Source organism: Schistocerca cancellata, chromosome 7 (assembly GCF_023864275.1).
Source record: "Schistocerca cancellata isolate TAMUIC-IGC-003103 chromosome 7, iqSchCanc2.1, whole genome shotgun sequence".
Lineage (NCBI taxonomy): Eukaryota > Metazoa > Arthropoda > Insecta > Orthoptera > Acrididae > Schistocerca > Schistocerca cancellata.
In genome coordinates, this window is record NC_064632.1 from 308,143,900 (window position 1) to 308,288,078 (window position 144,179).

At 43.5% G+C, this 144,179-nt stretch overlaps 1 protein-coding gene across 1 annotated transcript; it reads right to left on the reverse strand.

The window, feature by feature from the left end:
• Window positions 1-9,150: 9,150 nt before the first annotated feature.
• Window positions 9,151-65,606, reverse strand: LOC126092318 (uncharacterized). The gene is made up of 4 exons (XM_049907851.1): window positions 65,458-65,606; window positions 15,054-15,291; window positions 12,297-12,660; window positions 9,151-11,333 (listed from the first exon to the last, which is right to left on the reverse strand). Exons 2-4 carry the CDS (start codon window positions 15,288-15,290, stop codon window positions 11,134-11,136), a joined length of 801 nt encoding a protein of 266 aa, XP_049763808.1. The 5' UTR covers window position 15,291; window positions 65,458-65,606; the 3' UTR covers window positions 9,151-11,133.
• Window positions 65,607-144,179: the final 78,573 nt, after the last annotated feature.

Sequence of the window (144,179 nt, forward strand, 5' to 3'; positions counted from 1 at the left end):
GTGGAAGTCAACCATTGTGTCAATATCAGGTAGTTGGCTCATCAGTACAGGGTAAGCCAGATGACTCTGTGGAACATTCTCTATGACGATTGTTATTACCCTTATCACTTGCAGCATGTGTAGGACTTACTAGCAACAGACTTTCCATGTCAGGAACAGTTTTCTCACTGGTTTCTTCACAAGGCAACTATGATTCCAGAATTTGTGTCATTCATCCTATTAACAGTTGAGGGCAGTTTTACGTGGAGTGGTATATTCAACTTTAATAACAATCATCTGTGGGATAGCATGCAGAACCTCCGTGGTATGGTGACAGCAAATAATCAGCATCAGTGCATCCAGAATGTGTGTCCTGGTATAACTGGTGACTGTATTTTGGGACCAGTCTTCCTTCCACATTGCCTAACAGGCTGGAACTATCAGTGTTTCTTGTGAGTGGCTTTGCCTCCCCTGCTGGAAGAAGGTCCATTGATGATTCAAAGGGTTTTTCAGCTGCTACATGATGGTGATCCATCCCCCTTCGTCACTGATGTCCAGATGCATCTCAGTTGTGTCTTCCCCGGTCGATGGATTGGATGAGAGGGTCCATTTGCATGACCTGCTCATCACTGGATCTCAACCCGTGCGATTTCTAGTTATGGGGCACCTCAAAAGTATCATGTACGTAGAGCCCGTTTTAGATGTGGAGACACTGAAGCAGCATACTCATTGTGCCTTTAACACTGTCTGGATGCAGCCTGGACAATGTGAATGTGTGATAACAGAACATGCTACGGCACATACACCCATGTGTTGTGGCACATGGAAACGATTTTCAACACATACTGTAACTGTGGTTGCATGGTACAGTGTGTATTAGACCACAGTCTTTGTAACTATTTGTCATTGAATAAATAGTCTTTAGCATGGCAACCATGGATTTTCAGACATAAGATCATAAGACCTTTTTTGTTCTGTATCCTCTTAGAGTTTGTACATGGTGAAAAAAATCAACTTGTATATTGGTAGGCAATGTGCCATCTTCAGTCTAAAGAGAATGGTAGGGATAAGAGTAAGAAGTTTTAAAGCAAAATAGAAATAAAGTACACTAAGTAGAAGGGGAAGGGAGTAATATGGATTGAGTTTGGGAAGGCAGTGGTATGAAAGCATACAATGGATTTACAGTTGCAATCCTGGAAACTAAATGAAGTCTATTCACTGCAGAGCAGGTCTTGTATATCATTACATATTACAAGACCAAAACTTTTTAGTGTTGTATTGGAGATTTTATTCATTCTATAGGAACTTTTACTTTTGAGTCATGGTGATCTTCCTTATTCCAGATGGGGATATGAGATTAATATTTATTTCACTAACTTTCCTCCATATTGCTCCTTCAGTGAGCTGTTCTTTTCTCTTCTGAAGTATTTGCACCAATTTTCTTGCCTATTTTTTAAAAGTAATTATTGATAATATCTGCTGCACCTAAACTGTCTTTTTACAATGCTCCCTTTCTCTTTAGCAGAAGTAATGTCATGTTCTGTAACTTTTGGGGATGCTGTGACACATTAATCTTGCTGCCTATTGATTGTGGTTTTTCATGCAGAGGATCTTTGGGGACTGGGAGCATGCTTTAGTTCAAACTATGGCCGGCTCCTGAACTGGCATTGTCATGTATTGTGGTTATTCAAGGAATAGAGAAACTGCTATCTCATTTAAGAAAGTATTATCTGTCACTCTGATGCCATCCTGGTGTAGGGTACTACATCAGTGACCCGCAATGACTGTGACCTGATTAATTTTGATGTCCATTTGTATACTATGCATCGACAAACCCACCATTGTATGCTGCAATTCACTAGACAACACACTGAAATCAGTGTCATAGTGCACAGTACTCCGCAACTGACTCTTCAGCAACCCACAGTCATCATACATGGAAGTGACACTCATCAGTGCAGTACTCCACCAGTAGACAATAATGTCAAAAGTGGTATGCTACAGAAGACTTACTATACGACTTTGTTGTCACTCCCACTTTGCACAATTTCTGGCACTTACTGAGCTACAGCAGCCCAGTCAGTCATATTCATGATCACCTACTCTGGCTGATGCCTTTTGGGCCATATGTGAAATTGTTTGATCTGGTGCTTGTGCAGCCGGCTGCACAGCAAGTGATTTATAGTGAACAACTGGGCAACACAAGCTGTTTTGCACCTTGTGAGTGTTCAAACTTCCATTTTAAGTGCAACTTGCCAAGATCATCCATGAAGATGAATTGTAGGATTACGAGTTCAAATTAGAAAGAATATTCACCATACTCAGAACCAACAATAAATCAACACTGTCGACAATAACACACTGCATGTGGACCACAGCACCAGCCTCAATGCGCTCGTATCCTCACTTCCTCACTGCAGCCTAGCCCTGCTGACAATGACCAATCTCCACAGACTGTGATATCATGGCCCCTGCATGGACAGCGACCTCCATGCAAACACAACCACCTCCCAGACACCTGAAAATCGCACCCGTAGCACCACCATGCGACTATGTTGAACTCGCACACAGTTTGGCACCACTGTGCATAACTCTCATCCAACTTGTAATTACCGAAAATAGTCACGTGGTCTGCGATAGGTGCACCTGGCTGTGGAGGCTTTTCAACATGCCTCATCTCACATGACATTAAGCCGGCTGCTTCCACAAAATGGCAGCAGAATTTATATCCTCAACCATTCTTGCCAACAATATTATCTCACTGATGTGGGCTCGACATGAGTTCCACACCCTCAACTCTCCTTCTTATGTCAAGCAGCAGTTCCGTTATACAGCTCCACGTGGTGAATGATGCTGTGTTCAGCATGTACAGCCTTGAGCCACATACAGGATTTCGCATTGAAGATGTAATGAAATGGAACTTCCTCATTGTGGAATGAGGATGATGAAATGTTGATCCAGTGCACCCCCAAGGTGTTCATTGGGATTTAGATTTGTGATCTAGCTTGGCTACCCCAAAAGTTTGATTTTTTTTTTTATCTGAAAAGAATTTTTTAAATGGTCAAAGGTGTTTTGAATCATTGTCCTGCTAAAATATCCAATTGTGTGGCGTATTCTTTCTCCCATGAACTTTTTTTTTTCTCTCTAAAATGTTGCCGTACAGGAAATGATCCATTTTGTCTTCTGTTTGGAGTAGAGGACTAACCCCATGTCTAATAAAAATCACTATGCCATGGCACTGGCTTGGCAGTGAGCTTGATGGTCAGTATATGGTACTTTTTGCTGTCCCATTGGTTTTTGATTGACATATATACTGCACATCATCAGAAGAAATACATTAAATTTAATTTCAACATCCCATAAAAACTTAGACCAATCTATAACAGACAATGTTGATGTTTCTTTGCAAACTCTGATCAGGCCTCCCTATTTTTTGAATTTGTGAGTGGTTTACATGATGGTCATCTGCCATTTAAATCACTTGCTACTAGGCTATGTTTCTCAGTAGAGACATGTAGGTTCATTCCATGATTCTCCTCCAAATCATCCATAATTTGTCAATTTGATTTTCTTGGATTAGCAGCTGACTGCTTACAAATCATTCTAGCCTCCCTCCTTGTTGGTTGTTTTTAAATGATGACCTCACATTGGCTTTTGGTTGCTGTTCATTGCTGTTTTAGCCATTGACTTTGCACAATTATTAGTCACTGTGATATGTCATAGTCTCTGGCAGTGCTTGACTGCAACTTCTTCACAGTACACAAAACAGCTTGTCTCACATCAGCTAAGTATTCTTTGTGTTCTGCTATGCTTCCAGTTGTGTTTACAAGTAAACAGACATGGTCTGAATGCCTAAGTAACAATAGTTATATGAATAGTGTATCATCAAAGCAAATTAAAAAGTCCTTTTGAGCTAAGGTAATATATACTTACATAGTTATTCTATGACCTTGCTTGTTTGCTAGATATATAACCACAGCAGCAAGAAGCTCTTGGTGGAGTAACATTGTTATATGCCTTGCTCCACTGTGATTACATGCAAACAGTACTGACAACATAATTCCACAACTACAAAATACTTTTGAGTGGTACCGTAGCATATGCTATGTATACCACATCATCAGAAGCCTTCCACATTACAGCCTATGTCATCTGGGGAAGTTAAATATTAGCAGTTTTTAACTGAAAATAATCCCTGTGCTAAGGATTGTGTGTGCACGATTGAGCAGCACTTTCAAAGTACTCAAAATAATCATTGACATTGAAATGTGTGTATTTCAGAATGTTTGATGTATACTTTCTACATAATTACATTTCATTAAATTACATTTTAGGTGTTAAACATTGGCACAAGTTTTACTTACAGGCTATGTTCCACTTTGGTCTGCTATGAATTGTTATGAGCTTGTGCCACAATACTGTCAACTGTGATTATTTATTTTATGCTGTTAACAAACTTCACCTAATATTTAATATCTGACATAGGCTATTCAGTGAAATAGCTGGAAAGCTCTGATATTTATCAGTATGAATTAAGGTTTGAGATAACATAATTCACCTAGGTATGTTTTGCAGTTATCTTTTACATTTCGTTCACTGATTTTGAGTTTACTCACAGTGTGCCTTTACAGTGTGTTTGTGTACCACGTTTCAACACATTTCTGTAAAGTTTCTATTTGTGCTGTAAAGTTTAACATATTCAGATACCCCAGTGTGCTCATTTTCTCCCACTAATTTTCAGTGTTAGTTTTCCAACTTCCTAAACAAAGCACAACATAGATTATGCTTTTAGGAGTGATGTGCTGGACATGTTAGTTTATGGCACTGTGTTGCAAAATTTTGTTCTGTCAAGATGTATAATTTTGATAAGTATGCAATATGACACTTCTTACTTTTCTTAGATGAGCTGTAATAATTTATATTTAATTTTAAGACAGAAGTCATTGTCAGCAACAGACAGAAAATGTCAGTTCTGTATGCTTGTATTCAGGTGATGATAAAAATGTAGAAGACTGATTACCTTAATCTTCCTACTTCATGAAAAGTTGAGTAAGAACACTCAGGTCACATGCCCTTCTTTCAGTTGTATGACTAGAGACTTATTATTCCTAAACAGAGATTTTTCCTTACTTTATACAGATGGAAGTAGAATTAATTGTGATGAGTTGTTATATTGTTTTGAGTAATATTCATTATGTTGCTCAGATAACTGCTCAGAACTTCCAGTACAAGAAATAAAAGTTTATTATATATTTCCTTCACTACTATATCAAAGTAAAATAACATTAAAAATGTGAGTACATATTCCTGAATAGGGCCTCCACAGTTCATCTGTGCTATGAGCCCTATGCAACCTTAAACCAGGCTACAAAGATAGTGAAGTTGCTGAAGATTTGATATGAACAGCAAACAGAAGGCGGTAAAATGTAAGTTACAGACATAGGAGAAATTTAATGTGAAACAAGAATTGAATATAATGAGAGAAAACAAAATATTAATATTTTAAAATCTCTTTTGAAGTTTGGAAAAGCTCCTGATACAAATCAGTTTTCATCACATTTGTCCTTATAACATCCAACAGAAAAAGCAGTTCATCAGAAAATACAGAGATACAATATTTATTATTGCTATTGCATAGCCAGAGCTTCATCACTTTTCACTTGTTAAATGTTTTTACTTTCACTTATTAGTAACTTCCTCCCACATACAACACTGCCACTATTAGTTTTAATGATCAACAAAAGGCTTTTTCTAACTCATTTCATTTCATGATTATTAGCAGCCATTTGGCAACTTCATATTTTAAAAGGTTTTCCTTAGGGTGCTTTCTTGTCACCCTGTCTGTTTGGTACAGATTTTGCAGTTGATTTTACACAAACTTCCCAATTGGCTAGAAACTTGGAACTTTTAACATAGATCAGAACTGAAAGACAATGCAATATTAACTCCCTTTCTTGTCTGATATGTGGTAGAGAATACTTTGTACGCCACTGCCAATTTTTCCTTTTTCCTGATCCATTCACGAATGTTTTGCTGTAAGAATGATTGTTGGTAAGCCCCCATGTGAGCTCAATTCCACCTAATTTTTATCTTCATGGTCTTTTTGCAAAGACAGGAAGCAACATATTGATTAACCTAGGCGAAGAGAACGTGAAATAAACATGAAATTTACCACACATATGTTATAATCTCATCAAAATGTCTGATATCAGCTAAAAAATTTCACATTCATGGCACTAAAAAGGAGTAAATAATTATTTAAATAAAAAACTTTTAATATAACATGTTTTTAGAATGGATAAATCCCATACAGATTCCTAAGCCCTTACGGATAGTCTTGAAAATAGCTATGACAATACTTTTAAAATTCAAAATGAAAAATGTGCAGCACATGTAATACATAATAATAAGTGTAGAGAGTAGCTATTTTTGAGAAAAATCACACAGAAGTTCAAATCATTTGCTGTATAAAAAATTGTTGGTGACTTAGGTGAATTACTCATACATCAGTTATCTTTTGCATGTGTCCCATGTTTTTCATTTTAAATTTTACAAGTATTGTCACAGCTAAAAATTTAGAAGCACAGACTTTCAGGACCATCTTCATGGGCTTAGGAAACTGTATGGAGCTGGAAGAGATTATTTTATAGTCTTTAGTACTTTTAAAAACATGTTATATTAAACACTTTTTATTTGAATAATTTTATGTGTGAAACTACATCTTTGGAATACGGCAGTGGTAAAAATGTGAACTGATATTGGCAGTAAATTTTGAAACAGGTGGTGACGAATTTGATATACGAATGTGACTGAAATTGACAAGTAAAAGTTGATGTAGTTAACAGCGGTATAAAGTGCAGTGAGTTATAACATGAACTGGTCATTGGTATACTTCTTTCTGCAGAGAAGTGCCGTGTATGGTGGTCATTGAGCCACCCTTACCTTTGCTAATATGACTAGTGTACCTGCCACCTGAGTTACTGGCATGTTTCTCTAAGTTAGTTCAATGAGTCTTAACTTGTTGCGTCATTGCAAAACCACGCAGCCTCCAATGGATGAATGGGTGAAGGCATAACTCAACTTGTGCTTTTCTCCAATTACATCATCCTGAAACTGATGGATCAAGGCAATCAGGTGAATGCAATATTTCTTGACTTGCAAAAAGTATTTCACTTCATACCACATTGCCATTTATTAGTAAAGCATGATTGTATGGCATATAAACAAAATGTGACTGGATTGGGAGTTTCTCGGTAGGGAACACATGATGTATTATTTTGGATGGAGACTCATCAATAGAAGTAGAAGTAAGAGTCAAACAATGGAAACTCCAGGTAGAAATATCAACAATATAGGAAAAGACAGATTGCTACTTACTGTAAAGAAGACACCTCACATCACAGATAGTTGCATTCTGTTCTGAGATGCTGTCAACTAGTCATCATGTGTGTGTGTGTGTGTGTGTGTGTGTGTGTGTGTGTGTGTGTGTTTTACTGAAAAGGGCTGTGGTAAAAAACTTCATGTGAGTGTCTTTTAGCTTTTAATTGTGCCTTTCTGCAACCTTGTGTATCTTATTTACAGTAAGTAGCAGTCTACTAGTAGCAATTCTACATAGTTGAAGTAGAAGTGAATTTAGACATGCCCCAGGCAAATATGTTGGGGCCTGTGTTGTCCATATTGTATGTTAATGACCTGGCAGACACTCTTAACAGTAATCACACACTTTTACAGATGATACTGTTATCCATAATCAAGTACTACCTGAAAAAGTTCCACAAATATTTTCAGATGTTGAAAGCATTTCAGAGATGGTCAACTTCCTTCACCTGTTCAGAAATGTAAAACTGTGCACTTCACAAAACATAGAAAAGTAGTATCCTACAACTACAATATCCATAAGTCACAACTGGAATCAGAGACCCATACAAATACCTGGGTGTAACAGTTTGTAAGGATATAAACATAATGATCATATAAGCTCAGTGAGAGGTAAGGAAGTTGGCAGACTTCACTTCATTGGCAGGGTTCTAGGAAAATGCAGTCAGTCTATGGTAGGAACTGCTTACATATCACTTGTGTGTTGCAGCTTATGATAGTGCTCATGTGTGTAGGACCCCATCCAAAATACAACTAACTGCACATAGTAAAGTATACAAAAAAGGATGGCATGAGTGGTCACAGGTTTTTTGACTCCTGGGAGAGCATTACAGACTTGTTGAAAAACTTGAAATGTCAGATACTTGAATAGAAGACACCAGTTATGCCACCAAAGCCTACGTACACAGTTCTGAGAACCAGAATTCAGTAAATGATCTAGAGATATTCCTCATCTCCCTATGTATCTTTCCTGCAGGAACTGTAAAGAGAAGATTATATTAATTGTTGCTTGCACAGAGGATTTTCATCCTTCCTGCAATACTTATGTGATTGCAATGTGAAGAAAACCTAAAATCTGGTATCATGCTAAGTACCTTCTGCCACACACTTCATAGTGGTTTGCAAAGCACATGTAGACTTAGCAGCTTCCTCTTAGCCCTGTTTTTTGTATGAATCTTTGCTGTTACTTTATTGAATGAAGACCAAATTTTGTTATAATACTATGTCACTACTGGAAATAGAAAATAAAAAAGACAGCAAAAAGGGCATATGACAAAAAATTGTGTATTTGTTACTCACCTTTAAAATCAGTGCATGTTGGACAGTGATTCTCCATTCACTGAGTAAGATATTAGAATCATCAGACCAAATATCAGTAATAATATACTGTTTTGCAGAAGTATAGAAAGAGAAAATCAGAGGAATGAAATGTGCAAATTGTTCTAGTCTCCTTTCTTAGCCTACATTTCGATAAGGAAATTTATTCTTTATTTCTTATGATCAATGGTCATGACTAAGCACTAATGATAAGTATTAGTCTGTTTGTTTTGTGTACAAAAACATTTAATTTGTCTTTAGCAATGTCACTACACATCTTAACACACTGTGATGACCCAGATGTAAAAATTCAAGACAAATATAAAAGGCACATCATAATACATCCTCTTTGTGTAGAATACAATGGTACTGCAGCTGAACTGATGTAAGCACACACCATGTTACACTTTCATCATACTTGCAACTCTCATTCCTAAAGATTTTAATTTACACTTATTGAAAGAACATATCTCAAAATACGACACAAAATTTGAAATCCATTTAATCATATATATTTTACAAGCACAACAATCTATCAACAAGCTAGCTAAAACTGTTTGGTTTAAATATAATTCTCTAGAAGTTAACTCCCATTGCCACAGCTGTACTGATGGGGTTTGGGAGTATATTTAACATACATGATAAAACTCTTCTAAATGTCTTCATTATCCCAGTCTTGAAGCACTAGGTACATGAACCTTTCAATAAAGTCATCAACAAAGAGCACAGCTTCTGCATTTGACAGCAGTACATACAATTCTTTCAATACATCAGCATAAACAAGTGTAATAAATATAATGTATAATAAAACAAGATTTTATTTACAAACTGAATAATGAGTCTCGAAACACTTCCACATTGGACAACAGGGGTGATTGGGAAAGTTCAGTCTGTAAATCAAATACTGAAATTAACTGTAACTGTTTGTTTAAACAATAGTTCTGCCTGTACAATTGCCTTTGTCTTATAATTTCAATGAAAGAGTATAGAGAAATGAGTAAACTAGAACATCCAAGGATGGCAAATGTTGAAAGAAAGGTATATTTCGTAACAGTGTTGGCTTAGAAAGAGTAATGCACTTTATAACAGTACAGAGCATATTAATATGGGTTGTTTGGAAAAATACAATTAAATAATGACTAGGGTAAGTTTCTTCCCATCCCCTTCCTTCAAACCCCAAATTTTTATTAGAAAATTATACAGCAAAAGAGAAATTTACACTTCCGAGTCTTTTCATGCCCAGTACTCAGCAATAATACTTTTGAATTGCCCTTTATCATAAATTTATTTCAATCTTGACTTAGACAAATAGCAGGAAGATACTAAACGTATGGAAAAAAAATCTTGATTTTTAAAAAATATTTCATTATGTTTTATCGTGCTCACTGAATCAAATAAGAAGGTCAATGATAATAGACTAGGTAGAAAACTACAGCCTCACTGGTTTCATGTCAGATGTCTTTCAGTGATGTTGGCATGTCCAAACCTTTTTACGTACTGTCTAATGTGTCATGACATATTATCAATTTTAAAAGTACATGCTAATCATGGCACATACACAGTCCTGTCAATCAGTTGTGCTCTGAGATAATAACTACAAACAAAGCACAATGAATTCACCAATGAGATGTATTGTGTTAATGAATGAGGATAGCTGCAAACTGAAAAATAATTATGGAAGCTCACACAAAAGCAATCTTTTGGAACATGAATGGTCATGTCTGAAAACCGATGCACTTTATCACAGAAAGCGTCATACTGTGTCCATATAACAACAGAAAAGATTGCAATACATGAAAATGATTCAAATACATGTCCAGTGATCAAATTTTAACAAAACACACATTCACAAAAATACATTTCACTCACGTATATGCAACAGCGTGCATTTTGCACAAATTATTCTGGCTGAGGACAAGGCACCAGAACCTTGACGAACAGCAGCAGCACAGTATGTTGAAAGTATCTGCGATGATTGTGAAACACTACTTTGCACATTCCCACAACAGTCAATACTAATCACAGAAACAGAGCAATGCACCTATCTGTAACTTCCAATACTGGTTCAGCACAACATTCTAAAAAGTGCAAGCTTTAGTAAAAATTCACTCATGTAATGTTCCATGTCTACTTATTCACACATCAAACAATTGCTATTACACTGGGAACAAAGCAGTCTTTATATGCATGCCAGGCTGAGCGCACCATTATACACAAATGAAAATCGGCACATACAAGGCACAATCACCATGTAACTGAATGTATTATGATGAATAGCAACAATTAGTACAAAATATTCATCTGGCTTAAATGGGCATCCTTTAAAACATGGTCCACAATGGATACCATTACAGTTATGTAAGGACAGTCTTCAGTAGCCAGTGAACATTTCTCACAAAAAAAAGGGCAGAGATGCCAATTGTTCATCTCTAGACACATGTAGTGTATAAAGTGATTCAGTTACAATTCTGAACGTGGCTCTTCTTGCTCAGAAGACAGCATGGGGACGAGAGTTTGCAGAGAGAAGTACCGACTGCGATCGCCCACCTCCACACTTGTGATGTGCTGGAAACAGCAGGGCTGTGAAATGTGTGACTTCGTCGGCAGCGGAGGAGGGGGTGGCTGTGCAGACCGACGCCCTCGTGATGTTTTACTGCGACCTGGAACCAAGTATCATGTAAAGTCATATAACAAAGTTACTAAATTACACCAAGTACACAATGCAAGATGAGTAGCCAAATTATTTGCTTTCATTAGCATCTAACATAACAGAAGGGCGTGAAACACTACCTTTTATTTATTACTGTAATTATTAGCTATTGCTTAAAAATGTACAATGGACGGCTGGTAGGTTACTGACCAACAACATTTGAAGACAAATAATCACAACCATAGCACAGTAAAGTTACAAATTACACTTCAGTCACAAACAACTAGGGCAAGATATTATGTTTCAGGGAGTTGTAAGATAGAAATTACTCTTACTTGGCCATAAAACTAAACTCTGCATTTGCAAATTTTGTCCATAATTTTTTCAATTATAATATATTTCCTGTTTTGATTTAGATAGATACCATTTTTAAGTACAATTTTTATAATATGGGCCCAATATACCTAGGTAGACACCCATCAGATACCTCATTGTTGACATGACACTGAACACTTATCTCCTTCTCCCTCCATCAGAGAGGGTGAGACATATATTGGTTTTATGACAGTGTTGTAACTACAGATTGTGGTATTAGGAGGAAACACTTTTTGTTGTGTTTGGAAAGCTATTTCCAGTTTTCTGATTCTTGCTTTCAATCTTTTCTTTATATATTCCTTCTGTAATCCATTCGCCCAGACATTTAAAGCTATTTACAATTTGTTGTTCCACATCTGGTGTTTAACTCGGTTGTATTGTCCATGAAATTTGACACTAATTATGCTTCTTCAACAACCTCCTAATGAACCTGGTTGTGGATTATCCAGCTTGCAGATCATGCACGATTAGTTAAGCAATTTTTGGAAAAATATTATAGATTCTACATTATTCATGTCTTTTGGTTATCTGTGCAGTCTTTGATCTGCATTAACGTGGGAATTATGTATGTGTGCATCGAAAGGTTGAGGCATCGCACCTGGTGCAGACAGGCTGATGTTCTCCGGCGAGGAGGTGAGGCGTTCGACGCGGCCCGCCATTTCATCGGCAGCACGCTCCGAGTCGAAGCTGAGGCCGACAAGTGTGGTGTGGTCAGAGGAAAGGTGCATGGTGTGGAAGGCACGCCCAGCCACTCGGTAGTTGGTGAGGTTGTCGATGGTGTCACGCCACAGCGCAAAGCATGTGCCGCGTTCGGCCAGTACGAGTTGGATGCGGCGCTGAGTGCGCGCGCGTGCCGCCCCCAGGTCCAGCAGCAGCACAGGCACACCTGTGCTCTCGAGTCGCCACTCGTCACCACTGGTAGAGCCCAGGTACAGGTTTGCTAGCGAACCGCACACGTACACCTGCAACCGACACCAGTCCACACGGTCACATGACAAGCTCCGCTAACCTACAGTATAAGTGCCAATGGAAGGAAGTTGACAAAGATAAACAAAGTAGCACCTTTATTGGGTTGTATACAGACTAGTTTCCAACCTCTGCAGACATGATGGCTCATGCAGAAAACATATGAACTACACTGATGGGAAAAAATCATAATACCATGAATTAACTTTGAGTAATGAAATTTCTGGAGTATGTGTGTATATATATATATATATATATATATATATATACCAAACGAAAGGATTGGTATGTTGATAGGGACGCTAACAAACATAAACACACACACAAAATTCAAGCTTTCGCAAAGCACGGTTGCTTCATCAGGAAAGAGGAAAGGAGAGGGAAAGACAAAAGGATGTGAGTTTTAAGGGAGAGGGTAAGGAGTCATTCCAATCCCGGGAGATATATATATATATATATATATATATATATTGCGTTTACAAATGTCTGCTTGTGTCTGTGTATGTGTGGATGGATGTGTGTGTGTGTGTGTGTGTGTGTGTGTGTGTGTGTGTGTGTGTGTGTGTGCGTGCGAGTGTATACCTGTCCTTTTTTCCCCCTAAGGTAAGTCTTTCCGCTCCCGGGATTGGAATGACTCCTTACCCTCTCCCTTAAAACCCACATCCTTTCGTCTTTCCCTCTCCTTCCCACTTTCCTGACGAAGCAACCGTTGGTTGCGAAAGCTTGAATTTTGTGTGTATGTTTGTCTTTGTTTGTGTGTCTATCGACCTGCCAGCACTTTCGTTTGGTAAGTCACATCATCTTTGTTAGAAAATGCTGGTAGATATACACAATAAAAAAACCACACAAACATATATATATATCTGTGTGTGTGTGTGTGTGAGAGAGAGAGAGAGATTAACATTTTACGACCACAGGTGAGGTAATCCATTGCAAATGGGAAATGCTGGTACATTAATAACAGGTGTAACCACTGGAATGTTGAATGCAAGCATGCAAATGTGCATGCATTGTGTTTTGCAGGTGCTGTATGTCAGTTTGTGGGATGGAGTTCCATGTGTCTTGCGTAAGGGAGGTTAATGCTGCCTGTGGATGATGCTGGAGTTATCGTCTGATGATGTTCCATGTGTGCTCGACTGGAGACAGCATTATCCTGTTGGGAAACATCCCCTGGAATACTATTCATAAATGGGGGCAGAACATGTCGAATTACCAGACTGACATACAAATTTGCAATCAAGGTGCATGGAATAACCCTGAAAGTGCTCCTGCTATCATGCAAAGGTTTCTGACGTGATTATGGCCCCACAATAGAAATTAACAGTCTGAATGTGAATGGTAGTCGGAAATAGATGGATGAGACATTCCATTTCCGAAATTGTTAGGGAATTCAATATTCTGAGATCCACAGTGTCAAGAGTGTGCTGAGAACACCACATTTCAGGCATTACCTCTCACTGCAGACAATGCATTGCCCAATGGTCTTCCTTAATGACGGAGAGCAGCGTTGTTTGTTTAGAGTTGTCAGTGCTAACAAGCAAGCAACATATCATACGCTAAATCTGCATATCTGTAGTGACGTTTAGATATTGAACAAAGTAACTAATTTAAGTTTTTTTTTCCCCCATAGAGTTCAATAATTTTCACCCTGTACGTAAGCGTGAAACTCGCTAAACGTCATCCAAGTCAAAGGTGCAATAACTGTTGTACAGAAATTCGCCAATATCTGTGGGGTAAGATATATAAGTAATGACAGAAATGTGTGTTTACATTAAAGTCACCAGAACAACGCAGCAGCTCGCACATCGCAAACATCACGCTTGATATGGCATAATACACAAAAACTCACTTCATATTTGGAAATTATTTCCCGAAACGCTCGTCCGGCCACTGAAAAAAATCGCGGCTAGGAGTACCAAATGTCACTGTATGGCAAACAAAACCACACGATCCCTTGCTAGCAGACGACATCTCGTTTAACGTGACGACGTAAAACACTGCGGATGAGTTTTCAGTTGGCTTCAAATATGGCGGCGCCTTGGCCAGTCTAAGTTGTTTATGTAGGTCGTTTTCTCTCGAGCAGTCAACTGAGGCAAGGAACTAGGAAGTCAGCCTTGTAAAATGGGCTTTAACAGACGAAACTAGTTCAGGAATAAGACACCAGGGGCGCTCCAGTAGACTCACTCCTCTCAAGTAGTCAGTCGAGACGAGGATGTCGATCGAGTAAAATGGGCTTTTGGTGATCGTTTTGACTCTCGCGAGGTGACGAGGAAGTCGATCGAGTAAAATGGGCTTTTGGTGATCGTTTCGACTCTCGCGAGGTGACGAGGAAGTCGATCGAGTAAAATGGGCTTTTAGTGATCGTTTTGAGTCTCGCGAGGTGACGCACCTGGGTCTTGAGGCTGCGGAAGGCGGCCTCGACCTGGAGGCGCTCCTGCTCGCTGACGGAGGAGGAGTCGTGCTGGCCGTCGTCGGTGTCTGCGCTGCTGGCGCCGCTGGAGGAGGCGGCCTCGCTGCCCGCCACAGAGTCCTTGCGCGAGCGCCGCTGCAGCCGCCGGTCGCGGCCCTCCAGCTGCGGGCACGACCCGTACTGCCCGCTGCCAGCGTCAGCCAGCGAGCTCCGCATCCTGCACACCACACCACACCACCGACGCGTTATGCAAATGAACGCTCCAAACCAGTGTCATGTAATTGTAAGTGACGGCAATATTGCATCTATATCTGTGCTGGTGTAAGCTGTTGTAAGCACACTAGTCAGCAGGCCGGCCGGAGTGGCCGAGTGGTTCTAGGCGCCACTGTCTGGAACCGCGCGACCGCTACGGTCGCAGGTTCGAATCCTGCCTCAGGCATGGATGTGTATGATGTCCTTACGTTAGTTAAGTTTAAGTAGTTCTAAGTTCTAGGGGACTGATAACCTCAGATGTTAAGTACCATAGCGCTCAGAGCCATTTTTTGAACACTAGTCAGCAAAGACGTAGCATGAAGATCGATAGTAGGCGCTGGATCAAGCGCACCTATCATGAGAGAGGGCAGAGACACACCTGCAAGCAACAGGCCACCAACCCCCTCTGGACAGCAAGTATTTAGGCCGCTGCTGCTGACCAGAGGACCTCACTGACTCACTCTTCCAGTTCGGCGTTTGTCAGAATATTTGTTGAGCAGGCTCGGTTCACATCGCAGATTACGACAGCATATAGCTACCACATTACTGACTATAGCGAGATTAAAGTTTGTGATAGCAAATTGCCGATATAGTTTGCAAGAGGACTATTACTGATGAGCTTGTGCTGCAAGACATGGACTCTACTGAAGTTAAGTATGCTGTACAAGTAAATAAAGAACTGTGTTAATCCAGGTGTGCATTTGTGGTGTGGAAGGAGGATACTGGCCAACCATAGAAACATCCTCTCCCTTGCTTCCTTGCAGTACAAGACTACCATAAACTCTTTCTTACACGTCTCAGTAACTATAACAGTTCTTCGAGTTATGAAGCGTAAAAGTACGTTTTTGTCAAATATTTTGACAGTTCTTTACTATTATGCCCCCCCTCCTTCCTCGAGCGTTTGAGACGGAGCATCAAAAATTAAAACAGGGGTTATCGATTGTTCATAAATATGTTTTCTGAGGGGTTTGCTATATTGGAATTGTGTGTTCCGTTCTCGTGTGCGCCAGGGTGGGGCGCTGCGCCCTTGTAATGGGGGCCACCGGACCTGGCGTCCTGTGCTGCCTATTTTGCTCCCATTCGACAGTTCTTCACGTTAAAAAAAAATTACAAGTAATACTGTGTGGGATTATATGTGACTACGGAATAATAACTCTTCAGAATATTTGCATTCTTTGTTGCCTATTACTTGACAACTTTCCATTTTGTGTGATTATTTAAAGTATATGAAGCATAAAACCAGTAAACACAAGAGACAAACAAAGACGGCACACATTACTTCAGTCCTTACGTCCCAGCATTTTTTTCTCTCTAATCTTGCTACAGCTTTACAGGGTGTTCTTTCCTTCCTGCGAAAAAATCTATCACCTCATCAAAGTTCGTCAAACGGTTTGCTACACGAAAAATCAAAATGTCGTTGTCTAGTAGTGAATACGCTGTTAATACGAATAGTACCCAAGAGTGGTGTGGTTTCTCGGTTTGAATACGTCTATTTTGTCACTGTCTGCTTCATAAAACGAAATAGGTCTTTCTAATGTTACACCAATTCTAACACGTGTCCAATAAGCGAGACTGTTTCATCACAAATGGTCATTTTTATATACCTCGTTTACATAAATAACACAATAATTCATGAAGTACCAATATCAAACGCTTATTAGGCCTACTACAAGCAAAACGTTTTGTGTTAGGAAATACACTCCTGGAAATTGAAATAAGAACACCGTGAATTCATTGTCCCAGGAAGGGGAAACTTTATTGACACATTCCTGGGGTCAGATACATCACATGATCACACTGACAGAACCACAGGCACATAGACACAGGCAACAGAGCATGCACAATGTCGGCACTAGTACAGTGTATATCCACCTTTCGCAGCAATGCAGGCTGCTATTCTCCCATGGAGACGATCGTAGAGATGCTGGATGTAGTCCTGTGGAACGGCTTGCCATGCCATTTCCACCTGGCGCCTCAGTTGGACCAGCGTTCGTGCTGGACGTGCAGACCGCGTGAGACGACGCTTCATCCAGTCCCAAACATGCTCAATGGGGGACAGATCCGGAGATCTTGCTGGCCAGGGTAGTTGACTTACACCTTCTACAGCACGTTGGGTGGCACGGGATACATGCGGACGTGCATTGTCCTGTTGGAACAGCAAGTTCCCTTGCCGGTCTAGGAATGGTAGAACGATGGGTTCGATGACGGTTTGGATGTACCGTGCACTATTCAGTGTCCCCTCGACGATCACCAGTGGTGTACGGCCAGTGTAGGAGATCGCTCCCCACACCATGATGCCGGGTGTTGGCCCTGTGTGCCTCGGTCGTATGCAGTCCTGATTGTGGCGCTCACCTGCACGGCGCCAAACACGCATACGACCATCATTGGCACCAAGGCAGAAGCGACTCTCATCGCTGAAGACGACACGTCTCCATTCGTCCCTCCATTCACGCCTGTCGCGACACCACTGGAGGCGGGCTGCACGATGTTGGGGCGTGAGCGGAAGACGGCCTAACGGTGTGCGGGACCGTAGCCCAGCTTCATGGAGACGGTTGCGAATGGTCCTCGCCGATACCCCAGGAGCAACAGTGTCCCTAATTTGCTGGGAAGTGGCGGTGCGGTCCCCTACGGCACTGCGTAGGATCCTACGGTCTTGGCGTGCATCCGTGCGTCGCTGCGGTCCGGTCCCAGGTCGACGGGCACGTGCACCTTCCGCCGACCACTGGCGACAACATCGATCTACTGTGGAGACCTCACGCCCCACGTGTTGAGCAATTCGGCGGTACGTCCACCCGGCCTCCCGCATGCCCACTATACGCCCTCGCTCAAAGTCCGTCAACTGCACATACGGTTCACGTCCACGCTGTCGGGGCATGCTACCAGTGTTAAAGACTGCGATGGAGCTCCGTATGCCACGGCAAACTGGCTGACACTGACGGCGGCGGTGCACAAATGCTGCGCAGCTAGCGCCATTCGACGGCCAACACCGCGGTTCCTGGTGTGTCCGCTGTGCCGTGCGTGTGATCATTGCTTGTATAGCCCTCTCGCAGTGTCCGGAGCAAGTATGGTGGGTCTGACACACCGGTGTCAATGTGTTCTTTTTTCCATTTCCAGGAGTGTAGTTTCATATTTCATTCATATGCTCCAGTTTCTCAAGCATAAGATCGAAAATTAAAGTACGAAATTTTTATGTAAATTTGAATAGTCGTATTTTTTCCACATAATTTTTGTGACGTCCTGGTTTTTCTCCTTACTCGCTCTAAGAAACGATCTTGTCATCATTAACTCTGTGACTGTTCCTGCCATTGTCAAAATTTATTCTCCAGTTAAGATGACTAATTCTGCGATAATCACCGGTTCAGTTACCCCGCACTTATTCTCTGGCTAGGCGACATTACGTGTTCGTGCAACGGATTTTCCCCGTTAGTCCGGCTGCTAATCGGGGCCTGTACAACTGTTAGTGCAGCGGTCTGGCAAAAATTTCCTCTCAAAATTTTCTTCGATGCACGGAGTAGATAGTATCTAATCTTTCTTACCTGTTAGTCGCTTATTTCCACTCTGGTAATCAGAATATATGGATATTGTTAATAATTACATCGCTCATCATTCGCATACCCTATCAACTATATGAAGAAACACTGATTGGCATTCACCCGTTCGTCTTCATTACTGTGCTCAGCTCATATAGTCCCGTCTCCTTTTGTCCACAGGAAAGCTTTTTATTTCTAAATGCCACGGTGATTCCCCTGAAAGAGATCTCACGTACGCTATGCATTTTTCCTTCGCTCAGTATTTGGATGGAAGAGAACATAAAATCGATGATACTGGTATTTACCCTCCGCGTGCGTTGTGCAGTGGCTTGCGTAGGAAATACAGGGATAGTCATGAGAAAAGGTACATGCTTACGAGTAAATGCTATTACGGGTGATAGTGATTTTGAACAAAAAGCTTCATATGGATATATGCACTATCCCGAATGGCTTCCAAGATAGAACACATTAAATATCACTTCCAGCGAAAACGTGTCGTAGTACAAAATTAAACTACAGCAAATTTCCTACAAAAAAATATCCCATTCATTTTTTTTCTAGCACTAATAATTTGCGCGAAGAGAGCGCAAGAATACTGAAAATCTCGACCGACGGGCATGCGTTGTAGCTTAGGTAGGTTCTGCAAGCCAGTTTGAGGTACTTTTCCGACTTCATAGAACAAAAGTGTCCGGTATCAAATTGTTCGTCTCAACTTCCTCTACATTACTGTGGTACGTCGTAAACAATGTCTACGTTTTAATAATACAGAAAATAAATAACAATTTACATTAAATGTGTTGTAGTTCGGAAAACTTCCAGAACAGGGCGTATTTCCAAATGAGATTTTTCGTCCAGAATCTACTATCAACCCTGAGAGCACGTACCTGTCCTCTTGATTCAGCCTATATGTAGACGAAGATTATTAGCTCGGGGCATTCAGAGTGTTCGCCCTAACCACTTCGGTCATACTTCGCACAAACAAGAACTCCAATGGTAAAGTTAGAAACACGGCAGAACGCGACCATATTGGAGTTGTGGCTGCGGAGACGCAGATGTGCGACCTTGACGCGAACGGACGTCAGAAGCCCATGTTGGTGCTAAAGCGAATCTCACGCTGGATACTGCAAATAAACTGCTTTGAGTATACGTGAGGGCGTGACTCATCGTCTACAGCACCCACTTCTGCGCGGAAAACCTTTTATGATCACTGGCGACGACGGAGACACGGCGCGCGCGCAATCATTAATACACCCTGCTTACGCAGTCGGTATAACTCCTCGTCAGGCCTCAACAACGGCCGACAACAGCACGTCTCATTATCAGTTATGTTGTTATTACATGGAACTGACCATTGACGTTCACGAGATACTCCATTTTTGCCCCCTTCGTCTCGAACAATGGTCGTCAAATTGCGGCCCTGTTCAAGTATTCTAGTGGCCCGCGGTTCTCAGCCGTATTTTATAATAATATGCATCTACAATGAAGCGCCAAAGAAACTGGTATAGCCACACGTATTCAAATAAAGAGATACGTAAAGGCAGAATACGGTGCTGCGGTTGGCAAAGGCTATATAACACAACAAGTGTATTGCGCAGTTGTTAAATCGGCTACTGCTACTATAATGGCATGCCATCAAGATTTAAGTGAGTTTGAACTTGGTGTTATAGTCGGCGCACGAGCAATGGGACAAAACATTTCCGAAGCAGCGGTAAGTGGTGTTCTCCCCTGCGACCAATCCACGAGTGTATCGTGAATATCAGGTCCGGTAAAACAGAAAACATCTCTGCGGCCGGAAAAAGATATTGCAAGAACGGGATCAACAACGACTGAAGAGAATTGTTCGACGTGGCAGAAGTGCAACCCTTCCGCTAATTGCTGCAGATTTCAATGCTGGGCCATCAACAAGTGTCAGCGTGCGAACCATTCAACGAAACATCATCGACAGGGGCTTTCGGAGCGGAAGGCCCACTCGTGGACACTCGGTGACTGCACGACGCAAAGCTTTACGCCTCGCCTAGGCCCGTCAATACCGACATTGGACTGTTGATGTCTGGAAACATGTTGCCTGGTCGGCCGAGTCTCGTATCAAGTTATATCGAGCGATGGACGTGTGCGGGTATGGAGACAATCTCATGAATCCATAGACCCTGCATGTCAGCAGGAGATTGTTCAAGTTGGTGGATTCTCTGTAATGGTGTGGGAGATGTGCAGTTGGAGTGAGATGGGACCCCTGATATGTCTAGATACGACTCTGACAGGTGACACGTACGTAAGCATCCTGTCTGGTCGCCTGATCTATTCATGTTCATTGTGCATCCGACGGACTTGGGCAATTTCAACAGGACCATACGACACCCCTAAAGTCCTGAATGGCTTCAGGAAAACTCTTTAATTGCAAACACTTCCACTGGCCACCATACTCCCCAGACATGAACATTACTGAGCATATCTGTGATGCCTTGCAACATGCTGTTCAGAAGAGATCTCGACCCCCTCGTACTCTTACGGATTTATGGACAGCCCTGCAGGATTCACGGTGTCAATTGCCTCCAGCTCTACTTCAGACATTAGTCGAGTGCATGCCACGTCGTGTTGCGGCACTTCTGAGTGCTCGCCGGGGACCTGCACGATATTAGGCAGGTCTACCAGTTTCTGTGGCTCTTCAGTGTAGGTTGTTAAGACTGTAGTTTTCCTGCCCAGTCAGAAGATTTTACGGTGCGCTTAATTTTAACCGACGTTGATGAATTCGGCGTATTCAAGCTAACTAAAGTTTGTCGCTTACGTCAAGGCGGAGGGGTAAGTAGCGTAGGTGCTGCTGGATTAGAGAATGTGAGGCGGAAATCTTTTATTGCCTTTAGAACTGACAATTCAGGCGAGCGCGGCTTATACCGATCAGCTGCTATGGTATAAAGTCGAAACGGAAATAACTTGGATTCGTGAATGCGCTTTATAGAGAAGATCACCATCAAACGTGACACAAATTTGTGCCAAGAATTATGCATTTGAAATAAAGCTGTTGCAATATGACGCATGAGCATATCAAAAACGAATTTTAAAACATTTTGTAATTATTTGTGATCGTGACTCATATTGCAAATGTATCTTATTTTAAGTACAAGTACTGTTATAAATCAATTAATCATCTGCTCACACAACCAACAAAACAACACTTCGTCAGGTAATTACAGTGTCGTAACTTTGAGGTCTCTGAAGGTGGCAGAATCTGCAAATAGTCGCGCAGAAGTGTTCCGAATAGAACGATCAGAACTTGGAGGCCAACGGCCAACTTATCGCGCCATGACTATAGCTAGTCAATTGGGGGCTCATAGCACACTAATTTAAGTAGGTTTCCAAATAATATTAAGTTCGACACATATGCGACCCTAAGTGCCAGCCTACACTGCCATGTTGGCTCTTCAGCAAAATAAATTTGACGACCACTAGTCTACAGTTTCCTATGTTTCCAAAACTCCATCACGCGTTCTTTGGTCTAATGTGTTACACACACAATCCACATCTACACCTCTCAAGAGAATAGTCAATATTCAGGGATATCATTCGAAGCAAAAATTTCCAGTAAACATGGGCCCTAAAATGCGTGCCTTAAGATATATGAGCACTTGTTCATCTTAGATACTGTGAAACAAATCTTTTCTATTGCAAGCTCTTTGCTCTCCGTATTTTGAGAGGTGGTGGTATGGGTAAAACCAAGAAAAAAATGTTCAGTAAACATGGGCTCTAAAGTGCTGTAAGCGCTTGTTCATCTTCACTACAGTGAAACACTTTTCTTTTATTGAAAAAGTGCTCACAGCTCTTAAAGTATACATTTTAGAGCCCTTGTTTACTAGACAATTTTTTCTTATTTTGATCCGCGCTGCTTCCTCCCAAAATATGGGAAGCAATGAGCTTGCAGCAGAAGAGATTTGTTTCACACATCGTAGATGAAGAATTGCTCATAGCTCATAAGCTATGCATTTTAGAGCCCATGTTTGCCAGATTTTTTTGCTTCGAATGATCGTCACTGTCATATACCTGGATATTGACCACTGCTCCTGCGACACCCTGTATAAACTCATAAGCCGCTGTAAAGTGCATGGCGGAGGGTTCATCGTACCGATAGGATCGATTTTCCTGTTTATTCTATTTTATATCGGACGAGAACAAAATGACTGTCTATATGCCTCTCTACGACACCTAATCTATTTCCTCTTATTTTCATGATCTCTACGCGAGATAAATGGCGCTTGCAGCATAGTAGTCGAACAATCTTCTTTGAATAAAACTTCTCCAACTTTACCCAACTGGGCTTCGCTACAAAATTATCGAGCATTGCTGCTACATCTTCATATAGGCTAAACAAATCAGTTACGGTCATGGCATGGCGTATCTGAATTAGTTCGGTGCCAGTCGCTATGCCTGCTCGATAAGGACCCAATCGTGACGTCTCCCAGGGGTGATAAATTTTTTTTGTGCCCTGTGTTCCTACAATGAAGAGCTGAAACATTATGACCGCCTGATTAACAGCGTGTTTGTCTATCACTGGGACGAAATATAGTAGCGATCCTGCACGGAATCGAGTAGACATGTCCTTGGTAGGTTTCCGGAGGTATGTGGCACCAAATGTTTACGCGCAGCTCACGCGTTTCTCGGAAATTACTGGCTAGGGGTTTGTGCGCTTGGAACTGGCGTACACTTGTATATGTCCCAGATGTGTTCCATCGGGTTCACATCAAACGAATATCGTGTCAGATGCATCATCGTGAGTTCACCATCATGCTCGTCAAACCAATACCTTACGAGGCAGACAAGTATCATGTTGGAAGATGTCATCGCCATCGGATAATACATCAAGCCTGAAAGGATGCACGTGTTCCCTAACAATGTTCCTGTAGTGCACAGCTGTCTTCGTGTCTTCGATTACCACCAGAAGTTCTGTAGAAGCCAGGTGAATGTCTCCCACAGCATAATACTGCACCCATAAACCTGCAACTGTGGTGTGGTGAATGTTCGGAGCAACCGTTCACCTGGATGATGCCATACCCGGAAATGATCGTCGACATGGTGAAACAGTAAATGTGATTCACCCGACCAGGCGACAAGATACTGTTCCGCTGCCCACTGTCGGTGATCGCATGCCCACTGCGGTCGTAATTGACTATGTGATTGGGTCAACGTGAGAAGGTTTAAGAGATCGTCTGCTACAGAACCTCATGTTCCACAATGTGCACTGAATGGTGTTCTCCGAAAAGTTTGTGCGTGCAGCAGTGTTGTTTTTTCGTCGCAGAGATGCCACAGATCACGGTCTGTCCTACTTTACAGAGCAGAAAAGCCTCCGAATCTTACATTCTGTGAAGAGCCGTGGACGTCCAACCATTTAGCGCCTAGTGATAGCACTGTACTCTCTTGCCACATATCCTCCACTTGTCCTGCTTTACAGAGGGCAAGCCTCCAACCTCCATGTTTCGTGATGAAGTGTAGACGTCCAACATTTTATCGCCTACTCATGGTTTCACCGACCTTCTTTCTATAGACGCTAACGGCAGAAGCATGCGAACAGCTGACCAACTTCGTCGTTGGCGAGATGCAAGTCCTCAGGTGTAGGACCAAAATAATCTGCCCTTTGTAAGAGTCTCTTATGTCAGTGGATTCGCCTCATTTGCAGTCACACAGAAGCTAGAATGATTTTTCATTCATCGTTGCTTTGATGATACACTTTTCTTACTGCCTCACAGGACTGCAATGCTAGCAGGCGGCATTCAGCCTCTTGGTGACCAGTAGAGATCAGAAATATAGCGAGTACGAGTCCAGTGTTGAGGGTTGCATACATAGATATCAAGGCGCTGCTGTTATGCTGGCCCTGCGATTGCTTCCTACTCGTCGACTCGTACTCTTAATAAGGTGTGCAGAAGTATCACTTAATACGACAGGTTATGTATACAGGACAACATGTATACTACGTGATAGCACAGATGCCGTTTCCTGTCGTTTCACTGACATGATGTCACTACTACTGAGGTTCAAAATGTAATTTGACTTATATTTTGCTACTATATATACAGTTGTCATTTTGTAGCAATCGATGTACATAAGGTTGTTTGCTCCTCTATATCAGATGCCTCTGGTTACATACCCAAAAACCGGTTTTGGCAAATAAATATTTCTAGTGCAGCTCATGGTGTACAGAAGATGTCCTTTAATAAATATCCGAAAGCTGCGGAGCATCAGGTATTCGAGATTTTTACTATCGAGAAAATTTAGAAATCTGGGGTTTGAAGCTGATTGCAGAACGATTCTACTGCCACCAACTTACATTTCGCGTAAGGACCGAAGATAAACTCCTCACGCCACTATACAGTGGATGGCCGTTTGTACTTCATGCCAATATTGCAGATTTTCTGTCCTATTCCATTCGGTATAGAGCGAAGGTAAAAAGGGCTGTCTTTACACGCGCATATGTCTATTATCTTATCCTCGTAATCCGTGCATGACGCATAAGATAATGGAAGCCATCAATGTCGCACATTCTTCTCTCCATATTTGTACAACAGGGATTCGCAATAACAAATTCATTTTCGTTTGACAAATCTGTATTTAAGTCTCCTCAGCATCTTCGTTAAACTTTCCTTTAGGGTATTATGAACATAGCTGCGTATCTCTTAATTTGTTCGATGTCTGTGTCACGCATTCTTAATAAAAACTCCAGAAGCTAGGGTACTATCCTAGAAGTAGTCGTAAGAGCGCATCATACGCGATTTCCTTGTGAAAAGGATATTTGCTAGTCATCATATAGCGGAGATTCTGAGTCGCAGATAGGCACAGCAACAAGACCGTCAGAAACTGAGCTTTCGGCCAACAAGCCTTTCGTCGAAAATAGACAGCATACAAACACATACACACGCAAACGCAAATCACACGCTCATGATCACAGTCTCTGGCCGCTGAAGCCATCCTGGGTTTTCCAATGTTTGACTTTTCCTTTACAGATGCATTTATTTTTCCCAGAAGCCTTCCAACTAATCTAATTCTTTCTCCGATTTTGCGTAAAACCCCAATTTTATATCACTTCTTAGTGTTACCTCTAAATATTTTATCGTTGCGTCCGACAACGTGAATGCACTGCTGATTTTGTGATTGCACTCTGTTCTCATAGGTCTTTTTCTCTTTCCAGTGCAAAGCATGTTGCATTTATCGCCATTCAAAGGGAGTTCCTATTCATTATGCCACGGAGAAGTTTTGTCGCACTCGTTCTGCATTTCCCCGCGAACTCTACACAGCACGTTTGGATATGGTACTGTATTTAGTTATCATTTATGTGTGAGAAAAATAAACATAATTCTATATGGCTACATATGGATGGTGTCTGTTCTTTCGTAGATGCATGTCCGAAAGAAGAGGCACCACTGATTCGATCAGGAGCTATATTCAGTACATGACGAAAGAAATATCCGACATTTAGCTGCAGTGGGGAATTGAGCAAAAAAATATTGGGTTTGTACGGAGGCATATAGAAAGTCTTCTTTCCTTCGCTCTCTTTGCTAGTGGAACAAGAAGGGAAGTGCGTAGTAGTGGTACAGGTTACAATCCGCCACGCACTTTATGTTTGGCTTGCGGGGTATGTATGTAAATGTTGCTACGGCGAAGGCGAGTTCGGAGATGACGACGCAGGACCCGCTGGCGCGTACAAGGAGACTATACAGAGCTCGTTTCTGGTCTCCAGTGGGCAGTGGCCCTAATGGCTGGGCTCGTCAGCGTACGTAAGTAAAGCGCCGCTGTTAAGGAGAGCGCGGAAGTGCAAGCCGTGGAGCACAGCGGCCGGTGGTGCCCCTCCCCCCCCCCCCCCCCACCCCACCCCGCCCCAACCCAGCGGCCGTTCTCATTGCTCGTGTTTGCCGTCCGGGGCCAGGTCGATCCCCCCTGTTGCAGCGGGCCCAAAAGGAACGCGACCAGACGGGGAGGCACGGGCCCACAGAACAGTCCCCGGGGGGCGTGCTTCACCTTGGACAGCCCAAACCTACCTCAGCCACGCACGTCCCACGCGCCTCTCTGTCGTCGATCGGCGGAGGAAAAAACTCCTCGCCATGTGCTAGAACAGGACCAGGTCCCTACCGAGGCGTGAGGCTCCTCCGTAGCTCCGGCGAAAGACTTAGTCACAACAAACAAGCGGGAAACGACAGGAAAAGCGGAAGCAGAATCCCTGTTGAGAAAAAAACATCTCCGGCGCAGACACGAGAAGCGACTGGAGAACAGAGGGATTGCGATGTCGGTCAAGACCCTCCGATGCCTCCACCTATCGAGATATTCTCGACCGTCGGACTGCGTACAAAACTGAATGCAGCCAAAGGTCACTACACAACGGAAGAAAGACAAGAACAAAGACTCCAAAGATGTCAGTATTGAGGCTCACGGAAAGAATACCAGCCTGAAATTCGATGGAGATGGATTGAGACTACGGTACTTTAGTCAGCATTATTGAACTTCTCTTTGACTATATCTCAAACTTGTAAAACACTCACTCTGAATATTAATATAATAAAAACCTAAATTCAAAATCTGCATCTGTACGACATTTCGATGGTGACTCAGAAGCTGATACAATTACGTTACAAATTACTATTTTGTTCTATCAACAACTGGTTTTAAAACAATGTCTAACATAGTATCTGTACAGAGTACAGCTATTCGGGAAGACGACGGTTCAATCCCGCGTCCCGCCATCTTGATTTAGGTTTTCCGTGATTTCCCTAATTCGCTCCAGGCAAACGCCGGGATGGTTCCTTTGAAAGGGCACGGCCGACTTCGTTCCCCGCCCCTCCCTAAGCCGATGAGATCGATGACCTCGCTGTCTGGTCTCCTCCCCCAAAACAGTCCATCCTGAGTACAGCTACAGTTGTCTTATTAAGAGAGTGCAACCACTACACAATATCGAGACTTTACATTCAGGTCGAGGGATAGATTGTACTATTTATGAGGCAACTTTAGCTGGCAACATCAACAACGTAGAGAAATCAACTTTAAACAAAGAGAATATTCCACTGTCGTGTCAGTTAATGTGACCACTTCTCAAAGGCCTTGAAAACGGCCGTTTGCAACACAGACTACCGCGAGGCGTGCAGATAAAGTCAGTGAGGTTCTGAATGGTACCAACAGGGGTGTAGCGCCACGCCCACTCCAGTGCCGTGGTCAGCTCCGCTAGGGTTCTCGGTTCTGGCGCGAACAGCTGCATCGAGTTGTCGCACATTTTCTCAGTTGCGTTTAGATCCGGAGAGTTTGGTGGCCAGGGGAGTACGACTCATCCTGGTCCTATCTGAACCACACAACTACACTGCCAGCTGTGCGACATTTTGCTTTGTCTTACTGGTAGATGCCAAAATGCCGAGGAAAAACGAACTGCATGTACGGAGTCGACATGGTCCCCCAAGGATTGATGAATACTTGTTTTATTCCATCGGCCGGCCGAGGTGGCCGTGGTTCTAGGCGCTACAGTCTGGAGCCGAGCGACCGCTACGGTCGCAGGTTCGAATCCTGCCTCGGGCATGGATGTGTGTGATGTCCTTAAGTTAGTTAGGTTTAATTAGTTCTAAGTTCTAGGCGACTGATGACCTCAGAAGTTAAGTCGCATAGTGCTCAGAGCCATTTGAACCATTTTATTCCATCGTGCCTTCCAGAATGACAATATCGCCCAGTGAACGCCAAGAAAATATTCCCCAGACCCTAACGTTCTCTCCTCCTACCACGAACCTTCCGGCAATTGTTCCAGGCTGTTTGCTTTTAAGTCGCTTACACACTAGACCAACGAACGACAATCGAGCGCTTCGCTGGCCGAAATTTGCTTGGTGAGAACTGGCAGCAAAGTGAAGCCAACAAAGCGGTTGGCCTTGGTTGCGGTTCGGACTGCCGGCGGTAACATCAAAACGTTGGCATTGAATTGGACTTCCATTTCCTAGTTTGAAGGCAGGGTCGAAAGTTCGTTGGTTCAGTAGCGAGTTGCGGTTGTTGAACGGGTATGCATCTACTGAGTCTAAAAATATTGGAGTACTGAGTAGAATACAGAGACAGCATAAAAGCTGGACGCAAATATTTATAGGATCCTAAGAACTGCGATCGTTAAAACAAATTGAGCAGATTAGGCGCTTGGAGGGAAATAAGTGATCTGTTAAAAAGTAATGTGCACAGTATGGAAAAGAAAATGGAATGTATATGAGTATGTTTTTACCGTAGGTACAGCTCTCCTAAAAGAGGTGTCATCTTTGGAAATTTTAGGGCCTACAAATTCCAATAACAATTCGAAATCTGTAGCTCTCATTCGCAAAACAATTATGAAGTAGCTTATATTTCAATTCAGCTTTAGGGTAATACACTAATTTTGTCCCATCATTCTGCTCCCTATTTTTAAAAAGAGGTCGTCCACCAGGGTAGTTTCTACTTCTGTTTCTTTTTCTGATGATCAGTTTTTTGCAGTAAAATAAATGCTGCACATGCGACGATTGTTAAATCCTCTTCTTCCCTCAAAGTATCGGCTGATGAAAATGTTATTAAAATGCTACATTATAAGAAATGCTACATTATAAGAAAACAACAAAACTAGAGTAGAAATTATCACAGCCAACTGCTATTCCATGTGGCCGAATCCCTTGGTCCGTATTCCTTGCTTTGGAGAGGATGACAGGCCGAACGCCAATGCATTGGCAACCAATGTTCTGTCAAATCTATTGGCCATCGTCAGTTTGCCTTCGTTAATCTAGTGTGTATGCGCCTTCAGACGTTTCATGCTGTGCACGCCAACGGCCATCTGTCATCTGAAAAGACTACCTGTCGCCATTCAGTGGACATCCAGTTGCGGTTTTCGCGTGCAGATTTCAGCCTTCGCCACCGATGGACAGCAGTCAGCCTGGGTGCATGAAACAGGTGACTGCTGCGGGTCCATACGCAACAACGTTCGCTGAACGATCGTTGAGGAGTTACTGTTGGCAGTCCCTTGGTTAGTCAGCCTGGGTGCATGAAACAGGTGACTGCTGCGGGTCCATACACAACAACGTTCGCTGAACGATCGTTCAGGAGTTACTGTTGGCAGTCCCTTGGTTAGTGAGCCTGGGTGCATGAAACAGGTGACTGCTGCGGGTACATACGCAACAACGTTCGCTGAATGATCGTTGAGGAGTTACTGTTGGCAGTCCCTTGGTTAGTCAGCCTGGGTGCATGAAACAGGCGACTGCTGCGGGCCCATACGCAACAACGTTCGCTGAACGATCGTTGAGGAGTTACTGTTGGCAGTACCTTGGTTCACCTGGTCGGTCAGTTGCTCAATAGTTGCGCGTCTATTCGCCCGTACACATCTCCGTAGTCGACTTTCACCCCGGTTGTAGTGACCCATGCTGCATCACAATTGCCTTGACGCGGTTTTGGATAACGCCATTTTGCCATGCACCGCATACTTTAAACACAGCAGCACGCGAACACTTTTAGTGAAATGAAAACTTGACAACCTTTAACTATTTAGTATGATTCTGTACTGTTTGTTTCAGTTCAAATGCTCATCACATTGACGTTAGTCTTATATTGAAGAAAAGAGTGTGGGAGGCAATGTGGGAATCCCACGCTGCCATCCAGGACAAGGTACTGGTGATACTGTTTTTTTCTGTTTCCTTATCCGTTCTGTCATGAAGTACAGCACTCCGTCTTTAGGCCACAAGTGACCCGTGGGGACCAACCGACCGCCGTGTCATCCTCAGCTGAGGATGCGTGCGGAGAAGAGGGGCGAGTGGTCAGCACACCGCTCTCCCTGTCGTTATGATGGTTTTCTGTGACCGGAGCCGCTACTATTCGGTCGAGTAGCTCCTCAATTGGTATCACGAGGCTGAGTGCACCCCGGAAAATGGCAACAGCACATGGCGGCCTGGATGATCACCCATCCAAGTGCCGGCCACGCCCGACATCCCTTAACTTCGGTGTTCTGACGGGAACCTTTGTATCCACTGCGGCAAGGCCGTTGCCCTGATATGAAGTACCAGGCATTTATCTGTTACGTGTTGATCACTGTGATAAGTGCTTCGACTGCGTATTGTGTCTGTTGTAATGGGTACATCTCTCGAATAGAACCGTTGGGGCGCTGAGTTTAACGGCCCCAGTTCAAGGACGTACCACCCACAAACACATTCCCCTCACGCCCTGCGGTGACGTGTTCATGGCAGGACGCCAGCGTGAACCTGGTGGTCAGGAATTTTTTCTATGTCCGCTAAACAGTGATAAAACATCCTTCCGCAACCCAGTTCTAATTGGCTACGTCAGAGTATTTGCGACTGATCTTAACCTAAAAATTAACAACTTTCAACTCTATAGAGTTCTCAGCGAACGCTCCTCTGTGAACTACCCCGGTGTAATAGTTCTGTTGCAGTCCGACAGGTGGCACCCGCAACGCCGATTCAGCCGAGTACAGCCTTCTTTATTCCTGACGAGTTTTCGTTCGTCTCCATTTCCGACGATGAGTGAAATCACATTCCTCCGTCTTTACAGAAGAATTAAGTATGGGTGGGGGCTGAAGGACGTGGGTGAGCACGGCGGTAATTGCGACGCAGATGGTCAGACCGGCACTTCTTCCCAGAAAAGCAGACGTCAGCTTTTCCTCGCTTCTCTTCTGCCGACAAACAGTCGCGCCCAGCCTAGCACATGCGCACGGTGATGTCATCGTGTTTGTTTCGAGGCAGAGAGCTCACCGCACGTTTCTTCTTCGTCTTAAGACCACCTGCCGAAAGCCGCCTTAAACCAGCCATGTGCGGCCAAAAGAACAGAACTCCAGACAGCCGCAGCTGGACTCACTTCTCAAGTAAAGGGAACTACAGGGCCGGATAAAAATATGGAAACGCCACAAACACGACACATTACCATGCCTAACACGATGCAGGAAAAACTTTCGCTTTCAAATCAGCTTCCAGTCGTCTCAGAGCGGATAAATACATGTCCTGTATGATTTTCAAGGGAATTATATCATTCTTCTTGCAAAATAGTGGTAACTGTGACGTAGGTGGATAGCGATAAAGCACTTCTCTCTCTCGAAACTAGACCACAAAGACTTAATCCTATTGAGAACCGGTGAATGTGGTGGCCAGAACAGATGCTACAGTTCATTTTCGTGCTGACAAAACTAGTCCTAGGTGACGCGAGCTGTGTGAACGGGGTTATGTGTCTTGGAACACAGCATCACCATTGGAAATAAACACTGTACCATGAGATCAAACTTATCAGCCAAATGGTCACATAATCGTTGGCAGAAATGTGGTCTTGCAGACCGACCCTGCGGCCCAAGAATGCCGTGAATTACCGGTAGTATTGGTAGCATTAGTAGTGGAAGAAACATAAATGAATGTGCGGGAGAAAAACATGGAGCCGACGACTTCTCTTTGATTTCTTTTGTTTGTTTTCAGTTGAAACTTCCGGGCTGAGAGGCGGTGGTCGATGTATAAAATTTCCACCTAAAGTTTCGTCTCCCGTAGATGAAGAAGAAATGTTAGGTGGAAATTTCATACATCGACCACGGCCTCTCTAGCCGGCCAGGTTGTCCGAGCAGTTCTAGGCATTACAGTCTGGAACCGCGCGACCGCTACGGTCGCAGGTTCGAATCCTGCCTCGGGCATGGATGTGTGTGACGTCCTTAGGTTGGTTAGGTTTTAGTAGTTCTTAGTTCTAGGGGACTGATGAAGTGCTCACAGCCCCCTTTGACCACGGTTTCTCAAAAAAATGGTTCAAATGTCTCTGAGCACTATGCGACTTAGCTTCTGAGGTCATCAGTCGCCTAGAACTTAGAACTAATTAAACCTAACTAACCTAAGGACATCACACACATCCATGCCCGAGGCAGGATTCGAGCCTGCGACCGTAGCGGTCGCCTGGCTCCAGACTGTAGCGCCCAGAACCGCACGGCCACTCCGGCCGGCCACTGATCTTTACTCAGAGGTAATAAATTATTTACATAAACGTTCCTCGTGAATCAGACTGTCTATTAGTGAACAGCTTATGAAAATCCCTGCAGTAGTTTCTGAGATTAGCCTTCGCATACAGAAAGAAGCAGGAGTATGGGACTTTTAATTTACAACATGTACAGATACTAACATAATTTTCTCAGGAACACTTTTCTTGCTATCGCCAGTCTACATTCTATATCCCTAGACTTCGGTCGTTGTCAGTTGTTTTGCTGCCCAAATAACAAAATTCCTCTGCTATATTTAGTGTCTCAGGCAACGGCCTTGCCGCAGTGGCTACAGCGGTTCCCGTGAGCTCACCGAAGTTAAGCGTTGTCGGCACTTGGATGGGTGACCATCCAGGCCGCCATGCGCTGTTGCCATTTTTCGGGGTGCACTCAGCCTCGTGATGCTAATTGAGGAGCTACTCGACCGAATAGTAGCAGATTCGGTCAATAATACCATCATAACGACCGGGAGAGCGGTGTGCTGACCCCACGCCCCTCCTATCCGCATCCTCCACTGAGGATGACATGGCGGTCGGATGGTGCCGGTAGGCCACTCGTAGCCTGAAGACGGAGTGATATATATATATATATATATATATATATATATATATATATATATAGTGTCTCACTTCCCAGTCTATTTCCCTCATAATTGAATTAGTCTGACTACACTCCACTGCAGTTGTTTTGATTTTGGCGATACTCATTTTATAACATTTTTTCTAGACACACTGCATTCCGTTTAGCTGATCTTCCAGATCCTTTACTGTGTCTCACAGAATTACAATGCCTTCGGCAAGTATACTGTATCGAATTTGTTGCAAACTGGACGTTAGGGACATTGTTAAGATCAGGTCTTTGAACGTTCTAGCACAACATCATGGCGCCTGCTGTGCCTTCCTGCGTTCTAACGCCACTGTCGCGGTAGGGCTTGCAATTACTTGTTTGTGGGGACGCGGCGGATCCGGTTGGAAGCGACTCTTGTTAAGTGGAAACGTTTCGGGTCGAGACCACGCGTGCTGCGACAGCACGGTTTCCGGTGTCTTCAACGTCCACATTCCTGAGCTCATCAAAGGGATGTAACGTCCGCTGAGGCACTTTTCTTGTCACCTGCTGACTCACTATGACTAGTATGAATCACTTCTTGATGAACAATAATCACTGTACAAGGAAGATTAGAAGCCCACATTTGTATACTAAATAAGTAAAATTGCTACTACTGTGATCGGCCCTGTACAAAGCGTAAGCTGTTACAAAAATACTAAAATAAATAACGCTACCCTACACACAATGATCTTTGCAAACGACCAAGTTATTTTAGTTGGAATTGAAGATAATCTGCAATGTGGACTGTACCTGATTGTGAAAGCAAAAATGATGGCATTTAGAGGATGTGAACCAGTTAGGGCGAAAATATTAATTACCAAACAATACAGCTGGTTAACAAATTCTTGAATACCAGCTGTGATACTTCTTGTATATTGAATAATTTGAATATAAAGCTACAGAAATTCCGGTATCTATGCGGCACAATCAAATGACATTTTAAGAGTTAGCAGAAGAGATACATTGCTTAAACTGTATGAGTAGTGGCAAGACCAGTTTTATTAAATTGATGTAAATGTTAAGACAGTTACTAGAGAATTCAAAGCGATAGAAAACGTAGAGGGGAGATTTTCAGGAGCAGTAGCTAGCTACAGGTTACCAGACAGGTATGAGGAAAAAATTTAACGCATTTAATCTGAACTGAGAAATAGTGAGGAACAAAAGGAAAAGTCCATGTAACAAGAATGAAAGAAAGAGGAACAACAAAATCACATTTGAACTGTAAAGCTAAAAGGAAGATGGGTCGACAAAAGAAAAAAATGGACAGAGCATAATACTTGAGGGCGAAACAAATTAACAGATGTAGGTAAAGGTGTCCTCAGTCTGTAAGTCGGTTTGAACACCACAATCTTTTTCTAGGCACAGTCCTATTGTAGGTGATATCCCCTTACCTTTCTCTGACCTTCGAACTGAAGTATCGTCTGACGTTTGAACTGAATTATGCGACCTGTTACAGAACGATTCACAGTTTGGCGTGGCCCCGAACAACTGTCCAACTTATTTTCACCACCAACAAATTATTGCCAGAGATGAGAGAAGCGATAAATGGGAAAAAATCCTTGGACCGAGTGTTGATCGAACCGATTGCCTGATATGAGTAGGCGACCACTTATCCACTGAGACACGTATTCACATGCACCTGTTCAGAAATATGAGATTATAGTTCATACTGAGCCAAATGCTTTCCTGAGGTCAGGAAATACTGCAGACTGCGGCTGGATCCGGCGGAGGGCATGGGTGTGTGTGTTTGTCCTTATGATAATTTAGGTTAAGTAGTGTGTAAGCTTAGGGACTGATGACCTTAGCAGTGAAGTCCCATAAGATTTCACACAAATTTGAATATATTTTTGAAATACTGCAGCTACCTATGTTGCTTTCTGGAAGTTCGTCGAGAGAAGCACAAGTTGGGTTTCGTATTTTGTATTTTTATTATTTATTTATTTGTTGGAAACCAAGCTGGTCGGCACGCAGAAGGGCATTTTTTTCGAAATACCTCATTTAATTTGAACTCAGAATGTGTTCTTGGACAAAGGGTAGATAGGCAGGTAAAGAAAGGTGACCGTGGCTCCCTAGCGACCAGATGAAGTTGCCCTCCTGCGGAGCGGTCAGGTCTGTAATTAAGAACAAAGGACTGTCGTTAGTCGCGGTATCGCTGGCGCGCCGCCTGTCTGAGGCGCACGTGCGTCGGCGCTGTCGTGACGGTCGCGGCGAGTATCGATAATCGCCGGCGCGGCGCTGTGGGCGGACCGGAGCTCTCAGCTCGCCTCCTCACATCACGCAACGTTGCCAGCCCTGACGCCGCACACGGGGGACTTTCCCCCGCCACTCTGTGCTCACCAGCGAGCGGCGTTTTCCTGCTCCCTGGCCGCGTGGGATCCCCCGCATTTCCTCGTAGTTTTCCTTGTTGCGCCACAGATTGTCACACCAATTACCAATTGCGCTTTCGACATACTGTTTCAGTCAGTTGAATGATATCGAATGGAGAGGCAAAACATTACGACCGCTGCCCCTTAGAGACATTCAATGTCGCCTCAAGGAGCTGCGAGTACGCTACGCGGCAAGGAAGGTATGTAAACACTGCGCTGCGTCCACACTGGACGCTCCGCACTCGAGTTTCGCTCTATCAAAACCACGGTTCGGTAGTTTTGGTACATTACATGTATGATGTAGTAGACTTTAGTACTGGTAACATTACTAGGAAAAGAAACATAAATGATTGTACAAGGGAGAAACCGGGAGCTTACGACCTCTCTTTGCGTTCTGTTCCTTTGTTTGTTCCGCACATAATCAGAACTGCACATCATTCTATGTCAGACGGCTATGTATTTTATATCGTTACAGAATATAAATTACATTTTATAATTAAAAATATAGACGATTGCGCAACTTCTCACTTATGTGTAACCAAAGCAATTACATTTGATGAAAGTACAGTTCACATGCACAAACATTAAAAAAATCTGTATAATTACTGTAGTCATTTTGTGCTCAGGATTTTTATTACAATCAAAGGCAAGAGTTTCCCGTCGTTATGGATGGGTGTGGAAGTTGTTTTTGAATAACAGAAGCGTGGCTAATACAAGCTCGACAAAGTACTGGAGTGATATTTGATATATGAATGTTTTGCGTTCTTTTCTTAGGAAACAGTTTTCTACTGCAAAACTCTGGGAATAAAACATGAACTAAACATCGAGTTCGCTATAAATACTGTCTACTTTTAAGTAAAAGACAGAGGGATAACTACGTAAAACAAAAATGTTCCGTAAGTGACACGGCCCATTGTATATCCTCACTCAATTTCTAGACGGTTTATAGAAGAATCTAGTAAGAGACTGATCGCATACGCAAACACAGTGATCAAAATGAGGTAGTGCCCGAAAGGGATGCAACATACCTAACGTACCGGTAACACGTTTGCGATCTTAACCGATCAGGACTTGTAGGAAAATTGTAGTAGTCTGCACTTACTTATAAAAGTCTACACAGCCAACGACAGTTTTACAACTCTACACCGCACCGCGCTGTGCACAAACGTGCGGCACAGAGCAGCACAGAATGCAACAGATTATTCGTAGGTGTGCAGCAGTGTTCCACTGTACGCGCTCGCTCGTCAGTAACAACAGAAAACCCGAAACACCGTCCATTTTCCACTATTTAGTTTTCCAATATGAGTTGCCGGCCGGTGTGGCCGAGCGGTTCTAGGCGCCTCAGTCTGGAACCGCGCGACCGCTACGGTCGCAGGTTGGAATCCCGCCTCGGGCATGGATGTGTGTGATGTCCTTAGGTTAGTTAGGTTTAAGTGGTTCTAAGTTCTAGTAGACTGATGACCTCAGATGTTAAGTCCCATAATGCTCAGAGCCATTTGAACCATCCAGTAGGAGTTGGGGTGGGTCATGCAAACAGCCCGGACAGGGTGATACCACAGATTCTCTATTGGGTTTAAATCTAGGGAGTTTGGTGGCCATAGGATTACAGTCAACTCATCCTGGTGACCTTCGAACCTTGTACGTACATTGTTACCTGCGTGACACGCTGCATTATACTGCTGGTAGATGCTATCGAGCCGAGGAAGAATAAACTGCATGTCGGGGTGGGCATGGTCCCTCATGGACAGATGCATACTTGTGCTGGCCCAACGTGCCTTCCAAAATGACAACATTACCCAGGGAATGACACGAAAACATTCCCCAGACGATAACGCATGCAGTGTTCGCTTTCAGATGTTTCACACCTTACACGCCAACAGCCACCTGTCTGATGGAGCAGAAAACGTGATTCATCTGAAAAGACCACCTGCCACTACTCCACTCAGTGGACCCTCAGTTGCCGTACTGGAGTACGAATTCCGGCCTTCGACGCCGATGAACAGCAGCCAGCATGGGTGTGAGAACCTGCTGCGGAGGCCCTTACACAGCCACGTTTGCTGAACGCTCGTTGAGGAGACACTTTTGGTAGGCCCTTGGATCGTGTGGGCGATCTGTTGCTCAATATTTGTACATCTATTCGCCCCTACACATCACGCAGCCGTCGTTCATCCTTGTCATCTGTGGCTCGTGGCGCACCACAGTCGTCTCTGCATCGGTTTTGAATAGCGACAGTTTTCCATGGACGGTATAGATTAATCACGGCGGAAGTGAACTGTGTGGTGTCCCCGCCAGCCACCACACTTGCTAGGTGGTAGCCTTTAAATCGGCCGCGGTCCGTTAGTATACGTCGGACCCGCGTGTCGCCACTATCAGTGATTGCAGACCGAGCGCCTCCACACGGCAGGTCTAGAGAGACTTCCTAGCACTCGCCCCAGTTGTACAGCCGACTTTGCTAGCGATGGTTCACTGACAAATTACGCTCTCATTTGCCGAGACGATAGTTAGCATAGCCTTCAGCTACGTCATTTGCTACGACCTAGCAAGGCACCATTATCATTTGCTATTTATCTTGTGATGCATGTACCGTCAGACCGATGTTCACCAATTATGGATTAAAGTTAAGTATTCCAGAAGCTACGTAGCTTTTTTACTAGACTCAACTCCTATAACTGTTCCAGACCTCACGCCAGCCTGCGTGAGCTTAAACGCGTGCCTTTCGGCTTCCTCATAGTGGCTTGGCTGTCTTGCCAAGTCACAACAAACAATTTACAAACTGAGCCGAAATAAGGATTTCTACTAGCCTTCGTCTTCTTACCTACTTGATCCTCTGCTGCCCTCACTATTTCGTCTTTCAAAGCTATCCATTCTTCTTCTTCTGTATTTCTTTCCCCCGTTCTTGTCAATCGTTCCCTAATGATCTCTCGGAAACTCTCTACAACCTCTGGTTCCTTCAGTTTATCCAGTTCCCATCTCCTTACATTCCTACCTTTTTGCAATTTCTTCAACTCTAGTCTACAGTTCATAACCAATAAATTGTGGTCAGAGTCCATATCTGCCCCTGGAAATGTCTTTCAATTCAAAACCTGGTTCTCTCTTACCATTATATAATCTATCTCAAATCTTCCAGTGTCTCCAGGCCTCTTCCACGTATACAACCTTCTTTTATGTTCTTAAACTAAATGTTAGCTATTGTTAAGTTATGCTCTGTGCAAAATTCTACCAGGCGGCTTCGTCTTTCATTCCTTACCCCCATTCCATACTCACCTAATACTTTTCCTTTTCTTCCTTTTCCTACTATCGAATTCCAGTCCCCCATGACTATTAATTTTTCGTCTCCCTTCACTATCTGAATAACTTCTTTTATCTCATCATACATTTCTTCAATCTCTTCGTCATCTGCGGAGCTAGTTGACAAATATACTACTGTGGTAGCGTGGGCTTCGTGTCTATCTTGGCTACACCAATGCGTTCACTGTGCTGTTCCTAGTAGCTCATCCACGCTCCTATTTTTCTGCTCATTGTCAGTATTAAACCTACTCGTGCATTACTCCTATTTGATTTTGTATTTATAACCCTGTATTCACGTGACCAGAAGTCTTGTTCCTCCTGCCACCGAACTTCACTAATTCCCACTACATCTAACTTTAACGTATCGATTTCCCTTTTTACCCTACCTACCCGATTAAGGGATCTGACGTTCCATGTTCCGATCAGTAGAATGCTAGTTTTGTCTCTCCTGATAACGACGTCCATCAGGGTACTCCCCGCCCAGAGATCCGAATGGGGTTATTTTACCTTAGGAATATTTTACCCAAGAGGACGCCATCATCATTTTAAAGAAATTGATGATATCCTTTTGGACGTCAGATACACCGCTGTTTTACCGCATTACGACGTCGACTGCATTGTTTCCCGCGTCTCGGAGCCCCCCCCCCCCCCCTTCCCTCCACTGCTAGTGTTACGACCTGTTTTCTGCGAATAGTTATTGCACGTTGTTGTGGAACATAGGTGGTGGTCGCATAAATGTGACTGGATCCTGTACCTCCCAATGATGAAAACTTTGTGCAAGCCTTTGTGCATTTCCTTACCGAACGTCAAGCAACGACAGTTTCCTGTAGACAACATCAGCGTCAATGAATAATCTAACAGACGTTTTCAGATATACCAGGTGTCGCAGGAGGAATGGTCAATATTCGAGGATATAACAGTAATGATCGTTCGAAGCAAGACAGTCTAGTAAAGACAGACTTTTAAATGCATATCTTAAGAAGTATGAGCCGTTCATCTTCGGCTCTGTCAGGCATGTCTCTTCTACTGAACAAGTGCTCATAGTTCTTAAGGCAGTGTTTCCCAACCTCCACGTGATCATTACACCCGAACGCAATGAGATATCAGGAGTACACCCAGCATCATCAACATTAGCGCCTACTGAACTTCAGAGTGAGAGAGAATGTTATCTGAAAATTTTAATTTTTAAAATGACGAAAGATAGATGATATTAAGTTTTTGCAGGTGTTTTATTAACCTACGAGCTAATGAGTCTGTGAGCCATTTGGTTCTATTTGTTTCTAACAACCTTGTTTTTCTAGAATGATGCAGAAATTCTCAGTGCATCTAATAATTGCTGGACTTCTTAGGCTTCTTACTAGAAACTGGAAGACTTCAGGATCACAATGCTTTGTGTCTGACCACTGCCACTATTCATAATAATAGAAATAATAATAATGATACGTAGCTCCTACAACAGTATAGTAGCCACTGGTTCTTCTGTCCATAAGTTCGCTTATTGGTTGCAAAGTGAATAATGAAGCAATATCTGCTCCACTGTGGGAGCTATCTACAACTCTGAGAAGGCACCTTACATGAGATATTTAAGAGATGTATATGTCTCTAATTTTCTGTCATAGTTGCATGATACAAAGTACGGAAGCAGGTGTGCAGCGGGTGGACTATGTGAAGATGATATTCATACAATCTTTTCTCAAGCTGTAACCTGCATCACGTTGTGCTGAACGTTAATGTAAGCATTTTAAAAAATTCCTATCTTATGTAATCAGAATTATAGCCGTACGAAATATTGATGACAGTAATAATTTCTTAAAAATAATTTAGTTTCGTGAGCGAAACGCAATCGAACCCTTTTGGTTTTACATGTCGGAAAATTACCTTTCACTGCTCAAGCAGTAATTGCCCCGGGTTGGGAACCACTGTCATGAGGGGGGGGGGGGGGGGGCACGCGTTTTAGAGCCGATGTTTACTAGACTTTTTTGCTTCGAATGATCATTCCTGTCATAAACCTGAATATTGACCATTCCTTCTGGGGCAAGCTGTTTTGACAACTTCAAGAGTTGCTATTACGCTTCCCTAGGACACACATCCGATATTACTTTCATTTATGTTGAACACTGGCCGTCCTGTATCGTGTACGGCGTTTATTAGTGAAAAGTTCACAGAGCCAATCGCATTCACTGAATCTTGGTTATAGTTGACAACAGAGCTAACAATTCACCTACCTGTATCTCTTCTTTGCAAGAAATCGTGTATGAGCAAAGCAAGTTATGTTTTAGGCAAGTGGTTTTTCCTGATGCAGCGCTGCAGGTAGAGTAGTGCTTGGTAGCGGCCAGGCAACTAGAGCGGAAGAGTTGGCAGAATTGACTGCCAGTGTCTTATAGCACAGGGGTGGTAAGTGTATATTGGGCAGGTGTCATGTTCTCCGCGCAAACAGTGAGTCACACACACCACACAGTCGGCGTGCAGGTGCCAGCTGCCTGCAAACGAAGCCCGTTATTGCCGAATACATCACACCGGATGTTTTAGCGCCTCGTGCAAATTATCGTCAGATAAACGAATGAGTCAGGCGGCTTATCGCAGGCGTTATGCGCCATTACCCAAGTGTTGTAAAACAGATCCCTGTGCTTCCAGTCCTTTCGAAACACGTATTTTTATCAGTTATCACGCGAAAAAAAAAATTGAAACAGTACGGATTATGAAGATATAAACATAAATAAATATACATTTATTACACGAAATCAACCAGTCGTTGAAGGCCCTACAAAACTCAACCAAGAGTAATTAAGGTAAAACATCCCTTACATTCCTTGATAATCTGTGAGAATCGACTTTGTTTTTGTGGCCTTGCGTTCGACGACAGGTTTGATGCAGCCCTTCACGCTAGCCTATCCTGTGCAAGCCTCTTCACTTCTGCGTAACTGTCGCAACCTACATTCATTTCAACCTGTTAGCTGTAGTCCCGCCTAGGTCTCGCTCTACAATTTTTACGCCCCATATTTCCATCCATTAACAAATTTACAATTCCTTGATGCTTCAGGATGGTTCCTGTCAACCGATCCCTTCATTTCCCGAGTTAGATTCGGTAACTCCTCATTAGTTATTCAATCTTAACAGTCTAATCTTCATCATTCTCCTGAGGCGCTACATTTCAAGAACTTATACTCTCTTCTTGTCTGAACTGCTTGTCGTCCATTTTTTACTTTCGTGGAGGTCTACAGTCCAGACAAATACTTTCAGAAGAAGACTCCCTAAAACTTAAATCTATTTTAAATGTTAATTGATTTCTCTCATACACAAATGCTTTTCTTGCTATTGCCTGTTTGCATTTTATATCCTATGTACATCGGCAACCAATAGTCATCTACTATTTTTAGCGCCTCATTTTCAAATTTAATTTCCTCAGAACTATCTAATTTAATTCGACTAATCAGTCGTCAGAGTTCCGTACGTCAATCGGTAAAGACGGAAGCCTAACAGGGTAACTTTGTTGTCCATTCGTCTTTCCGTTTGTGAAGACCCCTTTTTTTCAGGAATGGGTTGACATAATCAAGTTGAAATTTATGTCTCATACTAAGGTCTATGGTTCCTAGGCAGTGTAAAAAATTGAAGCTTCTAAGTCAATGCCACCAACAGTTACGGCCATTAAGTCACATATTTTGATGCTCGCAAACTCACATATCAAAACCTATAGGGTATTTTCCGTTGGCCTAGAATCATGACATATTGCAAGGTTTTACAGTACGACCAAAGGAAAAGAATCCGAGAAGTGTAAATCTGTAATAGTTCTTTTGACATTTGTTACCCGACGTCAAAATTGAAATTTAAATGTTCTCGAAAATCTTGGAATCCCTGAAACCGATATCTTGCCAGTGTCAATCTCGATAACAGGTATAAATAGTCGTGATTCTTGACTCCCGGACTGGACGAACTGTCTTATATACATAATTGTGTACAGAACACTCAGTGCACGAGTCCTATTCACATCTGGCCATTTTTTTCTTGATGTTCATCGTATAATTTGTTTTCAAGACACTACTCATTCCTTTATGTAGTAGGGATGCACCTTCAACTATATTTATAGGTCTTAATTTTAATGCAAACGATTTCGATGTTATCTTAGTCCTACACCATCTATGGGATACCAGTCGATCACATCTCTTAGAGGGTACAAGAAATCGATACTCACTATGCTGAGCATACTTTCCTGTTTGTGGCGTGAACGGTGACAGACCGTCAACTGAACGCGAGTCTGAACTTTAATTTCGTTTCCAAATTTCTTCTTGGTTTCCGTTCTTGTTGCTCAATATGCAGACTGGATAACATTGTGGATAGGCTACAGCCCTGCCTCACTCCCTTCCCCACCACTGCGTCTCTTTCACATCCTTCGACTCTTATAAGTGCACTCTGGTTTCTGTACATCTACGTCTGCCTACATCTAAATGACTACTCTGCAATTAACACTTAAGTAACGGGCAGACGGTTCTTCGAAATAGTCTGATTTCTCTATCGCTCCAATCTTTAAGAGCGCGTGGGAAAAATGAGCACTTACATCTTTCTGTAGGAGCTCTGATTTCTCTGATTTCATTACAGTGATCATTTCTCCCTATGAAGGATGGCGACAGTAAAACATTTTCACATTCAGAGTTGGTGGTGGAAATTTCATCAAAATATCACGTCGCTACGCAAAACGCGTTTGTTTTAATGATTGCCACCCCAACTCGCGTATTTATCAGTGCACTTTCTGCCGTATTTCGCTATAATACAAAACGAGCTGCCCTCCTTTGCGCTTTTTCGATGTTCTCCTTCAGTCCCATCTGGTGAGGATCCCATCCGCACAGCAGTACTCTAGCCGAGGACGAACAAGCGTACTGTAAGCAGTCTCTTTAGTAGACCTGTTGCATGTTCTAAGTGTTCTGCCAATAAAACGCAGTCTCTTATTTGCCTTTCCCGCAACATTATTAATGTAATCGTTCCAGTTTAAGTTGTTCCTAGACGCGCGGGGTTAGCCGAGCGGTCTAGGCGCTGCAGTCGCGGACTGTGCGGCTGGTCCCGGCGGAGGTTCGAGTCCTCCCTCGAGCATGGGTGTGTGTGTGTGTGTGTGTTGTCCTTAGGATAATTTAGGTTAAGTAGTGTGCAAGCTTAGGGACTGATGACCTTAGCAGTTAAGTCCCATAAGATTTCACACACATTTATTTGAAGTTGTTTCTAATTATAGTTTCTAGTATTTATTCGATCTGATAGTCTTGAAATTTGTGCAATGTATCGTGTAACAGGAATTTAAAGGATTTCTTTTCGTACTCATGTGGATGACCTCACAAGTTTTCTTATTCACAGACAATTGCCAGTTTTCGCATCATGCAGATATCGTGTCTTTTGATGTCACGATGACTCTATTAGACGGCAAATGGCAGCATAATCTATACAAATTGTAAATAACCTTTCGTTCCGTGCATTTTATCGCTTATACCTTCCAAATTTTTAAAAAAAAGTCTATTTCCGCACATATTGTCAAAGACTTGCTCTAAATCTGCAAATGCTACAAGCATAGGTTTGCTTTTTGGAACTTATGTTCTAAGATAAGTCGTAGGGCCAGTACTGCGTCGCGTGTTCCTAAATTTCTCCGGAACCCTAACAGACCTTCCATATGTCGTGTTTTACCAGGTGTAAGTAGGCTGTTTTAGGTTTTTATGTTGGTAACGCCACGTAGTGCTCTGTATGAGAATCACTGACTGTGCTGTGTGCAGTCAGTGGTTGGTTTGCATTGTTGGAATTTTTGCTATTGTAGTGTTGGGCAGTTGGATGTGAATAGAGCGTAGCGTTGCGCAGTTGGAGGTGAGCCGCCAGCAGTGGTGGATGTGGGGAGAGAGATGGCAGAATTTTGAGAGCGGACGACCTGGACGTGTTTCCATCAGAAAGAGTAAATTTGTAATACTGTATATCATGAACTGATATATATATGATGACTTTGGAACATTATTAAGGTAAATACATTGTTTGTTCTCTATCAAAATCTTTCATTTGCTAATTATGCCTATCAGTAGTTAGTGCCTTCAGTAGTTAGAACCTTTTATTTAGCTGGCAGTACTGGCGCTCGCTGTATTGCAGTAGTTTGAGTAACAAAGATTTTGTGAGGTAAGTGATTCATGGTTCAAAATGGTTCAAATGGCTCTGAGCATTATGCGACTTAACTTCTGAGGTCATCAGTCGCCTAGAACTTAGAACTAATTAAACCTAACCTAAGGACATCACACACATCCATGCCCGAGGCAGGATTCGAACCTGCGACTGGAGCGGTCGCTCGGCTCCAGACTGTAGCGCCTAGAACCGCACGGCCACTCCGGCCGGCAAGTGATTCATGAAAGGTATAGGTTATTGTTAGTCAGGGCCATTCTTTCGTAGGGATTATTGAAAGCCAGATTGCGTTGCGATAAAAATATTGTGTGTCAGTTTAGTGTTGATCAGAATAAGTAAAGAGAGAAATGTCTGAGTACGTTCCGTTCTGCTCAGCTGTTTGAAAATCAAATAACCTAAGAGGCTTATCAGCACAGTAATTCATAAATTTCTCTTAAGGGGACGTTTCATAGGTTTTCCAACACTTCTGTAAATTATTCGTGTCTGTCAAAACAACAACAACAACAGATGTCGAACGCGAGAGACAGCTGGAGTATCGCGTCTGAGGACGGCTCCGACCGGAACAGGCGCACGCAGTGTTTTTTCCGGTAAACATGGCACAAGCGGAAACCGCACCGCTTCCGCTGGTGAGCTCCGGCCTGCATTCGGAGCGGAGCAGACGGCGCGGCGCGTCTGGTCTTGCTGTCAGCGAAGCCGGCAACCAGTTCCTCCCGTACGCAGCGCTGCGCTATGCGTGAGTCACGCACCGCAGGCGTCACGCAGTAGCTAGGAGTTCGCTGCGTACCACCTTCCTGTCCACTGTCCGGGAGGTCATCGGGAGCGGGTGACGCATGCTGCGTGCTACGTGTCTCCCCACTGCACCTCGCGCAGAGCCGGTCGTCACAGCTTTCACATTCGCTCTCGCTCTCCCGTTGCTGTCTCACATACTTGCAGCCACGAGATGCAGTGGGCAAGGAGCCAACGATAGACGTCTGGAGCAGCGAGCCCGTGGAGTTCCCAGTGCGCTCGTAAAGCTGCGGTCACAGGGCCGCCGACATCGGGACGTTTCGCCGACTACCGACATTGGCCGAAGACGACCGATCTTTTCACATCAGTAACCAGTACGTGCGCAGCCTCGGTCCAACTCATCTCAGCGCCCGAACAAAAATGGTTCAAATGGCTCTGAGCACTATGGGACTTAACTTCTAAGGTCATCAGTCCCCTAGAACTTAGAACGACTTAAACCTAACTAACCTAAAGACATCACGCACATCCATGCCCGAGGCAGGATTCGAACCTGCGACCGTAGCGGTCTCGCGGTTCCAGACTGTAGCACCTAGAACCGCTCGGCCACTTAGGCCGGCAGCGCCCGAACATACAGACTTCGGACGACGGTCGGCGGAATTCAAATCAGTTTGTTTTTTCTCTGGAATCGGGCGACATACTAACATGCAAAACAGGAATGCATACACTTTTAAGTTTAGTATAATAATGGAGTTTGTGGCATCCTAATAATGAGAAAAATAAAAGCACGAATATATCTCGGAATCTGTGACCTGCATTCGCTACTTAACTGAAAACCAGAAGTTTCGACCAAATTAAAAATTTAATAATACACTACTGGCCTATAAAATTGCTACACCACCAAGATGACGTGATACAGACGAGAAATTTAAGCGACAGGAAGAAGATGCTGTGATATGCAAATGATTAGCTTTTCAGAGCATTCACACAAGGCTGGCGCCGGTGGCGACACCTACAACGCGCTGACATGAGGAAAGTTCCCAACGGATTTCTCATACAAATACAGCAGCTGACCGGCGTTGCCTGGTGAAACGTTGTTCAGATGCCTCGGGTAAAGAGGAGAAATGCGTACCATCACGTTTCCGTCTTTGATAAAGGTCATGCTGTAGCCGATCGCGATTGCGGTTTATCGTATCGCGACATTGCTGCTCGTTTTGGTCGAGATCCAATGACTGTTAGCAGAATATGGAATCGGTGGGTTCAGGACGGTAATACGGAACGCCGTGCTGGATCCCAACGGCCTCGTATCACTAGCAGTCGAGATGACAGGCATCTTATCCGCATGACTGTAACGGATCGTGCAGCCACGTCTCGATCCCTGAGTCAAGAGATGGGGACGTTTGCAAGACAACAACCATCTGCACGAACAGTTCGACGACCTTTGCAGCAGCGTGGACTATCAGCTCGGAGACCATGGCTGCGGTTACCGTTGACGCTGCATCACAGACAGGAGCGCCTGCGATGGTGTACTCAACGACTAACCTGAGTGCACGAAAGGCAAAACGTCATTTTTTCGGATGAATCCAGGTTCCGTTTACAGCATCATGATGGTCGCATCCGTGTTTGGCGACATCGCGGTGAACGCACATTGGAAGCGTGTATTCGTCATCGCTATACTGGCGTATCACCCAGCGTGATGGTATGGGGTGTCATTGGTTACACTTCTCGGTCACCTCTTGTTCGCATTTACGGCAATATGAATAGTGGACGTTACATTTCAAATGTGTTACGACCCATGGCTCTACCCTTCATTCGATCCCTGCGAATCCCTACATTTCAGCAGGATAATGCACGACCGCATGCTGCAGATCCTGTACGGGCCTTTCTGGAAACAGAAAATGTTCGACTGCTGCCCTGGCCAGCACGTTCTCCAGATCTCTCACCAATTTAAAACGTCTGGTCAATGGTGGCCAAGCAACTGGCTCGTCGCAATACGCCAGTCACTTTTCTTGGTGAACTGTGGTACCGTGTTGAAGCTGCATGGGAGCTGTACCTGTACACGCCGTCCAAGCTCTGTTTGACTCAATGCCCAGGCGTATCAAGGCCGTTATTACGGCCAGAGGTGATTGTTCTGGGTACTGATTTCTCAGGATCTATGCACCCAAATTGCGTGAAAATGTAATCACATGTAAGTTCTAGTATAATATATTCGTCCAATGAATACCTGTTTATCATCTGCATTTCTTCTTGGTGTAGCATTTTTAATGGCCAGTAGTGTAACTAGCTGACAAACTCGGCATTGCCTGGGTCTCCATTTTGCCACTCTTCTATTGGAAACGAAAACAAAACAAACAAAAACTGTATTTGTAAAGTTATACTGAAAACCTTTCATTTCGATGTATTCGTTAAAATACCCTTGAAATTACGAAACAGTCGTACAACGAATGTATAAGTGCACTATCTCGAACAGTTTTTGTATACTCCACGCAGCTACCTCGGGTGCCAACAACGCTATTTTGTAAACGTTTCTATGGCAACGACTCTTCACAGCTGTAAAGACGGCTGTTGTTTTCGCCTACAGCCATTAGTGCTACCAGGTGTCAGTGCTACCAGGAGTGTTTAGCAGTAAAGAAAAAAATGTATTAAAAGTGCATACATGATGCGGCATTTTTCGCTCGTCTCGGTGTTTATGACGTCATATCGGATGACTGTGTGTCGTGCAATGATATATTTGTGCAGGTACAGTCAGCGGTATACATGGTCCTGTCTACAAACTGTGTTGCGAATAGTGCTGTACAAAAAAATCAAGAATTTGAACGTTGTGCACAAGGTGGCGGTTTTCACGCATCTCAGAGTTTATGACGTCATATTTCTTTAACTATGTGTGGTACCATGATATACTTTTGCAGGTGCATTTAACAGCATATATGGATATCGCGTGCGAAATTTATTGCGAATACTGTTAATAGCACAGAAGTAATAAATTTAAATGTCAGCATGATACTGCATTTTTCACGCATCTCATTATTTATTACTTTAGATCTCCTGAACTATGATAGACAGGTGGTTGTTACCCCGGCGGCTATTGTTGCCTGACAGTAAGCGATATGCTTCCCAAGTTTGGCTGAAATCGGTCTAGTGATGTGGAACACACGCACGTACGTACATACATTTTTATGGCATGTCTGGATTTCAATCACTTCGATGCGGCATGCGTAATAATTTTTGTCAGATGCTAGTTTCGTGGTGGTTCCTCAGACAAACACTGATTTCACCGTAGGAGCTAAAGATTGGATTAATAGCATACAATGAAAATCTCTCTCTCACGCACACATACACACACATTTTTGGATTAATTGAACGTTACCTTATATTACATCAGACATGTTATGTCTAAAATTTCACCCTCGTGTCTATAGTTACGCAGCATGTCCTCTGCAACACAAGCTAAATCTGTTTCGGAAATTTTGGGCTTACATTGTAGGCTCAAAAAAGTATGTGTTCATGTGAGAAATGTCGTATGTCAGTTTTGATGCAAAAAGTTATTTTAGCTCTTTCTTGTGCTGTGCTAGGTGGGTATTTGCTGCGACGAATTATTATTACTACTTAATGCTGTGATGGTGATTCCGTTACATGAGGTGGTTTGCAAATATGGAGTATGTGCTTTAGGTGATCACACTATCTTATTCTAAATTTTATATTCGTTTCTCAAACATATGCTGAATGATAGGCATAGAAAGTTAATTGCTTTGCTGAATTTATTGCAGTAATGCAGGCTGTTTGTAATCTTGTTTTTCAGTGTCACCAAGAATCACCTCGAGTATGTAATACAAAGTTTCTCTCTTCATCTCATATACCCGTAAAACGTGTCTGATTAGCCCCAAACCCGTTAAATTTGAGTGCTGTTTGTCACAACGCCATGACGGCGAAGGAGGAAGCCCTGGGAAACTTAGCAGACCTGGAATTAGCCGTGGTAGTTGAGCTGTTGTCATTTCAAGCTACTAGTTGTTTAATTTTATTAGGATTTGCATCAATTAATGTCAGATGGACGGGGTGCCGAAGCTAATGTTATAGGATTTTCCTGACGTTTTCCATGTCCACTCTTGCAACTTTTTGACTTGCAAGTTTATTTTTACACCTCTTATAGTTTCTGAACAGCGGCGTGCTAAAATTATGAAATGCTGATGCATTTGTTTCTCTCATTGTCTCATTTAAGCTATATCGGTTCCATATAAATATGTAAACAGCTCATTTACGGGTGAAGGTCCGGACATATCGCCAGATGTCGCGAAAGAAAAAGGTTAAATTGCAAGATGGAACATCAAATAAATTTTGATAACAGATTTAGAAAAATATATTCTTTTGTTTAATCGATAAATCTGAATAATATTTCAAGCAATCTTCCACCAAGTTTTAGCATGCGACCGTTATGAGTATAATCTTCATAATCTTTTAGTGTTTGATCGTTTCCTCCTCTTTAATCCAGGAAAAGTTGCTTCATTATTTCGAAGTGGTAGGAGGATGAGATAGGAGGCTGTATTCGACGTAAAACATGTTTGTTGATACTATTTTTAATTTCACATAGTGGCTGAAAACAATATTTGTAATCCTGTGTGGATATCCTCCTTGCCCCTGCCGTGTGCGGCCGAGAATTGCAATGGTGAAGGAAATGCATGAAAAGTACGTTATGTGGGGTTGCATGAAATTAGGCGAAACCTCGCAGCGTTCACCCATACTTGGCGGGAGACATTACTGTTCTAAGCATCTTTACGTGCTCACGGTGGGTTCAGAACTGAAAATAGCGACGTGACTCGATCGACAGTCATACTAGAGACACTGCCCAACACATCTGTGAAATTTTCTATGCCATTTCCATTTCGCGATCTATTGGACCTTAATTTCCGAATAGCCCTCGTATGATTTCCTGTACTAAGCAGTCACGAACTAACTTCATTGATTGAGTGTACCAGGCAAAGATTTTACTCAGGGGCAAATGCTTAAGTAATAGAAAGTTGCGGCTATTTTTGATTCTACGATGTCTGTAAGCAAGAGTGAAAGAAAACGCTAAGATCAAAGTGTGTTGTGCAGTTTTCATTGCAGGTCACTCATAGTGACACTTAGGCGGTTTTCCTTCCGCTACGAATGTGCGCGAGTCGCCACGCTCATGAACTCCGGTGCTGGAGCCCAAAGTTGCTCTCTGCCCCATTTGGAACAGCTGCCAAGGTCGCGAGTAACGAGCGAACTTGATGCGCTTGCTGGTGTCTTATCGCAGGTTGCTGCTCCATCGCTCTTCGTGGCTACGAGATGCGACATTTCAGCTACGAACTTACAGGCTAGACTGAAGACTGAGATCACTGCCTCCAGTTGATTCACGCCGGCCGTCAAGGAACGCAAAGGGATGGAACACCTAAACATTTCGCAATGCATTTCAAATGGCGATATTCATACAAACTTAAGGGGGTCATTATTTAATAGCCGCATCAGATTTACAATTTTGAAGATGCGACAGCGAAATTTTGTGCCATACTTGGCATGAAATTAAAACATTTACTGTTAAGTTGCTTTAAACTTTTTTTTATGGAATTTAAAAATATAAATACCTTTGTTTCAGAAACTATTCGTGAGAGTTCTACAAAATTATCTCTATTTCATCTCTTAGCATGTAGTGAGCTTCTTTTATCAACTTTTTTAAAAATATGTAGAATACATCTACGTGATTACTCTGCTATTCACAAAAAGTGCCTGGCAGAGGATTCAATGAACCACCTTCAAGCTGTCTCTCTACCGTTCCACTCTCGAACGGCACGCGGGAAAAACTAGCACTTAAATTTTTCTGTGCGAGCCCTGATTTCTCTTATTTTATCGTGATGATCATTTATCCCTATGTAGGTCGATGGCAACAGAATGTTTTCGTAATCGGAGGAGTTTTAAACTGGTGACTGAAATTTCATGAGAAGATCCCGCCACAACGAAAAACGCCTTTGTTTTAATGATTGCCACTCCAATTCACTACCATCTCTGTGGTACTATCTCCCCTATTTCGCGATAATACAAAACGAGCTGCCCTTCTTTGTACTTTTCCGTGTCATCCGTCAGTCCCACCTGATGCTGATCCCATACCGCACAGCAATACTCCAGAGTAAAGCGGACAAGCGTGGTGTAAGCAGTCTTTTTAGTAGACCTGTTGCACCTTCTAAGTGTTCTGCCAATGAATCGCAGTCTTTGGTTTGCTCTACCCACAATATTATCTACGTGATCGTTCCTATCGTTTTGCAAGTCATTTTGATCATCTGATGACTTCACAAGACGGTAGATGACAGCGTCATCTGCAAATAATCTAAGACGGCTAATCAGATTGTCTCCTATGTTGTTAATATAGATCAGGAACAATAGAGGGCCTATGACAATTCCTTGGGGAACGCCGGATATTACTTCTATTTTACTCAATGAAGAGAATTTTAATAATTTTTGATTGTAATTCTGTAAGTATAATATAAAATTCATGGAAAACTCGAAGCACTTTGCACCATATTTGTCAATTTTGCTCTTATCTAGCCACGGATTTGTCAGACAAGCCCGTATACCTATCAACAAAACTAAACTCACTTTTTAAGCAGCGACTATTCGTGTATGCTGCGTTTTGACACTAGTTTCTAGAAATGCAAATGCCATGTGTTTGAAGAAGAAGAAGAAGAAGAAGAAGAAGAAAACCAGACGCTGGTCCAGGAAGTGGTTTAAAATGAGAAATATATACAAAAAAACAGTTAAAGAAAATCTTCCATTCAGAACTTGGTAATTACATCGACTGTCTACGAATGGACAGTGAAACTTCTAATAAAATGTTTAGAATTACTTTGTCCTCACACAGAAAACGAAGACAAAAGTATGCTTCTACTTGGTCCTCTAATGAAAGTTTATTAAAATACCACAACTTGGTAATACATAGCTTAGATCGTTGGTGGAAGAACCGGAGAACATCGATGATTTTATTTTATTGCACTCTCGCCTGTGCGTTGTGCATACAATATTGATTTTCTTCTTGAAACTTCCTGAGTAATACATGGTTGGGAAAATGTGACATCTCTACCATTTTGGTAATTTCCAGTGCTATTTGGTTTTCATACTTGATCATAATTTCTATTGTTGTGGGAACACACGTTACTGTGGGATATAAAACTATTTTTCATTCACACGTTACTGTGGGATATAAAACTATTTTTCATTAAGCGTATGCGGCGAAACAGCAACACAAACAACGTTCGCCTTCTTATCAAATTTTGCGGCAACAACATTTCTGGCGGACACGTGCAAGACGCTATATGTTTGATAAAGTCGTCAAACAGCGATCAAAAATATTTGGCAAACATAGTAAAATATGATGAATTGTTTGCTAGTTTACGGGTGCCTAAAACCGCTTAAAATGTTAGCCTGATGGGTAGGCTTGCCCGTCGCATTTTAAGCCAGCTGACCGTTCAAGGACTAGCGTTCCGAAATTTTCTACAAACGCAACAACAGTTGATGTAGAATTTCAAACTAAATCTTATTGTTTACTTAAGAGCGAATGGAAACCGCATTCAAAAAATTAAACAGGATTTAGTCGAATGTAGCGCTCTGATGCAGAAAGTAACGGCGCCTTATCAGCAAACCCCTGAAACAGTCCTCTAGCCGAGTTACAGGTTGCCTGTCTAAAGGATTCCAAGGCCACAGAAATTTGATTTTCTGTATTTCGTTTAACTATTGGGCGAATTTATAAATTTAAATTGCTGTCATAATCTATTCATTAAGAGAAAATCCTAAGGTAAAGATTTTACACAACAAGTCAAGTAGTGTTTGAGAATGTCTGCACTTCGTGACTTCCAACAAACTTTACAAGTAATTTCAACCCTTTCGAAACTTTTTATCACTGAAAGCCCCCAAGAAATAATTAAAAGAAAGAAGTTTATCGTTTTCTACGTTTTCGCTGTTTATGCAATAAAACTTCAGCATCAGACATTACTTCTCAATTTTTAATTTGACAAGTTCCGACATCGAATTATTCTTAACACAATTCAATTCCTCGTTAAGGTTGCTTTTTCCATGAGCATCAACAAGTTCCAAGGTCAAGCAAAGGACAGAGCGGGAATATTACTGCCAGAATTAGTTTTCGAGAATGGTCAAGTTTGTGTTACATTCTCAAAGAATTCGACGTTCACGTGATATAAAAATTAGGGTTTTACCTACATCTCACCAAAACTGAAACCAATGAAACCTACATAATTAGGGTTTTGCGTCTTCAACCACAAAGGTTTTGCATGCCTAACGTCAAATATTTAACACATGAACTCATTTCTATAGTAATCAGACATTTGAAGTTATTCGATTGAAAGTTCGATTCTCTGAAGAGTCGCGGCGAGGGGGAGGGGGAAAGGGGGGGGGGGGGAGCGTTGCAGGTAACTTCTGGTTTGGCAGGATGGACCGCGGTTCTAGTCTCAGAACGATTTCAGTCTCTCTATCGTTTCATGTGAAAACTGAGACATCTCGTAAACGATGATCGCCCGACTGACGGAGATTCTGAGTAGCCAAATCCACGTGCAGCTGTATTATCGATGTGCAGTTGAACTCAAGGAAAAGAGAAAAAAATAATTGTTGCTGAGTTTGCCTTTATGTATCCTTAAAATCGTCTTCTTCTAGAATGATATGTGATGTAACAGACCAGTACGCAGTGCCCAGAGGCTATTAAACTGCTTGTAATACGCTCTTTTATGGCCTGCTTAACAGGTGCCATTAGTACATCTGTAGCTGCAGTCCTGTAACGGGCAACGCTTATTATGACATAAAGAGGTGGTTACAGGATCCTACCTTCTCCTCCACATTCCTGCTGGCAGCCATAAGCGTAAAACATCGGCTATATAAAGTAGGGTTCTGACATAAAGCCTCTGGCTGTATAACATACATTCAGCCAAACCGTCAATTTTTATTACAGTCCTGCACTTCACGAAATTAAAATCATAACAACTGGTTAATGGGTTCTACGTGAATTCTTTTGGAAATCACCTTCATATTTGAATTTTAAAATACATAACTGTCCGCGAACTCTTATATTTATAAACGCCCCGCATTGGTTTTAAGAATACGAATGGCAACCATCCCAAATATAACGAACTAGTTTTCAGGGGCGGCAGGGGCTTACATTTAACAGAACTATTGGAAACACAAAATACTGCTTTATGCCCATAAAAATTAAAGAAAACTAGAACTTACCCTCCCATATAAATATCCGAGAGTTGGCACAGTTGTTAGCAAAATTGACTAGTATTCGAGAAGGACGACGGTTCAAATCCGCGTCGGACCATCCAGATTTAGGTTTTCTGTGATTTTCCTACACCACTCCAGGCAAATGCCTGGTTGGTTACTTTGAATGGGCTCAGCCGAATTGGCACTCCATCCTTGAAACGTTTCGAGCTTGTACTTCGTCTCTAATGAACTCGATGTCGACGGGAAGTTAAACCCTAATCTTCCTTCCCTCACATCATTTAACAAATATTTGTTTAGGTAAATTTGGAATTTCAACCTGCAAAAACCTGGAAATCGCAGAGAAATCTTTCCAACAGACGAAGTCGCCACCCTGATTAAGTGATCTAGGCGGCATTGTAGGCAAAACAAAACAAAAAAAGGGTATCGTAATATCGCAGACTCATTTAAAGAACTTATTTTTTTAAAGATATATATCAACAAAAGTAAAACTAAGCTATATTGCTGATGCAATGACATTAGGTAATGAGACACTTAGTCAATGAATTTTATTGTGTGGGCAGCAAGATAACTGGCGATGGTCTGACTGAAATGGATATAAAACCCAGAATGGCAATAGGAAAGGAAACGTTTCTGAAAAAAGAGAACTTCTTAAGTATTTTCTGGACTCTTTTGTATGGAGTGTAATCAAATTGATGGCACAACTTGACTACGGGATCGTTTGATATCTTCTGAGGCATCAAGGAATCGTCAATTTTGTACTGGAAGGAAGGGTGAAGAGTAAAAATTGTAATGGAAGACCACGTTTCAGTAAGCAGATTCAAACCAATGCAGGTTTTCAGAAGTTATGCAGTGATGAAGAGGCTTGCACAATACCGAGTAGCATGAAGAACTGCATCAAACCAGTCTTCGGACTGACAGACTACAACAACAATAAGAATATTGGTAAAAGTTTCATAGCTAAGTCACCGTACTGTTTTCGTAATTTATGTGCGATATATGCAAATTATTTGTACCAAACTACTCGTCACAGACTTAACCATACAAAGATTTTATGGGGGAGAGGTACTATTACAGATAGTAGGAAAGTTGTAGCTCTCGAGGTCACTATAGTAAAAAAGGGCGCATTAACAGTCTGCAAATGAGACTACTTAAATTCATACTGACCCACTCCTCGAGCTGTGGTGAGGGGGTTTGTAGTTTATTGCTACTCTTGCGTACTCCAGACGACAACGTTACTTCCTGCATAAACCACAATTAACGGTTCGGCTGGAAACATATCTAGTGCTCTATCTGTAAACCTCGTCATCCTGTCTACACAGCAGCACACCTCTTCCACTGCCTTGCTTGCTTACATACACAGCTAACTATTATCTCGCTCACAACACAGAACGACTCGCACTCTCTCACGTTCTGGAACGTAAAACATGAGTGGCGGTATCAGAACTACACAGTTACAAAGATGCTGGACGTATTCCCTGTGGCCCGGCACTATGCTTTCGCGGTAGGAAGCACTTCCAGTATCTTAATTCAAACTCATGTTTGTACCCGTAGCACATGTCTTTAAACACACTCACGCAACTTCTGGTTCCAGTTCCGCACTGCTGTTTACTGAACAAAAGACGAACTTAGCCGCGTATCGGATCAGATTTGTGAGTGGACACAGGGCCGCCTTGCAGACAGAATTCAACACGTCCTTCTTAACGGATCAAAATCTAGTACTTGAGCAGCTCAGCAGAAATACTAGTTCTCGACAAAGTAAAATCCTCTCTGTACCACTACACAAATCAAATCTGCTATGATCTCTCTATTTTGTGTAACGAGCCAACCCCAGATTGTGGTTGTGGGACCTACCAGACAGTAGCTCATATCCTGGTGAAATGCCCATCCTTTGGCCCTCCTTGCTAAGTATGGACTTCCAGACTCATTTCCTCTAATATTGGCGGACGATTCAAGGAGGTTGATCTCAGTTTATTCATCGAAAGTGGTTTTTGTTCTCATTTAAGAAGATTTTAACCTAGCTCCAAAGCAGGGGCAGAGTGGTCCGGGATTGGGGGGGGGGGGGGTGTCTTCCGCTGTATGCTACGTCTAGGTGATCCCCAATCTTACCTCCTTGATCAGGCTACTCTTGTACCCCTCTTTTACAATGTTATAATAGCTTTTAGATTCGATTTGCCTCCTATCTACCGCAACAAGTTTTCTGTGTCGCACTCTGTTGAGTAGCGGACGTTCTTGACTGTAATGGACCAGGGGTGGGATAGCTGTGGGTGGGACGTTTCCTATCGCACGCGTAGCCCCGGGGACGCCCACCTGTTCACTTCAGTATTTCCTTCATCTTGCTCTTATTATTGACGGTACAAAAGATGTCCATAACGTTTTCAGCTCTCTCGCTTCTGCTGTGATGAATCTCGCTGCTAGATCAGAAAAATTCTCGGTGGACGCCTCTACTTATGGATGCACCTGTGTTCTATCGAAGGACTGGTGACTGTTGTTACCCCCTCCCTCTCCCCACCCCTCCCAATCAACCAATGAACCATCTCCTTTCCTAACAGCCGAGTCACTTTCATTTCTATTTTCTCCCCCTTCATTATCCCTTCTATTTCTTACAATACAAGTCAAGGCTTCAAATGTGCTAAACTACTCAGCATCATTGTTAATGCCACCACTATTTATTATTATTATTATTAGTATTAGTATTACTATTATTACTGTTATAATTATTACCAGTTATTATTTTTCGTAATAATGCAAGTTATTATTATTGAGATCAAGATCATTCACAATGCCTCCGTTAGTTCATCATTACTATTGATGTTGCTATTTATTATTATTATTATTAATGAAATATACGGAGACCTGCATAGGATCGACTGTTGGTGCAGGGTCTGAAGTTTCACTGTGAACGTAAATAAATGTAACCTATTGCGTATAAATGGGCGAAGGAATCCGCTACTGTTCCATTACACTATTGTAGAAAAGTCCTTAGAAAAAACACCGAAAAATACGTAGAAGTAACTATCCGGAGCAAGCGAAAGTGAAATGACTGCAGAAAACAAACTATAGAAAAACAGGTGCCAAATTGAATTTCGTTGGGAGAACTGTAAGGAAGAAGAGTCTTACTAAACATTCGTTCGACCGATTCTTGAATGCTGTTAATGCCGTTTATGGCCATTGCCAAGTAGAATTAATAGAAGAGATGAAGAAGCTCCATCGAAAGGAGTGATCGTTTACTCGATGCGAGAGCCTTACGGAGATCCTCAACAAACTCAAGTGGCAGACACCCCAAGAGAGGCGTTATGCATCACAGAGAGGGTTCCTGACGAAATTCCGAGAGTGTACTCCCGAAAAGAGACAGGCAGCATACTACTTTCTCTCACATACGTCTCACGAAACGATCACCAGAAAAACAAGACACATTAGATGTCAAACGGAGCATTACCGACGATCACTCTTGGAGGAGGAGCTTAAGGGCGCTCAACGCCTAGCCTATCAGCTTACAGTCATTCTTCCTACACACCATTCGTGAATGGAACAGAAAAGGGATGGGGGAGGAGGGGAATAACAATGGAAGCAGAATTACCCTCCGCCACACACCGTGAGGTAACCTGCGGAGTATAGATGTGTAAGGGGCAGTCAAATGAAAACGGGGCACATGGAGACTAAGTAAACTGTTCATTATTTCAAAAGTAATCACCGTAACTGATAATACATTTGTCCCACTGTAAGACAAGACGGTCAATGCTCTCATGCAAAAATGTTTGCCGTTGCCTTCTGGATCAGGATTGTAAAAAGACGTGCACCTCTGCGTTCGAAGCAAACTGACAGCCACGAATACCTTTCTCCAGGACTCCAAAAATATGGAAATCATATGGATAGGGGTCAGGACTCTGCAGGATGCGTAAGGGCTTCCCAGAGAAACTTCTGCAGCTTAGTCGAAACGATCTTGGCGACATGTGGGCCCGCCCACATCCTCTGTGCCAGTGGCAGTCAAGCTGGTCCCTACCGCCCACTAGTCTGCGCTCCAACTTTCTTGGTGAAATGTAAGAGGCAAAAGTTTTAAAAATATTTCATTCGATTTTCATTAAAATTTTGACACAAACTGTTTTGTAAGTACTTATATTTATATGCTTTAACTTTCTGTAACTCTGATTTACGAACATTATAAAGTAAAATTGCTTACGTACTTTAAAAATCTGTACTACTGCGGAGCCGGTGGGTGGTTCGAAAATTTTAGTACTAACAGAGACACAAAAGTAGATAGTTGGTAAAAAAGGCTGGTTACCCATGCTCTATGTAGTCCCAATCTATCGCCACGCCATTTCCATATTTATTCGTGGCTACTGATTTTTCTTCGGACTAAGAGGTGCACGCCTGTGTTCAATCATATTTCCGTAGACAATCGCAACCATTTTTGCAAGACGGAACTGGTTGTCTTGTCTCACAGTGTTATAAATCAGTTAACAGTTATGACGACTACTTTTGAAATAATGAACAGTTTAATTACTTTTTTCCATCCACCTCGTCTGCATTTGACTGCACGTTACTGAATTATGGTGACTGTCACAGCAACTGGTTATCACAAAAAAAGACAGATTGTGTATAACGTGATAACCAGGAGCTTCGTTGCCACGTCTTTACACGGCAAATATTTGCAAGCTTATCTTAGATAAACAAGTTCGTCGAGACGAAGATAAAGCGCGGGGAATATTTTGAGTTCACACGCTACACACTGAAATGCATTTTCTGCAGTGTGTTATCTTGCCTTAAGTCTATATTTTGTAAACTGCGAATGTGGGAAAGCCCCAACGAATCAGAAAGTGCGTAGTTCTACATATAATGCATAACGGGGCAGGGCTGGCGATATCGACCGATTATTGCCGATAGCATTCCGACAAAATACAGGAAAAATGCAAAGCCAGTGTAACCGGAAATGAAACATTATATGCACACGGCGCTTTTTGATGTTACATGCAGCAAGTGACAATGTTATCCAACGATATGTATTATTAATTGGGAGTAGAATATCAACTGATCAGCCATTTTTGTCATTGTTGAGCAATGTGGAAATAGCCGAGATGCTGTGCTACTGTTTAATATTGTACCAGTAAGGCAATGAGCAATATATTTTAGCTACATTATGGCATAAAGTTTTAAAGGAATACGATAGTACGTAATAAGATACTGAGTAACTTTCCGATTGAAATCAAGTTGTTTATGTCTATGTTCGAACTGACCATGTATATCATCAATTTGGAACTGCTTTATGTTGCTTAATATCGCTAGAGCAGAAATAACGAGTCCCTTAATCTACGTAAGTACGGCTGTCATAAAGTGATCCATCGATATCGAGGTGATTGTAGAGGCAGAACGAGCACAGATGTAGGAAATGGGCTGTATCCTTGTCGAGGGAAATATCTTGCCTTTTCCTGGTGTACGTCAGACTTGCCGTGATGTGAACTCCATTACTCCCTAATACGAGTCCCGTACCTCATGCTTTTGATCAGACGACCATGAAAACATCTAGCTAAGGCACGTTGGTTAATCCGATTTTTTCCGCTCTTACGAAGATGAATTATGGTTCTAAGTTTCTCCTTAGTTCCTCAGAATGATATTGTTTTGATTTGCACTCTACATTCTCTAAAATAAGAGAACAGTACCCAAATAAACTTGGACCTCACTCAAAAACTCTAAACTCGTCTAACTACAGACAACCCGTCACTGTGCGAGGTTTGGGCAACGCAGCGACGTGCACCAGTTTCAGTTAACGCAATGGATTTAATTTGCTTGGATGTAGATTATCGTCATTTTCTGAAGAGTGCAGCAAAGAAATTGTGAGGCTGTAATAGGCACAGAGTATGACAATCGTTATCCGTACCAACCGCTTCTCTTTTTACGACTGCTCGTAGAAAAAAATAAACAGTACAACATGTGAGTCGTTATAGCAACAGCCGTGTTCAGGTTCTTATGTGGCTCCTTGATTTACAATTTCTGTTCGTTAAATTTTACTGTCTTGTCATATTTACTACGCCGAATCATGTTGCAGAATAAAATAATTTAAGGAGGACAACAAAGAATTGTAACTGGTAGTGATCTGTATAAAACCAGTCTACAGATATTAATAAACACTGAAAGCAGAGTGTCTGTCAATATTCGTACGAGGATCAGCTTTTAAGTTGTTTTAAAATTTGTCTATTTGTTGTTGTTAAAGCAACGGCAGCTCGAAAACCGGCTGAACAGTTCATTTACAATGAGCCTTTAATAAACTAAGCATTTGTGAGAAAATGCAAACATCGTACGAAAGTTTCTGCTGGATGTCTTTTTTCAGTGCCTGAAACCACCCCGTTCAACACGTGATAATCTGCTTCAGAACAGACCGTAGTACGTCCAATTTTGCATAAGGATTTAACTGTGACAAGGGTCTGTTCACGAAGGGTATCGTACAGTTTAATGGAAGATCAAAAACACGCTCGTGTCGACAACGACTGAGAAAATACAACATCCGTATACAATACCGTAATGGGAGACGAATTTTGATTGTTATTCATACGAGCTGGAATTAAGAAGGTACCGTCTAGGTGCTAATAGACGAACCGGAGACCAACAAAAGTGATTCGTTTGCGGAGCACTCACGAAAATGATCGCTTGTTTCTTTCTTTAAATACACAGGTCATGTCGCGACCTCTATTATGTATTACTAATTAGCTAACCCCGCTCACGGCGCAGTATTGCAATTACAGGTTGTCTATCCAATGGCTTTCAGGGGTAACAAAAATATGATTTTCAGTATTTCATATAATTATCGACCGAATTTAAACTGCTGTCATAACCTGCTTATTAAGAGATATAATCTTACGTTAAAGGTTCAACAACGTAAGACAAGTATTACATTACACACCGTTTATGTGTCTTGAGGCAGTGTTAACTCACGGCGCGCAGTTACCCGGACTTACTTTGATTCGGTATTTGAAAAGAAGAACCCTTAACGATTTACAACAAACTTCACACACAATTTCAAACCTATTCGAATTTTTTTCTGGCTGACATCCCTCACAGGGGGCAATAATGAAAGGAAAAAGTTTACTGCTAACTACATCTTCGTTGTTCATGCAGTAAAACCAGTTTCAGGCATGATGTTTTAATTTATCACTTCTTGAATTCTTAATCTATTCGCAACACATTTCGCAGATAGCATCCACATATACCATTGCATGTACCTGCAAAATTATAGCGCTGCATTACACTGCAAAATTATAGCATTGCACTACATAGAGTTAAAGAGATTTGGCGTCATAAACATTGAGATGCGTAAAGCAGATGTTTTATACACGGGGGTTCGATTCCTTAAGCAATTGGGGGAGGGTAGATTATTGGTATTTTCAGAATTGGTTCGAACGCGTACAAAAGTACGAAGTTTAAAGACGAATATGTAGAGAAACAATGAAATGATTAGTACCAAAAAATACTTATTTTTCGCTGTTTTTTTTTCTCCTTCTAAACCGTGAAGGGCGTCTGCTGTATGCACAGTTTCTGTAGACTTCCTATTTCGTTTCAGACGGATAACACCAAAAGCCTTCAACAGTGCCACAGATAAACAGGCCAGATGTTCAGAGTCTGCCCTCCAGATGAGCTAAGTTGCGTCCCAACGAAGACAAGTCGCATCAGTAGCCTCCCTGAAATATTAGCCAATCTAAAGGAAACATGCAAAACGAGAAGCATCTTTCATTGGCCTAAGAGCCGCACGAAACCGGACATGACTGGTCATCAACTGGTTTCTCAGTCTCTTCCGAATAGGACGCTGGAACTGACAGTGACTCATAATACAACCTCTCCCACTGGATGATGTCAGTACAAGCACTTCAGCCTGTCAAGGGGAAGTAAATCGTGGATCAAAACTAGTTAGCATTAACGGAGCTTTTTCTCTTGCCGTGTTATCGCCTACTTTCAAAAACGAGCCAATCGGTGGCTGCATTGCCTGTCTCAGGCTGATAAGTCGAAACATCAGTTTAGAAGTACATAGCCACTGTTTTCAGTGTCATTGTCATCAATGTATCAGGTCAGCCGAAGAATACGTGTGTCTCGGTAGTTCCGTGGATGAGACTGAGTCTACAAGTCCTTTGATCTAGGGTTCAAACCCCAGTCACCATTTGTCCACTTCTGGCAAGGATTTCCGTATGTAAAAAATGACGAGTTGCACTGTCATTCGTAAGTTGTGTTAAACTGTAGGTCCCGACCATAACTGGCTCAGTGAGTCAATTCGAAGACTGGAATAAGATAATGGCAATAGGACCATGCTTCGTAGGGCATTGAGTTGTTCGAAACAACCTTCGAATTGCTTTATACAGTAAACAATACACGGTGGCTAATACGGAGCGTCCTAATTCAAGAACATAAGCAGTAAGAACATTTTCAGAAGTTGCGTAAATTATGACGAATCCAAAGCATTTTAAACAATCATGTGATCTATTCACTGTACATAAAGAACAAATAACGCGTTTTCACCTGTCTAGTCGCCATCTACATACAACACATAATACAATCAATGGATCCCATTTCATTATCTCATGCCGACAACATAACATGTTAGTTTATTGTATCACATTTTTACATTAGTGATTGAACGAGGTTTTTAGTGAATTAGCCACCCTATCTGTAAGTAATGCGCGATGTTTTTGAAAACAGATCGTAAAATTTCACCTTAGGGAGTATTAATTATGTCTTCACAATACGCTGACTACTCTTATTTCTAACGATCTTATGTAAAAGTTACCTAGTTGACCACATTTAATTTTTCAGAGATTATTTACCAAATATGTATGTAATATGCATAAGAACACTCGTCCAAACTAGTCTAATTTCTAATAAAGGATTTCTGAATTTGTCTTGTAATTTTGAATTCTTATAACGAAAAGAGCCCATACATATGGCTCGAACATTTGACATCATGCTTCGCTACTAATTAATCTGTTTCCACAATCTTTGCTTCGTATTAATTCACATTCGTCGACTTCGACAGCTTAGAATCATATCGCACCTTCCAATCTAACCCAAGACCTCGGGTTGTCCTAGAAATAAGTTGGCCGCCAACTTTTCTGCAGGAGCCACTACTACATTCTAACCAAATCGTGTAAATAATTTGGTTTGCTGCAGCAAAATCGTCGCGTACTGACGCTCTTGGCATTGAGAATTTTATGCAACTCTTCATCAAAGTCTTACCTTACTACATGTGAAGAATAGTAGAAAAGAGAACAATCTGTTATGACGTTCCTTTATAATATGTAGCTGTATGGCTGTGGAGGCTGAATACAGGGCAGATGGACACGAAGCGCTAAGTAGCCATGGAAACGTTGCTATGGAGAAGGCTAACGAAGACGTGCTGGGCGGAACGGAAAGATTTTTTGGCTAGATGAACAGAGGAACCTCACAGCAACTCTCCAAGGAAACCTTTTGGACGCTTATTTAAATGAAACTGAGTTTTAACAAATATATTGGTAGTAAAAAATTTGGGAAAGTAAACCAAGCAAGAAAATGGTAGAAACTCTCTTAGAAAAGATAAAGTGTCAAAATAATCAATAAATGAAGAGGATAGTGCAGAACTGAGAAGTTGTTTCACGATAAGGTACTGTGTAGCCTTCAGAAGTATATGACGGATTGCAAGCTGTAAGCTACCCCGAGAAAGCCTACTTACAAAGTTTCGGAAAATCAACCTTAAAAGATGACTTCAGGAATAATAGTACAACCCCTACGTATCGCTCCCGTAGAGATCGTCAGGACAAGAATATATTAATTACAAAGTGCACGGAGACATTTAAAAAATGGCTCTTTCTGCGATCCATGGGTGAATGGAAAGGGGAAAACCCTAATAACGTACCCTTTACTTTGCATATCAGAGTGGTTGGCAAAGTATAGCTGTAGATGAAACTCTCAATCACTGTGCTTCGTAAATTCCGTCTTCCGGCGTAGCACTAGCAGGATACTCCGTCTCCCTTTTCTTTATTATGTTACGAAAGCACATGCCCTCTAATTCCAAGTAGCAACACTTTCTTGTTCTCGAGGTAAACCACTTATTTGGTTGTTTCTTTTCTTTTTCGTTTCGAATTTTATTGGAGGTTCACACCACACACACATTCGAAGTGTCACTAAAATCTTTGTTTCGGCAACACTGACTTTTTTTAACGATGTTTTGTTTCGTTTCGTTTCATACAATATACACGCAGCACGACACACACCCAGTCGCATCCTCGCTGGCACATCCTGACAGCGCCGCAGAACGGGGAAGTCCGTGGCTAACCTACCTTTAACCTTGTCACAAGCTGGGGATGATAGCAGCGCCGAAGTGGCAGTTCCCTGAAGCACAGCGCCGCGCCGAGTGCGTGTCGCGCGGACTGCCTACTACTCTGTGGACAGAGGAGCGCGTCAGCAAATGTAGTTCTCCGCACGGCTTCCAGCAGGCAACTGACTGGCCGCGGCGCTGGCGCGCTCCTCGCTCCCCACCTCTGCCCTCCACCGCCGCCACGGCTACGTCATCGTGCGCTCAACTGACTCACCGAGCCCGCGATGGACTCCTCGCGCGGGCACCGCCACAGGTCCTGTGAATTGCGTCACGAATGTTTGGGAGTCCCGAGCTGACCCTGAGACTACCATCGAAGACTTTAGGGCCGCTCACGCAGCTGCTGTTTATCTCGCAGTTTCTTGCCTCGGTTGACACTTCTTCTTCTTTCTTGGCTCTACAGCTCATGATGAGCCTTGGCCTCTTCTACAACTCCCTTCCATTTCCCTCGGTCCTTTGCCAATACTCTCCAGTTTCTATAGCCCATCTTCCTAAGATCTTCGATTACTCCATCTTCCCATCTGGCTCTCGGTCCTCTCTGCCCTCCTGGCTTTCCTTGTAATATTCTTTTCGGTACTTCTGTATCATTCATGCGAGGCACATGTCCCGCCCACCTCAGTCTGGATGATTTCACTATCCTTCTGATGGGTTGGTCTTTGTATATGATATACAACTCATGGTTGTATCTCATTCTCCATCTTGCTCTTTCACAGATTGGGGTGATAATTCGTCTAAGTAACTTTCTTTCAAATGCTTCCAGTATTTCAATATCTTTAGTTGTTAATGTCCAGGCTTCAGAGGCATATGTAAGCACTGGACGTATAAGTGATTTGTAGATAGTTAATTTCTTGGTACGAGTCAGGAGCCTTGAGGATAGAAGTCTTGTTAGGGCAAAATAGGTTCTGTTGGCTAGTATTAATCTCTGCTTAATTTCATAGGAGATATCATTTAGATGTGTAACTGTCGAGCCCAGATACTTGAAATGTTCAACCCTGTCAAATGTATAATTGCCCATTGTTATTGCATTTGGCATATTTTCTCTATGTGCTTTTCCAGCTGCCATGTATTTTGTTTTTTGTTCATTAATAATTAACCCCATGTTCCTACTGGCCTGTTCAAGAGCTGTAAATGTCTCTTCCATTGCTTTTTGGGTTCTTGTTATTATATCTATGTCATCTGCGTAGGCCAGTATCTGCACTGATTTGTAGAAGATCGTTCCTCTATTCAGAAGGTTTGCGTTTCTCATCAGCTTCTCCAGGGCGGCATTAAAGAGAAGGCATGCCAATGCATCCGCTTGTCACACTCTGTTTTTAATACTCAATGTATTGGACATCATTCCTCCTATTCTTACACTACCTTGTGTTTCGCTCATTGTCATTCTCACCAGCCATACCAACTTTCTCGAGATTCCCAGTTCATGTAGATCTTCATATAACTGCTCTCTATTTATGCTATCATAAGCTGCTTTAAAATCTATAAAGAGGTGATGCGTGCCAACTCCGTATTCGTTTGTTTTTTCCAGGATTTGTCTCAAGGAGAATATTTGATCTAAAGTTGACTTCTCAGGAAGGAATCCGCAGTGGTACGGCCCCGTCTCCCTCTGTGTGATCGGGAGTATTCTGTCGAATAGTATATTAGAGAGTATTTTATATCCTAAATTAAGTAGTGTCATCCCTCGGTTGACACTACACGAGAACTTTTGCCCAGATAGACTTCTCTTCTTCTTCTTTAAGGTTACGCATCTCTCTGATTGGACTGAAGATATCCTAGCAAATGGAACACAGCATCTCATTATTGACGGAGAGAAATCCTCCGTCGTAAAACCATCTTCGGACGTACCTCAAGGGGCTGTTTTAGGACCATTTTTCTTCTGTGGCTCTGTGGTTCGTTGTGATCTTTCGCCTCTTCAAAGATATTCCGCCACAAGTCTGGATTATGCGCTAGTGGTTTCCAGTTCCTGTATCTCATTCTCTTTAGGTGCTTTTTAGGCCGTCTATCCACCTGATTTTCGGATGGCGACGCCCTCTTTGCCATTCGGAATTTCTTTGGCACCTCTGTATAACCTATCCGTTCCCTATACCTCCCCACCTCAATATTGCTGACTTTACTATTTTCTGATAGTTCATTACATATTGCATGAAACACACGTTTGCACTACTTACCTCCTTGGCAGCAGATCTGTATTATTCCGCGGAATAACTTTCTCTCAAAGGGACTTTGCATGCTGATATTCCTTACCGTCAGTGGCCACGTTTCCGAGCCATATGTGAGTACGGGTCTCATAATTGCTTTGTAGATCATTAATTTAGTGGTGCGGGATGCGAACCTCGAAGGAAGTAGCTTTGTTAGGGCAAAATGCGCTCTACTGGATGACACTAGCCGTTGTTTAATTTCGGGCGAGGTATCGTTGTTTATCGTGACGGTCGATCCCAGCCAGCTATTTAAACTGCTCGACCTTCGCAAATTCACAACCAGATACAGTTACTGACTTCGACATGTTTCCCATGTGTGCTCTTTCACAGGCCCCACATAACCCTAGTCTGACAACTTCAGGAGAAAGTAACCTTCGCATAATGTGATGCCAAGTGTCATAGCTCGATGAAACTTGGACCATACATAGAAAGAACTGGTACAGTGTAGGTTCAGAAGGTAACTAAAGAAATATGCAATAATCTGAACAGAAATGACACTTTTATTGCACTGAAGCCGCCGCAGTTAATGACGGTTCTCTGGACATTACAAAAGGTGGGACATGGTTCATGCAATAGCGCGAACGACTGTGCATGACCTGCAACGTGGTCCCATGCTGGCCACAAGGTTGTTAAGAGGTTCTTATGATGGGGCTTTGCATCCCTCCACCAGTGCGGCTGACAACTGTCGGCAGGTCGTAGGTGCTTGTGGACTTGGTGGAATACGTCTCCCCAACGCATCTCTCAAATGCTTATTGAGGTTGAAGTCGTTCATTCGAAGAATATCCTCTCGTCCGAAGAATTCCTCCACCTGCGTTCTTCGATGTGGTCGCGCATGGTCATCCAGGATAATTAAGTCAGGGCCGAAGGCGCACCTGAAAAGACGCGCATGACTGAAGAGTACAGTGACACAACACCGTTGACTGATGGGCGTACGCGTCCAAAAATTTGGAAATCAGACGCCGATAGAAAGGTATGCCTCCCGACACCATAAAATATGGACCACTAAAATGGTAATGTTCGTCAGTGTTCCTGCGTGCATTGTATGTTCCCGCGTCTCGTCATATGGAGGTACATCCAGCAGCGTCGTCACACAGCATGTCATTCCTAAAAGAGAGAAAATCTTAGTCGTAAAAGTAATTTAGAGCGCACCATAAAGTACAGGATGTCTCAAAAAATGTACTAGCACTCTGAATGAATATAAAAAGTTTATTTACGAACGTAGAGACAAGTCTGAAGGCTTGAATTACCGAAGAAAAATGTATTTAAAAAATCAAGTTCACAAATGTTCAAATTGATGATGGTCATTGTCCAGACAAAGCTGATAACGCGAACCAATGGAGTCACCTACGTCACGACACTGTTCTTTTGGAATTTCTCGACATCGTCTTTCAGTTTCTGGTTCTAGTGCATCAGTTGTTCTGGGTTTTGTGCAATAAACTCTGTCCGTGAGATATCCCCATAAAAAGAAGTCAATTCGCGTGACGTCTGGGGAACGCGCAGGGTATTCAGTGCCACGCCTTCCTCCAATCCATGTGTTTGGAGAAACTGCATCGAGGTGAGCTCTTACATTGCGAGGACAGTGGGGAGCTCCTCCATCTTTCTGAAACTAAATCCCCTGATCATTAGACTTCTCCTCAATGAAGAAAAAGATAGACCTATGATGCCCAGTGCTGATATTGTGCACCTGGCAAGTTTAAATGATGTTCAAGTGTAACATGGGGGTTTACAGCACCCCAGAAGGTACAATTATGGCCATTAATTATGACATTTAATGTAAAGGTGGCCTCATCGCTCCAGGCAACTTTGTATGAAAAGCCTGCATCTTCTGCACGTTTTGCCACGTACCGCTCACAGAACTGAACTCTCCGGATTGTCTTCACTGAGAGCATGGATTAGTATTGATATGTAGCATTTCCAGCGCAGGTGGTTCAAGATGCGGTGAACGCCGTCTTTTGAGATCTGTATCTCCCGAGACGTTTGTTTGCAGGGATTTCTGCGGGGATCAAAAAATGGTTCAAATGGCTCTGAGCACTATGGGACTTAACTTCTGAGGTCATGTCCCCTAGAACTACTTAAACCTAACTAACCTAAGGACATCACACACATCCATGCCCGAGGCAGGATTCGAACCTACGACCGTAGCGGTCGCGCGGTTCCAGACTGTAGCGCCCAGAACCGCTCGGCCATTTCGGCCGGCTCTGCGGGGATCGAATGAGGGTTTCCCGCACCTGCTCTTCTTATCGAGGGCTGGTGGATGTCGTGGTCGTCCAGAACTTTTCTTGTTGACGTTGTGAACTGTTCCAACTGCATCATATTTATCTCTGATGAGAGCAATGGCCCAATGGGTTGGTGACGGCCTGTCGAACTCCCTTCTGAACCGTCTTTGCTCTTCCGTGGCGTTTCCGGTTTTCCAATAACATAGTTACACCTGGAAAAAAAGAGAAGTCAGCACGTTATGGACAGTCAAAGTGTTTGTACATTTTTCTGAGACACCCTGTAGTGTTACAGGACAATTGCTATTCACAATATACACTCCTGGAAATTGAAATAAGAACACCGTGAATTCATTGTCCCAGGAAGGGGAAACTTTATTGACACATTCCTGAGGTCAGATACATCACATGATCACACTGACAGAACCACAGGCACATAGACACAGGCAACAGAGCATGCACAATGTCGGCACTAGTACAGTGTATATCCACCTTTCGCAGCAATGCAGGCTGCTATTCTCCCATGGAGACGATCGTAGAGATGCTGGATGTAGTCCTGTGGAACGGCTTGCCATGCCATTTCCACCTGGCGCCTCAGTTCGACCAGCGTTCGTGCTGGACGTGCAGACCGCGTGAGACGACGCTTCATCCAGTCCCAAACATGCTCAATGGGGGACAGATCCGGAGATCTTGCTGGCCAGGGTAGTTGACTTACACCTTCTAGAGCACGTTGGGTGGCACGGGATACATGCGGACGTGCATTGTCCTGTTGGAACAGCAAGTTCCCTTGCCGGTCTACGAATGGTAGAACGATGGGTTCGATGACGGTTTGGATGTACCGTGCACTATTCAGTGTCCCCTCGACGATCACCAGTGGTGTACGGCCAGTGTAGGAGATCGCTCCCCACACCATGATGCCGGGTGTTGGCTCTGTGTGCCTCGGTCGTATGCAGTCCTGATTGTGGCGCTCACCTGCACGGCGCCAAACACGCATACGACCATCATTGGCACCATGGCAGAAGCGACTCTCATCGCTGAAGACGACACGTCTCCATTCGTCCCTCCATTCACGCCTGTCGCGACACCACTGGAGGCGGGCTGCACGATGTTGGGGCGTGAGCGGAAGACGGCCTAACGGTGTGCGGGACCGTAGCCCAGCTTCATGGAGACGGTTGCGAATGGTCCTCGCCGATACCCCAGGAGCAACAGTGTCCCTAATTTGCTGGGAAGTGGCGGTGCGGTCCCCTACGGCACTGCGTAGGATCCTACGGTCTTGGCGCGCATCCGTGCGTCGCTGCGGTCCGGTCCCAGGTCGACGGGCACGTGCACCTTCCGCCGACCAGTGGCGACAACATCGATGTAGTGTGGAGACCTCACGCCCCACGTGTTGAGCAATTCGGCGGTACGTCCACCCGGCCTCCCGCATGCCCACTATACGCCCTCGCTCAAAGTCCGTCAACTGCACATACGGTTCACGTCCACGCTGTCGCGGCATGCTACCAGTGTTAAAGACTGCGATGGAGCTCCGTATGCCACGGCAAACTGGCTGACACTGACGGCGGCGGTGCACAAATGCTGCGCAGCTAGCGCCATTCGACGGCCAACACCGCGTTTCCTGGTGTGTCCGCTGTGCCGTGCGTGTGATCATTGCTTGTACAGCCCTCTCGCAGTGTCCGGAGCAAGTATGGTGGGTCTGACACACCGGTGTCAATGTGTTCTTTTTTCCATTTCCAGGAGTGTAGATAAATGGCCTCGTGAATAACGTTAGAAGCTCCGTGAGTTTCAAACATAGCTCTGCAGTCTATTACCATCCCATAAACGAACAGAATAAGACAGACTTCACATGATCGGTGCTTGTGGAAACCATGTTGACTCCTACAAGGGAGTTATACAGTTTCCAGAAAAGTAATCATGACAGTTAAACTGATAGAGTTTCTGTATGATGAGTTACTGTGTAACTACGAATAAGTATGAATTAAGTAATAGAACCCAGTAAGTTGTCCTAGATGGTGAGTGTTCACCGGAGGTGAGAGTATCATCTGGAGTGCCCTAGGGAAGTGTGGTAGGTCCGTTGTTGTTTTCTATCTACATAAATGATCTACTGGATAGGGTGGATAGCAATGTGCGGCTGTTTGCTGATGATGCTGTGGTGTACGGGAAGTTTTCGTCGTTGAGTGACTGTAGGAGGATACAAGATGACTTGGACAGGATTTGTGATTGGTGTAAAGAATGCCAGCTAACTCTAAATATAGATAAATGTAAATTAATGCATATGAATAGAAAAAAGAATCCTGTAATGTTTGAATACTCCATTAGTAGTGTAGCGCTTGACACAGTCACGTCGATTAAATATTTGGGCGTAACATTGCAGAGCGATATGAAGTGGGACAAGCATGTAATGGCAGTTGTGGGGAAGGCAGATAGTCGTCTTCCGTTCATTGGTAGAATTTTGGGAAGACGTGGTTCATCTGTAAAGGAGGCCGCTTATAAAACACTAATACGACATATTCTTGAGTACTGCTCGAGCGTTTGGGATCCCTATCAGGTCGGATTGAGGGAGGACATAGAAGCAATTCAGAGGCGGGCTGCTAGATTTGTTACTGGTAGGTTTGATCATCACGCGAGTTTACGGAAATGCTTCAGGAACTCGGTGGGAGTCTCTAGAGGAAAGGAGGCGTTCTTTTCGTGAATCGCTACTGAGGAAATTTAGAGGGTGACTGCAGTACAATTTTACTGCCGCCAACTTACAGTTCGTGGGAAGACCACAAAGGTAAGATAAGAGAGATTAGGGCTCGTACAGAGGCATACAGGCAGTCATTTTTCCCTCGTTCTGTTTGGGAGTGAAACAGGGAGAGAAGATGCTAGTTGTGGTACGAGGTACCCTCCGCCACGCGCCGTATGGTGGATTGCGGAGTATGTATGTAGATGTAGATGCAGAAGATGGGCAGCACTGCCGGTAATCGTGGAACAATTAGCAGCGTACCCAAAGGGAGTGTTGTAGAACCGTTACTGTTGACATTATACACGGCCTAGTCACATTAATTAGAATTATATTAATACCTTCAGCTGCTGACGGGCGTTGATCTATGTCGACTGGGGAAGATGAATATGTGTGCCACGACCGGGCCTCAAACCCGGGATCTCCTGCTTACATGGCAGACGCTCTATCCATCTGAGCCACAGAGGGCGCAGAGGATAGTGCGACTGCAGGGACTATCACGCGCACGCCTCCCGCGAGACCCACATTCCCACCTTGTATGTCCACACACTACATTCGTTGTGTCCCACCCCAACACACTCATTACTCGTGGAAGACATTCTTACCAAGTCCCGTAAGTGTTCGGGGAATATGTGTGCATCCGCACAGAAGAAGGAGGTCATGGCCGGTATTGCCAGAACTATATGCTTATATGGATATGGTGTCTGTTCTTTCGGACATGTCCGCAAGAACAGACACCATATCCATATAAGTATATTGTCGCATTAATGTGGCCACAGCCTATGTTCGACGTCAGCGTGCAATAATCACTCAGAGACGGCAGGTGGCAGCACTAGGAATGAAGGGTATACAACATGTCTCAGGTGAACGCGGAAAACAGTGCAGTCGTTGTCGTAATGTGGAAACGGAGCGATTTACATGACGTCGGAAAGGACGTGGTCATTGGCTTTCAGGTCAAGGGTGGAAGCATTTCCGAAACAGCTGAGTTTGTAAACTATTCGTTTGCCGCTGTGGTTAAAGTAATACCGTACAAGGCAAAATGGCGCTAGTGAAAACTCGGGCCGAGACAACTGTGATGCACCACGGGCCCGTAGACGACAGGGGTAAACGACGGCTGCAGAGAAGTGTACGGACGGATAGACGTGCAGGTGTTGACCAACTGACCACCCAGACGAGCCGAGGGTCTTCTCAACGACTGTTCAGCGAACGTTGCTGCTGACTGCCCTCCGTGGCAGGCGCCTGGCTCATGCAGCCATGCTGACTGCTGCGGGCTAAAATTTGCACGCCAGTACCACAACTGGAGGTCTGCTGAATGGCGACAGGTGACGTTTTCAGATGAATCGCTTTTTATGCTCCATCGGACAGATGGTCTTTGGCGTGTACGGGGTGAAACGTCTGAAAGTAGCCACCAGCCCGCTACAATCTGTGAGGGTTCCAGGCGTTCCCTGGGTCCTCGTCATTCTGGAAGACACAATGAATCAATGAACAAGTATGCACCTATCCTTGGGGACCATGTCGAACTCTACATGCAGCTGTTTTTCTTCGGCAAAATGGCATCTAACAGCAGGGAAATGCAGCGTTCACACAGCTTTGAGCGGACATGTGTGGTTCGAAGAGCACCAGGGCGAGTTTACTGTATTCCTCTAGGTATCAAACTCACAGAATTTAAGTCCAGTCGAATGTCTGTGGGCCCACCTCGATTGGTCTGTTCTCGCCATGAATCCTCAACCCAGAAACCTGGTTTACCTCGCCACTGCACTGGAATCGGCATGGCTCCACATCCCTGTCGATACCCTACAGAACCTCATTGACACTCTTCCTGCATCTGTTCGTGCTACAAAAGGTGGTCATTCAAGCTTGTATCAGGTGGTCAAATTAATGGGACTGTACAGTCTATGTAAATGGCCCGGGAAGCTACATGAGTCTGTTTGCGGATACTGCTGTTGTACACAGAGAAGGGCAGGGATAAAGAGTTGTGGTGAAAAGCAGAGGGTTCGAATGTTGGCAAAGGGACTCGATGCTGACCACCAGCACGTAATAAAGGGGGAATATTCTGGTATGATTAAACGATTGCCGAACAGTCACTGGAAACAGTAAATGCATTAAATATCTGGGAGTATGCGTACGGAGCGATTTCAAATGGAACAATCACATGACGCTAGCCGCAGGGGAGGGACGTAACAGCCCTCGCTGGAAGAATTCCTCAGGAAGTGAAAACCGCGCACAAAAAAGATAGATTACTAATCTCTGGTTCGTCCACTAGTTGAACACTGCTCGTCAATCAGGTATCAGTAGCATAAAGGACCGACAGAGTAGAGTAGAGAAAGCAAAGAAGAGCAACGTGTTTCGTTACAATTTTGCCTAGTAAGAGCGAAAGCGTCTAGGAGATGCTCATCCAAGGACAGTGGCAGACGCTACAAGAGAGCCGTTGTGCGTCACGGTGTAGTTTGTTATTATGATTCCGAGAGCGTTCGTGCCTATAAGAGTCACCAAATATACAGGGCGAGCATAAACTCTTTCACTGACTACAACAAATTATTTCTAGGTAGCTATGGTAGGTACACCTATCCGGTTTTTTTGCAAACTGTAGCTTAACCTATGGAATTTTTCTGGATACACTTCTGCAAAAGAGTCCCATACTCGGGGTCAAGGGGGATCGCCCTGCCTCCCCAAGCTCTCAGATGAAGAAAAAAATATAGTGTACTCATGTGATTTTCTTTCGAGAAAATAATTTCAAAATTGGTTATTGCGCTATTTTTAACAGGGTCGGAACAGGAAAATGTTTATAGGATCAGACAAACCGCCATTTTTCTTTCAAAATATTAAAAATACTCCACATTTCAAGTCCAGCACCTCCCTCCCCCTCCCTCCAAACACAAACTACCGGTACCATATGGCCGCCCTTGCGTCTACATGTGCTCTGACAGCATCTGATTTCGCTTCTGTCTCTGTTATTACAGGTAGCCTAATTCAGGAGTGGTGCTGTCACATCGGGGTCTACACAGGGGAAAGCGCAACGAGTTTCACGAAACACGATCGCGAGTTACAATTCAGAGGCAGTTCCTAAGCGACTATGGTCGAGATCCGCCAGATGAGAAGAGCATCAGAGGGTGATATTTGAAGAGACTGGCAGTACTGCTGACGTGGCAAGAAGCGCTACACCTGGAGCGAGTGACGACGCCTGTTGGTGCCGAGCTTATTGCATTTCAGCACAGTCCGGGGAAATCTACGCATCGTGTTCCCAGGGAAGCAGGCATACCACAGAGTAATGTGCTGAAGTCTACACCGAAGGCTCCATTTCCACGCATACAAAGCGCAGCTCCTGCAAGCTTTGCAGCTAGATGAGAGGCCCAGACGTTCTGAGTTTTCTAGGTACATGCTACCTTAATAATGTTCGTATTTCGATGAAGTGACTTGTCACATCTCCGGGAAAGTAAACAGGTATAATGTCCGAATCTGGAGATCGGAGAACCCACGTATCGTGGTACAACAGATGCGCGGAAGGCCGAAAGTGAAACTTTTGTGTGGCTTAATGCAGAATTATTGGAGCGTTCTGTTTGATGAGCACATCACTAAGGCAACAGCTATTATAGACGTGTGGGAATTTTATGTTGCACCCCAGTTACATAAATTTCAACCGTGGGCAGTGTCTCAATAAGGTGGTGCACCGCAACACTCGGGGCTATTTGTTCGCCAATTCTTGAATGAAATCTTCCCCGAGAGATGTTTCGGTGGAGATGGTCCAACATCATGGCCATCACGCTCACCATAGTCCTTCTTGCCTTTTTTTGTTGCGTTACGTTAAGGATAAAGTCTTCACTTCCCAAGCTATGTGCAAACTCTAACGGCATGTACGTTGTAGAGGCGGTGATACGTGAGCTGTTGCCATAGATGTGGACAGAAATTGAGTATCACCCACATCCGCGTTTGTCAACCTTTTTTCGTTTGGGACACTCGAAAGCACATTTCAAACTTCCGGTACACTCTTACAGGTGATATTCTTCCTAAGTACAGAAAAGCAAACACATAAAGTGCACACCGTACACATTTTTAGTATGGAACGTCTCTTAGATAAAACTTTACGAAGTTATTACTCAAAGAAACGATTTGGCGATAAATTTTGTGTGTTCTAAACATTTTACCCGCGGAAGATTAAAAAAGTTAACACTGTCGCGACACACCTGACGTGTATTCTCGGCACACCAATGTGTCACGACAAGGTGGTCGAGAAACGCTGGCCTGCAAGTTCTACGGACAGCAAACGGAGCTCACTGGAAACGTACCCATAAAATACTTTATGAGCTAGCTGCCGTTTGCAAAATCTCGCATAACTGTGTTTAGTATAGTTCCCTAGAAACTGATACTCAGGGAAAGACGTTATGCCCACCCTGTATTGCTTCCTCATACGTATATCTCGCAGTATGAGCATGAAGGTAAAATCAAAGAAATTCGAGCTTACACGGATGCCTACCAACAATCGCTCTTCCGGTACACCATTCGTGATTTGAACAGAAAATAGGGAACTGGCAGTGGCTAGTTCGATAGATAGCTAGTTAATTACATGTTCCAAAATCATCTGAACGATTCTTTTATCGAAATGATGTGGAATGACTCAGTTTACAGGATGTGTTTACATGATAAGTGTTAATATTAATTAATGCATTATTATTTTAGTCCTACTCATGAACTACACTTTTAAACAAGGATTCGCTTTCCTTTTATTCTTTTTTTACTGGCTACCAATTTTTAAATAGAGACTCGTCAGTGGAATGGGAAGGAGTTTTCTGCGAGAAATGATTTTAAGTTAGATTTAAAACTTGCTTTTCTACCTGTCAGATATTTTATGTTATTTGGCAAACGATCAAAGATTTTTGTTGCTCCATATTGAAATCCTTTCTGAGTCACTGACAACTTTAATAATGAGTACTAAAGGTCATTTTTTTTACTCTAGAGTAGTCGGTATGGACGTCACTGTTCTTCTCAAACTGTGACGGATTATTGTTGACAAATTTCATTAGCGAGTGTGTGCACTGTGAGGGGCAGTTATAATGCCTAGCTCCTTTAAGCGGAACGTTCATAGCGTCCGTGGTTGAACATCAAGTATCATTCGTACTGGTCGCTTTTGCGCAATCAGTACTTTGGTTCTAAGTGATGATGTACACCAGAAAATTATTCCATAGGACATCACTGAAAGGAAATAAGCAGAATATGTCTGGAGGTTAATTCGTTTGTCTCCAAGATTAGCAATTATATGAAGAGCGAAAGTAGCTGAAAATAATTGTTTGAGAAACTCACTAATATGCTTCTTCCAGTTCAAGTTTTCATCAATACGTGTCCCCAAAAATTTGGAGTATTTTACCCTGTTCACTGGCTCCTGCTCTTGGGCTAAATCGGTTGTTGGCATCACTATTTGTTGTACAAAACTGAATATAGTGTGTTTTTGCCCAAATTTATGGAGAGTCTGTTTTCTGAGAATCACATATAATTCCTTGGGAAATATCATTTAATATCTTTTCTGTGGCTTTCTCTCTAATGAGCTTTATTGTAACACTAGTATTGTATGCAAAAATTGCCAATTCTGCTTTTTGTGTGTTAAGTGGACGGTCATTCACGTATAAAACTCAAAATTGAATCCTGTGGGACTCGCTTCGCGATTTCTCCGCAGTTACTAAAATTTGCTACCCTTCCGACATTGTTTGTGGTACACAAACACCTTCCGCGACACACCATAATGTGGCTTGCGGTCTACTGTTAGTGTTCGCTGTAGCAGCGACGAATTTCTGTGAAGTCGGACTGGACTGTACCTTCCGGACATCTGGTGGGAGACTTGGTGCTGTGTGGAGAAGCCAACGTCGAGTTGTGTGGCAGAAGAGCCGGATGTGGGTCAGGACGACTTCCCACGTACGGACCTGGCTGCTTTAGGAAAGGCGAGACGCGGCTCTCGGCACGCACCACGCACCGCCTCCGCCCACGCTTTCCGTGCAGCCCACGTGGGCGACGGAAGCGCTGCGTTCGCACTCCTCCTTTCAGAAACGCACACGACGCAGTCCTGGCCTCAGCCAAGCTATTGCAACTTGCTGGCTACTGATATCTGCATTATTACCGTCCAGCGACTCAACCGCAATGGTACGAGTCTACAAGGTGTTACAAAAAGGTACGGCCAAACTTTCAGGAAATATTCCTCACACACAAATAAAGAAAAGATGTTATGTGGACATGTGCCCGGAAACGCTTAATTTCCACGTTAGAACTCATTTTAGTTTCGTCAGTATGTGCTGTACTTCCTCGATTCACCGCCAGTTGGCCCAATTGAAGGAAGGTAATGTTGACTTCGGTGCTTGTGTTGACATGCGACTCATTGCTCTACAGTACTAGCATCAAGCACATCAGTACGTAGCATCAACAGGTTAGTGTTCATCACGAACGTGGTTTTGCAGTCAGTGCAATGTTTACAAATGCGAAGTTGGCAGATGCCCATTTGATGTATGGATTAGCACGGGGCAATAGCCGTGGCGCGGTACGTTTGTATCGAGACAGATTTCCAGAACGAAGGTGTCCCGACGGGAAGACGTTCGAAGCAATTGATCGGCGTCTTAGGGAGCACGGAACATTCCAGCCGTCATAGGCTGGGGAAGACCTAGAAAGACGAGGACACCTGCAATGGACGAGGCAATTCTTCGTGCAGTTGACGATAACCCTAATGTCAGCGTCAGAGAAGTTGCTGCTGTACAAGGTAACGTTGACCACGTCACTGTATGGAGAGTGCTACGGGAGAACCAGTTGTTTCCGTACCATGTACAGCGTGTGCAGGCACTATCAGCAGCTGATTGGCCTCCACGGGTACACTTCTGCGAATGGTTCATCCAACAATGTGTCAATCCTCATTTCAGTGCAAATGTTCTTTTTACGGATGAGGCTTCATTCCAACGTGATCAAATTGTAAATTTTCACAATCAACATGTGTGGGCTGACGAGAATCCGCACGCAATTGTGCAATCACGTCATCAACACAGATTTTCTGTGAACGTTTGGGCAGGCATTGTTGGTGATGTCTTGATTGGGCCCCATGTTCTTCCACCGACGCTCAGTGGAGCACGTTATCATGATTTCATATGGAATACTCTCCCTGTGCTGCTAGAACATGTGCTTTTACAAGTACGACACAACATGTGGTTCATGCACGATGGAGCTCCTGCACATTTCAGTCGAAGTGTTCGTACGCTTCTCAACAACAGATTCGGTGACCGATGGATTGGTAGAGGCGGACCAATTCCATGGCCTCCACGCTCTCCCGACCTCAACCGTCTTGACTTTCATTAATGGGGGCATTTGAAAGCTCTTGTCTACGCAACCCCGGTACCAAATGTAGAGACTCTTCGTGCTCGTATTGTGGACGGCTGTGATACAATACGCCATTCTCCAGGGCTGCATCAGCGCATCAGGAATTCCATGCGAAGGAGGGTGGATGCATGTATCTTCGCTAACGGAGGACATTTTGAACATTTGCTGTAACAAAGTGTTTGAAGTCACGCTGGTACGTTCTGTTGCTGTGTGTTTCCATTCCATGATTAATGTGAATTGAAGAGAAGTAATAAAATGAGCTCTAACATGGAAAGTAAGCGTTTCCGGACACATGCCCACATAACATATTTTCTTTCTTTGTGTGTGAGGAATGTTTCCTGAAAGTTTGGCCGTACCTTTTTGTAACACCCTGTATAGACTATGGGACGAATTATGAGTATTGCCAGTTAATGTGGCCAAGTAGCAGTTGTCGGATGTGGTGTACGTCCAGGGCCATACGTAGAGTCATGGAGGCCCTGAGGGAAGTTCAGGGAATAGGAAAAATAAAATTGAACAGCGGTAGTAATGGGATGGCTGTGTTTGACAGTCGATAACGCAGGTAATGCACGTGTTTGCGAGTAGTGCACACTTCGTATCTCCATTCATAGGCCGAGGTCCACGTGGAATGGAAGACCTAACAGAGTTCCAAAATGGGACAGATTGTGGGGTCTCGATTAGCTGAAACATCAGTCACCAAGACAGCCAACTTATTGAATGTTTCGAGAGCAACTGTTTCGACAGTCATGACAGCCTACACAAAACATGGAAATACATCAACGTGTAAATGTAATAGTGGTCACAATCAAAACTAAATGTCAGAGATCGTCGTACGCCAACAAGAATTGTGTAAAAACAACACAAAACTATGGCGGCTGAAGTGACTTCTGAGCTCAACAGCCATATTCGAGAACCCGTATCTGTCGATAATGTCCGCCGAGAACACCATAAACGGAATATTCGTGGACAGGCAGCTACATTAAAACCATTAGTGACGACAACGAACGCAAAGAAGCGTAAAACATGGTGTCAGGAGGATAAATCCCGGACGGCTGAACAGTGGAAACACGTCATGTGGTCCGACGAGCCAACGTTTTCGTTATTTCCAACATCGGTCCGGGTTTACGTCTGGAGAACGCCAAAAGAAGCTACAATCGTGATTGCATGCTTCTAACGGTTAATCATGGAAGTGGAAGCGTGATGGTGTGGGCAGCCATATCTTGGTATTCTGCTGGTCCCATCATTACTCTCAAAGGCTGTGTTACAGCCGACGATTATGTGAACATTTTAGGTGATCAGGTGCACCCCATGATTCAAATGTTGTTCCTCAACAATGCCATATTTCAGGACGATAACGCACCCATTCACACAGCCAGGACAGTACAATCATGGTATGAGGAGCATGCACCTGAACTGCAGCGTCTTCCCTGGCCAGCGTAGTCCTCGGACTTGAACATTTTCGAACACTTGTGGACGGTATTGCAGCGCAGACTCCGGAGCAGATTTCCGCCTCCTTCGGAGTTAGAAGAGATTCTGACCGAAGAGTGGCATAACATTTCACTGGAGATATTCAATCGTTATATGCCAGTATACCACGAACAATCGCAGCTGTATTATGGGTAAATGGGGTGCCCAACCCCTTATTAATAAACCATTCACAAGTGCGTACAGATGTTCACATTATTATGCCTACCCGCTGTATGTAAAGTGAGGCTCCTTCCTTCAAGCCTACCCTCATCCCACCCTATTCCTAATTCAACAAAACGCCGCCCAAACATCGTCTTTCACACATAAATACTACGTGTTTACATTATTTTAAAACAAAAAAGAATGCAGCATACTGTACGCACAGAACGTAATGTTAAAGTGTTAATACAAACAAATGTGATAATTGGATGCTTCATTATGTTTCCTTTCTAAATGTTACCTAATAATTTTGCTGCGTCGCGCGTAATTCAATTCTTCAAGCAGAAGTGTATGAATTAAACCTTTGAATTGAAAGCGTCGTAGAACGGAAACGGTACGTTTTGGGACATGGGTTCCTATTCAAAAGATTATGTATTCACTCCCCTTTCCAAATCTTATAAGTTTGTCACGGGATTGTCCGAACACCTTGTACAACTACATCTTCATATGTACAAGGCTAATAACTGTAAACCGCTTGGCAGAGAATACATTTTACTGAGCTGCACATTGAAGTCTTTTCCTCTTCCATTCGCAGAAGGTGGGTAGGAAGAATAGATGCTTCTGCATTTCTATGCGAGCCATTGTCGTCATAATTTCACCTGCACGACCTCTGCGGGATAGACACGTAGTGCTGAAGGACATTCGTGATTTCTACGCTAATGAGTCTTGGCGTTTTCCAAGCACTCCTCGAGAGATGTACGGCGTTCTGTCAGCCATAATTTTGCAACGTTTCTGATGAACTCTCTCGCCATAATCCTGTGACAATTCGCGACAATGTAGTACGTAAATATTTTTAAAAAAACATTTGTGTCTTGTAAAAAGAGCGCTCACCTTTTGCTACAGGCGTGGCTTCTGTTAGATACATCAAGACGGCTTTAAGTAAAGTTCGTATCTCCGTAAGCTGCGCTGGAAACAGAGGAGAAATGTAATGAAAACATGTCTTTGAGAAACCTAAGTGCTTCATTTTTAAAACCTTCGTCACAGGCGGCAGATACATTAAAAATGTTTTAGTTCTACTTTTGCGTCTATAATATATTTCATTACTTGATGCGAGTATTTAAGTTGCGAACAAATGTTGTCAGTCATTGGTTAAAAAGCGTTACATTAACCCCTGTTAGGAGCTCTGGCAGCCTCTCGTCCTCACAATGCTTACAGAGTTTACACTCAAAGGCTCATGTTTCACAGATGGTAAAAGTGTCATTAAGCAGTTTACCGCATGATCCTCTGATGCCGGCTATTTCTGAGAGCAACCGAGCGACATGTCCATCCGTCCATCCTCATTGAGGTTTTCCGTGATTTCCTCAAAAATCACTTGAGACAATCGCCGATATGCTTCGTTTGAAAAGGACAGAGCCTATCTCCTTACCCATGATACTGCTACCCGAGTTGACGCTCCTTCTCTAATGACATCGTCATCGACGGCACGTTAAACTATGATCTTTCACCTTTGTTTCTGACGGCGCTCTTCCTTAGAAGTCATATGCAGCTGCAGCGCCACGCTCTCAGACTATTCATCCTTTTTGATGGTTTATACTGAATCCGGATACAGTGAGATTTCGTTTTCAAGAACTATTGATACACTCTGTTCGTTACATTTCTTTCTCCTACGAATTATGTTTGTGAGAACCTCAAGAATATCAGGGAATCCCTCAGTGTGTAGATGGTTTACTTCCTGCTAACCCAACGAAGCTGGATTTGGTGTCTTTGGCGTTACATTGGAAGTACTCACGGAACAAGGTTTCAAATCCTACCACTTTAATATGCGACGACCACAAAATTTGTACATGCTCTCAACAGTTAGAGAGACAGGGCTGTTTCTTTCTGATCCTCGTAGCCCTACAACACCATTAACGACTAAATTTAAATGTGACTTTTTTTTCTGGCACGCCACTGTACTTGCCACTTAAGACGGATCCTCCGTCATCGTTTTGGCCGAATCACTTGCTTACATCTAGCCCATTTCGCTCTATAAATTCAATTAACTGATGATGTTTTAATCTAATACAGGTTGATCTGGATAAAGGAGGTAAATGTCTCGCGTATCTTTACTGCAGAATGATTTCCAAAACAATATTTTGTTATTTTCTCGTAGCAGAAGACTTCTCTCGACTGACTGACTTGAATAAATTTTCCACTTTTCCTTCGTACGTAATTTTATCCTTTTTTTCAATTATTTTTTAAATTCCAGAGGCGCCTTATTCTCGGGGGTATTATCCTGGTCGTCCCAGCCTAGTTGCACCACTGTTATTATCGCTGGATAGTTCCCTTAGTTGTTTGATGATTATTTCCCGCATATCATCTGGGAGTAAGCAGGAAATAGCAGCGTGCCGCAGTTGTCAACAATCTGGGGGCCTCTGCAGCGGCCCACGTCGTTGCGTAGCAGTAGTTTGAGGCGAGTCGATTGGCGAGCAGCATTAACGTGTTCATCCCGTCAGCTAAACCTTACGAATACCGTCTGACGCAGTAAAAACACGGAGCAACGATAGCTGTCAGAAGGTAAGCGAGCAGCAAACATCAACGCAGATCGATTGAACTTGCCCTGTACATGCATAATAGAAATTCTCATAGGCATGTCTATTTAATGGACATGAAGTTTCTTGACACTGCAGTACTCAGGGAAACTTGATTTGGAAACCCGTCAGTTCTTCAAACCGTTTATCAAGATTTGTCTGAGGTAGTTTTTACAGGAGGAATATGAATTTTATGAATAGAATTACCGCAAAATCGGAATATTATAAATTACACATTGTCCTACAAAGTTCCATGCTAAGTGATCTCTGCATTCGCTCGTATGGACATTGTTTCTACACGTCGAGTGTGTCTCCATGTGATTTGAACACGCATTTTCCATGGACGGATCATAAGAAATAACACATTTTTCTAACTATTTGTGGCGAATATAGAGATATTTAAAACATTAAGCAACTTTTTTTTTCAGAAAACTAATTCGTGATCATAGATGTGCCATTAATGGAATCAAATGCGACCTGATTACGTGTAATTAGATAAAGCAATCAGCTTTCGTTTTTGTGGCAGTGAAGTTCCTATCTTCAGTCCCAATACAGCGCACAAAAATTTTCTTGGCTTCTCGTCTCTCTTTTTCGCTTCCCGATCACGGGGTGCCGGGTTCGATTCCCGGCGGGGTCAGGGATTCACCTGCCCCGAGACGACTGGATGTTGTTGTGTTGTCTTCATCATCATCATTGATCCCCAGTACGGTCAGAGGAAGGCAATAGCAAACCACCTCCATTAGGACCTTGCCTAATACGGCAGTGCGGGTCTCCCGCATCGTTCCCCTACGCTCTGTTAAGAAGAATGGGACTTCATTTCCATTTCTCATTTCTCTTCTCTCTAGTACTGAATCGGTAGAGGTCGCTGGTATTCGAGATGCTATAATTTGTCGATTCTTCTCGTTACCAACACTGGCGATTAAATTATACTGTGCGCGATGGATTTCACATTAGAGTTGTCACTGTCTGATGTGTTTCATTTCGGTGATGAATAATTTGTAGCAGTACCATTTCTATATGACTTCTTAAGTCCTCACCTGATCTGACATAACAAGTATTAATCTTTCGCTCTTAGAAGATTCTCGGAGCTGGAGTAATTGTTTCTTTAGAAGTCAACGACTGTGTGACTTGTTTCCAGTGGCTATCAGTCGTAGCTTTCAGTATTGTGTGCGAAGTATCTACCAATCTAACATATAAATAAATTTAAACAACTTCATTTTCAATTATATATAACATTTCTGTGAGCTTTAACTCCGCATCTTACGTCTGCATTAGTTTACGAGTACATAGATGTACTGAGCTCGGTATCATTAGCTAGTCAAAGTAGATTGAATGATTCGCATATCTTTACATCTTTCCAAAACTGACTTTATTTTACTGTGGGGTAAGATTTTTTACGGATACCAGGGTCCCTCTCCCCTTCTCGGTTGACCTGGGCAATGCCCCGGCCGCCCCAGAATAGTTGCGTCTCTGTCTACGGCAAATTACAAATCGCACGTTCTAACAGCACAAACTTAAAATGTGATGTGCAAGTCGTGTGTGTATACATAAATTTATTTATAGTTACTAGTTCTAATACACAAGGTGATTCAGCTGCCCTACCGATAGGTTTTATGCAACCCACAATGCCCTCAAAAGTCATGTGTGAGATTTACATATTTTCTCGCTCGCTATGTGCAAACTATTAGTCCTACAGAAAAAATGAACAGGACTCTTAGAAAATTTAATATAGTTAAATTTTGTACTGCGATACGTTTTTGCTGGAGGCCATTGTTTCCGAGTTATTCAAGAAAAACTCATTTGAAGGTCACTTTTGTATGTTTTTCTTGAATAATTCGAAAATTACTGCCTCTAGGTAAAACGTATCCCGGTACAAAATTAAACTACATTAAAATTCCTCTGTTCATTTTTTCTGTAGGACGTATAGTTTACGTGCAGCGAGCGAGGAAATACGAAAATCTTTCACGTGTTATTTGAAGGCATTGCGGGTTGCATAAATCCACGGGTGGGAGCAGCTGAATCATTCTGAATAAGTCGGAAAATCTGTGTGGAAAGGCGCTATGTTTAGTATGCTGAAATTTCTTCGTAGTTATTTTCGTTGTGTTTCGCAGTGAAAATGCAAACATATTCATTGTTAAATGTTTTCATTATTACACCTCCATCTATGCACCGCAAGCCACCATAAGTAGTGTGGCGGAGCGTACTGTGTGCGCCACTGTTATTTTCGCCTCTCCTCTTACAGCCGCGAATGGTCCGGGGGATGAACGACTGCTAGTAACCCTCGGTGTCAGCTCAAGCCTCTCTGAGTTTATCCTCACCATATGTTCGCGAAATATGGGCAGGAGGAAGCAATATGTTAGAATGACTCTTCTGGGAAAGCACACTCTCGTAATTTTAACAGTAAACCACATCGTGATCCATTACACATTTCTTGTAGCATCTGCCACTGGAATTGAATGAGCATCTCCCTGACTCTACCATGATTAATAACTAAACCTGTGAAGAAACCTGGTTCTCTCCTTAGTATCTTTTCGATTTCCTCCGGCAATCCTATATGATACGAATTCCTGACTGAGGAGCTATTCGTAAGTATGTACATCGAACGAGCGTCTTGAAAAGCTACTTCCTTCATGAGGTAACTAAACTTTTCAGGGTTCTTCCAATGAATCTCGGTCTGGTATCAGCCTTTTCTACGATTCGTGTTGTGTCATTCTTCCACTTTACGTCACTCCAGACGGATATTCATGGATGTTTTAGCTCTGGTATTGTTTCATGTGACTTTTCGCCAAAAGTGTGTCTTTCCAGTCTATTTATACACAATACGTTACATTTACTTACTTACAGATTCGATGTAAAGTCACAAAGTTGGTTGTAGAGCCATCATGGGAACTCTAGACCTGTCTGCTTCTAAGCTTGATTTATTAAAAGTTGCACATGTCAGATGCGAGATATTTTAGCGTCTGTCATCTGAACAGCGATGTTGGGAATTATTATTTTCCATTACGTAACACTGAGTTGTAGTAAAATTTTCATCTGCAGTGGAATAAAGCTTCTGTACAGTGAATGAGTACTATTAGTTAAATCTTAAGTCTGTCCCTGTTCACCGTTGTAGTCCTTTGCTCGTCGTGTGGCGCATTTGAGAGCAGATACAGCCTGTCTGCTGGAACAGACTTTAATCAACACTTCACCAGCCAGCTGGTCCCATTCAGTGCCCTTGTTTCAATCGAGCGCGGCTGGACTGCATTTAACACACACTGGACTCATATTCAGAAGTATCATGGTTCAAAGCCCACCCGGACATCCTGAAATACGTTTCCGCCGCCTTTCTAAATCATTTCTAGAAAAAGTTATGATGATTCCTTCAACAATGCCGTCAGTGACTGTTTAACTCATCCTCTTCAAATCCTAGTTGAAGCTCTGTTCGTATGAATTCGTTGTTAAACTATAACTTTCCTTATGCCCTTTTTTTTTACTTAGAGTCAATCGAATGTTCCCTTAAACAGGAAAAATACAAAACGTAACAGAAGCTCCATGGAATTGCTACAGGAAAACTTGCTTTTAATCAGAAAGAAAGGAAATACAAGTAAACAAGCTACGTAACATTGAAAAGAAGAAATGGATTCCTAAGACACTGATCTGTGACGTAGCGCTGTATGGTTACGGAAGCAAGACCATGTGGATAGCAGAAAGGACACGTTTACAACGGATTAAATGTCTCAAGAAAGAAGATAATCTTTACAAAACCGGAATTCAATTAAGACATTTTATATTGTATAAAGGAAATAAAGCAGCCGAATGAGTACTGCTCGGTAAAGGGAACAAAGAATGTTCTCTGCATCTTGAGGCATAAAATTTTGTTAAGAGAATCTATATGAAAAAAAAGGGATGCCACGTTAGAAGAAAAGAGAAAATATTTTGTAGGTAAGAAAAAGTCAGAAGCATCAAGAAGTGAAGAGAGCAGCACAAAGTGGAGAATGACAGTCAAACTTCTGACATTAGAACATAAAACATGCTGATACTGAAGCATCTGTTCTTATCTCGGCCACGAGTTTTGATATCGGACTGGCTGTTGTGATCACTAGAGCCTGTATTTTCTTTAAAATCGATGTTTCATGCATGTTTTGGCAATTTGAGGAATAAATGCATAATTCAAATATTTCATCGATACAACTACTTGAATTTAGGAATTTATAATGTGTATTATATAATTTTGTTAGCCGCTGTGCGTGTATTGTAGTAACTTCCATGATAGCGCCTTTTATTGATGTCTTTTTCGTTTGAATTAAATCAGAAGCGTAGAACATTAGTAAATTCGCAAATTTACAGTTACGGTCCGTAGACATCATAATAACCTTAAGCGCCCTATTTCGGCTCGGTAGATGCCAGTAGAAGGCAGTATACTTCATGCCAATAAATGTGGATAATAAAGGGCCCTGTTGTTGCTAAGGGATGCTTTCCCGTATATGATGAAGGCCGGCCAAGCAAGTAAAATATTTTATGCTAACCTAAAGCACGTTACATTTTTAGCGCATGCTCTACATTGTGTAGTGAAACAGTGCGACTAAAACTCGACAATGTGAATACACTGATGTCCTCCACAAATAAGATAAATAGACGTACAAAACACAAAGGACAGCATTAATTAAAGTCATACGCTGACTTTTTTCCTGTTGAATGTATTGTTGAAAGCGCCTGTCCGTGTCACCACATTTAGAGATATACTGGTAGATTTAGCTCTGCCATCACAACTTATTTTAACCTGGAGGGGTACATATGCTACCATCTTTCACTGTGGTAATGTTGATGAAGTTAAGTCGATAAGTGACCGTGAATTCTGACAAATATATGTTGTTTCAACTATTGAAAATCCTTGAGTTACTGTGCCCTAATTGCTTTTTTTCCGTTTTGGGTCGTAGATATTTTCAAAGCCACTAATGTAGCTAGCATTAAAGACGCGGAAGTGGCATTCAAGATAACAGATTTGAAGCAAGGCCTACTATACAGCGAATCAAATTTTGGGCATTTTCCTGCCGCAGTAACGAAGTTGGAAGTAACAAGTAACTGACGGAATCTCTGACAATTATTTAAGAGACTGAGAAATCTTTGGAATCATGTGAAGTGGATGTTGCAGCCAACGACAAGATGAACAAAATTATCGGATCAAATCCTGATTTTAAGTTTATGAAGTTCACAAAAATTTCTTGTGACAAAAATGTAGAAGATTTTCAACTTGACCTGATTTGGCCCGAAATTTCTTCTCTTAAGTATGCATCTGTAACTTCTTGTAGCGTAGATAGGTCGTTTTCTACGTACAAAAATGTTCTGTCTGATTGACGCATGAAACTAAGTGAAAAAAATTTGGATAAATTGGTTGTTGTCTATTGCTTTAGAAGAAAACAGAAACAAATGTAGAACTGTATTATGATACCGCATATTTTTATTATTTTGCTGCCTCATTGTGCATGTGTAGTGGTATCATATTGATGAATGCATGCTTGTTTTACGATTTGATAGTGCATGAAAATCTGGGCTCTAGCGATCACATAATTTACAGAGATGATTCTGTACACGCTGTAGCCTTAATACTATTTAGTACTCTTGCGAATATAAGAATCCAAGAAGAATGCTTACACACCACCGTGTGTTTGCAGTTTACTTTTATCTTAGTCGCAAAGAACCCTGCCACTTATGCAATAAGCATATTAACTGAGTGACGTGGAAGAAATGACAAATGCGATAACAGGGCTGGTCGAAGTGAGGATAAAGCGCCCACAGGAGCTTTTCTGGGGAACGAATTCGCAGAAAACTCCACTGATAGTGGGCGGCTGAAGAGTCCTCGTTTCCGGCGGTTTTGTTTATCAGACTTACTGACCGATAATGGGAAGCCGTCTGCACGGTTTATCGCTGCCTTCAGAGTTATCGTCTTCTCAAAGGGCAAAGCTGGCTGTCTTTCAAAAAATACTGCAGGCACGCCACGGCTAATTACCCTGCTTATACGATAACACGGGCAGATAAATGTCAAAAGTATCATACGATCAATTTGACATTTCACTGTCGATGGAAGGCAGGGAGATTAGGGTTTAACGTTCCGTCATGGCGAAGTTATTTGAACGGAGCACAAGATCTGATTGGACTAAGACGTAGGCAGGATTTTGTCAAAAAGCGGTGCGGGCGGGGGGTGTCAGATTTGTTAAATAAGACTTTAGAAAGACTCATGTTTTTTATTTATTCTGAAAATTTCCACAAAGAACAATAAACCATTTTATACGACTCAGAGTTTTCACCAATCGGAAATAGAATCTCGTTACTTAGAAGTGCTGTGTTGCCAAACCACTAAGAAGCGGACGTGCCCTAGTCTTCTTTCACCCTCCAAGGTCATTTTACACTTCTTTTGCTTTCAGTCTGGATTTGAGCTGTGGGACAGGCGCAAATTTTTTGGGTCGTCGTGGTTGTTACCGTCAGCACTTTCGGAATAGAGAGATCTCTGTTGGACAGAGATGCTAGAACAATTTTTGTTGGCGAAAATGCAAAGGATTTAGAATTATTCAACGTTACACTTTCCCAAATTTCGTCATTTAAGTATGCATCTGTCACTTCTTGCATTAAAGAATGTCCTGGCAGACGAATGCAGAAGCCCAGATGAGAATAATTTGGATTATTATTTATTTATGAAGTGGCTTTTAGTGCCGGGACTCTCCGGAGAGGTGCTCGCCTCGCCTTCGATGCTGTCCTTTTCATTTAAGCAGAGGGGCTGCGTCTTTTAGGGAACCGGAATCCGCCAGGAAAGATAAGTATTCGGAAGGTATTGGCTGTGGCCTATAGTGAGAGACCAACATCGGTATTTACCTCACCCGAAAATGCGAATCCATTGCAAATCATATTCAAGGTTTGCGGCGAATGGATTCAAACTACCTCGCTTCTCAAATCCAGGTATTACCAGCCCAGCGGCTCAACACGCAGAGCTACCCGAAGTCGGTGGACAACGTGGAAAAACTGTTTGTCATACATTGTCTGAAAACAAAATAAAATGCATCACAACAAAAGATTGAATTCTGACATTTATATTTTTACTGAACTCTGACATTTCATATTTTTCCTTTAATGGCCCTTTTTTAGTCATTTGATAGTGCAAGAATGCATGCATATGTTATTTAGCTGTGTATGGAATTGCTGTCTTCAGTTATTATAGTATTACAAGAGCGTAAATGGATTTTGGAGGAAAGGTTGAGGGAGGGATGCAAGGCGCAGTCGGCTCGGATGAATTCAAGCAGCCCAATGAAAAAATCTTTTAGAAACGAACGAACTATTGAATATGCTGCAGCACATACCCCTTCTACTCCCCAACAAACCTCTCCCCATTGTTCCTTATCGGAACTTGTTTTCATAATTGAATACCTCCTGGGTGACTAGATTGGGCGAAATTTTGCTATTTGCGCTGCTAATTACAGAATATTGACCAAATTTTTCAAAGAAATGCAACCATCGCCATTTGGGCGATATTTATGCTGATTAACGTGGTTTTTTGGCGCCACAGACAAATCCAAGTGTTTTTTATGCTCTGATCTTAATTGAATGCTATTTGTAAGGATATTTACCGCTCCGCTGTCTAGTGAATTACTGAGATACACTCCTGGAAATTGAAATAAGAACACCGTGAATTCATTGTCCCAGGAAGGGGAAACTTTATTGACACATTCCTGGGGTCAGATACATCACATGATCACACTGACAGAACCACAGGCACATAGACACAGGCAACAGAGCATGCACAATGTCGGCACTAGTACAGTGTATATCCACCTTTCGCAGCAATGCAGGCTGCTATTCTCCCATGGAGACGATCGTAGAGATGCTGGATGTAGTCCTGTGGAACGGCTTGCCATGCCATTTCCACCTGGCGCCTCAGTTGGACCAGCGTTCGTGCTGGACGTGCAGACCGCGTGAGACGACGCTTCATCCAGTCCCAAACATGCTCAATGGGGGACAGATCCGGAGATCTTGCTGGCCAGGGTAGTTGACTTACACCTTCTAGAGCACGTTGGGTGGCACGGGATACATGCGGACGTGCATTGTTCTGTTGGAACAGCAAGTTCCCTTGCCGGTCTAGGAATGGTAGAACGATGGGTTCGATGACGGTTTGGATGTACCGTGCACTATTCAGTGTCCCCTCGACGATCACTAGTGGTGTACGGCCAGTGTAGGAGATCGCTCCCCACACCATGATGCCGGGTGTTGGCCCTGTGTGCCTCGGTCGTATGCAGTCCTGATTGTGACGCTCACCTGCACGGCGCCAAACACGCATACGACCATCATTGGCACCAAGGCAGAAGCGACTCTCATCGCTGAAGACGACACGTCTCCATTCGTCCCTCCATTCACGCCTGTCGCGACACCACTGGAGGCGGGCTGCACGATCTTGGGGCGTGAGCGGAAGACGGCCTAACGGTGTGCGGGACCGTAGCCCAGCTTCATGGAGACGGTTGCGAATGGTCCTCGCCGATACCCCAGGAGCAACAGTGTCCTAATTTGCTGGGAAGTGGCGGTGCGGTCCCCTACGGCACTGCGTAGGATCCTACGGTCTTGGCGTGCATCCGTGCGTCGCTGCGGTCCGGTCCCAGGTCGACGGGCACGTGCACCTTCCGCCGACCACTGGCGACAACATCGATGTACTGTGGAGACCTCACGCCCCACGTGTTGAGCAATTCGGCGGTACGTCCACCCGGCCTCCCGCATGCTCACTATACGCCCTCGCTCTAAGTCCGTCAACTGCACATACGGTTCACGTCCACGCTGTCGCGGCATGCTACCAGTGTTAAAGACTGCGATGGAGCTCCGTATGCCACGGCAAACTGGCTGACACTGACGGCGGCGGTGCACAAATGCTGCGCAGCTAGCGCCATTCGACGGCCAACACCGCGGTTCCTGGTGTGTCCGCTGTGCCGTGCGTGTGATCATTGCTTGTACAGCCCTCTCGCAGTGTCCGGAGCAAGTATGGTGGGTCTGACACACCGGTGTCAATGTGTTCTTTTTTCCATTTCCAGGAGTGTATTTGCAACCCCAAAGTTCTACCAGCTTCGAAATAACGAGTTCAGTGCTAACATTAAACTGTTACATGTAGGTAGTTAGGCTACTATAGTAGTGCGTACATATTTTTAATTTACCATAACGCTAGCGGAGAAATCAAACTCGGTTTCCCTCCTCTTTCTTATTGCTCAAACTTATCCATAACGTAGAAACTACTCGCAACAGAACAAAGGCCACAAACAATGAACAGTAGCACTTACATTAAATTCATTTGCGAGTAGCACTTACATTAAATTCAATTGCAAGAAATTCTTACATTAAATTCAGTTGCAAGTAAGAATTAAACTAAACAACAAAACTACAACTGAGCTCTAGCAGGGCCAACAACTGCTTATGCCTAAAATAGGAATGGGCGACAGCCGATAGCACTACGGATGTATAGAGAGTTAAAATCTAGCGTTGGTCTTGCTGACTATCGATATTGTATTGTATTGTATTGTATTGTATGTTAACCGGGGACCTAGAAACGACGGAGAGGCTCCGTCCCCACCGCAGCCGCACGTGGTCCACAACCCCACGACGACTACCGCAGTCCACTTCACACCTCCGCCGCCCCACACCGAACCCAGGGGTATTGTGCGGTGGACCCCTAAGGGAACGTTTCACACCAGACAAGTGTATCCCCTATGTTTGCGTGGTTGAGCAATGGTGGTGTACGCGTACGTGGAGAACTTTTTTGCACAGCAATCGCCGACATAGTGTAACTGAGGCGGGATAAGGGGAACCAGTTCGCATTTGCCGAGGCAGATGGAAAACCGCCTAAAAACCACCCACAGACTGGCCGGTTCACCGGACTTTCGACTCAAATCCGCCGGGCGGATTCGTGCTAGGGACCAGGCGCTCCTTCCCGCCCGGAAAGCCGTGCGTTAGACCGCAAGGAATAAAACCGGGCAGGCGACTAAAACCGGGCAGGCGACTATCGATATTGCGAACCCTTCTTCGCCGTATGATTGAAAATCAAAATACCTTTCAGTTTGACTACACGGCAACCAGGTCACGTGTAATTTGATTCGGGTGACAGGAGGGTCCGGACAGGCTGGACCCCTCCTTTGGCTACATCCCTGAATTGGGAAAAGATGTGGAAAGAAATCAGCTGTGTGCTATCAAAGGAACCATCCCGGGGGTTGCCTTGTAATCATTTAGTAAAATCTCACTACATTCAAATCAGAATGGGTGGAGGGGGATTTATACTCCTATCCTACCGAATTCGAGTCCTGTGTCTTTCATTGCTTTCAAACCATACAGATGAGCAGCATCAGAAATTGAACAGGTCCTTCGAATCAATTCTGACTTTATGCTTCGTAATGAAAGAAGAGACCTCGACAAATTCGTGACATTTGTACACCTAAAGAATGGGTTCGAAAGCGCAGTTTGAAATAAGATTTTTCAGAATTCTAAAGAGAGTTATGATGAAGTACAGATAAATACGAATAGATTACAGATTACAAAGAGATCAACGAATACACCGTGAGTAATGAGGAAATGGTTTAGCCAGTAGTCGAAACCGGCTTCTCTGCTTTTCGCGAGCAGTCGCCTTAACAGATGGGCTACCTGAAGTAGCGATGTTCGTTGACAGTAGATATATACAAAATGTAACGTTGGAAGTTTAAGAAATAGATGTTTCATTATCGGTAATGAAGTCTTTGAAACATTATAGTATCAGTAGTAACGACAAAATGTTGAATTTCGACGTTGACAGACAACAAGGCTACTTGTTACGAGTTTTTTTAGTTGTCTAAACAAATCGTTTTGTGAACATGTCTTATAACACCACCAGTCCAATATTTTAGCAACTTGTCAAACATTGCCGTAAATGGGAACGAACTTAAGCGTAACATTGGCTATCGTTATAGCTAGTCGACGACTAGTGCCTTTCATTGTTCATTCAGATAATACTTTCGTGGTATTAGTCAGTTATTTAGTATTAGTATCGTTTTTAAATGATTTTTTTAAATTGATAAAAATGATACTTCGAATTACATAATATATTTGTCGTTTCTGCTCGTAAAATTACATTTGAGCCACGCAGATATACAGAGACTGGACAAAAATAAAGAAACACCGTGAGAAATCCATGCTTGAACATAAATGCAGATAAATGCTAGCCAAGCACAAAGGTTGCGCAGTTGTGTATGGCCACGAACGACACACGTGCGATGTCGTTAATACGTTTCAAGTGTCAGCCGTGGTCACAATATTGTTCTGTGTAGTTGTGAGTCCACTATGTCGGAGATAAGTGAATTCGAACGTGGGTAAAGTGTCGGTGCTCGTATGGTTGGGGTTTTAGTAACACCTGCATCGACGCTCCGCGTGCCACAGGGTACCTCCTACCACTACTAGGCATTTCCTTCCCTGCTCCGCTCGCAAACAGGAGGAGGAAAAAACGACTATCTGTGTGACTCCGTATGAGCCCTAATTTGTCGCATCTTATCTCTGTGGTCCTTACGCGCACTGTATGTTGGAGGTAACAGAACCGTTCCACAGTGAGATTCAAATGCCGATTCTTTAAATTTTTTCAATGGTCTTCTCCGAAAAGACCGTCGCCCTCCCTTCCCGGGTTCCCATTTGAGTTCTCGAAACATATCCGTAACACTTGCATGTTGTTCAAACCTACCAGTAACAAATCGAGCAGGCCACCTCTGAATTTCTTCGATGCCTTCCTTTAATCCGATCTTGGTACGGATCCCAGACACCCGAGAAGTATTCAATAACAGGTCTCACTGGCGTCCTATAGGCGATCTCCTTCACAGATGAACCGCACTTTCCTAGAATTCTCCGAATAACCCGAAGTCGACCATTCGCCTTTCCAGCCATAGTCATCACATGCTCGTTCTATTTCATATCGATTTACAACGTTACTCCCAGACATTTAAACGGATTGACTGTGTCAAGCAGGACACTACTAATGCTGTATCCGAACGCACGTAGCTTCAGCAGCATCCAACTGCAGATTGAGAATCACAGCGGTTCTATCACACTTCCCTGGAGCGCTCCTGATGATACTCTTGTCTCTGCTGAACACTCGCCGTTGAGGGCAACGTACTTGGTTGTACAAGTTAAGAAGTCTTCGAGCCACTCACATGTCTGTGAACCTATTCCATATGCTTGTACCTTCTTTAACGCCTGAAATGGAGCACCGTTTCAAACGCTTTCCGAAATTCTAGAAATATGAAATCTGCTTTTTGCCCTTCGTCGATAGTTCGCAGTATATCATGTGGGAAAAGGGCAAGCTGAGTTTCGCACAAGTGATGCTTTCTGAAGCCATGCTGATTGGTTGATATAAGCTTTTCTGTCTCAAGGAAATTTGTTATATTCGAACTGAGAATATGTTCAAGGATTCTGCAGCAAACCCATTTTAGGGATATTGGTCTGTAATTTTGCGGACCCGTCCTCTTGCCCTTCTCATAGACATGTGTGAACTGAGCTTTTTTCCAGTCGCTTGAGACAGGGCCTAGATAGCCGAATGGGAGAAGAGCGGAAAAACATCTTTCGATAAGTCACAACGTGGGCTAAAGTGCGTGCTGAGTGATCGTGAAAGACGGTCATTGAAGAAGATGACAGCTACAAAACTCACTGCAGAGTTGAGTGGCGCACTCACGAACCATATCAGGACCAAAACAGCGCGAAGAGAGCTCCATAAGTGGTGATTGCAGGGTGAGCAGCAGTTCCAAAACCACACGTTGCTGATGCAAATGCTCGTGACAGGAAAACATGGTGCCGAAATCACAAAACATCGACTGTGGAGCAATGGTGACAAGTAGTTTCGTCGGATAGGTCTTGTTGTTCTCTTTTTCCAGTTTCTGGCCGTGGCTGCTTTCCAAGCGTGAAACAAGGCGGGGCTTCGGTCGATGATTTGGGCGGCAATATCGTGGTGATCCGAGGACCCCATGTTTACTCTGCAAGGCATTACTGCCAGGGATTATGTGATCATTTTGGCTTATCAGATCCTTTCCGTGGTACAATATTTGTTCCCCCATGGTGATGCTGTGTTCCAAGACGGCAGGCCCCTGTTCACACAGCTCGCATCATCTAGGAATCGTTCCGTGAGCACTAGGATGAATTGTCGCATCTCCCCTGGATACTCCAATCACCAGACCTCAGTATTACTGCGCCTTAGCGGTCTGCTTTGGATAGAAGATTGCGTGATCGCTATCCACCTCCATCATCGTTACCTGAAGTTGCCATTTGCAGGAAGAATGGCATAAGATTCCCTTGAAAACCATATACGACCTGTATTTATCTATTTCGAAAGAGAAGCTGTTTTGTATTGCAACGGTTTTCCTACATCGTATTACGTATGGTAAATAATTAATAAATAAACTCGCATGGCATGAATGGCCGGGAGACACTGTGTAAGTAGACTGTTTAGGTTTTTATGTTGGTAACGACACGTAGCGCTCTGTATGAAAATCACTGACTGTGCTGTGTGCAGTCTGTGGCTGGTTTGCATTGTTGGAATATTCGCTATTGTAGTGTTGGGCAGCTGGATGTGAACAGCGCGTAACGTTGCCGCCAGCAGTGGTGGATGTGGAGAGAGAGATGGCAGAATTTTAAGAGCGGACGATCTGGACGTGTGTCCGCCAGAAAGAGTAAATTTGTAATACTGGATATCATGAACTGAATATATATTATGACTTTTGAACATTATTAAGGTAAATAGATTGTTTGTTCTCCATCAAAATCTTTCATTTGCTGACTATGCCTATCAGTAGTTAGTGCCTTCAGTAGTTAGAATCTTTTATTTAGCTGGCAGTATTGGCGCTCGCTGTACTTATGAAACGTCCCCTTAGAAAAATTTATGAATTACTGTGCTGATAAACCTCTTACACTATTTGATTTCAAACAGCTGAGCAGAACTGAACGTACTCAGACATCTATTGTATCTGTTAAGTGCAAGTGTCTGGAATGGGTGTGTGCTCAATGTAGTATCATTTTTGCGTTGGAGATGATGAGAGAAGGGAGAGGGTGAAACTCTGTACCGGCACGTAGCCTACACCTCTCGAATATCACCAAGGGGGCCGCCGATCTTAAAGTCCCCATACGATGGACGGATCACCATCAGCATTGGCCATATACTGGCAGTGAAAATTTCTTCCACCACCAGGATTTGAACCGGCTTACCTCCGGGTCGAGCGCCACCACACAGACGTGCATTAGCCCGTACGCATGGTAGGATGATGTGTTTTCCTGTTTCCATATTCTTGTCCAGCCCCTCTAAGTACTTACCTGAAGGAAACCGCAATACCCACAATTGAGGATTTTTAGAGTTTATGTTCTCGAACAATTTTACTCTTCCCGTTTCTGACTTTGAAAGATAGTTGTTACGAATAAGATATACTTTCAAGATCCTTTCATTGTCACGTGGCCTATGTTCACGTGAAAGATAATTAATATATGATACGGAAGTGTAGGAACAACGTATTCACCGATGAACAATGTCAGCGATTGTTGATATTTTATTTATTTTACACTCACATTGTAACGAAATGCACTGCAAAAATGGAAAAGAATTCTCGTTGCGTTAATGTAGAGAGAGGCGTAAGAATCAGTTTGTATCTGGTGATTTATGGAACCAGCAACAGGTAACAACAAAAGCATAACAGTTTGTAGGCAAAGAGTACTCGAATATGTAATGTTATTTTTCGCTGTATTTATTGCTCAATAATTATGGTATTAAATGTATTTATATGTCGCTTTTTAAGCCAGTCTAAGTATTTATCATGTGGCATCGATCTTAAAACACCAAAATTCGGAGTCGATTATTATCGGCCATCGATGGTTAGATATCGATGATGAACTCGTAGTCACTATTTACGGTTTGACAACATTTCATATCCCTAATCTCAGTGGAAGCGAGACTGAAGAAAAATTGAGATGTTCATTGGATTTATCGACCTGGAAAAAGCGTCCGACGACGTAAAATTGTGCAAGATGCTCTAAATTCTGGAAAAAGTAGGGGTAAACTATAGGAAAAGACGGGTAACATACAATATGCACAAGAACAAAGCGGGAACAATAACACTGAGAGACCAAGAAGGAAGAGCTCGGGTTAAAAAGGATTTAAGTCAGGCATGCAGTCTTTCGCCTCTACTGTTCAGTCGTCGGAGAAGCAATGAAATGTCGTGTGACGAGGGCTTCCCGCCGGATAGACCGTTCGCCTGGTGCAAGTCATTCGATTTGACGCCACTTCGGCGACTTGCGCGTCGATGGGGATGAAATGATGATGATTAGGACAACACAACACCCAGTCCCTGAGCGAAGAAAATCTCTGACCCAGCAGGGAATCGAACCCGGGCCCTTTGAATTGACAGACTGTCGTGCTGACCACTTTTTTTTTTTTTCTTGTAAAGAAACTCGGAAGAGTGAGATTAAAATTCAAGGTAAATGATTTGGTGTTGGGATTGCTATCCTCAGTGAAAGTGAAGAAGAATTACATGTTGTGTTGAATCGAGTGAACAGTCTAACGAGTACATCATACGGACTGACAGTAAGTCGAGGAAGGACGAAAGGGATGAAAAATAACAGAAATGAGAACAGCGAGAAACTTAACATCAGAATTGATGGTCACGAAGCAGAGAAGTTAAGGAATTTTGCCACATAGACAGCAAAATAACCCGTGACGGACGTAGCAAGGAGGACATTAAAAAAAAAAGAAAAACCAGACTAGCGCTGGTGAAAAGGGCATTCCTGACCAATAGAAGTCTGCTAGTATCAAACATGGGTCTTAATTTGAGGAAGAAATTTCTGAGAATGTACATTTGGAGCACAGAATTGTATGTTAGTGACACATGGACAGTGGGAAAACGGGAACAGAAGAGAATCGAAGCCTTTGAGATATGGTGCTACAGAAGAATGTTTAAAATTAGGTGTACTGATAAGGTAAGGAACGAGGAAGTTCTCATCAGAATCAGCGAGTTAAGGAACACATAGAAAACACTAACAAGAGGAAAGGACAGGATGATACATATGTTAAGACATCACGGAATAACTTCCATGGTGCTAGAGGAGCTGTAGACGGTAAAAACTGTAGAGGAAGACAGAGATTGGAATACGTCGAAGAAATAATTGAGGGTTAGGTTGCAATTCCACCTCGCTTCAACGCCTGAGTGAAACTTTCATTGCGTCTGATGCTTTCATCTATAACTTCCGGACATTACTACCGGAGGTGCTCCAAGAGGGTGTGTAGGAATATTATCACTCGAGAAACGGAACACCTTTTAGAACTTCAGTTTGATAGTGATGAAGCGGTGCGAGCAGAGGTGAGATTGTGGCTCCATCAACAAAGTCAAACATTCTAGAGAGACGATACCATCTAACTGGTCTCTCGTTAGAAGAAAAGTATTCGTCGCCAGGGTTACTATGTCCAGAAATAAATATGTACACATGAAGAATAAAGATGTAGAATGTTAATAACGTTTGTTTTATCTAGAAATATTCAAGAGTTTTCATATAAAAATTTCGGAAGCATTTCTTTTCAGAGTGCCCTCGTAGAAGGTGAGGTAAGCGGAAGGCTTCAATTTGTTGGGAAGTTTCTGCCAAAGGGCAGTTAATTCACGAAAGAGACCCTGTACAGAAATGTAATGTATTCGACAGACAGTTCAGACAAGACGAGAACAGAGCATTTTGAAATTTGCTGCTACAGAAGAATGATGAATATTAGATGGGGAGATCGAACACCAGAAGGTAGATTTACGGCACAAACTGACTACAAGGAGGGGTCGGTTGATAGGAGAGATCCTGAAGCAGCACAGAGTCGTCAGTTTGGTAATAGAGGGAAGTATGGGGGTTGGGGGGGGGGGGGGGAGTAAAAAATGTAAACGAATACCAAAAGATGGATGCAGTGAGAAGACTGAAATGGGTGTAGGTTGCAGTAGTGATGCAGAAATGAAGAAACTTGTGTGGGATAGACTAGTGTGGAAGGCTGCATCAAACCAGCTTTTGGGAGAGAAGTCTAAAACCAGAACGACCTACTGTACTGTCGCAGTTTATTGCTATTATTTTTATTATTATCGTATGCATCAGTTACAACAACAAAATGGTTTTTACATATTTAACCAAAGAAATTAGTATGTGCAACCAATTCCAGTGTACAGGTTGTAAGAGTATGAGTGCAGACATTTCTATTGGTGACTGAGGACGGGTACTGAACGACATTATATCAATAACTACGCCATTTGTAGACTAATAATAATAACCATTACGAATCGTGTGTTTTAAAGTTGTTTAGTACCTCTAAGTACATCTGGCAAGAGCAATCCATTATGGCCTATTTTCCCCTGAGCACCAGGTCAGGTGTTGAAGTATGGACACGTAGTCGCAAAACGGTTAGTCTGTATAGACCGGTGTAGTCTACATGGTAGTGTAGCACAACAACGCAGATAACATCGAGTCGTAAAGTTTGTTGCGTGTTTGTGGGAAGACTATTCGACGCAGAGAAAAAACAACCAACACACATATTAAGGTATCACATACAAAAATATCTGCACTTACACGCGTAACACCCTGTGTAAGCATTCATTGGTCACGAATGTCGGAAAACTCAATCGATTCGAGCGCTTGGATGCTTCAGGTAGACTCTTGATACCACCACGGAAAAGTTTGGCAGGGCACTCATGTATTGTGACTCATAGTCTGAATATCCCCAGAGTCACACATACTCTCAGTGGAAAAGCCTCCTTGTGCACGTTGTATTTATACATACCTTCTCGAGTCCATAATCTGTTGAGCTGTACCCACACCTCCCTAGGATGATGAAAGCCTGGAACCGTAACAACTGGGTTGTTACTAAGTTCGTGACTCCGTGTTTTCGTAGCATGCCACTCATGTTTGCGTCTAGCGTCCCGATGAATCCAGTGGAGAGCGTTTGGACTCCTTCACGTGCCGATCTCCTGGATTTGAGGCATTCCCTAGACAGCGAGAGTAAATGAGGAGGAACTGTTTCATTTTTAGAAACTTCTTCCTGATAACGTCTGTAGAGTGTCTCCTTTCGACGAAGGTGAGATGTACAGATGGCTTGGTTCAAATGGCTCTGAGCACTATGGGACTTAACATCTATGGTCATCAGTCCCCTATAACTTAGAACTACTTAAACCTAACTAACCTAAAGACATCACACACATCCATGCCAGAGGCAGGATTCGAATCTGCGACCGTAGCGGTCACGCGGTTCCAGACTGAAGTGCCTAGAACCGCACGGCCACACCGGCCGGCGAGATGCACAGATGTTCCATAGTATTGGTAGCTAGCACGTAGGTGTAACGGTTTTCGTAGCTTCATTGAAATGAACATCAACTTTCTTCAAATGAGTGCTGCGGAACCAAACTGGTGCACAGTTTCCTGTTACAGAGTATACCTATGCAACGGATGCTCTGTGGGGAACTGATGTGGTCGCACCTCCCGTACTTACCCTCAGTTCACTCACTAGGTTCACTCGTGTTTCTATTTTCTTAGAAGTGTTGGGAAGGTGTTTATGTTATTCAAATGGTTCAAATGGCTCTGAGCACTATGGGACTTAACATCTGAGGTCATCAGTCCCCTAGAACTTAGAACTACTTAAACCTAACTGTGCTAAGGACATCACGCACATCCATGCCCGAGGCAGGATTCGAACCTGCGACCGTAGCGGTCGCGCGGTTCCAGACTGAAGCGCCTAGAACCGCTCGGCCACACCGGCCGTCTTTATGGTATTCCAGCGTCCTGTCTACTGAGGCTCAAAGTTATTTTGACTTATCGTTGCATTTAACTAAGCCAAGAGGACTGAACCGTGGGATGTTTTTGCTAACGTTAGACGTCTAGAAAGGAGGAAAAGACGTATTTCTGTTTTAGAAACATTATCTATAAGTTGTCGTGTCTTAAAACATTCATGAAGTTTAGTGAGGCTGTGTGTTAGGTGTTCTTCAAATTCAGAGAGATATTCACTCTAATATAAAATTGGTACCTGGGCAACTACACTGTGCAAACACATTAATGTGAAAACCTGTCAATAGCCTGAATAACCACCTTTTTCAGCGCGGCAAGAAGTGCAGAAAGAGAGCCACTGAGCTTCTGGAAAGTACTGAGAGAGAACTGGAGGCTTGCCGACTACAGTGCTATGGCCAGATGGCCTAGGTTTCTCGGGTCCATGCCGCTAACAGCCCGATCTGGGTCATCCGACATATCCTCGATTATGTTTTAATCTGAGGAGTCTGGTGGGTGGAGGAATATGATAAACTCGTCCTGATGCACTTCGAACCACGCAAGTACATCGCGAGGTGTGTGACACGTTGCATTGTCCAGCTGGTAGATGCCATCATGCCGAGGAAGAAAACAAACTACATGTCGGCTTGGACACGGTCCTCAGGAATAGATGCAGCGTGTTGCATCCACCGTGCCCTCTAGAATGACGAGATAATCCAGAGAACCCCACGGAAACATTCTACAAACCATAAGACCCCCTTCTGACGTTTGTTGCAGGGCTGTACGCGCCAAAGACCATCTGTCGGATGGAGCATAAACCGTGATTCATCTGAAAATCCTATCTGTCGCCATTAGTGGCTGTCCATTTGTGATATTGCAGTGAAAAGCCCATCCTTTGTCACAGATGAACATCAGTCAGCCTGGGTACATGATCCAAGTGCCTGATGCGGAAACCCTTATGCAGCAACTTTAGCTGAACGGTCGTTGAGGAGTGTCTGTTGACCCTTGGTTCATCTCGGTGGCCAGCTGTTCAACAGTTGCACGTCTATTCACACGTACACACCTCCGCAGCCATCACCATTCTCTATCATTTATGGCCCACGGTACACCACAGTTGCCTCGCAGCGAGTTTCGGATAGCCACATTTTGCCATCAACGGTATATTGTAACCACGGTCGCTTGGGAATAGTTCACGAAGCTGGTCCTTCGTAAGCGACTCCACCCTTGGTCCGAATGCCAATGATCGTGACCTTTTGGATGCCAAATCAATCATTCCGTTTCCGCATTACGAAAACGACTGCATTGTTGTCGCCTCCTCCCCCCTCCCTCCTGATACGCTGTATATGCCCACCAGCGCTAGTGCTGCCCACCTGCTGTCTGTGAGTGGTTACTCCCTGTTGGCGTCGAGAGTAGGCGGTGGTCACGTTAATGTAATGGACCATCTAATCGATCAACTTCAATTAGGCTAGCTTTTACAGAAGGCGTTTCAGATATAATTTCAAAATGGAACACAAAATACCTGCCAATATGACTTGTTATGCAAACGGCATTTTTCGCAGCCAACCTGAAACCGTGCTTAGACTTTGGAAAATGTTCTAATGTATGGGTGTTGGGTTGTTTGTTGTTTGGGGGGAGTCTCATCGGGTTAGGGAAGGACGAGGAAGGAAGTCGGCCGTGTCCTTTCAAAGGAAACATCCCGGCATTTGCCTGGAGCGATTTAGGGAAATCACGCAAAACCTAGATCAGGATGGCCGGACGCGGGATTGAACCTTTGTCCTCCCGAATGCGAGTTCAGTGTGCTAACAACTGTGCCACTTCGCTCGATCTCTAGTGTATGGGTTACTAACGGGTCTGACTGAAGATGTCGAAGTAATTCACAGAGGCGCCGTCAGCAGAGTAAGAACTCGGTGTGGAGCATGTTAAAATTAAACAAAGATGCTCAGAAAACTTAAATGTGAGTCGCTGAAAGATGGCGCTGTTGCACTCACTACAACATGTGCGAAAGATTTTGACCAACGATACTGAGGTAGACAGTACAACTATCTCTTGCTCCATACCGAGCAAGATGGCGTAGTTAACACTGAACTCGCATTCAGATGGACTGCAGTTCAAACTACCCGCATCCCCAACCACCCAGATTCAGGTTTCGCGTGGCTTCTCTAAATCGCTTAAGGCAGATGTCAGAATGGTTCCTTTGTGTGAGACTCTGTCAGCTTCCTGTCGTATTCGTCACCAATCCTAGCTCGTACTCCAGCTCTAATGACGTCGTCGTGGACAAAATTTTAAACTCTAAACTTCCCTCCCTTTCTTACCTATATCGTGCACATCGGGCAAGCATGCAGGCGATTAAGGGGCAACGTATGGGGCTGTGGAAGATACATTCCCTTGATGTCGTCCATTAGCTGGTAGTATCTTCTTACTCTTCTCTTGTTTCCAGTATTTTTCTCATTTACCCCATGTAACATAACGTTCTTTCTTATTTTATCTGTCCACTTAACAAATTACATTCATCTCGAAATCCACATCTCAGAAGCGTCTAAGTATTTCTTCTCCCTTCGTCTTGTGTCCACGTTCCGGCACCATACCGCACTAATTTTTTCTGAATAAATAAGAGATCCGATATCACTTAATTCAGTAATATGAAACGGATCCCAAATATCTCTGCACGGATGATTTAATGTGGAATCAGTACATGAATATTGCGGCAGAGATGGCAGATGAAAGAGTGATATTTGTTGGAAGGATCCAAAAGAAATGTAATTCACGAACTGAAAATGAAATAAGTAGAAAATGAATATGGTATAGTACACAATCTTATCGAAATTAGACTATCCGGAAAAGTATTAGTGGACATTAAAATGGGGTGTGACCCCTCGCCTCGGCTTGATCTCTGTTGTAAACACTTTCAATATGTGTGGAGAAATGGCAGCCCACTCTCGTTCAAGAACCAAAACGAGAGAAGGTGGTGATGTTGTATAGTGGTCATGACTGAAATAGAACTTCTGACTTACCCCAGAGGTGTTCCATTGGGCTCAGATCAGGACTCTGGGCACGACAGTCCATTTCAGGCATGTTATTGACAGCAAACCATTGCCTCACAGATTTGCTTTATGATAGGATGCGTCGTCGTGTCGATAATAACAATCAGAGCTCCTACTGCATGTAGTTCACAATGCTGTAAAATGTGTGCATATTCTTCCGCAATAAGGATCACACCCCATCCATGAAAAACACCCTTAGACCGTAGCACCACCTCCTCCGTGCTTCAGCCCGCATCTCGTGGTCGTGCGGTAGCGTTCTCGCTTCCCACGCCCGGGTTCCCGGGTTCGATTCCCGGCGGGGTCAGGGATTTTCTCTGCCTCGTGATGACTGGGTGTTGTGTGCTGTCCTTAGGTTAGTTAGGTTTAAGTAGTTCTAAGTTCTAGGGGACTTATGACCACAGCAGTTGAGTCCCATAGTGCTCAGAGCCATTTGAACCATTTGAACCATCCTCCGTGCTTCAACTCTTGGCATTACACACAATGTCAGGTAACGTTCTCCAGGCATTCGTCAAACCCATCCACTCCAGTCCACTTACGAGATGGTATAGCGTGGTTGATCACGCCAAATTATTCGTTTCCAGTCATCCATTGCCCAGTGGCGTCCCTCTTTAATCCTCCTCAAGCGTCACTTAGTAGTTACTAATCAAAAATATGATTTATGAGGAGCTGTTCGACCATTATACCCCATCTATTTAACTCCCTACACACAGTCACTGTGCTAGATGGAAAACTTGTAACACTTTGGAACTCTCGAGTGATTCCTTCCGCTGTTTTAATGCGGTTTTTTACAACCACCCTCCCTATCCGGCAGTACGCGAGGTCAGCCTGGACTTGGTTTATATGTGGCCGTTCCTTCGCGTTTCCACAATCAAATCACCAACAGTCGTCTTTAGCAGCTTTAGAAAGATTGAAATTTCCCTGATGATCTGTCACTCAGATTACATCCAATAACTAGTCCTCGTTCGGAGTCAATGAACTCTCCTGACAGATGCGTTCTACTGTTATTGCTTCTCTACTGATAACACAATATTCCCCGCCTCTGTTTATATTGGCGGATCCGCCTCTGTTTATATTGGCGGGTCCGCCTCTTGTGACATCTAACACTCAACTCTGCATTACGTAGGAGTGTTCGGACACTTTTGATCAGGTAGTGTTTGTACACTCCGTAAGACGCCTTAAGGGGGTATGCAGAAGTGCCTATAGATGAACTTCGACATATTTTTATGCTTTGCCAGCAAACCCTGCAATGCTACACAGTTGTCAAATATCCATTACTAACCCCCCCCCCCCCCACCCCCCGATCCCTATACATCGCTTGTCCCATACTCTCTCCTCCTCCCTCATTTCCCTTCCCTCAGGCTGGCCGTTGTGACCGAGAGGTTCTAGGCGCTTCAGTCCGGAACCGCGCTGATTCTACGGTCGCAGGTTCGAATCCTGCTCGGGCATGCATGTGTGTGATGTCCTTAGTTTAGTTAGGTTTAAGTAGTTCTAAGTCTAGGGGACTGATGACCTCAGATGTTAAGCCCCACAGTGCTTACAGCCATTTGAGCCCTTCCCTCATCCCCCTTCCCCTTCTTTATATCCAATTCCTGTCCCCGTCTCTCTCCTCTCCCGTTAATGGATTAACCATCGTACCTGTTAGTGGATTAATCGCCTTAATCAAAAAATGATATCCATCCCCTCCTCGGCAATATATAAGCGGGTACTGTACTGCTCATACCAACGGTGGGTTTCGCAGAGTCGCTGAAGGTTATCACCGTCACGCCGTCGAACCACAATGTCGCGAGACACCAAATTCTCTCCAACAACCGCAATGGCAACTTCATTGAACGTCGGCACATTGAAGTGTCCTTCATGTTCGCCTGCTGGTCATTTGTCTGATCTGATCAGTGCTGTGTTATCCGCGGCTCGTGGTCTTGCGGTAGCGTTCTCGCTTCCCGCCAACGGGGTCCCGGGTTCGATTTTTTTTTCATTATTTGTACTATATTGTCTAGAATACAAGCATTACTTAGTGGAAAGTGCGAACTACTCATTATTATTATTATTTTTTAAAAATGATTTCCTTTACTTTGTGCCTATAAAATTCTATTGTTTACTCACACTCTCCCTTCTGCTTCTCTTACATAATATGACAAAATTTCTCTCTTCTTCAATTTAGGTATAATCTGTAGTATATGTAAAAAAGTTTCTTCCACTTCTGCTCCATCTATCATGGTGATGTTTCCCTCATACTGCCCCACCTAACAGTGTAAACTAGAGGAAGAGATCAAACCAGAATTCACAATGTGCCTGTAGCATCACAAGTGCATCACATACAGAAACACGAACTCAAAATCAATGCGTCGATGCTAAATATAAACTGTTATGCCTGTCCTGCTATATCTACCCGCCCCCCTCCAAAAAAGAAAAAAGATGACAAATGACCATGTAAAAGGGTTTAAGGAACAACAATAAGAGAAAAACGAAAAAGGAAAAATATTTAGAGAAAACGAAAACCTATAAAATGACAGTAATATTAACCAACGCTAGGAATATAATAGGTTAATGGAATAAAATGTCGTTTTTTAAAATGTATCGTTGTTAATATATTTAAATAAATATAATGGTTGCAAAAAAAAATGATTCCCGGCGGGGTTAGGGATTTTCTCTGCCTCGAGATGACTGGGTGTTGTGTGTCATTCATCATCATTTCATCCTCATTCACTCGCAAGTCGCCGTAGTGGCGTTAAAGAACTTGTGGAGCGGCGGCCGAACCGCCCCGCGAGGTGTCTCCCGGCCACCAGTGCCATACGCTCATTATTATTATTAATACTGTGTTATCATTTGAAGGCAATCATTTCTAGTCTAGTATTGAACAATCTGACCAATTGTTTGTGTTCGCGTAAGAGTAGCAGTTGCGCAAGAATATTTCACTTAACTGCACAACTGATGACACAACGCTGATAGATTTCATCATCAGAATTTCTGAGGAAATAAATCTGTAGGGACTTGTGAGCAGCATTCACTGGCGGCAACAATGCTCCTGCGCAATGATGAATTTGTCCCTGAGTCTGTAAAAATGAAGAAGTGCTTTGGTGAAACTTTGTACATCGGTAATATTTGCTGGAGTGTCTTGTTTGTGTGTGTGTGTGATGTGTGATGCAGTCGAAAAAATATTTACTTTAAAAGTTGGGGTAAAAACTTTATGCCATTTGGAAAGAACTGTTATAATTTGTGTATATTCTGCAAGAAATTCTTCGATCAAGATTCTTAGCCAGAAAGCAATTATGCCAGTAGCTTTGTTGACGCTGATAGTTGTGTTAATTTGACCTTTCCACTGGCACAATATAATCCTGGCGGTTCGTGTGCAATCCTCAAAGCATTGCAATTTTGTTCATTGTTCCGAAGTCGAACATAACATCCGCGGCGTAATCCTCTGTTGGATCATATCCGAACACCAAACGTTCAGTTCGAATTGTCACGTTTGGCCGTCTGTTTTGTCGACATTCCGGTGTTCCAAACTATTTTGTGCGTAAACTCGAAATGAGCTAGTCGAACTCGACCTTAGCCGTTGTTTCGGAGTCGTAATGGATCGCCCTTGAGAAATTCTTATTGGATTTGCCTCCAAACGCTGTCTACGCTCTTCGTAAGCCTCATTAACTCGACGACCATGTAGCTGACTTGCGCTGCGCGTACGCCGACAGATGTTTCGACGCGTCACAGCTGGAATTTTTTTCCCAAGGTATAAACCACGAACTGACATCAATTGAATGTTTGCTCACACCAAATTACTGCGCGCTGACATCAATTCAATCTTTCCAACAGTCCGAACATTTGATTGTCACCATAACACACTGAAATATCGCCTTCAATTATATTCAAAAAATCTCAAGGTTCAATGCGCAATTTATTGCTGTAGCTAATGAAAACACGTGACAGCAGAACTGCCAAACCGATCGTCATATTTCTTTTACTGAGATTTTCTTACAAAAATAGATTTCAGAGTTTTCTGGTGGATTTTCCAAAAACTTTCTTTCACACACACACACACACACACACATATATATATATATATATATATATATATATATATATATATATTCCTGCACCGCCGCCGTCAGTGTCAGCCAGTTTGCCGTGGCATACGGAGCTCCATCGCAGTCTTTAACACTGGTAGCATGCCGCGACAGCGTGGACGTGAACCGTATGTGCAGTTGACGGACTTTGAGCGAGGGCGTATAGTGGGCATGCGGGAGGCCGGGTGGACGTACCGCCGAATTGCTCAACACGTGGGGCGTGAGGTCTCCACAGTACATCGATGTTGTCGCCAGTGGTCGGCGGAAGGTGCACGTGCCCGTCGACCTGGGACCGGACCGCAGCGACGCACGGATGCACGCCAAGACCGTAGGATCCTACGCAGTGCCGTAGGGGACCGCACCGCCACTTCCCAGCAAATTAGGGACACTGTTGCTCCTGGGGTATCGGCGAGGACCATTCGCAACCGTCTCCATGAAGCTGGGCTACGGTCCCGCACACCGTTAGGCCGTCTTCCGCTCACGCCCCAAGATCGTGCAGCCCGCCTCCAGTGGTGTCGCGACAGGCGTGAATGGAGGGACGAATGGAGACGTGTCGTCTTCAGCGATGAGAGTCGCTTCTGCCTTGGTGCCAATGATGGTCGTATGCGTGTTTGGCGCCGTGCAGGTGAGCGCCACAATCAGGACTGCATACGACCGAGGCACACAGGGCCAACACCCGGCATCATGGTGTGGGGAGCGATCTCCTACACTGGCCGTACACCACTGGTGATCGTCGAGGGGACACTGAATAGTGCACGGTACATCCAAACCGTCATCGAACCCATCGTTCTACCATTCCTAGACCGGCAAGGGAACTTGCTGTTCCAACAGGACAATGCACGTCCGCATGTATCCCGTGCCACCCAACGTGCTCTAAAAGGTGTAAGTCAACTACCCTGGCCAGCAAGATCTCCGGATCTGTCCCCCATTGAGTATGTTTGGGACTGGATGAAGCGTCGTCTCACGCGGTCTGCACGTCCAGCACGAACGCTGGTCCAACTGAGGCGCCAGGTGGAAATGGCATGGCAAGCCGTTCCACAGGACTACATCCAGCATCTGTACGATCGTCTCCATGGGAGAATAGCAGCCTGCATTGCTGCGAAAGGTGGATATACACTGTACTAGTGCCGACATTGTGCATGCTCTGTTGCCTGTGTCTATGTGCCTGTGGTTCTGTCAGTGTGATCATGTGATGTATCTGACCCCAGGAATGTGTCAATAAAGTTTCCTCTTCCTGGGACAATGAATTCACGGTGTTCTTATTTCAATTTCCAGGAGTATATATATATATATATATATATATATATATATATATATATGTGTGTGTGTGTGTGTGTGTGTGTGTGTGTGTGTGTGTGTAAGACAAACCTGACGAGCCGTTCTCAAGCGATGATCTCTCATACATGTGGCAATTGATTTCTATTTATATAGATTAATTCAAAATATGGACTGTGGTGTGGCTGCATTACCAATTCTATGTTGAACCTGCTTTACTCAGAACTTGCAGTTCACGTTCTATGTTCCTATTAGTAACCCTGAGGGCGCTGGTCATTGCCGCTGATCGATTCCGAACGTCGATGCTGTTATTTCCTGCGCTGCCTAATCTAAACCTTACAGAAGCGAGAGTCAGTATGTTTCCTACTTTTGCGTTGTCTCCGTAACGGCGGTAGAGTGACAAGTTTAACAAGGTGGGCAGGAAGAAGATTGGCAGTTCTTAACCTGCGGGCCCTGACCGAGGGTAATTTGCGGTGATGAGTGGTCGTAGCTAGTGGAAACTTTCTCTTGCAGACTAACGGCATGCACAGATTCATTCCATCGAACGGAAACCAGTCTACAATTACAGTGATATTCTCGTTATCTGGCTGGTGGAAAGGACGTGCAGAAAGTAGGGTTATTTCATCCAGTTGCTTTTCCCTGGCGTGCCTCGGGGCGTGCTGTGTGTGGTTGCTGAGAGTGCCTATCGCAAAGTAATTTACCTCAAAGTCTTCCCGACACACTTATAATTACGCGGACCGTGCGCTGCATCTCATCCAAGCCTAAAGCAACACCATGGTCTTCAGTAAAGTTGAATACAGTTCCTGCATTACAATATGTTTCGTTTTCCTTTCCTTCATGTTATATTTACGTGAAGAACGAAGGATATTTGAGATTAATTCTCCAAGAAAGAGTTAAAAAAGATGTTGATATTTAATAGTTTCATAGCGTTAAGGGATACAACAATTACTGGGATTGACTCAGGTCCCGCACGGTGTTCAGGAATAAATGTGATGCGTTATACAAAAATTTTTATGCAAACAAGGTTTCGGCCGCTGCTTCTCTGTTTTGATTGTTGAATCAATTGGGGACGTAGAACGCTGTTCAAGTGAGCTTCGTGAAAAATAACAAAAAAAGTCTGAGTGAGATTTCGAGTGGTGGTGGTCAGTGCTGTGTGTGTGTGTGTGTGTGTGTGTGTGTGTGTGTGTGCGTGTGTAGTAAGGAATAATGTCTTCATTGTTTTTATATCTATCAAAGACAAAAATATGTTCTATTTTGCAGTAGCTACATTATGCGAATTGTTAACGTCCTCAAAAATGACTTGTCAGAAAATGATCAAAAGATGAATAAATTTTATTACTGTTCTTTATTTGTTTCGTTGTAATTTATTAGGTTTCAAAGTAATAAACATCTAAGTCATACCCTATCGCTGCCGCCATTTTATCTATTTTGTGCTGCTCTCTTTAACTTCTGTGACCTTCTGCCATAGTCTCCCTTCGTCATTTGTAACAAATCTTTTCTCCTGTAAATATTGTTTGTTAGGAAGCCGTTATGTCTCAATCAACAAACAAAAAATTTTGGCTCCCTCTTCTGAATGGTAATCTTTAGTGTCCTCCCCTCTTTCATTTCTTTTAAAACTTCTTTCTTGGATTTCCCGTTTGCACTGGCGATCTTTGTTAATCTTCTCCGCAGCCACACCTCCATCACCAGTAAACGATTGTTTTCTGGAATCCACACACAGTGTCTACTTTCTACAACCACACAGGGGTACACCGCAGATGACTGTCTTGACAAACTGCTTGTTCCTACTCACGGTAAGCGACTTCATTACTTGTAGCAGGCATCTCTTGGTAAAGACAAGGGGTGCTGTTCCAATTCGTACTCTTTTCCTAATTTATTTCATTATTGCCTGTTAATTACGGCGAAAAAATAACAATTTTGAAGCCAGTATTCGCATTTTCTTTGTTTGTATCTGCATTAAGATGGTTTACGTTATATCGATCTTAAGCTTATATTTTTTAATTGTAGATTTCTTTAATGTATGCTGCATTTGTTATTATTGCCGCTGCTATTCTGTCAGACAAGGCAAAATACTTGGAAGAACAGTTGAATAGATTGGGTTGTGTTTCCAAAAAAGGACGATATTTAAAATGACCTTCAGTAAATGTAACACGTATAACACAGCCTGCTCGAGGTAAGCCAGGTCATGTTAAGGAGCTGGAATAGAGGTGAGATGGTGAAAATAGAAGAACTGTTTCACTATTTGAGTAGAAAAATAACTAAAATGAGCGAATATAAAGTGTAGAACAGCAACAGTAAAAAACTATTTTCTGAAAAAGAGGAGTATGGTAACAAATATTAATGTGTTAACAAGCCTTTTCTGAAAGTGTTTATCTCGATTGTAGCCTTGTATGGATGCGAATTGCGGACGAAAAAATGTCGATAAAAAGAGAACAGATGTTTTTTAATTACGATACTATAGGACAAGGTTGGAGATTACATGGGTAAGTCGGATGAATTATGCTGAGGTATAGAACAGAAGTGAGGAGAAAAGAAATTTGCGGCACAAATTGACGGAAGAATAAGGTGGGTAGGCTGGATAACTAATGCAGCGGTGCTGAATCAAAGCGGGGACAAAATAGAATTACAGCAGTTAAAGTAAAATTAAAACAATTATCTGTGTCAGTCACTTTTATTTTCTCCCACGACGCGTTTCGAGAGCTTACAGCCTCATCTTCAGGTGGATCAGTTGATTACATTACATTTTTGCCTGCTGACTGTAGCCGGTTGTCTCTTTCGAACTTCATTTAAAAGATGTTCCGACAGAAATAACTCTCATGTTCCCCAATCTCTGTACTGTGTGTTGTTTTGTGTTTGTGTGCCATCTAATGATGAAAATGTATATTATAACGAACCTCAGGGGTCTTTATTTTGGAATATCTTCGAAATAAAATTCAAAAGAGACTGCTGGCTACATCTAGCAGACAAAAATGTTACGTAATACATTGATCCACCTGAAGATGAGGATTTAAGCCCTCAAACCACGTCGTAGGACAAAATTAATATGACTGACCCAAATAATTGTTTTAATTAGGTTAGGTTAGGTTAGGTTAGGTTTATATCATTAATCTTAAACAGTCCAACATAGATTATAACGTCGTTGCTTTATTTTGTGGTGTAAGCGGAACTGATAGACAATAAAAGCGGGTTAAAAGCTGTGAGCTGTCTGGGGAAGTTAACCTTGCATTACTGCGCAACTGTTTCACCAGGTATCCACTCTAGCTTACCAAATTCCCAACCAGACTAACATTAATTATAATCTTTTAATAGTCATACGACAACCGGTGATATATATATATATATAAGAGAATTTAAATAAAAAGAAATAAATCAGTTTATATTTGGAAATTTATTTTAACATTGATCATTGAAATTTCAGCATATTAAATTTGATTCATAAATAAACTGGTGCCTTATTTAGCATTGTGGAAAATGTGAGTTTGTAATCTTATGGAACACATGAAATATGGAGCCAAGATTGGGAGACTGCATACAACACTGCATTCATAAAATAACACACAAAGAACGTTGAAACATATGCAAGAGGAAATTAACCTCAACCAACCGATTCAATTTTCACCCAAAGAAGTTACGTTCGTAGCACAATCCTGTCTGTCATGTAATTACCACATACTGGTATACTAAATTCATACTAACTCTCTGTGAAATCTTCCCAAAAGGAATAGCTGAGCGCTACTTTGATGATTACACCACATGCTTCACGTGGTCAACTTGGTTTACACAAAGCGTGTAACTCCACAATAATTTTGATAATTAAAATAAATTAGATCGAAAAGCAATTTACAAAATAAAAACCTCTAACTGGTTACTAACGTCTTACTATTAACCTGATGGGTCAAACAATTATATAAGCACGTGGTAGTGGTCTCACAAAGTACACCCCACGTGGGTTGAACATAAAGAAAAGTTGCTATATTGAAAAATATTGTCAAGACGAGATGTTATAATCTCACGCACACTCGCATTTAAGATTGATGATCTTAGTTAGAGTTACTGACCAACACATGGTTCCACTTTACTCACAAAGTAGTGACAAAGCAACGACTGGAAAATATTCTGAACTTCACACTCGAAATACACTGCGTTGCAATTTAAGATAACATTAGATATTTTAGAGCTAAACCTGAAATAAAGGTGATTAAATTTTCAGTTAGGCTGAACTTAAGAAATCCATTGTCCTACGGACTTAGCAGACACGCACTTAGCCGGAGATCTTACCACTTCAGACGCTCGCCACGGACAGACTGACCTGGTCCCTCCTTGAGGGTGGCTCACAAATACAAACGGAAGTGGCCAGAGGGGCAGCTTCCTATACCAACATGACAAGGGACGGACAGGACCATACTAAGGATAGAAACCTCTTTGCTTTTAGAAAGCGTAGCTACCTGTTCCGACGTTGGTCCTACTGTTCTCTAGCAGACAGGCTTGTCTGCTACCCTCAAGCATGCAACTAGAAATACATTTGCTCATTCATCCTCTCACACAGAAGGGAAGGGGGATGACAGTATCTTATCATATACAGTATATAAAAAAAAAGCGGACGTAGGTTCCGTATGAGACTGTGTGACATGAATTACATATAAACTGTGTTTTAAAGTGTAGTAGTGTGACAGATCGTTCTTGTTTATGTGTAAAAGTAACACGTTTCACTGCTCAGTCTCCGCCCAGATAGCCAGAAACACCACAGTAAATTTAGAAGAGGAATTTATGCCGTAAATGACAACAGATTTAAGAAATCAAACATGAAAGGAATCCAACAGAGACCTTTCAAGATGACATAAGATTATAGCACCAACTAACTAAAAGAAGGGTTGGTAGTACACATCCTGAAGCATTAAGAAGTAGTAATTGTCTAGTGCAGGGAAGTGGAGGGTGTGGTGGTGGTGGAGGTGGGGTGGGGGGTGGGGGGGAAATTGCAGAGGGAGATTAAGGCTTGACTACATTAAGCAGGTTATGATAGTGGGAATCAAGGTTCGTAGTATATACACTTCCAGAATTGATAAAATCTCCAGTAACGTGTCTAGCTCTGGTTGATTTCTAATTCACTCACCATGTCAGACAACGCTGTCCAAGAGTGGTTATCACAATCTGCCAGGGGTAAGCCCTATACAATACCCATCTTGACACTGCTACAGGATACTTAATTTTTGTTTAGTTTGATCTACATCATGAGCTACTTTTCACACCGCTGACTTTGTAAAGAATAGCTCAAAATAATCCAAGATTTGGCATTCAATATTTAAAAAAATAACAGCTAATACGAATTGTTCAGAGTAGTTCACAGTTATGAATACGGCGTGAGTGACTATATAAGGATTATAATTCTGTTAACAACGTATAAACACAATGATTTTCATATCATACCGAGTGAGGCGACACATGTGCTAGCACACTGGACTCGCATTCGGGAAGAAGACGGTTCAAACCCGCGTCCGGCCATCCTGATTGTTTTTCTGTGATTTCCCTAAATCGCTTCAGGCAAATGCCGGTATGGTTCATGTGAAAGGGTACACCAACTTCCTTCCCCATCCTTCTCTAATCCGGTGGGACCGATAATCTCGCTGTTTGGTCCCCTCCTCCGAATGAACCAACCAACCAATCAATCAATCATATATGTGCAGATATGCAGGGTAAACATTAATAAAACTGCAGGGACGGATTTCTGACCGGAAATTGGGGAATCAAGGTCCCATGAACATATGTCCGGAAATGCATCGTTGCCACGGTAGATGACGCTGACGAATGAAAGTTCCTTGTGTGTTGCAAGCTGTGTGATTGACGCAGCGTGCTATAAGCAGCAGAATGGTCCAGTATTCATGTCGGAAACAAGTCGAGATGGTATGGTGTTCGCGTACTGCCAAGCAGACGGCAGCACAGCTATTTCAAAACCATTACACTCATAGACATCAACCACATCAGAGAGCATTTCAAGTCCTTTTTGGCCGTTTGTGTGATGATAGGTCGTTTCAGAGAGAGGAACGTGTAGAGAGATGGTGGATTGTGCGTAACCAGATCTGGAGGACTGGGTTCTACAGGATACTGAGACGAACCCTAGTACAGTCTCAGGCAAGCGACCCGTCAACATGGTGTGAGCCAAAGTAGGATTATGTGTATCTGGCATGACAGCCACCACTAGCCCTATCACCTGAAATGAGTGTAAGGATTATCAGCAGTGGATTTCCCTCTTCTGGAAGGATTTTGTTGATGGTTTTTGCACTAGCCCATCACAATTACGAGATTTCTGTCGTCAGTCCTCTTTACCCACAAAGCAGCCTTTACCAGAACTGGCGTCATTAACCTGCATAATCGTCATCAGAGAATGGTTCAGGCGTCTCACCAGCATCGGATCAGCCTCAGTGTGTGGGCAGGAATTCTTGGCGACCACTTTGTTGGACCGGTTATTATTCCACGACGCCTCGACGGAGAAACGAACTTGGACTTCCTGTGGAATACTCTGTCTGGGCTGCTTGAGAATGTGTCTTTGGCAATACGATAGGTTATGTGGGTTCCGCGTGACGGAGCACCACCCCACTTACGCATTCTAGTTGGCTGATACCTCAACATCTTCCCCGGATGTTGAATAGGACGCGGAGGCCCTTTAGCGTGGCCTGTTAGATCACCGGACTTAAACACGTTGGATTTTTACCTCTAGGGGCATCTGATAAGCGTTGTGTATGCTGAACCAGTTCTTGATGTGCAGACCCTTCATCAGCGCGTTTACGGCGCCTGCGACGCTATTCGGAGAGAGGCCGGAACGTGCGAAAGAGTGCGGCAATCTATGATGAGACATGTGAAAGTGTATACTGCAGCCCATGGAGCTCACTTTGAACATTTGTTGTGAAATTGTTGCGACGCATCACCGGGACGAGTTTTTGTTGTTGTACGCACACCGAACATTTCCGCACATATGTTCACAGGACCTTTTTTCCTCCATTTCCAATCAGCAATCCGCCGCTGCAATTTGTCAGTTTTATATTGGAGCTCGATTTTCATTAAGCTTGTGTCGTGTTTGAATTCAAGACAAAATTTTAAATTTATCAGTAAGTTACAACCTTTTTCTAATTGATATTTTAAAATTATCTTGAAATACGAGATAGGTATAATTGCGTTTTGATTTAGTTTTCATTAGAATTCATTTCTCAAACTTACGCCCATTTACAACTAATTACGTGGTATGGCGTAAGACTCAACAGGAATAGTCCGCAGCTCGTGGTCGTGCGGTAGCGTTCCCGCTTCCCACACCCGGGTTCCCGGGTTCGATTCCCGGCGGGGTCAGGGATTTTCTCTGCCTCGTGATGACTGGGTGTTGTGTGATGTCCTTAGGTTAGTTATGTTTAAGTAGTTCTAAGTTCTAGGGGACTGATGACCATAGATGTTAAGTCCCACAGTGCTCAGAGCCATTTGAACCAACAGGAATATCTCTGAAGAGGAAATTTGGAAATTTGTGGTAAGGTCTTATGGGACCAAACTGCTGAGGGCATCGGTCCCTGAGCCTACTCACTACTTAATGTAACTTAAACTAACTTATGCTAAGGACAACACACACACCCATGCCCAAGGGAGGACTGGGGAGCCGCACGGACCGTGACAAGACGCCCTAGCCCGCGCTCACAGAAGAGGCATGAACTCACTATTGAAGTGAATAGAATCTGTTCACGTAATTCTGTTAAGATGAAAGGCAACATTTTCTTTAATAGAAGTTTCTAGTTTACCACCTTGTGTTTCTGATGCTTAAAGCGCGTTGGTACGTGAAGTGACTGTCTTCTGTCATTCAGAATTTCTGACAACACTAAAGGCAACCACCACGCAACATCTGTTTCAGAGGTGTCACGAACCTTCGTAATCCGTCTCTGCGTACTGAAGTGTCTTAAATGGAGTAATACTCTTTCTTTTTAAAAAAAATCAGTTTATTAAGCAAAATGTGATTTATCGATATTTTGGAAGACTTTTAGCGTTTAATCATTAGGTTTTAAGAATCCTCAAGTAATTCTCTCTCTCTCTCCTCTTTTTTTTTGCTGAAGTATGGATTAGTACTGTAACTCAACATTCAGTTCTCGTTTCCTCTCAAGTCAATACCAGCATTTTTATTTTTGAGATCACTTAGTTATGTATCAATTCGGTAACAGAAGTTGACTCTTTAATAACTGAATACGAAAACCTTTCTTCCTTGAAATACTGCTTTAAGCATTAAAATTGGAATTATGCACGCTTGCTGTAATGTCTTTTATTAGGTGCCTGTTCATCATAAAATCGATTATTCTCTTTTAATATAGAATGAATGGACTGGGATACAGTTTATCTTCATTATTGGCATCACAGCAGCCATGGAGATTTCGCAGCGAATGCTTACGTGAGCAACATATAGCTTCGATCCGATGGCACCCGGAAAGGCATCCAGCCACAGAATAAAAATGGAGCAATTTCCAAACGGTGTATTCCTCCAAACATATGGCAACATTTTGTAAGCTAGTCTGTTTTCGAATCTATGCTCGTAAAGGTGCGTAAAACGTAAGAGAGTGCGCGTTCTAGCGAAGCGCGGCGAACAGCCTGTTCTTTGGCTTCTTGAGAATCTGGAGCATTCTTCACGTGTAACACCGCCTCGGTGGAGAAACTAGTTCTCATAACTCTGTTGCGACCTACTGGCAGTCTGTTCCGTTCCCAAGGACTCCAGGAAGGCTGGTATTTCAACGTGGGAATCCATAGCGAAGCAGTCAGCGGTAGTGTATGAAGGGAAACTTTCGCATGCCCAGTGAGGATGTGCAGAACCGCGGGCAACCACTTTACGAAAAACTGACAGCGGTCTGCAGCGTTTCCCCGAAATACAGTGGAGGCGAAATGTTTTCGTTCCAGGTGAGTTCCAGGTAATGAATACGGCAATTACGACTGCGCCCTTTTCCCTCGCCTGACGTTTGTCTTGCTCCAGTTACAACAGCACATGTCACCGCCCTCGCTACGGCGGTGGGGGACTTTCGCTCTCATTAGAACAACGAGAACTGCAAATAAGGTCTTTCGTAACGCTTTTTACTATCTGCATCTCCAAATGTAACAGCAGCTAGCTTTCTCGTTTGTGGCTTGGGACGCAGAAGTGTGTTCTCAGCTAGGTGCTGGTTTAGTACTTCAGTAGCTATTATTTTTTTAAGAACATTTCGCGTTTATTCCACATAAGTGAAATGCAGTTCTGCTAAGACGTATCATTCTTAACGGAGAGAAGTCTTCAGACATGAAAGTAACTTCAAATGTGCCCTAAGAGAGTTTTATAAGATCATCAATTTTCATAGTATACATACAGGGTGTCAATTATTGAACTATATGTATAACGAAAATTAGTTACAAAATACAGCGTGTACACACTGTATTCAGCATGTAAACGTCACTAAGATCGTCGGATTTAGGTTCAAAAAAATGACTCTGAGCACTATGGGACTTAACATCTGAGGTCACCAGTCCCCTAGAACTTAAAACTACTTAAACCTAACTAACCTAAGGACATCACACAATCCATGCCCGAGGCAGGATTCGAACCTGCGACCGTAGCAGTCACGCGGTTCCGGACTGAAGCGCCTATAACCGCTCGGCCACCGCGGCCGACTTCTGATTTAGGTTATGACATGTTCGATATGCTTGCCATCATTGGTGATGATGTGGCGCAGACGAATAGCGAAATTCTGCATGACCCGCTGAAGTGTAGGAACATCGGTGCTGTCGATGACCTCCTGAATGGCTGTTTTCAGCTCAGCAATGGTTTTGGAGTTATTACTGTCGACCTTGTCTTTAATACAGCCTCACAAAAAGGGGCCGCGTGGATTCAGGTACGGAGAATATGGCGGCGAATCAAGGTCAATGCCAGTAGCCTCTGGCTACCCCAGAGCCAGTATGACATTCTAGGACATCAAACACTCTCCTGGTTCGATGGGATCGAGCTCTGTCTTTCATGAAGCACATCTTATCGAAATCAGTGTCACTTTGGAATACGGGGATGAAATCATCTTCCAAAACCTTTACATACCGTTCGGTAGCAACCGTGCCATCAAGGAATATCGCACCGATTATTCCGTGAATGGACACTGCACACCACACTGTCACCCGTTGAGGGTGAAGAGACTTCTCCATCGCGAAATGCGGATTCTCAGTCCCCAAAAAGCGCCAGTTTTGCTTATTGACGAACCCATATAAATAAAAGTGGGCTTAGTCGCTAAATCGAACCATACAGCACAAACAAATTTCCATTTTGCCGCGCGACCAACCGTCCAGTTTGAACGTCCTAACGCAAACCGTTCAGAAGTTGTGACGATTTTATTTCATATAGTTCAACAATTGTCACCCTCTAAATGAGAAATAATGCAAATCACAAAACTAGCGACATGTAGGGAGACCTGCTGTGAATCGACATTTCTTGAAAGGATTAGCTGTTGACACTCAACAAAAGTAAATGTAACGTATTCTGCACAAATAAGAGGAAAGAATCATTATTGTATGATAACACGAGTGCTGAACAATTGCTGTAGTTAAATATTTGGGAGTATGCATACGGCGGTATGTGAAGTAGAAGGATGATGTAAATCTAATCGCAGGTAAGGCATACACTGGAAAAATCTCCAGGAAAAGTAGATACTCTATGAAGAAGGTAGCTTACAAAACGGCCGTCCGACAGATATTTGAACATTACTTGTCAGTGTGGAGTCCCGGCCGACGAAAGCTGTGCGACTAGTGGCCCTGATGTCTTACAACACATCATCAGCATTAGGGAACAAACATTGTACCATGGGATGGACGTGACAAGCCAAAATGCTACCTCGAACAGTAAACATGGGGCCTATGGAATATGGCTGCACAAATCATCACCAAATCCTAAGCATGATTCACTGCCAGGGCGTAAAGACGGCCAGAAGTTGGAAACAGTGTGCAAGAAGACTCATCCGACCAAATGATCGTTTCGGATTTCCAGCTCGCCCTGTAATTAGCTTCAGCCGTGTTGTTTTCTTTTTATGACAGGGTTCGTGAGTACGACATTCAGCTCTACAGTGAGTTTGCACATGTTGTCCTCTTCTTTTGGTCACAGTCCTCTTCAACGAACATCTGTTACGGTCACCCAACAGACTTTCTTCGCTATGTTTTTCCGCTTTCCGTGGTCTTGAAACACCAAACACCTCGGCTGTTAGCTTAAGAAAGCATCCATAATTCGAGCACCAACAATTTTCCCACTTTCGAATTCACCTATCTCTGACGTAATATACTCTCAAGCATACAGAACGCTGTTCTTTCAGCGACTGACACTTGCAGCGTATTGAGGAGATTGTACAGGTGCAGTTCGCTGTAAATACAAGACCGGAATCTGCGGGGTCGATAGCTTCTGCATTTATGTTCAAGCACGCATTTCTCTCGATGTTTGTATATGTCTGTCCAACCCCTGTAAGACAGATAGAGCACATAGAGAAGATCCAAAGAAGAGCAGCGCGTTTCATCAGGTATTGTTTAGTCTGCGCGAGAGAGCGTTGCGGGGATGATCGACAAAGTCTGGTGGAAGACGTTACAACTGAGGTGTTACGCATCGTGGAGGTGTTTGCAGCTGAATTTCCGAGAGCTTATGTTCCAAGAAGAGTTGGGGAACATACAGTTTTCTCCCAAGTGCGGGTAGTGATATGACCACGACGAGAAAATCAGAGAAACTGGACCACAAGGGGAGGTGTGCCGACAATTATTCTCCCCGCACGCCCTTTGCGAGTGGAACAGGGAAAGGTGGGAAAGGATAAGTTGTTCCAGAAGTACCCTCCGTCACCCGCTACAAAGTGGACTATAAAGTACTGAAGTACAGGGTTTGGACAAAAATAAGGAAACATCGTGAGAAAGGCATGCTTGAACAGAACTGCAGATACTAGCTAAACCTGCAGGTCGCGCTGTTGTCTTCGGCGGCGAAGGGCACCTGTGCAATGTCCTCAGTATGTTAGTCGTAGTCTGAAAAGCTTTCTGTTTAGATGTGAGTGCAGTATGTCGGAGATAACTGAATTCGAACATGGGTAAATTGTTGGTGCTCGAGCAAGGTAGTCGTAGTGTTTGGTATCACAAGAGGAACCGTATCGAATATTTATACCGCACAAAGAGAAAGTGAAAGAACGCCCTCCGCTGAGGCACGATGCTGACGAAGCGTGTTGAGTGATCGTGACAGACGACCATTGGAGAGAACTGTGACGAGAAATAAAGAGGACGACAACTGCAAATGTCACTGCAGATTGGGATGTCGCTAGCACCAAAGCAACACGGAGGGAGCTCCACAAGCGGGGAACTGCAGGGCGAGCTAGAGTTGCAAACCCACTCATCAGTAATGCAAACATCCGTAACGGGAAAATGTGGTGCCGAAGCCATAAACCAAGGACTATGCAGCAATGAAAGAAGGTGATCTTATCGGATGAGTCTTGTTTCAAACTGCTTCCAACTTCTGGCCCAGTTCACGTCCCAAAAATGAAGCGTGGCGGGGAGTACGGTGATGATCTGGGCAGCCACATCGTGGTGTTCCAAGGGCCCCACGGTTACTCAGCGAAGTCGCATTACTGCCAAGGACCATGTAACCATTTTGCCTAATCAGGTCCATCACAGCGTGCAATATTTGTCTCCCATTGATGACGCTGTTATGCAGGACGACATGGCTCCTTTTCACACAGTTAGCATCGTCCAGGGCTGATTTTATAAGAATGAATATGAATTTTCATACCTCCCCTAGTTACCACAGTCTCCAGATCTCAATATTATTGAGCCTACGTGGCCTACTTCCGAGAGAGAGGTGCATGGTCGCTATTCGCCTCCATCATCATTACCTGAAATTGCCACTATTTTTCAGGAGAAATGATACAAGACTCCGTTGAAAACCATAAAGGATGTGTTTATCTATTCCGAAACAACTGGAAGCTGTTTTGAATGCCAGAAGTTTACCTACGTCGTATTGGGCATGGTAATGTTTCTGATATTTCCATGTTTCTGTCCATCCCCTGAAAATGGCGATGTAAAGAAGGTGGAAGACTTCTGCCTAGTTGTAGGTCACTAGGAACAGTACTCAGTCTTCAAAGGAGAGTGCTAACGAAACAGTCGTGCTACTCATCTCAGCATATTGCTCAAGTGCATGAGACCGATTTGAAGTAGGACTAAAAGAGAGACTAAACGTACATTTGTTTCTTCACGGGAGAGCACCACGAAAATGCTGGAAAACTGAATTTGTAGAGGCTTGTAGAAAGACACGATCTATTCCAAGAAAGCCTGCTTACGTATATTCAGCAACCAGTATCAAGTGATGCAACTGGGAATACAGAAGAGTGCCTTACTAACCGCTCCCGTAGGGAGCGTGAGGACAAGATTCATTACAGCGCGCACAGAGTCATTTTGGCAGTCATTCTTCTCCATTTGCGGATGGAACAGGAAGAAGTCCTAATGGATGGAACAATCAAATGGTTCAAATGGCTCTGAGCACTATGAGACTCAACATCTGAGGCCATCAGTCCCCTAGAACTTAGAACTACTCAAACCTAATTGTGCTAAGGACATCACACACATCCATGCCCGAGGCAGGATTCGAACCTGCGACCGTAGCGGTCGCGCGATTCCAGACTGAAGCGCCTAGAACCGCTCGGCCACTTCGGCCGGCGATTGAACAATGGAAAGTATCCTTCGCCCTGCATTTCAAAGTCGTTTTCAGAGTATGGATGCAGATATACATAACCAGTCAAAAGTTTTCGACCACGTATCACAACTATGGATTGATGGTTAAAACAGTGATTTGGTTTCGAATATTCTGTTATAACCTCGTTCTGATAATAAAACAGGTAGAAAACTGTAAATACTGAGCGGCTCTGTTGTGTATCTGACTGGTTATTGACATAGAGGGGCGCTGATGAGTAGCCACAACAACACTGACGTGCCTTTACCTAAGACGATTCTATCCGAATAGACCTCATTCCTTCGGCTGTCTGTGTAGCAACCAGTTCGCTTTAGTTTACAGTATAATGTGTGCATCTAGCAGTGTGATTGTATACCTGATGAGGTATTACCTCCTAATGGGACTGAAGCAGGAGATTGGGACTGAAACACGTGCTGTAATAGTAGCTCTGCATCAGCAAGGCTATTCTAGTAGGGCAATAGCAACAGAACTTGGCGTAGCCCAATTTACAATGGTGTATACACTGCAGCTGTTCAAGTAAACTGGTACCAACACAAGCGTTTCACGATCTGGAAGACCCCGAGTAACATCGTACAGGTAAGAACACTTCATATGTGTGTAAACTAAACCTATGGGCCTCGAACTGCACCCCCGCGTGAGAAAGTAAATAGTATGCAACAAAACAAAAACTGAAGCATGTAGCAGTGGTCCAAGGTATAATTCGCGGACGAATCTAAGTTTTAAATATTTGGAAGCCATAGTCGAATCTTTGTTCGTCGAGTTCGTGGAAAACGTATGAAGAGTCAATGTGTGGAGGCAAAGGTGAATCACTGTGGAGGGTCGGTCGTGGTTTGGGGATGTTTTTCAGATGATAAAGTCAGTGATCCAGTGAGAAATAATGGAACATTAAAGAAGGAAGGATATCACAGGACAGTGATCAACAATGCAGTTCCTTCTAGCAAGAGAGTTGTTGGTCGTGGGTTTACTCTGCAGCAGGATAATGATCCTAATCATGCTTCCAAATTATGCAGAGGGTATCCAGTAGAAAAGAGGAATATGAGGAACTGAAGAATATGATTCGCACATATCAGTCACCTGACTTAAATCCCGTTGAATTCTTATCAGATGAAGTTGACAGGGGGTCATTTGGTGCTGAAGAATTATGAAATACGAGTAATTAACAGAAGTGTTGTGATGCAATACCCAAAAACCATACGAAATCTTATCTCCAGAATGCCAAAAGTTTGTGCATATGTTCTGTCAGCAAAGAGTGAATACAATGAAGGGGCTAAAATCTAAACCATACTGTATTGCACTTAATAACACAGAGACAAAATATTTACTTTGTTAATCTGTTTCGTTTGTACGATGTGTTTGCACATTGTAATAAAGTATATACTTTTTTATCATGAATGATCGTAAACTTTTGACCGGTAGTGTAGATGCGGACAGCTACACGGCTGTGGATGGTCTGGAGGGAGAAAAGACGACAGCGTGGCTGTTCAATCGTTGAATCGACAGCAGTGACAAATGGAATTAATCCTTTATTGCCTTAGTCCTCAGCTTCGATAAAGCTAATTAAGTGACAAATCCAATTACTTGGCCAGTCAGCATTGTTTGCCGAACAAAGCAGAAAAGAGGGGGGGTGGGGAGATAGAGAACGTGGAGGGGCGGAACTTTTAGCTTCTTTGAAGCGACTGATTGCCTCTAATCTTTACTGACCGGATTGGTGTTTCATTGCAACGACTACGGCTTTTTTTTGCGACTGCGAGCTGGGTGACAAAGCTAAAAGGTCGTGGCATCAGCACTACAAACATGGAGAGAGATCAAAGACAGAGAGAGAGAGAGAGAGACAGTGCTCTGAAGCAATAGTCGCACGAACTACAGGGACGCCCTCCCGCTCTCCCTCTGGCTCTGTGTGTGTGCATGTGTTTGTGTTTCACTGGAAACTCCGAAGCAGCTGTTAATGTGTCACACTGTGCGGAATTATCGCACCGGAGACAGGGAGATCATACTCCACATGCAAGATGCAGCAATGAGGTTAGCGATACATGGCCTCCACTTCACAGAATGGAAAATGTTGAATGTTTCTACCAGCTTCTTCTCATAAGACTGGCGGGGATGTGAGAGGATATTGGACCAGACACGATTCGTTGACGAGAAGTAATTTCATTTCATATGAGTGGTCAGTTCCTTGTTACATGTACGGTTACTGTAACCTACCCGGTTCTAGTATGGACGTCTGCTAGGTTTGGGATCGTCTATCTGTTTGTTTACGTATGCGCAACTACTTCCCTTTCCCCCTCTGTGCACTGTGCCATACCGAAGCTTTTCCTCTGTGCAGACAGGCTGACAGGGGTACATTTAGCCAGTTGCATCAGCGCCTTAGAGAAACTGCAAGTTTCGCACACCATTTACGAAAAGGTCGGCCCTGATCCATAACATCCGATGTTGAGAAAGAGTGTTACGCATTGTACACGGAAATCCGAGTGCTTCAACGGAGCATTGCTACCCAAGAGCGTATCTTGAGCCGTAGCAATGTGTGGCGGATTTTACATCGACAAGTACTCTATCCATATCATCTGCAGCGAGTACAAACCCTCAACACTGGACTCTTCCCTCCTAGAGAAAATTTCTGCCAAAGGGTGCAGCAATGTACTCTGAATCCTCTGTTTGTAAGCAGTATTCTGTTCACGGATGAGGCTGGATTTACCCATGACGGTATTATTAACTACCATAACTGTCACATTTGTCCCGATGTAAATCCTAATGCAACACACATATCACAACATCAGAAGCTTTATCTGTTGAGCGTCTGGGTAGGACTGCTTGGAGACCGCATAATTTGACCACACTGCCAACCACAGAGACTAACCGGACAGACCATATGCACATGATGATGTCCCATTGAACCAACGCCTGAACATGTGGTTCACGCACGATGGTGCTCCAGCACAGCTTCATTTATGAATGCACCAGCTTCTAACTCCGACGTATGATCTACATTAGATAGCTGGAGGAGGGCCTGTGGTCTCCGGATTTTAATCCCGTGAATTTCTGTGTGTGGGGTCATGTCCAAAACCTGGTCTACACTACCTAGGTCAACTCTCTCGAGGAATTATGCCTGTGGACTGAAGTAACCTTCCAGCATTTGCGGATTCCCCAGGACTGCCTGAGAGGATTCGCAACTCATTTCAGAGACGAGTTCATTGTTGCATTCAGACGCATGAACGACATTTGGAACACCTGCTTTAACGTTTAGAGTTGCCATGTGTTGCTATACATTCATGAACCGCAACAGAAAATGTGTTGTGTCTCAACAACGGTTGATTTGTAGACCCATGTTTATTGGAGCTTTTTAATACTTTTGGCCTGCACTTTCCATGTGTGAATTATTAACCATCACTTGTGAAATACCATGTATAAAGCATGCAGTTTCGAATAAAAGGTAGATTACGTTATTTAACTACTGACAGTCACTGGTACTGATATGTATTAAATTTATTAATTTTTCCTATCTAATGGGTCTTTATATTCTGATTTTGTATTCGTTTCGAGATAGCTTTTGAAAAACACAGTTGTGTAACAATGGGCATGTAACAAAGCAACGGCCCTTCGAGACAAACCTCCTTCCTTTAAAGGTTTGGAAGTCTGGGGAAAAGTATCATTGTTGAACCTCAGCGGCCTCTTTTTCGTCGACAAAATATTGACGACAGGTACGTAATTAGTCATGTGCGACGTTGCCATAACAATGCAAACGTCACATGGCACTGCTGACTGGGATATCCCACCAGGTAGGTTCATCAGTCTGTCGGGAAGGGTGTTCTTCCTCCATGCACACTGGCCGCCTTCCTTGTGGATATGTGGGAGGTATGTCGCATGTGTGTGTGTAAAGTGTAGCTGAGTGTATTGGATGCTTGTAAAGTGTAGTATTACATTTCTTCTGTATAATGATGGTGATTATGAGAGAAGCGAGAGGGTGAAATCCGGTGCTGGCACATAATCTAGTCCTCTCAAATAAGACCAAGGGGTCCATCGAGCTCAACATCCCCATCTCATGCACAGATCACCATCACCAATGTCACATGCCCTCACTTCGCGAGACACTGTGGAAAGGATTGGAATTTAATACAGACCATCGACGCAAAGACTGTTGATCAGGAACTTGACGCCACCACCTCTCACCCCATTGCCGATGAAATACTAGCAGGACAATTTCATGCCCCACAAGGATTCAAACTGGCTTGTCTCCAAGTTGAGTCATACCGTACAGGCGTACGTTAGTGTTCTCAGCTATGGAGGTGTGTCAGTCAGTTGCACGAGCGGGAAATTTAATGAGGATTACTTTTCAAGAGGAAACTCATATCGTTCAAATGTTGCAAGCCTTGGGTCCATAACCCTGGATGAAACTTAGTGGCCTGTGTTCATCGACTAATTAGTGATGACAGATTTGTAACTATACAGGTTGTCCGCAGAATAATGTGCCAGTTATAAAATTGGATAATATCAACTATAAAGATTGTAGAGTGTTGGTTCAAGGTCACAATTAATGAGTAAGTCAAACAGTTTTAGGTAAGTGCATGCGAGAGCGCTGCTTTGTTGTTTTACCGCTAGGAGCGCCACATGCACCACATACACACAATGGCGACACCTGAGTGTAAAGCGTTTTGTGTTCTGCAGTTTGCTAAGAGTTAATCTATAACTTCAGTTCAATGTGGATTTCGCTTTAAGTTTATTTATGATCCTAAGCTTAACAAAAATATCCGCCGATGGTATAATCAATTCGAATCGACTGGATGTGCATGTAAAGAGAAAAGCACAGAACAACCAAAAGTGTCTGACAATACGTTCAGAAAACAAGTCTTGAACTTCACTTGGCAAAGACTACTGTTTGGAATGGTTTAAGAAAACGTTTACTCATGTATACATGGCTGTTGCAACTGGTACATGCTTTAAAGCCAGATGACTATAGTGTATTTTACGACTTTGCAAGTGAAGTGTGGCAGCAGGAAGGTGACTTTCTTGATCGCGTGATATTCAATGATGAGTCAACTTTTCATCTAAGTGGAAATGTCATGTCTGGGATCAGAACATCCTTGTCAAATTGTACAATATTAAAGACCCCCCCCCCCCCCAAAATAATACTTTTCCTGCACTGTGTCTCGACGGACTAGTTTTCTTTTCGCTGAAGCTGTCGCAACAGGAGTGGTTTATTTGGATGTGTTGCAAGAATGGCTTTTTCCCTAATTAGAAGGCGAACCTGAAAAGGATATTTGGCAACAAAATAGATCCGCTCCTGATTGGCATCTCTTTGTACGACAGTGGCTGAACTTCCAAATCTCTGAGCGTGGGATTGGTCGTAATGGTCAATGTGACAAAGCTGTTTCCCGTTGACTCCACGTTAACCAGAGCGCACGCCACACAGTTTTTTCCTTTGGGGCTTTATAAAAGATCGTGTCTACGTTTCGCCACTATCTAATGATTTGACGGAGTTCAGATACAGAATTGAAGAGGCTGTTGCTTCAATTACTCCGGACTTATTAACGATGCAATGGAAGCAATTGGATTATAGTTTAATTGTATGCCATATAGCTAAAGATACATTGACTGAGAACTGTAAGAAAAACTACGTTAGTTTGCCTTCACTTTGACGTATGATTTGTTCTAAATAGTCTAAAGTAAAATGTTATTATATAGCATCGAAGCGGGGACGTACTATGGACACAGTGTACATGTTCCATGTTACTGCCAGTTAACGGGATGATCGTGAATCAGTTTCCAAGATGAACTTCCTTAGGATCAAAAGTTGGATTTATAAGTGTACTACCGAGCCTTAGCATTAATGACCACATATCCATGGATAAAACCATGACAACAGACGTATGGTTAGACCGTTCGACTTTCCTGCTAGTCAGCTGAACGACAAGAAGTTTAGTGAGGGTTAGCCTGCCGTAACGAAACTTGTTATGTGTTCACATGCAGCATGTCGAAAATGTAGGAATACAGTGTCTTTTTGGAGTATTCTCACCCTTCAAGTTTCTCCTCTCGCTAGACATTTCCCCCCATAATGTAAGCCTAAATGACGACGCACAGGATGAAATCTAGCATGCCGAACAGGAACTGGAGTGATTTCTGTTTATAAGCTCGTCGACAAAGTATGTATAATTATCTGGAAGTAGCAGGAGTGGCTCTTAAGTGAACACTGACATTTCCGTTTTAGGTAGAGTTACTTAAGTTTCTAGGGGCTTCCACCGCAAAAATAACCCTGTATCGCACTGTTCAAATGTGTGTGCATTCACACTTTCACAAGCGAAAAGAGCGCCTCTTCTGCCCACGAACTTTAAGAGCGTATCGAATTATTTACCATTTATACCAATCAGAACTAAGACCGTTTTGATACGGAAAAACATCAGCTCGCTGTTGGTACATGGCTAACTGGCAATGAAGGCGTAAATATCGTTTCTTATATTGTTAAAAAAATTGCAAGTCTCCTAGTATACAGCCTTGAAAAACACGTCACACCATGTCCAATACTTTTCATGTGATGGACTCTTTATTTTTCCTGTTTTTTGGACCATCATTCGATAGTTAGCCAAAACCACTTGTCTCGACAGACTTCGCACGCCTTCCGTAAGGCGTGGGAACTTTTCTTGCGCGCCAGTGCGTACAAACAGCAGGAAACCGTTCCGACAAGAATTGCAGCCGGCAGTGAATGAAGGTGATTTCGCCACCTATTAGCGAGAGAACATTGCAACGATCTGCATGGAATGAACATTTGGTGTCGGTCACTTCGCAAGAGGCCATTGTTCACACAGTCACACAAGGCTGCGCGTCTTCAGTTGACTAGAAATCATCCCCAACAGGGACTGTAGCTGAGTGACGCAACGTACTGTTGCCTGACATATCACATTCTTATCTTTATTCAGATGATGCACGTCGTAGAGTGCACCGAAGGCCAAATCAATGTCTGCAAGGTCACGTTCAAGGCGATGTGTGTCTGTGATGGATTGTGGATGTTTTCCTTATAATGAATTGGGTCCGCTCACTGAAGTGATCGTTTGCGTGAATCGCATGTTTGCTTAAATACTCTGAATGATCAGGCGTTGCCGGCCGGTGTGACCGAGCGGTTCTAAGCGCTTCAGTCCGGAACCGCGCTGCTGCTAGGGTCGCAGGTTCGAATCCTGCCTCGGGCATGGATGTGTGTGACGTCCTTAGGTTAGTTAGGTTTAAGTACTTCTAAGTCTAGGGGACTGATGACCTCAGATGTTAAGTCCTATAGTGCTTAGAACCATTTGAACCATTTGATCAAGTGTTGTCTTTCAGTCAACTTCTGCATGATGAATGTGCCGTTCATATCCCCAGTTTTTCAAGAAACAACAATAATGTTCATCGGGCCGGAAGAATAGGTGACTGGTTTTCTGAACACTCCCCGATCCTATACATCTCTACTGACTTGAACACCACTGAAAATCCGTGGAACATTTTGAGACTGCGGTTAGAACACCACATCAGCGTCCCCGTAATTTGGTGGAATGGTGTTGTCTAATCATCAGCCAGTAGCTTAACCTGTATGCAACATACCTGCACAACCTTGTGGACTCACTTCCTAACCGAATCCGGGTGGTTAACAAGTCAAGGGGCGGAATTACTCGGTATTAAATGATGCTTGTAATGGTTTCTCTAGGGCTGACTAATTTTTTGTCTGGTGAGCTTATTTCTACTGAAATGTTGACCCAACAGCACCATCACTGATACTACACGCATGGTGCATGTAGTGCCAGTGAGCGTGCTGTCCGTGTGAAATGGGGAAGGCGCGCGATGTATCTGAGTTTGACCGACGGCAGATTGTGATGGCCCGGAGACTCGACACGAGCATTTCGGAAACTGCACGACTCGTCGGGTGTTCGAGGAGTGCTGTGGTGATTGTCTTTAATGCATAACGAAACCAAGCTGAAACCACCTCCAGACGTCGTGAGTTTTGACGGCTATCCCTCATTATAGATGTCGGACATCGTAGGCTAGGCAGACTGGTAAAACAGGATAGGCGGCGAACTCTGACAGAATTAACATAAGACTTTAACGCTGGGCAAAGTTGAAAGGTCTCTGTTCGATTCCTTTCATGTTGATTTCTTAAATCTGCTGTCATTTACGGCATAAATTCCTCTTCTAAATTTACTGTGGCGTTTCTGACTAACTGGGAGGAGACTGAGTAGTGGAACGTCTTACTTTTACACACTAACAAGAACGATCTGTCACACTACTACACTTTAAAACACAGTTTATATGTAATTCATGTCACACAGTCTCATACGGAACCTACATCCGCTTTCTTTTATATACTGTATATGATAAGATACTGTCATCCCCCTTCCCTTATGTGTGAGAGGATGAATGAGCAAATGTATTTCTAGTTGCATGCTTGAGGGTAGCAGACAAGCCTGTCTGCTAGAGAACAGTAGGACCAACGTCGGAACAGGTAGCTACGCTTTCTAAAAGCAGAGAGGTTTCTATCCTTAGTATGGTCCTCTCCGTCGCTTGTCATGTCGGTATAGGGAGCTGCCCCTCTGGCCACTTCCGTTTGTATTTGTGAGCCACCCCTCAGGAAGGGACCAGGTCAGTCTGTCCGTGGCGAGCATCTGAAGTGGTAAGATCTCCGGCTAAGCGCGTGTCTGCTTTTAAGTCTGTAGGACAATGGATTTCTTAAGTTCAGCCTAACTGAAAATTTAATCACCTTTATTTCAGGTTTAGCTCTAAAATATCTAATGTTATCTTAAATTGCAACGCAGTGTATTTCGAGTGTGAAGTTCAGAATATTTTCCAGTAGTTGCTTTGTCACTACTTTGTGAGTAAAGTGGAACCACGTGTTGATCAGTAACTCTAACTAAGATCATCAATCTCAAATGCGAGTGTGCGTGAGATTATAACATCTCGTCTTGACAATATTTTTCAATATACCAACTTTTCTTTATGTTCAACCCACGTGGGGTGTACTTTGTGAGACCACTACCACGTGCTTATATAATTGTTTGACCCATCAGGTTAATGGTAAGACGTTAGTAACCAGGTCGAGGTTTTTCTTTTGTAAATTGCTTTTCGATCTAATTTATTTTAATTATCAAAATTACTGTGGAGTTACACTCTTTGTGTAAACCAAGTTGACCACGTGAAGCATGTGGTGTAATCATCAAAGTAGCCCTCAGCTATTCTTTTCGGGAAGATTTCACAGAGAGTTAGCATGAATTTAGTATACCAGTGTGTGGTAATTACATGACGGACAGGATTGTGCTACGAACGTAACTTCTTTGGGTGAAAATTGAATCGGTTGGTTGTGGTTAATTTCTTCTTGCATATGTTTCAAGGTTCTTCATGTGTTATTTTATGAATGCAGTGTTGTATGCAGTCTCCCAATCTTGGCTCCATATTTGATGTGTTCCGTAAGATTACAAACTCACATTTTTACAGTCCTAAATAAGGCACCAGCTTAGTTATGACTCACGTTTAATATGCTGAAATTTCAATGATCAATGTGAAAATAAATTTCCAAATATAAACTGATTTATTTCTTTTTATTTAAATTCTCTTATATATATATATCACCGGTTGTCGTATGACTATTAAAAGATTATAATTAATGTTAGTCTGGTTGGGAATTTGGTAAGCTAGACAGGATACCTGGTGAAACAGTTGCGCAGTAATGCAAGGTTAACTTCCTCAGATAGCTCACAGCTTTTAACCCGCTTTTATTGTCTATCAGCACCGCTTACACCACAAAATAAAGCAACAACGTTATAAAGTACAAGTGTGTACACATAGCGCACCGAACACTGCTAACGATGGGCCCCCACAACCGTTGACCCATGTATGTGCCAATGTAAACACCACAGCAACTGCAACTACGACTGAAATGGGCACCTGATCATCGGCACTGGACGTTGGCGTAGTGACATAGCATTGCGTGGTATGATGACTCTCGATACCTTCTTCACCATGCCAATGAGAGGGCACGAATCCGTCGTCGTCCAGGGGAACAGCTCCTGGCTGCTATACTGCGTGGTGGAGACAAGCTGGCGACGGCTCCAGTATATTCTGGAGAACAATCACGTGGGCATCAATGGGGCCAATGGAGCACGTACAAGGCACCATGACGGCCAAGGAGTATCGTACACTGGTTGCATATCGTGTACATCCCTTTATGACGAACATGTTTCTCGAGGGCAATGGCATTTTTCAACTAGGTAATGCGCCATGTCACAAGGCCAGGAGTGTGATGGACTGGTTCGGCGGACACAGTGGCGAGTTCCAGTTGATTTACTGCCCCCTGTTAGCCAGATGTCAACCTGATGGAACACGTGTGGGATGTGGTTGAACGTCAGAGATCATTGCCCCACCCCCGCAATTTATAGGAATTAGGAGACTTGTGTGTGCAAATATGATGCCACCTCCCTCCAGCGACCTACCATTGCTTCCACGCCACGATGCGTCGTCCTTGTTATCTGTGCCAAAGGTTGACATACCGGCTATTAGGTAGGTGGTCACAATGTTCTGGCTGATGAGTGCATACACAGTATTCCTATGTTATAGACATCGGTCTGTATATTTGTCATCTGTAACAGGTGCCACTCATTATGGGCTATATACCCGAATATCGGCCTGGCAGTTGTACACGTATTTTGCATGCAGCATTAGTATAGAGCAAGACGTCTTTTAACAAATACTGACGAACTGAGAGCACGAAGCACTCAAGAAACATACTCTGTAGTCGTTTGAAGTTCACTTGGGTCCACCAGCGAGGAATCGTACTCGATAAAACACCGACGTCCTCTAATGGTACATTCGTGCAGCCCTCCCGCGTGCGGATATTGTGTCACATTTCAGGGAACTCGGCGCGGGAAGTCAATCAGTGTGCAGCTCGCGGGATCCCACGAGAAAACCACGGATGCTTTTCCCGCTCGGTGAATCACCAGTGGTGGGGCATCAGGTGGTAAAATGACGAGGGTGGAGATGTGGTCATTGTTCCACGACGCGGCCGCTTGTATGTGTCATTCCGACAGTCTAAATGCCCCGACCCCACTCGCGTGCAGTGATTCACTCTTCAGAATGCCTCTCCACGCCACCGCAGCGTAGCTCGCCTCGCTTCCTTCCTACGTGACAGCGCTATCAAAAGGCTGGCCCAGCAGCATATACACGGCGCGCCTGAACAGCGGATGCGTCACAATTTGAGTCTCAACCTCAGACACAAATAAACTGCAACAGAATGTTGCTTCTGGTCTGTTTTGAGGTCAACAAGGGTGACGACAACATTCCTGAAGAGCTACGGACTTACCCGGTGTTCCTAAAAGTTCCGTTGTCGCTACATTCTGCAGGCATCTACATCTACATCCATACTCCGCAAGCCACCTGACGGTGTGTGGCGGAGGGTACCCTGAGTACCTCTATCGGTTCTCCCTTCTATTCCAGTCTCGTATTGTTCGTGGAAAGAAGGATTGTAGGTATGCTTCTGTGTGGGCTCCAATCTCTCTGATTTTACCCTCATGGTCTCTTCGCGAGATATACGTAGGAGGGAGCAATATACTGCTTGACTCTTCGGTGAAGGTATGTTCTCGAAACTTTAACAAAAGCCCGTACCGAGCTACTGAGCGTCTCTCCTGCAGAGTCTTCCACTGGAGTTTATCTATCATCTCCGTAACGCTTTCGCGATTGCTAAACGATCCTGTAACGAAGCGCGCTGCTCTCCGTTGGATCTTCTCTATCTCTTCTATCAACCATATCTGGTACGGATCCCACACTGTTGAGCAGTATTCAAGCAGTGGGCGAACAAGCGTACTGTAATCTACTTCCTTTGTTTTCGGATTGCATTTCCTTAGGATTCTTCCAATGAATCTCAGTCTGGAATCTGCTTTACCAACGATCAACTTTATATGATCATTCCATTTTAAATCACTCCTAATGTCTACTCCCAGATAATTTTTGGAATTAACTGCTTCCAGTTGCTGGCCTGCTATTTTGTAGCTAAATGATAAGGGATCTATCTTTCTATGTATTCGCAGCACATTACACTTGTCTACATCGAGATTGAATTGCCATTCCCTGTACCATGCGTCAATTCGCTGCAGATCCTCCTGCATTTCAGTACAATTTTCCATTGTTACAACCTCTCGATACACCACAGCATCATCTGCAAAAAACCTCAGTGAACTTCCGATGTCATCCAAAAGGTCTTTTATGTACACTCCTGGAAATGGAAAAAAGAACACATTGACACCGGTGTGTCAGACCCACCATACTTGCTCCGGACACTGCGAGAGGGCTGTACAAGCAATGATCACACGCACGGCACAGCGGACACACCAGGAACCGCGGTGTTGGCCGTCGAATGGCGCTAGCTGCGCAGCATTTGTGCACCGCCGCCGTCAGTGTCAGCCAGTTTGCCGTGGCATACGGAGCTCCATCGCAGTCTTTAACACTGGTAGCATGCCGCGACAGCGTGGACGTGAACCGTATGTGCAGTTGACGGACTTTGAGCGAGGGCGTATAGTGGGCATGCGGGAGGCCGGGTGGACGTACCGCCGAATTGCTCAACACGTGGGGCGTGAGGTCTCCACAGTACATTGATGTTGTCGCCAGTGGTCGGCGGAAGGTGCACGTGCCCGTCGACCTGGGACCGGACCGCAGCGACGCACGGATGCACGCCAAGACCGTAGGATCCTACGCAGTGCCGTAGGGGACCGCACCGCCACTTCCCAGCAAATTAGGGACACTGTTGCTCCTGGGGTATCGGCGAGGACCATTCGCAACCGTCTCCATGAAGCTGGGCTACGGTCCCGCACACCGTTAGGCCGTCTTCCGCTCACGCCCCAACATCGTGCAGCCCGCCTCCAGTGGTGTCGCGACAGGCGTGAATGGAGGGACGAATGGAGACGTGTCGTCTTCAGCGATGAGAGTCGCTTCTGCCTTGGTGCCAATGATGGTCGTATGCGTGTTTGGCGCCGTGCAGGTGAGCGCCACAATCAGGACTGCATACGACCGAGGCACACAGGGCCAACACCCGGCATCATGGTGTGGGGAGCGATCTCCTACACTGGCCGTACACCACTGGTGATCGTCGAGGGGATACTGAATAGTGCACGGTACATCCAAACCGTCATAGAACCCATCGTTCTACCATTCCTAGACCGGCAAGGGAACTTGCTGTTCCAACAGGACAATGCACGTCCGCATGTATCCCGTGCCACCCAACGTGCTCTAGAAGGTGTAAGTCAACTACCCTGGCCAGCAAGATCTCCGGATCTGTCCCCCATTGAGCATGTTTGGGACTGGATGAAGCGTCGTCTCACGCGGTCTGCACGTCCAGCACGAACGCTGGTGCAACTGAGGCGCCAGGTGGAAATGGCATGGCAAGCCGTTCCACAGGACTACATCCAGCATCTCTACGATCGTCTCCATGGGAGAATAGCAGCCTGCATTGCTGCGAAAGGTGGATATACACTGTACTAGTGCCGACATTGTGCATGCTCTGTTGCCTGTGTCTATGTGCCTGTGGTTCTGTCAGTGTGATCATGTGATGTATCTGACCCCAGGAATGTGTCAATAAAGTTTCCCCTTCCTGGGACAATGAATTCACGGTGTTCTTATTTCAATTTCCAGGAGTGTATATTGTGAATAGCAACGGTCCTATGCACTCCCCTGCGGCACACCTGAAATCACTCTTACTTCGGAAGACTTCTCTCCATTAAGAATGACATGCTGCGTTCTGTTAGCTAGGAACTCTTCAATCCAATCACACAATTGATCTGATAGTCCATATGCTCTTACTTTGTTCATTAAACGACTGTGGGGAACTGTATCGAACGCCTTGCGGAAGTCAGAAACACGGCATCTATCTGTGAACCCGTGTCTATGGCTCTCTGAGTCTCGTGGACGAATAGCGCGAGCTGGGTTTCACACGACCGTCTTTTTCGAAACCCATGCTGATTCCTACAGAGTAGATTTCTAGTCTCCAGAAAAGTCATTATACTCGAACAGAGCATGTCACGTCATGTGGTTCAACGAGAAATGGTTGAACACTGAACACGAATTGAATAGGTGCAAGTTCAGTTCTCTGTAGGGTGTCCAGATAGAGATTTCTTCCAGTAATGATCCCTCACGGCATCCCCCAACCTCCCCCCCCCCCCCCCCCCGATCCTTTTAACAATCAAACTCCCATGTATAGATCAGCTTCAAACGTCTGATTTATTTACAAATATCGTCGTGTGATAAGCGTTCGATTTCAAGCATGTAAAACTTTTGTGGTTCAAAAACAATAGCCATAATTACATTGGTTTTGTTAGACGTGGATTATTGACTCATGGTCTAACGAAAATTTAGGCGCTTAGTAAGTTTTAAGGAAAGCCAGTTTTTCAAAATTCTCAATGTTTATGACCTCATATCTCCTGAATTAAATGTCGTACAATGGATAGTGGATACTGTCTGCAAAATGTGTCGCGAATAGAGTTAGCAGTAAAGAAGCAGTAAAACAAAAGGTCATGTATGATGCTGAAATTATGCATTATGAACAGCAGTTGAGTTGAGTTGTTTCTGGGAGGAGACCAGACAGCGAGGTCATCGGTCTCATTGGACTAGGGAAGGACGGGGAAGGAAGTCGGCCGTGCCCTTTGAAACGAACCATCCTATGAAAAGCAGAAATGTAGTAAGCGATAAACGTTTTTAGTTTCATAGTTTTGCGCGAGTTGTCAGCGAGAGAAATTTCGAAAAGATTTGAAATTAGGTATGAAGTGCGTCCGAAATCCCGAAGTATTTTCAAATACTACATGAATATGGTCTGTGTAATTTGTGCGCCGTGGGTTAAATACTTGACTAATTGTGATAAACCTTTTATGTAGGACTATACCTATTAATAAGTATATTAACACGTTTTTTAAATTTTTGTACTGGGTCAATAACTGTATAAAAATTCAGATCATGAAATGTTTATTAGTCCTGGAAACCGTTATAGAGGCGATCCACTTATTGCCGAAGTTGTTTCGACTACGCTGCAGAAGTTTTGCTGCAAACCCTTTATACATCCTCCATACAGCCCCGATCTATCCCCATGCGATTTCCATATTTTTGGAGCTCTGAACAAAAGCCGTCGGTTTGCTGCGGACGAAGAGGTGCACGTCTGAGTACAATAATGATTACGTAGGCAGCGGCAAACATTTCTCCATAAAGGCACTGTCCGTTACGGCAAGAAAAAAGGAATAAAAGTGAGATAGTGTTAATACTTTCATCCTTCTTTACCTCCTGTGCATTACTGCAGATGACATATCACTGAGCACATTTGTCTGTGCATGCAGTACACGCGAGGTGCCTAGTTGTTTCCACTGCCCTGTGTGGAATATATAAATTCTTGTACACTTCACTAACTTGCTGTATTCATGATGATGATGTCCCCAGCGCAGAAAACAGCACGCAGTTCGTGGGTTCTTTTTCTTGAGGCTGAAATTAACTTCGCAAGGAACTGCTGCTACGAATAAACTATAACTCATTTGGGATGCCACTCGCGTTTTTATTGATATGGACACGAGAAACTATTCTTGATCACAACGTATTGAACATATCTTTCCACAGTCACTATATCTGGCTAAAATAACATGAGATACATCCTGCCACAGACAACATGTCTGTCTACTGGAACCGTCAGAACTGGAGAATAAAATTACATGAAACAAATACTGCTATTACAGACAACATGTCTGTACCTAGCGACAGTCGGAACTGTAGTAAATAAAATTGCATGAAACAAATACTGTTATAACAGACAACATGTCTGTCTACTGGAACGGTCAGAACTGGAGAGCCGGACTGCCCGAGACACTTCGCGCGCCAAGCTAGCAAGGCGTGACCCGAACGCCACCGAAGTGCATCGGCAGTAATATCGTCAGTCTTTTGTTTTAGTAATACTTTGATTTTAACAATTTTGAAATGACTGATTGACAGCTGGCTGTTGAGAGATGTTTATTTAAAAAATGAAGTAATTTGGATGACAGGTTTCATTTATAATGGCAACTAAAGTTTAACGTTTTGGCGCCCTACCGCCGAACACAGTAGCCAATCACAGAGCAGCAGCATCATGAAGGCGGTCTTTCTCACGGGAATGGTACCGAATCTAACATCTGTCACCGGTACCTCATCCCACATTGCGTCATCTCTATGCTTCTTGCATCTCCACTGCCCTGGGAATAGCTTCCTGGGGCCTAATATGATGGCTGAATAAGCCAGAAATATTACACCGTCTTGCCTCACATTGTGATAAGTGTATTAACAGTTATGACGACTCCGTCGGACACAATAAACAAATCTGTAAATGACCATGCTGACCCTGCGCTGACGTGGGACAAAGTCACAAGAAAAAGAAAACTTTTCCCTTCACTTATTATTTAGCAAGTTCAAAAGAAAAACGCCCTGTCTGGAACGCACTGTATGTGTATATCCTGTCTGCGGGTGATATGCTTACCGAAGCGTACACTGAGATGACAAAAGCCACGGGATATCTCCTAACAGCGTGTCGGATCTCCTTTTGCCCGGAGTAGTGCAGCGACTCCACGTGGCGTGGAGTCAACAAGTCGTCGGAGGTACTCTGCAGAAAGACGCAGACACGCTGCGTCTACAGCCGTCCATAATAATTGAGAAAGTGTTGCTGGAGCAAGATTATGCACACGAACTGACCTCTCGATTACGTCCCATAAATGTTCGATGGAGTTCATGACGGACGATCTGGGTGGCCAAATCGTACGCTCGATTTGTCCACAATGTTTTTCAAACCAATCGCAAACAGTTGTGGCCCGGTGACATGACGCACCGTTGTTTGGTAACATGAAGTTCATGAACGCTGAAAATGGTCTCCAATTAGCCGCACGTAATGATTTCCAGTCAATGAACGGTTTAGTTGGACCGAGAACCCAGTCCATTCCATGTAAACACAGCCCGCACGACCATGTAGCCACCACCAGCTTGATAGTGCCTCATTGACAACTTAGGTCCATGGCTTCGTGGGTGCTGCACCACACTCGAACCCTAGCATCAACTTTTACCAACTGAAATCTGGATTCATTTGACCAGGCCACGGGTCTTCAGTCGTTTAGGGTCCAACCCATATGGTCACGAGACCATGAGGGACGCTGCAGGCGATGTCGTGCTGTTAGCAAAGTCACTCTCGTCGCTCGTTGCTGCCGTAGGCCGTTTAAAGCCAGATCTCGCCGCACTGTTGCAACGGATAAGTTCGTCGTACGTTCCACATTGTTTCCTGCGGTTCAAATGGTTCAAATGGCTCTGAGCACTATGGGATTTAACTTCTGAGGTCATCAGTCCCCTAGAACTCAGAACTACTTAAACTTAACTAACCTAAGGACATCACACACATCCACGCCCGAGGCTGGATTCGAACCTGCTACCGTAGCGGTCACGCGGTTCCAGACTATAGCACGTAGAACCGCTCGTCCACCTTGGCCGGCTTCCTGCGGTTATTTCACGCAGTGGTGCTTGTCTGTTAGCATTAATAATTCTGCGCGGATGCTTTCGGTCGTTAAGTGAAGGCCGTCGACCTCTAAGTGGTCCGTGGTGAGAGGTAATGCTAGAAACTTCACAGGTGGCACTCGAAATATTGAACTGCCTAACGATGGATTGTCACACATGTCTACATCCAACTACCATTTCGCCTTCAAAGTCTGTTAATTCCGCTCATGCAGCCACTGTCAAATCGGAAACCATTTCACATGAATTACAGCTCCGCCATTCCACTGCCCTTTTATGCCTTGGGTACGCCATACTAACGCCATCTGTATATATGCATATTGCTATCCCACGAATTTGATGACCTCAGTATACTCACGATATTGCAATGCCTGTGCTATTCTGAATTACAAAACAAAGTTCCTTCGGACATGCATGCACGTCCGAAGGAACTTCCCATCGTAATTCGTAATGACACAGGCACTGCAATATCGTATTTATCCGCCGACAAAGGGCAAGCGACTTTTCAGCAAAGTGTCTCCCCTGTATGGGAATTTACATAATGGATGTACGAGTACTGATGGTAGACATGAGGTCCACGACATGTGGAAGTTTGGATCTGGCTATGAGTTGTGCTCGGGTAGTCTAATGGTTAGGCGACTGCTCTCGATAAGCAGGAAATCCAGGTTCGAGTCCGGTTCGTCACAAATTTTCATTGTCGTCAATCAATTCTGCAGCTGATGGCGGTCCATATTCGGAACAATGAATGACGACCAGCCACATTGTTGGCTCGGACTTGCTCTCCGTACAGATTAAGTCAACCTCGTCCAACAATGTGGCTGGTTGTCATTCGTTGGCCTTCAATTAATTTTGTTGACCTAAACATAACCTATCAAAACAACAAACATTGCTGGTTGCTGTTCGGACTGCAGGCGGTAACGTCAAAATGTTGGCGGTGGGGTGGCCTTGGGTCCCCTCCGCTAGTGTGAACGCTAGGTCGAAAGGTCTTTGGTATAGTAGCTATTTATTCTGTGCGTTGAACGGATACGTAACGACAAAGAGAAACTAACAAAACTGTTTTGACATCATGAAGGTGTACATTAAGCTGGCATACGAATTCCCATAGCTAACATCTCGGAGCGACCATTAAGTGGCGGTTTCCACATAGGGCACCGTGTTTCTACTGTGCTTCCACTGTGCTCCCGCCGTGTTACCTCGCGTCCATTTCCACATAGCTTACCGTTTGCGACCTGTGTTCAGTTACCGGTGGAGCAAATAGACTAGGCTATTGTTATTTCTCTAGGGATTTATTTAGATTTGCTGAGAAGAAAAGAGAGAGCGAGAAAGAAAGAAATGTCGTTGCTTGGTTCACCCTCTATTCAACGCTAGAGAAGAAGAGGGAGATTCCCACACGATACGATAATTACTAGGCTTGCTGATGATCCTGTGAAATTCGAAAAGTATTTTTGAATGAAGCTTTCATCCGTTATGGATGAGGAACACTGCGACTGTGATAAATAAATGTTTCTTGAAATTACTGCAACCAGTCGCCTTTTGTTCTTCAATTCTTTTGCTTTCCCGTTACCGGTTTCGAACCCTCTAGTGATTCATCATCAGATGCTACATATTTATTGATTGTCTGCAGCAGTGTGGGAATAGTGTAGCTGTGGCGAGATGTATAAACGAAACATGTAATCATTAAGTTTGGCG

Excerpts from the sequence above, each read along its gene's own strand:
- LOC126092318 (XM_049907851.1), bottom strand. The coding sequence starts at position 15,290 with ATGCGGAGCTCGCTGGCTGACGCTGGCAGCGGGCAGTACGGGTCGTGC. Across the intron at positions 12,661-15,053 it reads TCCGCAGCCTCAAGACCCAG|GTGTACGTGTGCGGTTCGCT; the intron begins GTGCGTCACCTC and ends TGTCGGTTGCAG. Across the intron at positions 11,334-12,296 it reads CATCAGCCTGTCTGCACCAG|GTCGCAGTAAAACATCACGA; the intron begins GTGCGATGCCTC and ends ACTTGGTTCCAG.